Genomic DNA, 144,179 nt, shown 5'->3' with positions numbered 1-144,179 from the left:
TTTTTTCTTTCACTATTTAAATCTAAGTAAGTGGACAAATGGAGTAAAACTCTACTGAGAATATAGCAGGGTCATACTGTACCTGTGAGTTTTGTTTTCTTTTTTTTACTTTTCGTTATTAACTCAAGTGGTTTTGCTCATGTATCGGTGTCTATTTGACAAGGGAGGATGAACAACAGTGGTGGTAATACTGTCCTACTGGAAACTAAATGGACTTCAGATAAACCAGACTACCAAACCAAATCCTCAGTCAAGCTAAAAAGAACCATAACTAGGCAAATGGCTGTGGTACCTATTAAAGGATATTTCCTGTATTTGCACCTCACAATTCAGTGTTTTGCTATGCTGTTAGCAGGACTGCCTCCTTCGGGATGTTGTTAGGTGAGCTTGTTTCACTAGCCCTTCTTCATGTCATTGTTACGGAAGAAGGGAAATGACTGTCCACTTCTCCGTTCAATAACCCCTTAACCCAAGGCAACTTCAGCTGCAGTTTATTGCCTTAGTTTAACCTCTGATACTCAGCAAGGGGAGTAATATGGCTTTCTTCACTTACTGTTCACTGTCTCCACTGAAACTAGTTACTTGAAATAGAGGAAAAAAAACAGCTTTTTTTTCTTGGTATATTAATTTTTAGGCAAGACTGGTATCCTTCTATAAAGACAAAGTCAGAAAGTGTGCTTCTGCTGCTACAAAATCAACTTGTATTGCATTTCTCCAAAATTGGCCCATTTAGCAAAAGAGATGTTGATGACATTGTTTTTCTTGAAACTGACTGTCCCCTAATCAGAACAGGTTAGTCTAAATTTTTTAAAATACTGCTCAAAAATAAAAAAGTAAGGCAAACACATTTAAAAGAGTTTATCTTTAATATGCCATCGATCTTTCAGTGGAATTTAAAAAATGTTAGAAAATTTTCCCCCATTAACAATGGACCTGGATATCGGTCGGACTAAGTACATGAATAACTTAAAAGCACCCTGTTTTACTGTTGTAATTCCCTCTTTGAGAACAAAGCAGTGTACTTGAACATTTGTTACTATTTGTGTGTATAGCAGCCAGTGCTTTTTATCAATGATGCATGTATGTTTTCCTATATTATCATGGTCGCATTATCAAGGGTTAACAAGCCAGTCATAGAAGCAGAGTACCAATCTATTTTCATCTTATATTGTCTCTCATCTGTTTCAGATCAGCTACCCATACTATACTGTAAAAGGTAGCACACTTTGTCAAAGGCTAGAAGGGATTTTAGATAGAACTTTTTCATAGGATGTCAATAGGTGGAGCTTGAAAACAGGAACAAATGTTAAGTTTTCAAAATCAAACAGTTTTTTTAGAGATGGCCACCTTGGAGTCCTAAGAAACAGGCTTCATACACAGTGTTTGAGACGTTTCTTTCTAAAACTGGAGTGGTTGGATTCTCATTTAGTCCCGTAGTAGTAATGAATCCTAGTCCATGTTTGCAGATTCTGGGAAGATGGGTGTAAGTGTTAATCCTCAAATGCAGACTAAGATCAAACAGACAGACTATTCAGGATATCAATGTCAAAATTTGAAGACCAATGAGGTTCACGGATCAATCTAAAAGAGTTTTATAATGTGAGTTTGCATTGAACTGTATGACACTAAGGCTTCTTTGAAAACCCCAGTCTTAATCAGCTGGTATGGAAAGAGCTGCAATTCATTGGTGCTTGCTATTTTGCCTGAACTCGCTCTTCTGATTGTGGGCATTGTTGTTCATTCCTTACATAATCACTTGTTGTTTTACCACAGTGAATTGGCCTTAGTTCATAGACTGGTGTTTCTCTTTTTTTTTCTTCTTTTTCTTCAACCTCCCTAACATACTGTCTTTGATGCAGTTGGACTCAAAGTAAATGTGATCTTTGGAAAAGAGCATGCTCACCTTCCTACAGTCTAAGCAGCACCTCCATTCAATTCTTAAGCCCTTTCTTAAGGTAACAGTTAACAACTGTTAAACAGTTGTTAGACAGTTAAAACTGTCTTTGTGTCACACTTCTTATCTGCGCATTCTGTTACTTAGCTGCCAAAGGACTTATATCATTTAAAGGAAAACAATACAAATCTCAAAGCTTCTTTGAGACTATTGTGACTTATTAATTATATTCAGTAACTGTATTCCAATTCTAAAGGCAGTTCTCCTACTTGTCAGTAATTCACCACTTTTCATTAAATAATAGTTTTGGTTATCTTATTATCCCTCTGAAAACTGTTTAGTCATAAAATATTCATAATTATAACCTTGATGCTACAATTAAAGTCATGTTAATGCTTCTATTAATAAAACCTTCAATTGCAAGAAGATAAAGTTTATATTTAGCTAGAATTTATCATAACGAGATATAGACACGACTGTTTTGCACAATGAAAAATATTTTGTATTAAAAAATAGTGCCAAGTCTTTTTTGTGATTTAACTTTATCCTATAACCATGTCAGTGAGACGCTGAGGAACAGACAGTAGAATTGAATAGTTTTTCTCATGAAAAGTATGGTATTTCGGTAGGGACAAAAATCCTTCAATTTTGGAGGCTTAATCTGGAATTCATTCTCACTTTTGGAAAGTCTTTCTATTTTGACCCGTGACTGGCAATTTTCATGCAGTTCTGGGCTCTGAAGTCCATGGATAATTACTTCATCAAATGCCAGTGTCAGCATCTGCAGACATTCTTTTTGGATTGGATTACACCAACACATAGTTTTATAGTTCCGTAATGTGTCAGTACTGTGGTCACTACTATTCATTGCTCTTCAGGTCTGGATACCACACTTCCTATGATTGAGCAGTACAAAGAATTGCCACAGTGCATGGGCAGGAAGATTCTTTCTTATTAAGTTATTTTTTTCTTTGCTCATTAAAACTCTGTATGTGTTTTCCTTTGAAGTACTTCTGAATAATTTATTTTATTTCATACCAATCTATGGTATTAGATAGAATAATGGCTTGACAGACTTTAGTACCCTATATTTCTTGACTTACTTCTGATAACCCTTTTCAGGGCAATAATGTTGCTTTTCTTTTTCTATTTGTTAATTGTCTGAAATGTTTGCATATCGGAAGATTAATCCTGTACTGCCTGCTCAGTTTCAAACAGATCCTTCTATACATTAGACAGAGCTGCAAAATCTCATATGCCAAGTTAAATTAAATCTTGATGAAGCTGTAGGTTTACTTGGTGTCTCATGTTGAAACAAACCTGAATATAATGAGATAGCTGGCCGCATGCAGATCCCTGAGCATGTGCGTGGGTGCGCAGATACCTGAACATGTGCATGGACCCTTTCTTAAGCTACTAGTACAGACACAGTATCACCTATAAGGTCAATGCAGAAGAAATTAAATTGCCCTCAAGTGCCATGAACACCTAAACACATAAGCAAGAGTCACATACGAAATGTTCTCCAAAAAATACATTAGGAAACAGAACTTTCACTTTTGATTCCAGTGAATGGAGTCCACAACTGCTTCTTCCCCTCACTAGTGTTTCAGGTTGTTACTATTGTACCTGTGCCTTGATTTAAAAAATGCATGGTTGAGAAGGTATAAAGAGGGCCATGCTTCCTCCAGTACACTAATGTCACATTTGATTGGGATATGATATTTGTGCTTTGTTGTGTGAGTTCCTAGCCATGTCACTTAGCAAGTAACTCTGGAACTGGTGCTCAGTAAGATGAACCCACTAGTAGAAGGTGACAACAGCTGAAGGGAGTTACTCCGTCATCACCAAATCTACTTTACATTGAGAACTGGAAGAGCCACTTGACGTTATACAATACCTAAAAGCTTATGCAGAAATAACTTTTATGTCTAATGATAAATAAAATATGGGCATTTCAGTAGCTTATTTACTAGGAAAAAAAAGAACCCCAACACTAAGGCATATCCCTTTTAAAAAGCTGTCTTGAAAGTTTATTGGACTTGATTTGTCCCAGTGTTGTCCATACTTTTGCTTTCATCAGAGGAACCAGGTTGCTGAACTACTACAGCTTTTCCATTTGCAGGTATTTATTAGCATGCACTTATTCTGACGTTTTCCTGTTATGTAACAGTGAACCTGCAATATTAAAACAACAGACCCAGATTTTAAATGATGGCATACTTATTGCATTCCTCTCATGGAAAACTGCTTTCTGACCATACAGTGGCTACTGCAGTGAATCTGTGAAATGATCATTATTGTGAAACATTCTGGAGGGTGCTCACATTTGATATGAGCAGTAGGAGCCTGGCTGATAGCTAGCAATTAATTAGTGAAACACCATATGTTAGCAGACACACAGCAGATGTGTGTGTGTGTGTGCATGTACATGGCAGAACAGAGTAGAAAATTCTACAGTTGCAATTCAAGCAAGAAAAAAGGCTAATCTAAGCCAGGATCCAAAAATAGCAACTTTGTTTTCAAGTAGCTTTCTGAACGCTTAAAAATGTTTATATTTTTACTGTGGTTATTGTTGGGTTAATTCTCTTTGTGCAACTCCTAGTGTTATCTTGTTACACGATAACTGAGATCTCTTTTTTAATTTCCACTGAAAGCTCACGTGCCAAAGCCTGTTGTTTCATACAGCAGTTTTTCCAGGTGTGGCTATCACTTACACTAAGAAGAAAAACTGGCTTTGTAACCTAAGCACTAAAGGACTAAAATAATGCTTATTCTTTACATACTACTTTTAGTGTATTGCTAAACCATTTCTTCAAATGAGATTGTATTTTTCTTGCTGTAGTAAATGATCATTAGTATCTTCCTTTAAACTTGATGTACTTGATTCTCAAACTGCTGATTGTTATTACTATTTCATATGACCTCAAATACTGCCAGATCCAATTGGAGAAGATACTAAGGAGTCACCTAGTGGCAAGGCAGATCTGACACCAAGATTGAGTTTAATAAAAGGCAGTATTGCTATCATCCATTTTAGAAACAGTCTGCATGAAGTGAGTTTTAGGAGATCCTATAGAAAATCTGTGGGCAAAAAGAGAATTGCATGTGGATGGATAATTTCAAATTGTGGATGAACCTAATTGGTAGCCTTCCAACATAACTTCATTTTGATTTTTAAAAAGTCAGTATTTTAGCTCCCCCAAATTTTGCTTATGGAAAATTTTAGAGCATTTCAGGGTGAGGTACAGCCACATGGCAGATGCAGTTCCCCCGAATCTTGCAATTTAGGTGAAAAGCAGGCAACTGGAAATGACAAGGGCGGGTTTGAAACAGGGTAAAGAACAGCACCAAGAAAGGAAATGGCTCATTTAAAGCACATGAGTAATAGAACAGAACCTTGTGTTCCTGAAATCTTATTCAATGATAACTAGGTGTTTTTATACCAGTAGGTTTTATAAGTTTAAATACGCAAACAGAACAATACCTTGGAATTATGTAATTAGCACTGCATTTTCAGAAATGTGTTGCAAGAATTTCCTGTGCCTTTAACAAGACAGAGTTAGGCCGTCTCAATTGATTTGGGGAATATTATGCCTGTACGTATATCCCTGGTGCTATCCCGTTATCTTACTTTTCTGCAGTGGATCACTTCTCCCTTGTCCCTAACCTAGCCATTCCTTTTTCTTCTGTATCTGCCATCTATCTCCCTGTACACCCTCAGTTTCTTTTCTTGTCAGTTAGGTTGAAAAAACTTCTTGCATAAGTAGCAATATTTAAGACTGAGTAAATAGATGATTGATCTGGTACATAGACAATTTAAAGGAACATCGTTCAGTTGTTGCCTTCTTAAAAACAGGATTCATACAGCCAACAACAATTTCTTATTTCAAGTCACTTTCTGGCAAGGTCTTAGAACCTACATCTCTAATTTTTTGGCTTTTCTTCAAGGTCATGCAGGGTCTCTGTCTCCTCTATTCTTTCTCTGTTGTATAAAGGAGCCTTTTTTTGTCTGTTTTATCAATGTTTTGCTTCACCACTGATGAAACACCATCAAGGATTACCTACTCCCTAGTACAGCAACGCTGTGGGTTTTCACTGGATATGAAGCATTAGTGTTTGCTTAGCAAGTCTGAGCAGTACAAAGTGAGAGATCAGAACATAATCAGTAGTTCCTCAGAAACCTGCTAGAAAGCCAAAATCGGAATTTTCCATTACACCAGTGTAAAAAAGTGAGGATGATATGTATGGAAGGATTCATATTTATTAATATTTAGTGCTTATATGGTTAAAATGCCTTAAGAATTAGGTGAGGCACAGGTAATACAGAATCATCACAAAGAATAGAAAGGTGCCATCAGTTTTGCCACCTCATGAATGAAAATTCGAGTAAAAGGGATGTGTGGTATGGGGACCCTTTAACACAAAGAATCACAATAACAGAAGACTAATAGGTAAGTGTTTGCCATGTCCTGTATGATGTCAGTTGATTCAGTAAGCTAAATATGTGGTGTAATACAAGGAAAATACCAGTAGAGGTCATGGAAGCAGGAGTAAAAGAATGAAAAACACCAGGAGAGAGAAAAGTTATCTGTGAGGGGTAAAAAATAAGGCCTGAAAAGCAAATCGAACAGTCAGAGAAAGTGCAAAATAAAATTCAGTAGCTCACAAGCCTATATAATATATTACACTAATTGTGAAATTAATGAAAGTGTCACTGTCTCAGAAACAATCAAACTAATAAATACAAGTCAGAGTTTTAAGGTGCATTAAACTGCAGTGCAAAATTATCTGCTAATAAGATGTAACTAAATCATATACTGGATTAAAGAACATTCAGGAAGATATTACAAAAATTAAAATCAAAATCAAAGTGCCATTCATCCCAATAAGAAATGACACATTTTTAATAATGACCAAATTTGTATTCAAGGAAAAAGAACTTGGTGCAAGTAAATTATATTTGCTTATTCAAGCTTCTCTTTGTAAAATTTCAACATTTATGTATGTAAAATTTTCATGATAGTATACACTAAAATTGTTTTCATTTGGTTATTGAATCATGAAAATTACTTCTATTGGAGGCTGGGAAGGTTAAGCTTAATTAGGAAGCTATTACATTCCATTTAATTATCAGGAGAAATGTTCAGTAGTCTGATTTATGTGCAATATATCAGACTGTATGCACAGTATCATTATTTTTGTAGGGAAAATAAAGACATATTAACAAGAAAAAATTTAAAGTCTATTTGTTAATGTAAATAGTTTGACAATGTTTTTGCAAAAATTGTTTTTGTTTGCTAAAGTAATGAAGCTCTAACCAGGAAATGGCAATCAGAGAGGAAGAAGGAAAAGCTTACTAGTACCTAGATTTGTGGCCCCTATTCCCCTACATTTAACAAAAGCTATAAATCACTTGGATGTAAAAGTGGAATAATTTTAAATACCAAAGGCAATACAGAACAATTCCCCTAAATGCCTTTTATGTTTTAAATGGTACTACAATGATTTCTTTAGAATGAAGTCTAGCTCCATTAGAGACAAATCTTTCATTTTTAATGAATCTGCTATTGATCAACCTGAAAGGATTGAGCCAAACATTTAAACAATGGTCTCTATGTTTGCTGGTCCACGTTTTTGTATGCTTCTAGTTTGGATGCCACCGTTTTTTCTCTTTACAAATGTGCAACTTTTATTATTGTAGATTACTGTATCCTCCAATAATTAGAGGTTTGAGGCTTTGGAGTATTTTAGCCAGTGTTTGTTTTAAGTTGCTGAGAGAAATAATCCACTTTTCTGTTTTTTAAGAAAGATTAATTTTAATCTTTTGAAAAGTTAATTTTATTTTTTTTTATGGCATTGAGGTTGTAAATAGGAGATCTGACTCATTAAAAGATCTTTAATTGATTATACCTTGGTGAATTAGACTTGCTTAATTGCTCTGACACTGGACAGGAAGACAGGAGCTAGCAGTTCTTTTTCTTAGTCTTTTTTCAGTTCAACTGGTCAGCCATAATTGAAAGTATACTGGGACTGTCAATTGAGCAATGAAAATATGATCTCTTGATAGCTATTAAAAATTATTCCTCTGGAATCTGCCATGTTGAGGTAAACATGGCAAGAGCAGAATAAATTGTAACACCTTTCAGAAAAATGACAGATTTCAGAGATAAATATGAATATTCGGAGGGTGGGGTAACTTTAAGTTAGAAAACTTACTTTCTGGTACTTCCTTTTCATATCAGTGTAGGCAGGTTTGGAGTGACGGCAGCTGTCACCAAGCTTACATACTATAAGTGGGAATATGATCTGATGAAAATGAGTATGTTCAGTGACTTTTATGACTTCTGCTTGAGGAGTCTTTGATCCTAAATTATAATTTCAATTAATGACTTATAGATATATAAATTTGTAATTATTGCTTTTTAAAAAAAATTATTCAGTACTTTTATAATAAGAAATTCAAGGTGATATGTATCACAATTAGCATAAAAATAATTCTGGGGAAAATCAACTACATGGCTAGAAAAATGACCTATAATATGTGCACTGATAAGATCCAAAATTAAACTTTAGGTATTATCCTGATCGAAAGTGAAGCTTGTCAACTATTTTACAGGCAAGGAAGTTGTCCATTAAAAGGGTGATAAATTTAGCAGTGGTTCATAGGAGTAAATCACTTACAATGAGGGCAATACTGAGAGTCTTTAGGAGCTTTCTCAGCTGCTCATGGTCTAGGATCCTTTTTACTCTTGCTTCTGAAGCAAGTAATGCCTATATACTTTTTGTCATGTGTATCCATATTATCCATATCACAGACATTGTGAAGCAACCAGCTAATTCCATCTCAGTATGAGAGAAGAGGTCTTAAAGAATGAATTGTTTTGTAAATACCTTTGCTAGGTAAAACAATGAAGCATGCAAAACGCTGACTGATAAACCTTGACATGAACAGTGATCAAACCTGCCATGACTGGGATTTTCGCAATGTGTGGACTCTTTGATGTGTAATCAAGAGTGCACTCCCACTACAGTATTATAACAATTCAGTTTTGAAAAGACAGTTAGTCACAAGATACAAGTTATTGAAAAACTGAATTTTTCGTGCCAGTGCTTACAGGACTACATACTTAAAAGTCTAAGCAGTTAATACTGTTTGATAGCAGTGACGCATTCTAGCCTTAGCATGTGATTCTCACTGCACTATTAGCATATGCCTTCTAGCTTTACCTGTTTCAAGAACATGTAATAATAAGTTCAGGTCACTGTAGCTTTGTCTTTGACATTTATTTATTTTTTTGGACTGTGTATTTCATTGCATTTACAAGTAACTCTACATCCCCTTCCACTTTGTGTCCCTGTCCTCAAGGTATCTGCCCTTTTCACCGTGCTCCAGCAGTAACTTACTACATTGCTATGGGTTCCACATTTTAGATTTTTACTGCCTGAATAATATTTAGGCAATTGCCCTTCTGATGCCTGTTATGTCTTCACTGGAATAATGTGTGTGCCCCAAGTAGAAGTGATCAAACAATATATGAGCAAGAAGTCAGTCATAAAGTGGGAGGCTAAACATCACCAGTGGGATGTCACTATTTTTTGACACCTCTCTACCTCTCAGGTAGGAAACTTGCAGGAAACCAGGTCACAGACAAGTGCTAAGCTAATTTATCTGAAATAAGCCAGGAAGTAGAGGTCTGGGGAGACGCCTAGAAATAAAGATTCTATTCAACAAATCTCTTTTAAAAGTTTTGACCCAAAATACATTTCATGAACTAAAATATGTGGGTGAAAAAAGAAAAAATTATTGCCAGAGGCATGCTGCAGAACCTACTCAGACTTTCCAAAGACAGGAGATTTGCATCACATTTTGTAAAATTTTGTGGATGTAAATTTGATCTGACAAACAGTTTATTAAAATTTGGAATGCCATGTCTCTCACTCAGAATAGCAAATTAAGATGCATCTTTGGTAGGTAACATTTATTAATTCCAGGGGGACCTGTAAGTAGAAGCAGAAAGAAAATGGGATGGTGGAGAGAAGTTGCTTCCGTACAAAATGGAGAGTAAATTTTACAAAGTGTAGATTTTAATTTTCTCTAAAGAGTTTGAGAACAATGTTTTTCATGAAAGCTAGAGTAATTTTTTTGGCTTGCAAGCAGTTGAAAGGATATTTTTCCATGGTTTGGTTGGGGTTTTTTTGGGGGGTGGTGGTTAGAAAATTCCTTATCCGTTAGTACTGCTTTGCACAAAGAATGTGGGCCCTCTTGCCTGCATACTACCATACATTCAGGGAGGATACTACTCATTATCTTATGAGGTGTATTCAGCCAACTGTTTATATTAAGGTGGGGAAATGAGGGAAAATAGATTTATTTTGCAGAAAGAATAATTGTTAGCTGGGAATTTTCCCTCTATTTCCAGTGCAACCTTTTACAATTCATATTTTAGTGCTGATTTTCCACTGATGTAAATGTAGTTGAGCTGTCTTCCATGGATCCACACTGCTTTCTGGTAGCTGAGTGTCTGGCATGTGGTAGGCATATCCTGATTTTATAGATTTATGCTCTTCAATAGACAGTTTCTTAATTTCTTTCTATGTGTTCATTATTTCTATGTGAAAAAAAAAATCACAGGGTTCTACTTTGTACATAATATGAGGTACATAATGATTTTAAAAATCTACTTCCAATTTAAAAAAAGCTACAGAAGGCCTTAACTAAAGATATCTTTATGGTACAATAGCTTCTGTTTGAGGAGTTTTGCATTAAAGTTGACATGATTATATTTTTGTCTCTTCTGCAGTGTTGAATAAACTGTTCTCCATCTCTTTAATTGTTCTGGTTAAAATGTTGCCCCCCAGCTGCTCATATAGATTGTGTACTGCACTGGATAATGTTTTGTCACCCTTTTTGTTTGATTTTCCTTTGGTTTTCCTTCATCAAATTGTTAAAAAAACAAAACAAAATCCCAAACAAACAAACAAAAAACCCCACCCCCCTGATTTCCAACCCCTTCAGAGAAATTCTAATCAGTTATCTGTTTAAAAAAAGATTCACAATACCCTATAAACACTGAAATATGTGAGTTTTAGTATTAATATCAGTGTTCACAGAATCAGAAATTAAATGGTGCTAACGATATGTTTGCCTGAGATCCCAGAAGCTAAACAAAATGAGAATGAATAATCTTGCACTAACTGTAAAAGTAATTCATACTGCAAGATACCATACCTGATTTGAAAGGATTTATTTTACCTAGATATCAACTGGGTAACAAATCAAATAAACCCAAGCTAGAAGTGCTTTGTACTGAACTTAGTACTCGTACTGAACTTTTAGTACTCATACTGAAAAACCAATACTTATGTTGCAAAGCACTGTAAAATGTGAAACACAAATATTTCAGTAAGGGGGAACTGACTATGAATAATAAAAAAATTTATCAACACTGATGTAAATTATTTAGACCCTGGGGAGTGTGTTTATGCAGCAGAGGACAGGGTACTGCAAGTGATTGCAACAAACGTAAGATAGCCAAGAAACAGTGGACCAGATTTTGTCTTTGTTAGGCAAAACCTTTATTGTGTTAGTGACCAGAGCAGTTGGTAAGTTAGACGTTACTGTAGAAATTAGCTGTAGGAGAGGAAAAGCTTGGAATACTTAGCGGCTTAAATTTAAACCATAAAAGCAAGTACAATAAATTAAAGCAAAAGAAAAAAAATCCACATAAAAATCAGATGTGTAGCTTCATGAGGACATTTTTGGAGTTAAAAACCTCCACCTAAACAATATTCACATTCAGTTAATGTTTTTAAGGAGGGAAAAAAATAGGAAGGACAGAAGTACAGAATGAGTCAGTGCTAGAAAATTGGATGATCCACCCTTGAGGGGAATGAAATTGGTCATGACTCAAGTGTCTGAAATGCTGAGCTTCTATTTAAACTCTGATTTTAATAGGAAAACAATGACACAAATTGAGCATTTAGGCCACAGTCTGAAACCTACTGACCTTGACAAAATCATGCTTATTAATTTGAATGCGTGCTGAATTAGCCTCATGGTAAATAAACATAAGGACCTAAAAAATGAAGCATGTATGAAATGTAGCCTGTCAGCCTGGTGATATGCATATGAACAGGACAGGACCTAGTTTAACAACTCACCATACCTCTTTCTTACCTATTGACCATTTAGATCCTTAGTTGCCAGATATAATGAAGTAAGTAGGACACTGTGCTTGACAAATGAATATTGATGAGGAAATGACTCATGGTTTTTAACAATTTATAATAAGGCGCATAGAGGAGGGTGCCTGAATTCATAAAGGTATTACGCAACTCTACAGCATGGAGTACTTCCTGATGATAATGCTCTTGGACACAGAGGAATACCACCACCTGCTCTTGAGAAAAGTGCCTTGCTTCTAGTGGCTCTCTTACTGTATTTTGACTACAGTCTAAACTCTCTAAAAGGTACTTGTTTTCCAGTTGTCTGTTTTGCAGCTTTGCACAACTTCTGCTTAGAAAAATAAAATAGAGGAATTAAAGATGATACCTGAATTTAAAAACAAAGATGCTTCTCTCCTCATTGCTTCAAATATAAGTTGTGTAGGACTCCTTTCTTCAACCCAAAAACATTAAGTGGAGAACAAGCTCTCCATGTCAAAACCCTACCCTCTTTCCACAGAAACACCTAATTCCCTTTCAGATGCAAACGCTGTAACCAATGAAAGGCAGTTAATTTTCTTGTAGTGATTTATCACAGAGTATGTCTATTAACCATCAGGGAATGAGGAACAGTGAGAAACTTGTCATGAAATAAAAGTAGCAGCTGTGTAAGTTTTTGGGTTTGGGGTTTTTTTGCCCTTTTTTTTTTTTCCTAAATGATAGTATTCTGAGGGAAATGGAGACTGGCTGCACTTGTGAAATCGTTCCCTAGATTTTCTGACTTATTAGATGTATGTTACCAGAGAGTTGAAGAATCTAAAAGAAGGAAAACAACAAAATAAAGCATTACTTTTCAATGGGAATCATAGAATCATAGAGTCGTTTAGGTTGGAAAAGGCCTTTAAGATAATCAAGTCCAACTTTTAACCTAGCACTGCCAAGTCCACCACTATACCATGTCCCTAAGCACCACATCTACATATCTTTTAGGTACCTCCAGGGATGGTGACTCAACCACTTCCCTGGGCAGCCTGTTCCAGTGCTTCACAACCCTTTTGGTGAAAATTTTTTTCCTAATATTCCATCTAAACCTCCCCTGGCACAACTTGAGGCCATTTCCTCTTGTCCTATCACTTGTTACTTGGGAGAAGAGACTGACACCCACCTCACTACAACCTCCTTTCACGTAGTTGTAGAGAGCGATAAGGTCTCCCCTGAGCCTCATTTTCTTCAGGCTAAACAACCTCAGTTCCTTCAGCCGCTCCTCATAAGGCTTGTGCTCTAGACCCTTCACCAGCTTCGTTGCTTTTCTTTGGACGCGCTCCAGCACCTCGATATCTTTCTTGTAGTGAGAGGCCCAAAACTGAACACAGTATTTGATGTGCGGCCTCACCAGTACCGGTCACTTCCCTACTACTGCTAGCCGCACTATTTCTGATACAAGTCAGGATGCTGTTTGCTTTCTTGTCCACCTGGGCACACTGCTGGCTCATGTGCAGCTGGCTGTCAACCAACACCCCCAGATCCTTTTCTGCTGGGCAGCTTTCCAGCCACTCTTCCCCAAGCCTGTAGCGTTGCATGGGGTTGTTGTGACCCAAGTGCAGAACACAGCACTTAGCCTTGTTGAACCTCATACAGTTGGCCTCAGCCCATCGATCCAGCCTGTCCAGATCCCTCCGTAGCGCTTTCCTACCCTCAAGCAGATCAACACTCCTGCCCAACTTGGTTTCATCTGCAAGTTTACTTGCACTCAATCCCTTTGTCCAGATCATTGATAAAGATATTAAACAGAACTGGCCCCAATACTGAGCCCTCGGGAACACCACTTGTGACCGGCTGCCAACTGGATTTAACTCCATTCACCACTTGTGGGTAGGGAATTACAACTGCCTTTATTTCTAGAGTAGAGTACAGGGAGATGGGGAGTGGCTGAAGGCTATGAGAAATTTTGCAGTAGAGCTAGAACACAAATCCAGGTTAGCACCTTTAACACGTCTAAATCCATTGTCATTCCACTTTCTTCTGTTAATCTGTGGCCACAGCCTTACCCATCACCGTTTTGTTGCTTACATTGAAAAGCACATTAAAATACATTACCAACTACATTTCTGATATTATTTCCTTCTAATATTTTTTTTCTACTTGGCAGATCTCTTACCTCACAGGTTGTCTGTATCTTGTCTGGTTTTTGGCAGAATTGGTTGTTCGTAAAATAAGTCACTGGGAATTTTTTCTTCTGTATTGCCTCTTCCATCTGAGAGAACCTTCCTTCTGCATGCTCCACCAATTCATATTAGATGCTGAGTGGCATTAGTGTTTAGTTGATTTTATCAGCCATACTCATTTGGGCATTTTCAGTTACTCCATTAGAAATCTTGGCTCCATTGTCTGTTTAATTTAGATTATGAAGTCCATTGAGAAGGAATTACACATCTTCTGCATATTCCATATCATTATCTGTAAGATTGGTCATCAACAAATAAAATTAAAAGTATGCTTACTAAAAATAACACTGTGTTGCTGCTGTTTGCAGTAACCTGATACACCTATTTTTTTTCTAACTGATCCTCCTTTTGTCCTGTCTCAGGAAACTGATTTTAAACTGATATTGCTAATCAAGCTATAGTTTAACAAAAGTTACTTCTTTAACTAACTTTAACTAGCAAAAAGGAAGGGAAAATGCCATTATTTATTCTCAAATCACAATATACCATCAGGTCTATTTACCTTAATCCATGACTATGAAACTCTTATTCCTGTTATTGACCAGTAACTCACATTTATAGGGAAAACCCCTGCAAGTAAGCTCTCATTCATGAAGCAGGCGATTCCCTACCTGGCTCACAGTCAGACAGAACTTGAAAAAAGGCTGCCCCAACTTGGCCACCTGTCAAACCTCTTACCTTATTGATCATTGTAAGATAATTCTCCAAAGCATATTTAGTTTGCAAATTAAACTGGTATTGCATCTCTCTCTGCGGGCATTTAAAACCCATTGTTTTGTTCTATGTGATAATGTTTTCTATTGCTTATGACAATCATTAATGTTTTATGAAGTGCTGCATTTATTTGCTTAATGTTATTCCAAATCTTTTCTAAACAGCCCTGAACCAGGCATGCCTGACTGCCTGGAATACTGGCAAATATCAGTGTTCATGGATGGTTAACTAGGCAATGAGCTATTCACCACCCCAGTGTGGAACATACTGTATTTTTGAAAGGCATAAGAACAAATGTATTTCTCTCTCATGTAATACAGAATGTAAATTAGATTTATAGCTGGCAATAGCAGAAACAGATTAATTGGTATGGCCAATACAGGCTAAACTTTGCTTAAGCTTTGGGCAGGGGCAGAGCACAGCACAATGGCTTGTTTTCCAACAGAAAACTCCTGTTCCAGCTGGTAAATAAGTTGGTCAATTAAGGGTCACTCATAATGCACCAGGATGTATAGGTGGTCTTGTATGTATTATACCTGCACTACAGCACCTGTGACTCAGACTGGAAGCTGGATAAACTGCTTCTGCACCAGTTATATAAAATCCAACTTTACTCATGTGAAAGGATTTCTTTGCTTCTTCATTGGTCTGTTTGACTCTTACTGTAGTACAGTTCTAATATGAATCTTCCTGGGTAATGATGGTGACTAATAGTTATTTCAAAAATATCTTTATGTTCTGAATTGTCAGAAATATCTGAGATTAAAAATGAGTAATGAAGTACATAATTTAAACTGAGAATATGGTCTGTGAGATGGATACAGTCATGAGAAGTTCATGTGTTTATTCTGGTGAACTTACTGCTTAAAAGCTGGAAATTCACTTAAGAAAATTTATATCTGAAGATGTATTTTTTTAAAAAAAAAAGGTAAAAGAAACCAAAACAAACTCTGATGCACTGGTATAGTTGGCATATATTTAAGCTTTGAGATCTTGGTTCCCATCCAACCAGACAGCAGAGATTGGTGCAGCTTATAGCAGTCTTGTCCTTGATAGTAGATCTTCCTACAATAACCAGAGTATATGGCAAAAGGCAATGCATGGTCAGAAGCAGACTTACAGAAAGTAGTAATGTAGTAGTAGTAAGCTATGGGTTTTCTTAGTGACACAGGCCACTGAGCCAAATTCAGGGTTGTTGACTCAGGCTCAGTATCTTGCAGAACAGAAGCATGTGAGTGTGAGTACATAGCCCTTCACATACTAAATTCCCTGACCTCTCAAAATATACAACCTTAAACTAGCTTGCAGCATGTAATTCTTAAAAAGGAAAGGTTTATTATTATTATTATTTTTAGAAGCACTGTATTGACTTTGCTGCAGGCAATAGATAGAAGGATAATGGCACTGTGTCTCAAGAAAGGATTGTTAGTATTCAGTTAAAGTAAATGATTGCTGTTAGCATTCAGCTGGAATAAATGATTACCGCCAAGAGACAGCTATACTGCAAGCTCTTCAGCTGTTCTGTTTCAGTGTTACTGCATATAGCTGAAGAGCCTTCCAAAATCTTGCATTCAGTCTTCCAGAAGAGTTATCAGAATATCAGATTTTTACTCTTCTGGGGGAGTGAAAGGGAGAAAAAAATCTATGTGTTTGAAAATTTGGAATAAAGAAAAAGCTACAGTAACTTCAGCAGCCTGAGAAACAATTAGTGCTCTAGCTAGTTGCTTTATAATGAAACAATCACCTATATGTTGATTAGAGGAGAAAAAGATGGTGAGACATTAAAGGAGAGACATGTTTGCTTCTGACTTTTTAAATGCCAAATGCAATCGGCCACCTACAGACAGAATTCATTAATACCAAATTTTATTTAATGTTGGAACAGCAGGAATTTACTGAAAATAATTGGGGAAAAAAAAAAAGAAAATGGACCATTTAACTCCTTTCACCGAAAATCTTTCTTTCAAAAGCTGCTATGAATTTAGGAAAAATGTAGGTCTCATATAGTCATCTGAGGAAAAGGAGAACAGTGTCCTAATTCTAACAAAAAATACAAAACAAGATAATTTTAAATTAAATCATACTATCACGAGGCTAGAGAGTCACTTTGTGTTGTCTCATTAACTGGGAATGATGGCTTCTAAAGATTTCAGTGAACCCACAAAATATAATCACATGGCCCTTTCAGCTTTAATCATGCAGGTAGAATGCACAGTCCTTTGCAAACTGAATTCTCTGACCTCTCAAAATGTACACCTTTAGCACAGCTTCTAGCCTAAGATTTAAAAAAAGAAAGGGTTAGACAAAGGCAGGGGCTATTGAGAGTGGCAGTCTGCCAGAGGGGATGATGGCTTTCCACCTGACTTTGTCTATGTAGAATGAACCCGACTTTTCCAGCAGTATAACCTGCACAAACGGCCAGTGTCCAGCTCCTGCTCATGTCCCGGTGCTGCTGGTGGTGCAGGACAGAGCTGCTGCCAAGAGCTGGAGGGTGGCTTCTCCCAGCAGCTGCCCATGTGGCATCAGGAGCAATGGGCACTGCTCACTGATTCTCCTAGCAGCAGCAGGAGGAGCAAGGTACTGCTGAAAACTCTTGATCGGGTTCTGCCGGCAGGATTTGAATAGTAAAGTCCACAGTACCACTTACATGTGTTTTCTATAGTTATGTTGCTGTTTACTTATAACCATTCTGAATCTAGGTCCTGTTTCTTCAGCTGTCTCTGTGCAGGCTGTGATCAAAAAATCTTAGCTGTGTGGAGCCCTGGGAAGAACTGAAAGTAGACTTTTTGGAACATAAGTATACCTGAAAGAACATTTCAGGCTTGCAGGAGGCAAGATAGGAGAGAGTAATGCAGACATTCTTTAATAATTCAATGTAAAAAAATTCAGTATATGATTTGGTTTGACAAGAATCTGTCAAATTTGAGGATTTACCATTACCTTTGAGTGACATAATTATTCTTTTGAACTCCACAAGAAAAATAACTGTTAATGGTGTACACAAAAATGCAGCTGTCATACAGAGCTACTTCAGTGTACATGCTCATTTAAACTTTCTTACAGGAGAAAATCTTGCCTATTACAGCTGTTGGTTTTACAGATATATTTCCCATATTAACTTTCTGGTTTTTGTCATAAGAGTGGTTTTTCTATATTTTAGCTTAAAATTATTTTCCAACAAAAAGGTGATTTTTTTTTGTTTTTTAAACACCACAATGAATCTGCTTATAAAGGAGATCTAAAGGTATCTGGCTAAGTTCACACAAGTATTCTTACTTCAACATCCATCGTATAGCTTTAGGAAGGTAGGGAGAGCTGCCTCCTTCCTGAAGCTCTACAAGTATGAGAAGGCAGAAATTTTAGCTATCACCTTGTACCTGCTCAAAACAAGGTACAGTATCTACAAGAAAAGGTAATGGTTCAAAAGCCTTTGTGAATGTGCAAAGTGTGTTACACACTGATCGACTTTTTCAAGAAAGATGATTGCCAGTTATTCAGATTTAATTTTAGGCCACCAGAAAAAAACCCTTTCTTATCTTCACCTAATTGTTACAAGGAACCCTAATGCAATCGATGTTGGTGTGCCCTTCAATAGGTTTTGAGCCCAGCAATTGATATACTGAATATGTCCTAAGTTTATAGCAAGCTGTTGAGGAAAAGAGTTATAGTGTAGAAATGAATAAAGGGTTACAAGTGAACAATGCTTCACTGAAACACTGCCTTGCAGAGTCAACTATAGGTAGAAATTTTTTGCATCCTGAAGGCAAAACATAATGCTTCAGACATAGGCACTAAAACAATGTACACAAAGGCAAGGTCATATATAGAGTGAGGACTACAGATCCTGGTAGTTTTATTAAACTGTTCAAATTCAAAAGCACCAGGCCAGATTTTTAACTCAATGGAATTACTCTGTCAGGAAATATATTTGGTTAAAGTTTGGATATCTGTGTTGCCTTAGAGAAGGGAGCCACGCATTCATATTAAACATGGTAACCTTTCTGGAGGATTGTAACACAGTCCTTAAATTGCTGTAACAGAATGACTGGCACTTCTTCCAATATTTATTTTGTTACTACTGCTATGACTGTTGCTGTGTTTACCCCCTGCTGGTTCCTGACTCCTAAGCTGACAAATACAGCTCGGTGTCTATAAATAGCTGTTCATTGCAAAAATTCAGCTCCTGAAAGCAGTCACGTTCTGATGAGTGTTTAAGTGGCAATCTGAGACCACGTATCAGCACCTGCTAATCTGAGATTCATTATACTTTGAAATTCACTGTCTTAAGTAGTAGTATTTAAAGCAATATATGTTTGAAAACATCTTACAGTCTCTCATAAAGAGAAAATTTAGTGCCATGAAAATTCCTTTAAATAGGTAAATTTAAATACTTGCTGGCCTATTAATCAGTGCACAATGCACAATAAGATATTACTAAGTAATTAATGGTACATTCTTGTCTTTGAAATCAAGAATAAAGGCCTTTCATGATTGTCCAGAATTCTTTCCTTGCTATAGTATTCCAGCATATTCTTTTAGCAAATGCCTATGCTCTGCATTTTTTCCTGTAGAAATACTGTAGCTTGGATTGCAAAGTTACATCACAGGCAGCTCAGTTTGTACTCTTGAGATGCACTGAAGCAGCCATGAATCAGCAGTGACTTCATTTCTCTATGGTGTCTTAGAAAAATACATAGTTTGATGTCTTGGGTAATTCTGGAGAGACATAAGGATGGGCAACAGAGGAGGGATAGCTACTATTTCTAAGTCGTAACTTCTTTCCTATGAGGCAAACCTTCATTACATATTTGTTGCTCTCCTTTCACTCTAACCTTGACCTTTTCAGCTGGCTATTTAATTCAGGATATTAACAACCTCACTATGTTCACAGTTTATGACCTTTTTGTACAGTTTCTCACACAACTACGAGAAAATTGACTTAAGGCCTTCTGAATACTTTCTCTTCTGTGTAGGAGCCTACAGTTTGTTTTTCAAGGAAGCACTCTGATAGTCTGTGACAATTCCCCTCAACTGAACAAATTTAAAAGTAGGCCTTTCAACTCCCTTGTCTGTGTTTGCTCCCAAACAAATTCAAATTTTCAGATGCAGATGGAGTGCTAGTGTTTTAACTCTACAGCTGTAGCTTCAGATCACTGCAGGCTCTTTGAAGAGCCAACAATGCATTTTAAACTTTAGTAGCTTATGCAGGAGAGTGGGTTTGGGGTTAGGTGTTGTTTTTATTATTATTTGGTTTCTGAGAACCAACTGGATTGTCTCTTTTGAAGATGTTTAAAAGTTACAGTCATGATTTGCTTTTAGTGCCTGTTTGCAAACATTTCTCAGCTGTTTTATGATGCAATGACTGCAAAATGGGCATTCACTGGCTCCCAATGTGCACTGCTTCAGGGGTACCTGTACCAGTTGTACTCGTATCTGCCTGACAATACTGAATATTTGAATAAGCTAGCAAAGGAGAATAAGGGCATTAAATGAAATTAGGTGCCCAAAATTCCTTTTTACAGGATAGATTGCTCTTCCCAGTTTCCAGTGTATCCACAGAATTAGTTTTCATTTCAGGTAACATTTAGGATGTGTTTAATTGCCTTTTTTTCCTGTCTTGAGTGGTAGCTATTGTTGCCCATGGTTTTTTTGGTTTTGCTTTTTCCTGGTAAAAATATCTGAAAACCCATGCAAAGACACAATTCAGGTGGGCATCAAAAACTCACTGTTCATTTTTAATGCTTGGAGAAGTCATCTGCTGGAATCAAAGTGTCCGGTTGTGTGTGAGGACTGACGAAGGTGACACTGGCATTACTGAATGCAGTGATTAAGTAATCAGTCTTGCTTTTGATACAAACCCAGAAGTATTGTCCTGGTTTCAGTTGGGATAGAGTCCATTTTCTTCCTAGTAACTGGTATAGTGCTGTGTTTTGGATTTTAGTATGAGAATAATGTTGATAACACACTGATGGTTTAGGTGTTGCTAAGTAATGCTTACACTAGGCAAGGACTTTTCAGCTTCCCATGCTCTGCCAGCTGCACAAGAAACTGGGAGGGGGCACAGCCAGGACAGCCGACCCAAACTGGCCAAAGGGCTATTCCATACCATATGACGTCATGCTCAGTATATGAACTGGGGGGAGTTGGCCGGGGGGTAGTGGTCGCTGCTCGGGGACTGGCTGGGTGTCAGTCGGCGGGTGGTGAGCGGTTGTATCACTGTTTTTTTTTCCCTTTGGTTTTGTTCCTCTCTTGCTCTCTTGTTTTCCTTGTCATTACAATTTTGTTGTTGTTGTTGTTCCAATTATTAAACTGTTCTTATCTCAGCCCATGAGTTTTCTTACTTTTGCTCTTCCGATTCTCTCCCCCATCCCACCGGGGGGGAGGGTGAGTGAGTGGCTGTGTGGTACTTAATTGCCGACTGGTGCTAAACCATAACAAGTATGCTAAGAGCATACTTATGATGAATAATGGAGCATAACTGATGAACTAGCATATTTATCTCACCACTGTGAAAGGCATTTTATAAAACTAGCTATTTCCCCAGGCCCACAGTTTGCAATGTTCTCTTAATAATGTTTTGTTCTTTGGGTTTTTTTTTAAGGAGTACTATGTACTATGATTCACTTGCCAATTTGCATTTGCACTGTTGCAAAAATCTCATAGTTGTGAGATTTGAGAAAGACTATAGCAAATCCTATCATTTTTTTGTTTTGTTTTCTTGGTTTGTATCCTTTATGGTAGCTTGTTACGTGTGGTAAAGTAAGTCACTTGACATAAAGAGCAGCCCAGAACTGAATGAAGTTGACTTTATAAGTTAATAAATAGTATATGGATGCCACCATCATGTCTGTGGGAAGTTGGATTCCCAATTAAGAGATTGACTGTATTTTTTAATGTACATACTTTCTAACATGTGATGGTAGATAGACACATGTTTTTATCTGGAAGTTCTTGACAGAGAGAATAAGGTGAACTCTGCCTTGCAAATAAGCAGGAGTGCAGGTTGAAATGACTAATGACTCACCTAAATAGTCAAATACTGAGATACAACATTGATAGCAGCAAGTACATTTGAAAATGTAAACTATGTATAGATGAGAGGACGCACCAGCAAGAACTGTACTGTCCTGTTACGAATAACATAATCTGTGAGCAAGTCATCTGCATTCTCCTGTGCACATTATGAAATTACTTTAACTTGTAAGAAGTCTCACAGCTGGAAGTATGCAGGCTTGTCTGCACATGCTTTATAGATAATTGGGCTACATATGGGTAGATGAGAAAAAATAATGTATACATCAAAATATTCTAAAGCATCTATCAGTTTTAAAGAAATAGATTTTTTTTTAATTCAAGGTGAAATGTGGTGGGCAGGAGGGCTTCAACATTTTTATAAAACATTTCCTCTTTAGTAATCATCTTGGACACAAGTTTACTACTAGAAATATTCCTTTAAACAGGCAAACAACTGTAAGCAGCAAAGAGAGATTTTTATAGTCACAAAGTTCAGTCCTATTACTGAGAAAATGAGAACTTGGCTCTGCAATCAAATCAAAATGTGCTGACTGTAGCACTGGCCTCCAGATTTAGTGAAAGACTTTTAAAGACAGAAAGATAAAGTAAGTTTTTATAGTAGTTTTCTTGTGTGCTAGTGTTAAGTATCTCCAGGCATATTTACCCACTTCAAATTAGATGATTCTGTTTTACTTTTCTTCTTGAATGGGAATGGGTTTTAATTTTATTTTATTTGATTGTGAAACATTTGAATTTAACCTATTTATAATACAGATGAGTCTTACAAGTAAGACTTACAGTAAGGTTAGTTTCCAATTTGTGATGGGTATGGGCACTACACAAGGCATAGATTTATTCCAACTCCATTTCATCTGTACCATGACACAACTAAGAATGTATGTATGTAAGAATGTATGTATAAGCTAAACTAGAAAATATAAACATCATCTTTCAAGTTGTGTTATTGTAAGGTGCTAGAAAAGTGACTGAAGCTTTTATTTGTTCACAGAAGAGTAAAAAAAAAAAGTCTTAAAGCTTGCAATGTCAAAAATAAAACTGCACCACTCTATAAGGAAGCTGAGGAAGAAAAGGTACATGTTATCTGGTAGTGATAGCACTTCTGTTAGGGTTTTATTATCAGTGATGTATATATACTTATATAGACAGATCCTTACTCTTTTACATAGAGAAACTGTATTTTCAACTCTATTTTATTTTAAAAATATTATCCTATATTTTTCTAGAGTAAAATCCTAAAAATTATTTACAGAAGTAATGGGCTGGGATATAAATGGCCTCAAATTGCACAGTAGAGTTTTCATGTGACAGATATATTACAAAATAGGTATGGTCCTGACCAAACAGGATTTATGACTGTGAAGGTCAGCAAACTTTGTAATAGTTTCTCTCTAATTTGAAATTTATTGTGCTTATCTAGGTTGCTCTGACTTCCAGATGGATTATAAATGGTAGTGTGCAGATGTTCTCACAGATTGTGATGCACATTACCTCTTAGGTTATTTTAATGTAATTAATAGAGGTGTAAAACTATTACAGAATCAGTATCAAAGAGCATTGATTCCAGAATTTCCTTCCTCATCAGTCCAAATACAGATTAAGAAGTTACTCTTTTTACAGACAGCATGTAGAATAGGAGGGTAAAGATGCATTGACTTGATGTTTGAATGTGGTTTATAATGCGTTTGCAATTGGTAGCCTTGTTGGCAACGAGGTTTCTCCCAGGCAACCACAGCCTCTAGTTCATTTGCCCCAAACAGTTTAGTTAGAGAAAAACAACATCAAAGTAATTATCTGTGACTGATGCATCCGAATGTGAATTTGCATATCATACTCCTTCTAAAAGGACTTGCAAGTGGCTGTTTCTATAAGCAATGAGGACCCAGATATTCTAACTCAGGGCATCACTGATATCTGAGAGCTGCAACTAATTTGCGTACTGTTAAATCATGAGATATTTTGTAACCCCATAAAATTTACCTAGCATGTCCAGGTATTCTCTGTTCATAACCACAATGGCTTTGTTATGGACTCTCAGAAAACAGCTAAGGAAATGTAGGATACTCTGCATTGCTTCTCTTAGTGAATTGCTTTCTTATCAGCTGAAACTGTGTTCTGGCACCACTGCCCTTTATGGATCAGAAATAGTGTGGATTATTGTATTGGCTTTGGCTGGGATAATTTTCTTCATAGTAGCTAGTATGGGGCTATGTTTTGGGTTTGTATTGAAAACAAACACAACCAAAAGTGTTGATAATACAGGGATGTTTTCGTTACTGCTGAGCAGTGCTTACACAGAGTCAAGGCCTTTTCTATCTCTCACCCCACCCCACCAGCGAGTAGGCTGAGGGTGCACAAGAAGTTGGGAGGGGACATGGCTGGGACAGCTGACCCCAACTGACCAAAGGGATATTCCATACCATATGGCATCATGCTCAATGTATAAAGCTAGAGGAAGAAGAGGGAGAGGGGGGGGACATTTGGAGTTACAGCATTTTGTCTTCCGAAGTAACCGTTACACGTGATGGAGCCCTGCTTTCCTGGAGATGGCTGAACACCTGCCTGCCCATGGGAAGGAGTGAAGGAATTCCTTGTTTTGCTTTGCTTGTGTGTGCGGCTTTTTCTTTCCCTATGAAACTGTCTTTATCTCAGCCCACGAGTTTTCTCTTTAACTGTTCCGATTCTCTCCCCCATCCTGCTGCAGGGGGAGCGAGCCAGCAGCTGTGTGGTGCTTAGTTGCTGGCCAGGGTTAAACCATGACAATTATGCAGGTAGCTATATTGTGCAGGTCTTTTGGGGGATCCTGAGTGGAAATAAGTGCTATTACATTAACTTTTGCTGGCAATGACTAGGGGAGTTATGATGACATTCAGAGCCTGACAGCACACAAGCCGTGCTGCAGCTTTTGGGAGCAAGATCTGCTTAGACTTCCAGCAAATCCCACTGCACTTAATGTAGACACCTGAAAACAGAATCCAAACTTCTCAGGTGTAACCTAGCAGTCTGGTAAGCATAGATCACAGTGACCTTTTTTTACATTTTTAACATATAAGAGGATGTGTTTAAAGACAGAAACAGTTTTTATGCTTAGAAAAAATTTAAAGATTAAGACCAGGTCATATAGAAAAAGTCATGGGCCTCCTGTAAATTCTCAAATATTTCTTTTACAAACAGGACAAATAAGGGAGATATTAAAATACCACATCATATGTTATTCTGGTAGGTCTAGCAATTACACAGTCTTTAACAGTCACTCACGTATGGCACTGGGATGGCAATAAAGCTGTTTCCTGTTATGCACCACATAAAGAAAAACAAGCAAGAAATGATATTGCATTTTTGAACACTGGAAATAGATTCCTTTTATTTAGAAAAAAAAAACCTCCAGGGTTTTTTTTATTTAGAAAAAATAAATATTTAATTTTTTATTTAGGAAAAAAAAACCTCCAGGACTCCAAATGTTTGGCTAGTTATTCAGATCAAAGGTTTATTAAATAAATCATGTTGAATAAGAAGCTTAAAACTAAACCATACATCCTCACAAAGAATGCCTCAGAGAGGATGTCATTTCACAGCAGTCCAGAAACACCCTTACATTACTAAATAGTCTACTAAGGTGAGAATCGAGTGATCACCTGGAATCAGTAGGGTTGCTGTTGCCTCATGAAACTTATCTCCTTTCTGGCTCATTTTCTGCTTTTTATATAGCCTACTCCTAAAATGGTCAAAGACACCTTCAAGGACTTAGCAATAGAATGATAGTCGTTTGTAAAAAGTGTCTTTCAGAGGGGTTGTCTATTGCCTCAAAGGTTGAGGAGGTTTTATTATTAGTCAATAGCTCTTTTCAGTAGGTTTATTGAATATCCAGGTAGACTCAGGATGATTTGACAATATTTGAAATCAGGTAATTTGAATTTGAATCTGAATATAGCTTCGCAGCAAATGTCACAATTTGTAAAAATGTTGTCATATTACATATGTGTCTTTCTGACATTTTTATTCACAAGAATACAAAGCTCTGTAAACTTCTTTAGTTTGCTGAAGTGCAAACTGTATGGAAATTTACAGAGAACAATGAAAATTGGAACAACTGGAGCTTCATGTCAGTTTTAGCAATCAGTTGTCATTAAAAATAAATGTTGGCTCCTGCCAAACATAGGATAGATCTCTCTACTTGCACAACTTTTTCTTGCATATATTCTTCCTTATTTTATGAAAGAATGGTACCACGGGGATTCAACAAAATGTTTCTTTGTGTGACAGAAGAGTTGTTTGTCTGTTCCTAGTTAGTAATATGAAGAATTTGCTTCTACTCGCTATTACAGTCTGAATTTCTGGTGTGGTTATGGAACAGACTGAACTACAGCTATGAAGGAAACCATCATTTGTCATATGGGTAAAAGCTGCAGCTCAGTAATGAAGTTGCGAAAAAAAGGGAAAAGTAGAAGTACATTTCTGCAAGTAGAGTTCAACCTCTACTAGCTGTGAAAGCAGCAATAATAATTTATTTATATATACTTTGAAAGAACGGTTCTTTTTCCTAGTGTTCAGCAAATACTCTTCCCAATGTTCAACAAAGCAGAGAGAGGAAGAAACACAGGTAGAAACGGCGAGCTAGAAGTGATAGTACTGAGGAAATATAAAGTTTTATAGACTACAATAATAAAAATAAAAGGCAACAACTACTTTCCTAATATTATTTTCCCAAATGACACAGGAAAAATACGGGATTTTGAGCAATGGGGTAGTGGCTTATTGGGTCACAAGGCTAGATTGTTGCAAGGCAGCTCAGAAGTAAACACACACACAAAGAATATCTAAGGAGTCTTGATATGAAGTGAATGTAGAATACTAAGTAGATTTGGACAAAATCTACTTACATATAAGAAGCACTAATCCATGATAAGTTTTCTATCCTAATTTTTATTAAATAGGGGACAGTACATGAAAACACTTAAATATTATGGTTTGATCTGATCCAAGAGAAATGTCAGAACAAGTTACAGAAAAGTATTTTTATATCTAAAGTTTTTACATTTCTTATCTTGTAACTAAAGGTTTATTGTGCTTTGGATCCTGCACACATTATTTAGGGCAGTTTTAGACATTATTTAGGGCAGACATTATTTAGGGCAGTTTCCCTCGGTACCGGGGAAGCTGATGGAGCAGATCATCTTGAGTGCCATCACACGGCATGTAGAGGATAACCAAGGGATCAAGCCCAGCCAGCATGGGTTCAGGAAAGGCAGGTCCTGCTTGACCAACCTGATCTCCTTCTACGACCAGGTGACCCGCCTAGTGGATGAGGGAAAGGCTGTGGATGTTGTCTATCTAGACTTCAGTAAAGCCTTTGACACCATTTCCCACAGCATTCTCCTGGAGAAACTGGCTGCTCATGGCTTGGACGGGTGTACTCTTTGCTGGGTAAAGAACTGGCTGGATGGCCGGGCCCAAAGAGTGATGGTGAATGGAGTTTACTCCAGTTGGTGGCTGGTCACAAGCGGTGTCCCCCAGGGCTCTGTGCTGGGGCCAGTTCTGTTTAATATCTTTATCAATGATCTGGATGAAGGGATCGAGTGCACCCTCGGTAAGTTTGCAGATTACACCAACTTGTGCGGGAGTGTTGATCTGCTTGAGGGTAGGAAGGCTCTACAGAGGGACCTGGGCAGGCTGGATCCATGTGCCGAGGTCAATTGTATGAGGTTTAGCAAGGCCAAGTGCAAGGTCCTGCACTTGGGCCACAGCAACCCCATGCAACGCTACAGGCTTGGGGAAGAGTGGCTGGAAAGCTGCCCAGCAGAAAAGGACCTGGGGGTGTTGGTTGACAGCCGCCTGAATATGAGCCAGCAGTGTGCCCAGGTGGCCAAGAAAGCCAATGGCATCCTGGCTTGTATCAAAAATAGTGTGGCCAGCAGGACTAGGGAAGTGATCGTCCCCCTGTGCTCAGCACTGGTGAGGCCACACCTCAAATACTGTGTTCAGTTCTGGGCCCCTCACTCCAAGAGAGACATTGAGGTGCTGGAGCATGTCCAGAGAAGGGCAATGAAGCTGGTGAAGGGTCTAGAGCACAAGTCTTGTGAGGAGCAGCTGAGGGAACTGGGGTTGTTTGGCCTGGAGAAAAGGAGGCTGAGGGGAGACATTGTTGCTCTCTACAACTACCTGACAGGAGGTTGTAGGGAGGTGGGGGTTGGTCTGTTCTTCCAGGTAACAAGTGACAGGACGAGAGGAAATGGCCTCAATTTGTGCCAGAGGAGGTTTAGACTGGATATTAGGAAATTTTACTTCACTGAAAGGGTTATCAAGCATTGGAACAGGCTGCCCAGGGAAGTGGTTGAGTCGCCATCCCTGGAAGTATTTAAAAGACGTTTGTATGAGGTGCTTAGGGACATGGTGTAGTGGTGGTCTTGGTAGTGTTAGGTTTATGGTTGGACTTGATGATCTTAAAGGTCTTTTCCAACCTATACGATTCTGTGATTCTGTGATCCTGTTTTGCTAAAAGTCCTTTAATACCAGCACGAATCTATTTAACTGTAAAACAGTTCCAGAGAACATGCATTTTATGAAGACAGTAATACATACCATAAATACATATATACATAAGTACATACATGCCAAAGAAGTTTAATGTTGTTATAAAATATTTCTTGACTGTTAATTTTATGATTTTGTAAGGTTTATGGTAATGCTGCTCTACCAGGACCCTCTTGTGTACAAAGAGACTTAGAAACTTACCATCTTTATGTCAGAGTAAATATTTGGTGGTGAATGAATAGATTGGCTATATTAATTTCATAATGGGTACCAGTAACAGTGGCAGACAAAGTTTAGTATTTTCATAGCACAGCACTGAAGATTATTCTGAAGTACATAGAAACTAATTTCTTCCTCATTTTCAAAACTTGAGCTGATTCATAAACTACAGAGTATAAGAAAAAAGCAAAGCAAGTGAAGAGGATAAATAAACAGAACACAATGATGTGCAGTAAGAATGCTATGGGGCTGCTATACAGCTGGGTTTCAAGTGGAAGTAGATTTCTGATTGAGAAAAAACAAAAATACCCCAAACCGCATCCTAAAGAGAGTACTGTGATAGAGGGATTGGAGTCTCTTAGTAACATACACTATATAGGTAGGAGAAATAAGCAATGTTATGATTTACAGGTAATGCTATGCTGCTTCTGCAGGCTAAGATAGAAATTAGATCCATGAGCACCTATAGGCAAGAAAACACATAAAAGTAAATCATTTTAGTCGGAGGCTGTTGAACCACTATAATAAAAGCTTAAAAAACAGCAGCTATGGATAACAAGAGGAGGAAGGGGAATAAATCATATGACATGTTATAAAAATGCAATTCTGTCTGCGATTAGGGATTATACTGATGTTACTATCTCAATTAAAAAAAAATACATTCTTAGCTGGAAAAGCTACACTAGTACAATAGTTAGTACCTTTCCAGGAACAGGCAGCTCCTCTTTTTATTTTGCTTTTTAAATGTTTTTTTCTTAGTACCTTAGCTGAATGTACTACTAATGATAGAATCTACTTGGGTTTATTCCAGTGCCCATTATATATATTATAAATTCTTTATTTTATTTTATTGCATTTAATTAAGCTTGGTTTATAGAAAAGGTAGATGTTCTCATTAATATTTTCATATAGGTTCTCCCAAAATATAATAACATTTCCTCAAATTCTTCAAATACCCAGGGTAGGAAGCTTCTGAAGTCCATTCATGATCCAGTCTCTAGAGAAGAGTACAGAGGTATCCTTTCCCATTATAGTGCATTAAAAATTTAGAGATTAGATAAGACTGAAAAACTTGTCTTTGTCATTGGGCTGAAGGTAACGGAGCAGGGAGTAGGAAGGAAGAAAAGCAATACCATTGCACTAAGAGAGAATGAAAGGTGAAGGATGCGAAACAGTAGACTGAAAAGACATTTATTCTAATCGTAACATGGCTTTTAATAATACAAGCTATCTAATGCTGCTCTGCACTGCTAAACTCAGCACCTTGTTAGTACTGATGGTACTGTTAACATATAAACAGGAGATTCCTAGCAGGACAGTCTCTTTAAGCAATCTTAATCTCTCATGTAGTGGGATAGGAGTTTATATTGTGACAGGGCGACTGGGGACTTAGTTTGATTTGACTTCCCAAATATGTTGATATGCTTTCTCATAACCAAAAACTAAAGTGAAGGTGCAGCAGATGGCATTTAAACTAATATTAGTTGGTACTTGCTAGAAATATTTATGCTTTGTTATTGAAAACTAAAGTCCCGACTCAACTTCTGTAATTTAACAGCATTCTCCTCTGGAAATTGCCCGACACATGGCATTTTCCAGAGGCAAAGTATTCTTTAGAATTACTGTTATCTACCTCAGGAACAGAAGTCATCAGTGACAGAGATGAGTCAGTACTTAAGGCAGTGACTGAGCTGGTATCAGCAACTGGGAATTTGCCACAATACTCCCTGTTTCACTGTTACTTTATGTTAACAGAGGATGCCCAGAACTTTGCCCCAACACATAACTGCAGTTCCTGCAAGGAGATTCAGGGCATCGTCATACCTGGGAGTGAGCCATCCTAGCCCTCCCAGTAAGCTAACTAAACATTAAGAAACAAACTGTTGGATTTTAACTATTTCATGTTCCTGAATAAGAACTGGGAACTTATCTTGCAAGAGAGACAAAACCAGAAATACTTTATCATATTTTTAATGCTTGCCTACTGTTTCTTTTTTCTGTTAACTTTTCTCTAATGTTCAAGATGAGAAACTTACTTAATGTAAACTCATTAGGTTTAAATGCTAAGCCAAAAGTCCACAGAAATGCATTTGCAATTAAAATGTAATTTGCAGCAAAGCGAGCACTCTCACTTTAAACAGTAGTGGTTATTTATATGAAGCACCTAATCAGAAATTTTAAAAATGACATTGCATTACTTAGTTTATTAACACCTCATACCTATTGTGAACATGAAGCACTTGTGATAACTACTCCAAATGAGATTCATGGACTCAGAATTGTTTGCTAAGGGATAGGATCGAACATTTCAATTGATAAAGGAAATCACAGGCAGCTTGAGAATGAAAAGAGGAAAAAGTAACTGACTATCTTTGTAGTTCATAACAGCTCTCAAGACAAGATTAAGGATTTACAAGCTAAATGTTGGCTAACTATGCTTGTTCAGTAGGAAAACAGCAAACACCGAATTAAAATTTGCAACAGGACCTCAAACCCTGCATTAGGCTGGTGTGGCTGCTAGCAACTTTTTTTGCCATTGTTAGGTACTAGATACAGATATAGGAAATGCTCTGCCAGGAGGTAGGAGAGACAGCCAGCCTAAACTGCTGCCAGTGATCATGCTTTTTTTTTTTTTTTTTTCCTTCTTTCCTTTCTACCACTTCTACTATTCTTTTTCTCTGTCCTCATACTTGAAGCTCTGAGAACTGATTTGGAATTTGACCTGTGATTAGGGATAGGGAAAGAGTTGCTCTTTTCTGTGTCCAGGCAGCCTGTATTATAGCTAGCTGTCAATCTCTCAGTTGGAGGACCATATCCACATTTGGCTACTGTCCATCAGGGAAGACACAGAGCAAGTGCAGAGATCTAGAAGAGATCTTAGACCTCAAGAAAACCAAAAACTAAAAACCTCACCCCTACAGTTGGAACTGACTAAATGAAAGAGTAGGGAATTTTTTCAACCTAAAGATTAAGATGACAAATTCTCCAAAGTCACAAGGAGTTATGAGCTTAAATTATGCAAATGGAGTTTCAGATTTGATGAGAGAAATTTTTTTAAAGACCAAAAAAATGAAGCATAGAAATGCAGTGTCTTTGGATTCTCCATCACTGCCAATCTTTAAGAGCAAATTAGATAAAAATTTATTGGAAGTATGTAGCTAGACATAGCTAAGCCTGCTTTGGGGCAGGAGGATAGACTATATAACTTAAAGGAATCCCTTCTTCCCTTATTTTTTTTGCTATGTTATGACTCTTATGTTGATTTTGTTGTCATTGTTCTGGTCAGCCCAAATGAGGGAAAAGACATTGGGGCATTTTCCTACTTTGCTGTGCTTTATTCTTCATCAAAACAATGAAATGCTTTCTCTGTGTCTTAAAGGAGGCATGTTTCTAATAAACTTTAACAGAGATTTGGTGTCTGTCAGCAGAAGTAATCTAATATCAAAGGATAACTTTACAGAAGGAGTTATGAAAATATGGATTTGTCCAAACACATAGACAAAGTTTTCAAATGCATGCCGCTGAACAGGTTATATATTGTATGAAGATGTAGATGGTTTGAAAGGAGACCATTAGTATTCCCAAAGAACCTCTTTCTCCCAAATGGAGAGTGATATTTATGAGGCAATGGGAGTAAAGATGCTTAGGCTTTCTTCCTGATATGTCTGTTTGCCAGTAAGTGAATTTTAGTGTGAACATAACTGCTCTGAAGTTGGCAGCTACATCTCTCTATCCATGTACTGTATCAGCTATGGTCATCTTGGCGCTATGTGGGAAGATACATGAGTGGGCTAGCAAAAAGCTATCTTTTATGATAATGAAGTGTAACAGCTTGGGAAAATGCCTTTCTGTGGAGTTGTCTGGACTGAAAACAAGCCAGGCACACCAAAGGAACTAAATCCCTGACAAGGGGTTTGAAAAATAGGTCTGGGCACACGGGAACAAGAACCTGGCAAACATGGAAGGGAATGAAAGTCTAATGGATAATCTCCAAAAAAAAAAAGTTTGAAAATGCTTTCTAGAATTCAGTTACTGCATAACTGAATGCTTTCTCTTACAGGGGTTTCAGAATTGATATTTTCTGTCAACCATTCCTCCTACACAGCTGCCACTTTCTCTCTATTTATTTCTGGTTTTAATGAATCTGTTTGAAAATACCTTTTGAGAATTAGACTGGCTTGTATAGTTTGTCATCTTCAAGAGAATAAAATCTTTTCAAGTGTCAGGAAAAGTAATAAAGGATGAAGGCTTGGAGTTGGGAAGCTGGTATATTTTTCTTATTTGTTGTTTTCTTAGGAGACTTCAAAAACAGAGCAGACATGAGTGGGCAAGGAAACTGGTAGGAAGAGGTCCAGGAGCAGCAAACTACACTTTTTGAGAAGGTAGCTCCAGCAAAATCATCAGAGTTTTGGTCAAGAAGTTGAATTTAGTATCATTTGGGGGTCATTTCATAGTCTGTGAAAGTAGAAGTGATGCTTGAATTGAAAATACTCAAATGGTAGCAGTGCAATGAGGGAGAATTCTAAATATGCCTCCCTCCTCAAAATTAAACATTAAAATATATATACTCCACAGGACTTGGTTTTAAATCTCTGTTTCATCTGCTTGTGCTAGTTCTGGGAAAATGGATAAAAAGAGAACTTGAAAAACAAGTTAGAAAACTTACTTGGTATGTTATTTGCAGTAGTTCTGACTGTGGAGAAGCAAACAGGATAACTGTGTCTTTATTAATCCAGTATATTTTGCTGAGCTTCCATTTAGATATACTAGCCCTTCTCTTGTCAGCAATGTATAATCTTTAGTGTATTTGTGCGTATGAGTAAGGACATTGTACTTAACCAGTTAAAGCAACATGATTCAGACCCAATCTTCTGGGATTTTAAACATTTTTCTTTAAATATTCTCATTGCTTCTTTTCTCCCCCTCCCCCCACCCCCCCCAATCACACCCTATTCTTTTCATCCAATAGTTTTTCATTCATATCCATTCCATTATAAAAGTATTTTAGGCAACTTTCCAGAAATCTTTTAGATTTTTTTGGCAGTGCTTATTAGTGATAATTTCTCTGTCAGGTCCCTTTCTTCTATCCTGCATCAGCAATAATTTTTAATACTTAACTGTTACTGGGAGCTTGGCCCAAAACTTCTTTTGGTCACTTTTAGTGACGTGAATTTCAAATCTGAAGGCAGTAGAAGCTGTGAGCCTTAGAAGTTATGAAAAATGAAGACAAAATTAGCTAGTTTGAACATAGTCATCTTAGGCTTTCATCTGTAAAAATAATTTCAATTTTGTCTCCAAAAAACACTGCAGTGACTTGTCTTTCTGACTACGGTCCATTTTGTAGTGTGAGTTCCAGGCAAGGCACCAGCAGACCTGTCAATACTCTCCTGCCCTTTCTGGGTCACTGACAGCCCAGTAACTTATGATTTTCAGTCCCTCTCTAATGGATTCATACACAGTTAATTACAAAGGGCCATTTTCCTGGACTACAGCCAGAGTGTAAAGCTTTCTGAAAACCACTTTCCTATATGTATCTGAACTTTTTGCTCCCAAAAGGTGAGGACTGTGAAGTTTGCTGTTCATTCACAGAGCAGATGGTAGCAGTGCCAATTTCTGTAGGACCAACTTACATGAACCCTGACATGGAGGATCAGTCCTTTGGAATGAAAGGTTAATTAAATGTCTTATGCTTTTGAGTTCTACTTTTTCTAACGATAGTGCTGATTTAGTCACACTGCAAATTCAAATAAAGCCAACTTGCCTGCGGCAGCGCTTACCATGTATCTCCACTATCTTTCAGAAGTCTAAGAGCCAGACTCTGCAATTCAGCTAGACCTATTTTATTCTATTTCCTAGTGAAAAGTAGCCTTCAAGTTTGAAATATTCACACTGTCTGAGGCAACTTTGGGCTGGCAGAAATACTAGAGAGGCATGCCTTGTGTCAGCAAAATGCTTTGTCTGTCGTAGGAATTAAGGAGAGAATATGGTTAAAACCTTTTTGAGTATAATTTTTTGCTTGAAAATGGAGAAGAAAAGCATAGTAGATTTGTGTTCAGTTGTATCTGCTTACATAATATTATACTATTTTGGAGAGAGAAGACTGAACTGGCTACTCCCTACATTTTTTTTTTATTTAAACATAATGCTGGTTCACTGAGGCTACGGCTTCTGACAGGAGTATAATTGTTGATTAAGTTTTCAGCAATAAGCCTTTGAAAGACCTATGGTAGACTCTCAATGCACTTTTATGGGATTGGGAGTATGGAGACACAGCTGAGAAATCTGACCATTTTCTTTCTGGAAATTATGGGAAGATTTTGCTCTGACATCAGCAGAAATTAAAGCAAGTTTCTAAACCATAAGTTTTGGTAAAAGTCATAACCCATCATACCCTGCTTGTTTCTAGAGGAAGCTTAGTCTTATGAGAGGTGATGACTCATCTTATGATGGCTGTAAGACGTTTTTGTCTTGTGCTGCATTTCCACTTACCTGCTGAGATTCCCATCTCCATTGTACTGAGGGGACTCAACTGTTTGTGTAAGAATTGCCACTGTTTGCAACACAGCACATTAACATAGGCTAAGTCAGTGCCTGTTTACTGTGTGATGATTCAACAGTTACTTCATAAACAGCTGAAAAGTCTCTGCAGTGGGAGAAAGAAATTTTCAGAGATAGGTAGAGATAGAGAGAGCCAAAGAGGAGAATTTCCCCAGGATAAGCTTTTCCTCACTGATGAATTAAATCTTTGAGTAACCTTATGATCTTGGTGTAAGTCAATGCTGCTACTGTGAGGCTGTGAATTATGAATTCTCAGTAAATCCATGTCTTGCATTTCTCCACTCTGAATCAATCTCTGGTATTTGGGTTTTTTTTCCAATTAATTCAATATCAGCAGATTTTAAGAGCAGAATGGACTACAGTGAGCTTATGAATGAGTTCAGATGCTTTTCCTAAATTAATTAATGAAAAAATTTGGGATAACAATTTATTCAGGAGGAAAAAAAAATGGTATCCTATTGTTCTGGCTTAAGGAAACTAAAAATGTATAGAAAATAGAAAAACATCAACATTTTCAGAATGAGACATTACAAATTTTTGTTCTGAAGACAATTGAAATGAACTTTTAAATTCATTTATTTTCATTAGTGCTTTTAAACAGATAAAAATATGTATACAAAATATTTAATGGTTGCACATACCGGAGGTCTAAGATTACACATTATGTAATAGAACCTACTGTAAATAATTTACAGATCATAGACAGAGACAATACTTGTCTCTTGCATTTGGCTGTGAATACAATTTGCATACTTTCAACCTGAATAATCATAAGAAAAAATTTATCTTTGGGATTTGGACAAACTGCTTTGTTACAAAAGTTGTAAAAGGTTCCCTGTTTGCTTTTAGGAAGTGGTTTTTTGTTATTCCTTAAAAATTAAATGTTAAAGATAAAGTGTTTTTTTGTTTCAAGACTAGAGTCCCTACAGCCATACCTCTTGTTCTTAAGTTTCCAAACAGCTGTTACAATAGAAGGACTAGAAAAATCAATAGCTGAATTACAGTTTGGGGATGGATAATGAAGTTCTAATCCTGAATTTAATAGGTATTGTATTTCTGTATTGGGATATGTTGTTCTTCAGTCTAGATAACTTTTAGTATTTCAGAAGTTTCTAACAAAAGTATTAACAACTTCTTTGTAGGGTAGAGGGGGATGTAAAATATCCACTGACTGTCTTCCTTTCTCTGGCATAATAGCTGCTATCCCGAAAGCAGCACTAGCCTCAGAGTAGTTAAATAATAGCGTTATATGGTGTACAGTTCCCTTTTCAGAAAAAGAAAACTTGGAGCTTCTTGAGTATGGTTAATATGTAGTGGGGAAAAATAGTTACTAAATATTTTGACTTTTAACTCGAAGACTATATGCACCATATTTGCCTCTCACGTACTGCCTCTTCATAATCTCTTTTGCAAATGTGATTTCATTTGTGTGAATGCTGATTAAAAGCAAATTTTGATATAGTACTAAGATTTGTATAATCAAAACATTATTTCAGCAAGTAGAAATAGTAGTTTACAAAGGTCAGATCACACAATCAGGAACAGACTCAATCTAATCTGAGTTTGATGATCACAGTGCAAGGACTGAATACTTGAATAGTCCAATACACATTTTGGGAGTTCTTTATAGGTTAAAATTCACAACTTGTAATAAATTGATAAAATATAGATAGTTTTGAGAGAGAAGAAGGGTAAATCAGTGAAATGAGTTGTTATCACAATGTCTGTGTATGGCTGTTCCATTCATAATGTCACCACAGAATTTATTTAATTATATGTATTTAAGGAAAGCGATTTTAATTTTTATTCGGTTGTGATTTTTAGATAAGGTTGCCTACCTCAAGACTGGAGAAGCTAGAAAAAAATAAGCTGTGATGGGTTTACTAAATAAACTTATTTAAGAGTTCAAAGCAAGCAATGAATGTGCAATACACTCCGAATTTTAGGTTAATCAAGAAAGTTAGAGAAGTTAAATAGTGAGCAGAATGTTTCCTGATGGCAGAATAAGCAATATGGATATTTTAGTGTGAGTTTGCTGCTAGAACACCCAACAATTTCTTGTTGGTACTGGATGTTGAAAATTAACACAATAATTAACAATAATTTATCAAATTATTTTATTAATTTACATTTACAATGGCAACTGACACCATTTAGTTGCCTCATTAATCCTATGTAGTATAAATAATATATGTATATTATATATTATAAATATATAATCTGAAAAATCTATTAATTATAGTAATATTTTTCCCTAGGGACTTGTGTATTTGAATGACTCAAAAGTTTAGACTCCTAATGGCTACCAGACTTGGAGGCTTAAAAAGGAGAAGCAGATAAAGATTGTGCTGGTTTTGGCTGGGACAGAGTTAATTTTCTTCATAGTAGATAGTATGGGGCTATGTTTTGGATTTGTGCTGAAAACAGTGTTGATAATACAGGGATGTTTTTGTTACTGCTGAGCAGTGCTTACACAGAGTCAAGGCCTTTTCTGTCTCTCACCCCACCCCACCAGTGAGTAGGCTGGGGGTGCACAAGAAGTTGGGAGGGGACACGGCTGGGACAGCTGACCCCAACTGACCAAAGGGATATTCCACACCATATGGCATCATGCTCAGCATATAAAGCTGGAGGAAGAAGAGGGAGAGGAGGGGACGTTTGGAGTGATGGCATTTGTCTTCCCAAGTAACCATTACGCATGATGGAGCCCTGCTTTCCTGGAGATGGCTGAACACCTGCCTGCCAATGGGAAGGAGTGAAGGAATTCCTTGTTTTGCTTTGCTTGTGTGTGCGGCTTTTTCTTTCCCTATGAAACTGTCTTTATCTCAACCCACGAGTTTTCTCACTTTTACCCTTCTGATTCTCTCCCCCATCCCACCGGAGGAGAGTGAGCGAGCGTCTGTGTGGTGCTTGGTTGCTGGATGGGGTTAAGCCATGACAAAAAGCAATCCACTAATCCTCCAAACTGGGGAGTTAAAAAAAGGTTTGCAAATTTCTATATTCCTAATAATAGATCAGATTGCTGTCTATGCTAAGAACTTTCAGATGTATTTTGTCTTTTAGTTTGATTCAAATTAGCCCATGATAAACTTAAGAAGTCTTAGACTGTTAGAGATGCTCTGTGTGCAGGATGATGATTCAGGATACTACTTCAGCCAGAGACCTTGGAGTAGGAAGACATGTAGAGTCAGACTGCTCTATATTTAGCACTGTTAAATTACAATACAATGGAGCAATGGTTATGACCTGCTGACATTTTGTTCAAGAGCAAACTGAAACCAAATATATCTGCAATGTTAGAAACAGATGTCTAAAGCTTCAGGGAGTTGTGGAAGTATAAAGAGAGAGAAAGATGTAAAAAACCTACCACAGTATGATCTTGGGGTCTTTGGAACTATCACTGTCAAAATGATGCTTCATATTTCTGCAAAAGGAAACAGTATTTGAGACCGTGGTGGATAATGTGAGGTTTCCTCCCAGTTGTAGGAGGTTGTCACCCCAAACAGATGAATACCGTAGTGCAACATCTTTTCCAAATCCCAGTGGAAGAAACAGGAGGAAACATTTCATCCAGTCTCAGGCAACAGCTATGGTATGTTAAGAAAATAGAGCCATGGAATCCAGAATAATAAAAACAGATGGTCTTGCCATCTCTCAACACCCCTAGGGTTTTTTAGTACCCATACTGTAAAGTGGAGAAGCAACCAACAAGACCTACAACTTGGAAACCAGACAATTGAAATCACTGTAGACAAACAGAATATGTTGGCTCGAGACAGCTCGCCTTTTATACTGAGTGGCCACAGTACACAACTGTTCATGTTCGACTGCATCTTCCAAACTTCAAGGTGATTTTGAGTAGAAAACACATCAGGGATTTTGGCTGGTGAACATATGATATAACCTGATCTGTTTTCTGCTATTACTGAGACTTAATATGATTCCATTCTGATGTAGGGTACATGCGGGGTTGAAGTACACTATCAGCAGGTCTGGTAAGAGCATAACTTGTGGTAGAAGTGGGAACTCTTGGGTTTCCATGCAGTGTGACAAACCACTGTTATGGTCTAACATATGTGGGAGCTCCTCATAGTTTTTAAGTGTATTAGTTGAGGTACAAGGCTCTGTACCACATTGCCTTTAAAATACTTCCTCTCCAGATTTGCACATTCAGACATGGGGTGTCCTAACATGCTTTTATCCACACTAAAGTTTTTTTTACCTCTCTTCCCCCCTCCCACAAACTTTATTAGAGCTCTGTATGATTTTAAGATACCAAGAAAAGGGAAATGAACTTGCATGGCCTAATTGATATAATTGTGAATAATTTTAGGACTTACACTGTGTCATTCTCTACTCCATGAGTAGTCCCAGGAAAAATTACAAGGGCTGCAGAATCTGTTAGAAAACACTGATTTCTTTGGGAGCATTTGCAGAAAATATTAACTGCTCCTCTGTGAGGGATAATAAGATTTTTCACATATTTTTAATTAAACTGAAAACTTCCACGTTTGCATAATAGGCTGGTTTGCTCGCTTGCTTGGTTGCATACTCTTTTTGCTCTTTTTAATTATTTCTATTTCTTATGCAAGAATCCTCTTCACACCTTCTCTTTGCTCTCTCTAAGCAGTTTGTTGTTTTTCACAGTTTGATCTTCACTGACAGCTTTCTTTGCTGTGTTTTCGGTGTGTAAAGAGCAAAACATACGTTTCAGTCTCAATGACTTTCATTTTAGATTAGAAAAACTGAAATACAAAGTGAGAACAAATATAAAATCTTCATGAGAAAGAAAGCAAAGAATCTGTAAGATCTGCAGTTTAAAAACCTCTGTAAAACCTTTCATCTTTAATCCTCTTATAATGCTGTCACTGGCTGACAGGCAGATGGAGAGATTTTTCATTTTATGGCATAGAAAGGACAGATTCGTGATTAAGGCATAGATTGGTTCTCGAAGGATTCTAGTTCAGTTTACATCTTTTGATATATACTTTGTACGGATGTTGATTTAGGCTTCACATTGCCTGTATCATTTCTTTCTTTTCCTCTTCTCTGTAATGATAACGTTCCTCTGTCTATTTAGATGTTGTAATCTCAAAAATGCTGTCTTTTGCACCAGAACTGTTAACTTTGCTATAATCTGAAATTTAGGCCTGATAAACGTTATACAATAACTCCAGTTCAGGGATGCAGTTGTGCGTGTGCCTAATCCCTTTGGAAAGTCAGAATAAGAGCATACTCAGTGTATGTCTCCATACACTTACCTGAACTGATGCTGAAGAAGGAAAACATACAGTAGTTTTCAGAGAAATTAGATGTACAAAACAATGCATCTATTAGCAATATGAAATCTGCATAGTACAAACATTAAGCAAATTTCTCTTCAGTGATGTGAGAAGAATGGGGATATGTTTATATTTCAGTGTGTTGCTAACTCTGAACTATAAGCACAAATGAATATTCATCTTTTTGATGTCACACAGACAGCAGTGGATATTTCAAGGGCAACTTCAGTAGAATTTGAAATGCATATTAGCATTTTAAAACACTCTTATTGGAAGCTATTATTATTTACTCATGTTATCTGACATAAAGGCAATTTATTTTGATGTTCACATTTAGTTGTTGTGGCTTTATATCTCATCTGACTTCTATGCTGTTCAACTCATCATAAAGCCAGGTTCCTTTTCAGCTAAGAGTAACATGCCTTATTTTAGCCTAGATTTTGTGCATTGGGAAGCTATGAAAGCACTCACGTGGTATTCAGTCCTCTACACTTACAGTATCAGTCAAGTGAAAATTTCTGCACCAGTAAAAAAAGTGAATTTGTGATGGTTTGGCAAACAAATCAGATTTTTCTTTTCCAACTTAGGAAACTATCAAGTTAGTTTTTAATTACACATTAATCAACCTTAAATGGGTCCTTGAAAGCCATCGGATATCACTTGCTTACAATTTTAGCAACTATAGGAAAGAAGAGCAAGCTGACTTTTCACTTCATCCAGAGTCTGTAAAATAGGCCCAGGAGGAAAAGAATCAACCAAAAGAATGGAAAATAAGAAACAAAAAGAGACTTGAACAAATGGCCATTGCATTTACAGCTTTCCCCAAGAGTAGTAACATCAGAAAAGTTCTTGGTAGGAAGAATTTCTTGGCAGTGTGAACAAGTTTATTCACTTTTTGCTTGCAGATCATGGAGTCCATGTAGGAATATAGGAGGAAAGTTCTGTGCGGGTGTCCAGAATTGCTGCAATTACTCTGTCTCCCTAATACTTTTGCCATTTTTTCTTAGAAGGTATAGGAACTGAGTCATCCTCCTGTTGTCCAGTGGGTTTACATTCATTTCATGATTTTATTCTCCTTTGAAAAAAGCTTTCAGAAATACATTTTCTGTTCATCATTGCCTCCAAATATGCATTTCAGTCTTAAAATGAGCAAACTCAGGGGATGTGAATAAAAATTTCCAGATCAGCTGTAGAGTATGCCTCCTTGGTTTCTGTGGTAGCAAAAGGAATTTCTTAGAAGATTGCCTGTTGTACTGGTTTTGGCTGGGATAGAGTTAATTCTCTTCATAGTAGCTAGTATGGGGCTATGTTTTGGATCTGTGCTGGAAATAGTGTTGATAATACAGGGATGTTTTCGTTACTGCTGAGCAGGGCTTACACAGAGTCAAGGCCTTTTCTGTCTCTCACCCCACCCCACCAGTGAGTAGGCTGGGGGTGCACAAGAAGCTGGGAGGGGACACGGCTGGGACAGCTGACCCCAACTGACCAAAGGGATATTCCATACCATATGGCATCATGCTCAACATATAAAGCTGGGGGAAGAAAAAGGAAGGGGGGGACGTTCGGAGTTACAGCATTTTGTCTTCCGAAGTAACCGTTATGCATGATGGAGCCCTGCTTTCCTGGAGATGGCTGAACACCTGCCTGCCCATGGGAAGGAGTGAAGGAATTCCTTGTTTTGCTTTGCTTGTGTGCATGGCTTTTGCTTTCCCTATGAAACTGTCTTTATCTCAACCCACAAGTTTTCTCACTTTTACTCTTCTGATTCTCTCCCCCATCCCATCAGAGGAGAGTGAGTGAGCAGCTGTGTGGTGCTTAGTTGCTGGATGGGGTTAAACCACAACACCTGTACAAGTTAATTCAAGGTACAATATGTGTTATTAGCTGAGTGTGATTGCTTAGAGGAGGATTCTGGTTTTAGCTATTATTTCTTGAAACAGAAAAATCTTGATTTTATGTAACAATATTAGTCAATGATTAGGGAATCATTATGGAGTCATAGACTAAACCTTGGGATTTTCACTGACATGCGAGATCATACTTGCCTGCTAGCGGCCAAAAATTAAGATCATTAATTTCATAAGAGTAATAAATAAGCTGAAAGAGCCTGGACGTAGGCTATACATTGCTATAGGTTTTGTTAACATGAGGTAAAGGGGCTGTTTATATTCAAAAGAGAAGGAATAATGCAGTGTATCTTTATATGTCAACCCCCAACCTGCAAAAAAAATCCAAACCAAAAATCACTTGAGACAAGTAGGGCTGCTGCTGTCTTGAGGTGACATTCATAATGCTTCCCTCCTTAATGGGGTTAGGCAGTTTGCTAGACAGTTTGAAAATGCAAAGCAATGCTTCACCTACTCTCAGAACATATCCAGGTAGCATGATATTTCACAAAGAATATTTGAGTAATGCTTATGAATCTCATAAAACAGAACTCTTCCTTGTTTTCAATATTTACTGCAAAACATGTAGTATGATAAAACTGAAGATTACTTAAGAAGGTCGTATACACAAATGGTATTTTTAATGTTAAGTGGTACAGGAAACACTTTAAAGGTATGAGTGAGACACTAATGAATATTATTGCCTTTTTATGGACCTTACTATTTAGCTTTATATAAGGAAATTGGCAGAGAGAGAATGTATCACTGAACTGAATAGTTTTTTAATTCTCTATCTACCTCTCCAACAATCTGAGAAGAGGAAAAAATACTCATTAACTCATAAAGAACCTTGTAACTGCCTCCTATGTTTCTCTTTTTATGCTAATCTATGTATCTCTGTTGCCATCTATATATCTTGTGAGCTTGGGTGTAGTCAGCAAAATCCCTGACAAAATGCAACAAGTCACAGCAAACAGATGGTTCTGTAGTTTTGGGGGCCATTTTTGCTAACACAGGTTACAATATTCTTCTGCGGTTGTGTGCTTGTGTGGTAGATCTCAGCAGGGATTTCTTTGGGACTTCTAAGCTCATATAGATGGGCGTGTGGGATCTTAGGCTAATTACAAAAATGGGCATGTAGCAGAAAGTGACTAGGTCCTTTATCAGTTTAAAGGCCATTTTTTCCCCAGTTTTTCAATATATGACAATGAAATGTCAGTGTTTTCTCTATAAAAGCTCTGGAGAAAATATGAATTCTGATGTTTACATAGATGACTAAGTGGTAACTCTCTAAGTTACATGGTTCTTTTAGTGTTCTAACTTCTTAAGTTTTGATTGTCTAAGCATACTAAGGAACAGGTAAAATGAGATTCATTTAAAAAAAAATAAAATTTATGTTTAAGGAAGGCTTTAGACAGAGGATTGGTGTCTCTTTCTGAACTAGAGAAAACTAAATAAAAATATAGATCTACAGAGCTAAGTACAGATACTAACTTACTGTCAGGTGGGGATGTATTCATTGATATCTGTGACATAACACTCCAATGGTTCTGATTTTTGAATAGTAATGTATTTCAAATTATGGGAAAAGAGGAATGTAAACTTTTTCAAGTGTGTTAACTCTTAAAAATAGAGCTCGTGTGTTTTTGAATTTATGGGTTCCATTATTTTACCATATTTTCAGAGATACAGTTCTTTCACCGGCTTTCTTTTTACTTTCATTTCCTATGTAATTTTTTTCATTTTTTTCTTAATAAGTAAAGGACTTCTTTTATAGTTTAAGTCTTTGAAAAGCATATTATTCCTCATAACTGATAATAATTGCTGAGCATCTTTAGAAACTGGCTGTTGCTGTTTAGAATTAAATGCATTCTGTTCTACTATAGCATGAATGATTTTGATTAGCATTTTGATTAGTATTTTGCCTGCTACCTATGAATTAAACAGAGCTTTAAAAGTTAATAAGATTTTTGTTACTAAAATTGAAAAACTGGTACTTTCCCTGTCTGTTTCAAAATGTTCATTGAACACATTTTCTAGGCAACATCAGAATGTCAATCCATTTATTGGAACTGTGACAAATTATTCAGACAGGGTAGAATTATTTAATTGTACTAGTACTCAAAATGATGTAGGAATCTAGTATACTTCTCATAGGATTGGTCATGATGGTCTTAGTCTACCAAAATTAGTTTTCTAAATTACTAGCTTCTTAATTTTTTAAGATTTTTAGTAAGACAAATGAGGAACAGCAACTATGCTGCCAATACTTTTCTCTCTTTACCTAGAAAAGTTGATTGCAGAGTTAATTTAAAGTTTTTCTATTTTAAAAGTTCCCCAAATACCACTTTTCAGTTCTATACATTTTTTTTCCTAAGACAGGGTAAAATAAGAGCATCTTTGGAAAGGAGTATCTTCTCACATTGTACTCTTCCTTTGCACCACATATGAATCCAAGTGTACTGAGGTCTAGCTCCTTCTGTGCCTAGGTGCCAGGGAAAGTGGGAGGGAAGGCAGAAGGACCAATAACATAATACTTAGCATTTATTTGGCAAAATTCTCAGAAGAATTTTTACAATTATCACAAATGTGCATGGGATGTGAACTTCAACCTGTGTACATAATCAAAGCCTGTGTGTCTGCATTAACTGCTCAGCATCAGTGGTTGTTCCTCTTTGTACAGGTAGGAAAAATAAACTCTGGAGACTAAATTATATGCTCACACAATGAGCTTGTATCCAGCTCATCCCCTAGGAAATTTTGTCATAGCATATCTTATTTCAGGTTTGGGACGAATTTTAAGAGTTCTCAGAAAGATCAGTGTTTTATCCTTAAATTCCCTGTAAAGGACAAAATCACACAAAAAAGGTGGATCAAATGATTCTCAAATTTCAGAGATCTTGAGCAGAGCTAACCACTTAAATTTTACTGGGAGAGCATCCTGTATTTTTGTTCATTTCACAATAGCTCTAAACCATGCAATCATAGAGAAGATGTATGCTACCATTTACACTTTGGCAATTTTTAGGCCCAACTAATACCATTACTAAAAGGAGCAGCCAGAAGCTAAACAAGATTGGTACAGAGTAACTAACAAAAACTTATGATTCTTAAAATTGTATGTAGAAAGCAACATCAGTTTATGAATAACTATTACTAGATAATAACACCAAATCATTAATAAATTCTCCTGTTTATCATTGATGCTGTACCATTCTAATCATATTACTTTTTCCACATTATGCTTTTACATGCTGCCCAGAACTTGTGTCACTGTATTGATTTAGGAACACTGGACCAGCAAACATGAGTGAGAAGGCACCAGTAGCACTTGAGTAATAATTCAATAAGGCAATGGACAGGATGTGCTAGTGGAACACACAGCTGCTTACACAAGCTGCAGCACACTTAATGAGAATCATTTTTCCATTATCTAAATTCCTTCATGGCAGGTGAGAAGGCTCTTTAGAGGATTTTGGAAGAAAGCTATGATTTTGGTTAAAAGAATCTCACAAATTTTTTGAGAGTTCTGTTCGGTCCTACTCTTGGATATATTTGTGACTTGGGTTTGTTTCTTTGCACACAAATGATAGGGTATGAGGTCAATGACAGCTGGAAGGAGGAACTGCCCTACTTTTCTTTCAAGTGAATGCTCCAAAGGACAGAAAAAGCTTCCAAAGCCTAAAATATTATTTTAATAAAACACAGGCTAAGATACTAGAACAAGATGAGTCTTCAAATAGAGAAAGTTCTGATCAACTATGACAGATCATACAGAGTAGTTTGAAACAAATCTCTCCATGCATATTAGGAGTTTGCAAGGTGGTGTCTTTGACACAGTTTTGCTTTCTACTCTACAGATTTTAGATAGATTTGTGATTTGAGCTAATGGGTTTCCCCACGTAGCATTCTCTCAGGGAAACCACCTGTCTGTCCAAATGCTCCATGGAACCTAGAGGGGAGCAGAACAAATAGACAGTTCCACTCCCTGTTGCTCACTCACCTTTGTAACAAAGTCTAACTCAGGATGTTTCTACAGTAAATTTAAAAGTAAACAAATTATTCTGACAAATCAAAATTAGAGGTGCACTTAATATTCTTTGTAGTTTGTTTTAATACAAATCTTTTTTTTTCTTTTTGCTGTGATATTTTTGCAAAATAATCTGTAGAAATAAAGGGAGAAAAACACTTTTATAACTAAATGACCATTTCTTAAATGGCTCTTGCAGTATCATTTTGTTGAGTGTTTTTATTCTTTAGACTTGATAGTTCTTCTATATCCGAGTGTTTGAGCTGAAGAACAAATGTTTTGTTTTGATTCAAACATTATAACATTCAGTAAACTACCTTCTCTCATCCCTGTAGAGTCTGTACCTGTGATTCTCTGACATTGAGACTCTCCCAGGGGCCATCCAGGGTATGTTCAGCTAGTGTATATCTTTCCAAAAGAGCCACTGAAGACTCCTAAGAAACCAGCAAAGCTACTGGAACCAGCGAGGGCAGCCAAAAAATGCTCATGATTTCTTACTTGGGGTTTGAAGGAATTAATGACAGCTGTTTCGGTGTGACCATTGTCTTTGCTTTCCGGAAATATTCAAGGAGCTTTAGCATCTATAGACAGCATCCTCAGGTGGTTGACACCAGCAGGAGTACTGTTATATGGGGAGGGTATGGCTTTGGTGAGATTTATGCCACACCTAGATGTTGTCAGGGTTTGCAGATTGTGCGAATATGGGTACTCTCTGGGCTATTACAATTCAGTGTAGAGAGACTGGGCTTTAACGACAGCTGGCATCAGCTCTCCTGAAAACAAGTAAAATAAAGGCAAGCTGGAAGTTAGCAATAGGTCTGTCTTATCTCTTTTTAGCTTCCTAGTGTTGAGTCCATTAACTTCACAACTTCACCTGCAGTTTCTTTAGAAGTGATATTTTTCAAATTACAGTAGTTTTTCAGAGTTCAAATGGAATCATGAATTTGGGTGAAGCTGTGAGGATGGTGATTTATGGGACAGAAGAATTATACATGCAAGAAAGATCCAGAGCTGCTATATCAGCAGGAAAGCTATCAAATTCAGGTGAATGCTCAGTGAGGGCAAAGGAATTGGAAAGAACAAAAGGAAAATGCCTTTTTCTACAAGAAATCTTACTGTGGCAGCAGATTAAAGAGCATTGATATAAGTAGAACAAGAATGAGAAGCAGAAAAACCTGTGAAATCTGAATAGATTTGTGAGATTATAGAATTGCTGAAATTGTGGGTCTAGTCTTAAGGGAAACACTGAAACGAATTCTGAGAATTTATGAATGTGCATTGTTTTGTCAATACAAACATGCAGACATTTGGGGTTTTTTTAGTAAAGACATGCTAAATTTACATGGGGGGTTTTTTTGTTTTTTTTAATACAACAAAGTATCCAGCTATGCTAAATCCTCTCTAGCAGGTCTATCTGACTTTCAAGCAGTTTATAGCCTCATCTACTATTTTTATAGACAACTTATAAATATATTAGCTGGGTAGATGTCTCTATGTGCTTGTGTCTCATTTTAGGAATGAAATGAGAAGTCTTGGTTTGGAGTTTTTTTGGGGGAGGGTTTTTGTTTTTGTTTTTCTTCCTGTGGGTAAATTAAGGTTAGGCTTCTCACAGCAAAATGACTGAATCTATAGTTAGGGTTATAGCATATACCTGTGTCCTGGTTTCAGCTGAGATAGAGTTAATTTTCTTTATAGTGGCTGGTATGGGGCTATGTTTTGGATTTGTGCTGAGAACAGTGTTGATAATACAGAGATGTTTTAGTTGTTGCTGCACTGGTCAAGGACTTTTCAGCTTCCCATGCTCTGCCAGGTTCAGGAGAAGCTGGGAGGGGACACAGCCAGGATAGTTGATCCCAACTGACCAAAGGGCTATTCCATACCACATAACGTCATGCTCAGTATATAAAGCTGGGGAAGAAGAAGGAAGGGGGGGACATTTGGAGTGATGGCGTTTGTCTTCCCAAGTAGCCATTATGTGTGATGGAGCCCTGCTTTCCTGGAGATGGCTGAACACCTGCCTGCCCATGGGAAGGAGTGAATGAATTCCTTGCTTTGCTTTGCTTGTGTGTGCAGCTTTTGCTTTACCTATTAAACTGTCTTTATCGCAACCGTCGAGTTTTCTTACTTTTACTCTTCCGATTCTCTCCCCCATCCCACTGGGGGGGAGTGAGTGAGTGGCTGCGTGGTGCTTAGTTCCCGGCTGGGGCTAAACCACGACAACCTGAAAATTCTAAAGAGAGTAATGGCTGATTAAACCTCATCAGATATAGATTTCAATATGCCAGTATCAAAAATCATGCATCTGGTGGAAAGATCAATATTTCTAATGTTTTTCATACCCATTGAATTAAAGCTATATTAATATTTTCTCATTTCTTATTTTTCCTTTTCTTATTTTGATAATCAATATGAATTTTCCACAAATCCAAATGAGAAAATCTTATCCAGTCTTATGCTGTGCTTTTTTTTTCCCTACAAGAAAGGCAACCTTTTTAAATATGTTTTTCTGAACTAATTCAACATTGTGGAATGAATTATTCAAATAGATTTGCTGCCTTGTAAGCAAAGCTTTTAGTTCATGTCTGTTATTCAAGATCTTTTAAAGGTCATGAACTTTCTTTTACATATTCAACAGATATGTTTTTCATTGTAAATCTTGACTTTAAAAATTAAAACACAGTAATGTGTAAGTAGGAAGCCTAAATCTTTTCATCTACGGGTTCCTTCTAAATAAGGAAGGAAAGTGCATTGGCTTTTAATTTTTATAAATTGAATAATAGATCTCTCATGGGTATAATAAACTGATTTACCTGTGAATCTTTTAATAAGATTTAATTAAATTCTCTTTGCAAAGCAACTGAAATTTTGTTTGAAAGACAACACTTGCATTTTAAAATGTCACTTTTTCCCTTGGGGTGTAATTAAGTTTCATTTAGATGGCTCCTTTATATTTGGACTTTTCTTCTTGTGTTCATACTTACTATTGGATTCTGCCTTGGATCCCTTAGCTTAAAATAACAGGCTTTATTCTTCCAGCTGCAGAAGCCCATGAACAGGCTTTATTTTTCACTAAGTCCTTATCTTGGACCTGGCTATTCATTTCCAAATAATGTTATCTTTCTACCACAGCATCACCAAAATCTGGTTCTTCATCCATGTAGATGAAGCCTGAACCCTAAACGTGCTCTATTCAGTTCATAGAACAGCAACCTTCATTATTCTGGCCTTGACAATTATTATCTTTTCTATGGATCATATTGCCTCTGAATTCGTCTTCTTAGCTTGTTGCTTTGGGCTGCCTCTTTAGTCCATTAGCATATATAATTCTTACATAATTCAGCAGATTCTTTTGTTTGCTTCTCTAATTCAGTTCTCAGCAGCAGGCTGGATAGAGCAGATCAGCTCAATATTGACTTCAGCCTCTGTGTCATAGTCATGCCTTAGTTTCATTCCTGAACTACCAGCTTCTCCCACAAAGACTTTCTTACTTAGTCCTGCCTTTCCTCTGTAGCATGAGAAACACTTCAGCAAACCTTAAAAAATCCTTGCTTACCTCTTTCAAATCCCAATTTACAGCTCATGTTTACCATGATCCTACAAAACCCAGATTTTGTGGTAAGGCAGATAATCTAAATTGATATTTTCCTAATTCTTTTTTTGGTTCCATGTAAAGTACTGTTATCTACTAAAATTTGTGCAGTTAACAAAGCTTTCTTGTTCCATTTCTCACATTATTCATTTGCTTGAGTATTTTATAACTATTCTTTTTCCTTTTTCTACCCGTGTTTTTAGACTGAAGGGCTTTTGGGGCACAGGAGGAAGGAGGTCCAAATATTTGGACCTCCAATATATGCCAATATTTGCTGCTATAGCCGTGTCATTGAAACTGATACACATAGTATATTTGACCAGTCCATTCATGTTAGATAGATTTATGTGACTGTGGGAAAATGAGGTAGAAATGAGTGGATTTAAAAAAAGACACCTTGCCTTTTTTTTTTTTCCCTTCTTTTTTTTTTTTGTGTGTGTATGTAATCTGTGCTGGGAACTGCACCTTTAGGAGCTTTAGCATTTTGTATTGTACAGAGGCTAAAATTATATAATACTCACTAGTTAAAATATAGTCTTCTGTGGTTGCCTAACACTGAAAATAGGACAACTATTGTTGAGTCACATTATCCCTCTGAATACCAGCTCTTTATTTACAAACGTGTTTCTAAATGTTATAAATGTATAAAGACTTATAAATGCTTTGAGGGTGTTCTCTTTTGATAGGTATATATGACATAATCCCTGGGACAACAATGCCTTGTCTCGGTCAGGACATCTACATACTCTTGGAATATAAACAGCAAGTAAATAATTGTGCCACTAGTGTATACTTGATGAAACTCTTAATGGCCATCTGAACATCCTCAGACATATCCCAGAGCAGTAATAGCTACCTGCAGTGTGATGAGCTTGGAAACATTTTAGCAAGTCTGTTGCATCAGGAGTGAGTTTCTTCCCTAGAATGCAATTGGGAGAGTTAATAAGTATAATGTATATATTAATATAATATTTTATATAATGTGTATGTGTGAATATGTCTGCATAGATAGGTTTCTGAGCAGTTTTCTTCTGAATAATAACCCTCATCATACCCAAATGCTATTTTGCTTGCTATTTTGTTTGCTCTGGTGGCAGTCCGGCTTTACAATACAAAGGTCATCTTTTGACTCTGAGCTGAATAGCTAATATAATCTCTGTTCAGAGGAACACTATACTTTTTGTTTAGTTAGCACTATATTGTGCTTTGGTGTCATTTTCTCCCTGGGAATTACATGTTTCTGCATGAACTATCCTTTCGAATCTCATCCATTTTCCCCAGGAGGAAATGGCAAATCACCTAAATAAGTGTGTGTCGTGGTTTAACCCCAGCCGGCAACTAAGCCCCACACAGCCACTCGCTCACTCCCCCCCGGTGGGATGGGGGAGAGAATTAGAATAGTAAAAGTGAGAAAACTCATGGGTTGAGATAAAGACAGTTTAATAGGGAAAGAAAAAGCTGCACGCGCACGCAAAGCAAAGCAAGGAATTCATTCACTACTTCCCATGGGCAGGCAGGTGTTCAGCCATCTCCAGGAAAGCAGGGCTCCATCACATGTAACGGTTACTTGGGAAGACAAACGTCATCACTCCAAACATCCCCCCCTTCCTTCTTCTTCCCCCAGCTTTATATACTAAGCATGACGTCATATGGTATGGAATAACCCTTTCGTCAGCTGGGGTTAGCTGTCCTGGCTGTCTCCCCTTCCCAACTTCTTGTGCAGCTGGCAGAGCATGGGAAGCTGAAAAGTCCTTGACCAGTGTAAACATTACTTAGCAACAACTAAAACATCAGTGTGTTATCAACACTGTTTTCAGTACAAATCCAAAACATAGCCCCATACTAGCTACTATGAAGAAAATTAACCCTATCCCAGCCAAAACCAGCACAGTGTGGCAGGAGCTGAGGTGTTGGGTAATGGATTATTAAGGGCTCATTTCCTTTACTTTGTGTAGTGACATATGATGAGAAAAGTTCACTCAACTCCTTAACTGCAGGTGTGGCATGCTCTTCCATTTTGTGTGATTTGCATTATTGAGATGGGGCTATATCAATCTTTAACTAAATTCCTGCCTTGCTGGGAGGAGAAGGCCAACTTGCACAAGTGAGGGACCTGATTGTTTGTTCCTCATTATTGCATTTGATTCTTCAGTGTCACAGGCTTTCTATAGGCACATGTAATCTGATGGCTGAACTAGGGTAAAGTACTTAGTGTCACCAAATCCTTAATTTCACAGACCTTGACAAAAAATATCTAAAAATGTTAACTGAAATGCACTTGGACTAAGGGAATTAAAGGGCTGTTTTGGGCTGAGATTCATATTGATCTGTATATAACCTATTTGGTAGCAGGGAAAAGATCCAGGTAAAAATTGAAACCTTGAACGTATAACATCAGCCACTCTTACTAACTGCAAGGAACTAACAGCTGTTAAATCACTGACCACTGCAAAAAAAAATTAGCAATCTGTCTGGCACCAGCTGAAACATATTTCCATGTGAAAGATGATTGACACTCATTCAGGGAGTGGAGACACTCTCTACTTTAAGTAGATAAAGAAAGGTTATCTCTCTTCATTAGGATACTTTCAATTCAGTGATTTTTTTTTAAGAATAAGATAATCTTCAAAATGGTTTTAAAGATTTAGTCTCCATCCTTGAAAGTTATGTGGGTGAGCCATCTGACTACAAAATGGGACAATACAGAGGGATATGAGGATTATAACCACTTACATTTAGGCAGCTGATGAATCAAACTAGTCAAGCAGTCTAGTCTTTGAAGCATGCTTTTAACAAACTAATCACAAGAAAACTGGAATTGAGTGCAGCAGTTTTATTGAAAAAGTCCACAGGTGTGTGCAATTCCTTTATTAAAATGTTTTCAAATACATTGGACAAGGAGCAATTGATGATCAAGAGTTATTCCTTTTTTATACATTTTTATTTCCAAAACTATACAAACATTGGAAAACTTTCCTTTTCCTCCATTTTAGCTATTAATAATTCTGTAATGATAAGTTATACATCTCCCTTTTCAATCTGCAAGCCCACTTTCCTGGAGGTGACATTTTACATCTTTGAGAATTAAAAAAAAGGTCAGTCATATTTACATGTGCCTAAGGTTGCATAATTGAGCATCATACAGGTTCTGAAAACCAGTGAATAAATGGTTTTCGAGATTCACCCAGGTGGGTTGAACGTTTTAAATACACATAAACTGCATACATGTGATTTAGTAGCCAAGACACCCTTTGTTCCCTTTTATTTTCAAGGCTATCTGTAAACTGTGTGCTAGCCATGGTAAAGGTTTGTTTTAGTAAAGGTACTCACTGGGTGAAAAGCAGCACTGGCAACAACTATTGCTGATCAAGGACATGAATGGGCGGAGAATTGTATGTGTATATATAATACAAAATCTAATGTTTCAAAATGAACTTGAAGCTCTTATGTAAAAATAATGTCTAGAATAAAAGCTATTTCTTGAACTGGATTAAAGAATTAAAAAAACCCCACAAACACTTGTGTAAGGAAAAAAGTAGAGCTCAACATGGGAAAAGAACAATAGAAGCACATAGATTAAATTCAGAAGCTGACTTCGCAATGTATAATTACTGGAAATTCAGTTGAATATAGCAACATTATCAATGGAAAATGAAGGCTACAACTGCAGCAGACACATACAGTATACTTTATGAGCTATTGTATTGGCCATACAGATTTGTCTACATGTTATTTATTTGAATCCTTAAGGCTTCTCTAATGTCTTACATGAAAGTGCTGTCTGCTTGGATCTTCCATGCATGAGGGAAAGGGGTAATTTTTCAAGGAAAAAAAAAAATTGTCCACATTTCAATTACAATAGCACATCCAGAGACACAAAATAAAAGACAAAACTTTATGGTACCTTTGTTTCATTTATTTTGGCCCCCAAAAGATGCATGCACTAGACTTTATGTACTACAAGGTATTGAAATATTTACAGCATTGTACATGTGCTCTTAAAGGGATGGCAAAGGGAAAGGTATATTTTTATCTTGGTGGGAGTAGAAGTTACTTTCCTAGCTTAGTAATACCTATTCAAAGTGAGAGATGACTCTTCCAAAAAGAAAAGCCTACAAAGAATAAAGCTATAGCATAATTATAGCCAATGTTAACAAACTGTACAGCACTTTACCTGGGAATTCTCCTCTCTCTCACTCCCGTTTGAAATAGCAGTACCAACTATTAAGTGATGTTGCCATGCTCCACTTGCCCTGTCTGCTCTGTTTCTCTCTATTCCAGCAGGTATAGCTGTATGTTACCTGTTTATATGATTTTTATTTCAAATTATTTTGGCATGTTGAATGGACGTTTAAGTCACAATAACCTGATGGCAATTTCTGGACAAATGATATGATTGATATTTACTGGGTTATGGCACTAAAGAATTCAGACCACTATAAAGCGCATCGTAAATACTTCAAGTGGACTTAGGAAACCATCTCTCTAAGAAATTCAGTGAGTAAGGCTCATATCACTGATTTCCTTCTGCTTTTAAAGGTAAAGATATGATACCCAATACACCAGGTTAAACAAACAGAAGGCAGTTGGGAAGAAGATGCGGGCATAGGAGTCCATTTTGGCAATACGGATATGTATTCTTCCATGCCTCCATGCTCCTGTTCGACAATCCTCAAAGCAGCAAAAAAAACTGGCACAGTCCTTGCCATCAAGACACTCATACCCATATTCTTCATCCCTTTCTTGGAGGTGTGTAGCATTGTTCATTTGAATAGTAGCTGATCGAGGCCGGATGTCAATTGTAGGTGCCTAAGGTGAGTGGCAAAAAAAAAAAAAGATGGCAGGAGGGAGAGACTGTTATTATCACCAGACCAACAGGGAGATGATAGAGACTAATGGTCAACACGTGAATGATGGTTCTGCATGGGGTACATGGGAAATTGCTGAGGAGTTCTAATGGTAATATTACCTTGAACTTAGTAAAATCAATTGCATCATATACTTCAACTTTACAGGAAAGCAGCACAAATCAATATAAAGTTAAGAGCTGTGGACAATTAGCTTTAAAGCCAAAGTAAAGTAAACATTAGAGGTTAAAGGAAATGTTCAGGAATGTAATTGATGGTATTTTGAATTTCTTTTGTGTTTTATATTTTACATAGCTGCTTGATATCTAAATTTGTGTATTGTACATAGAAGGAACTGAAATAATCAATTGGAAATGCAGGATTTTAATATAGAGCTGGTTCATGTTGAGACAGGAGCAAATTTATATACAGGAAAAAAGGCAAAACCTGGGTCTTTTGAATAATTAGGAGAATCTCTATAAGACTTTCCAATTGTTTGAATATATGCAGTTCACCATCTACTAATGTTTACCAACTAGAAGGTTTAACATGTTCCAAATTTTATATAGTAGCTGTGCATATATACACATATATATTTGGAATGAATTGACCAAATTAAGCGTTTAAAACACATTTGAGCACTTGGTGAACACCAGGATGACAGGCATTGAAATTTGCTGCTGATAGTTATTAGGGTAAAATAACAACAATACCATTCCATAAATATGTAAATTTCTTGGCTTTTATTTTATGTGGTTTCTTTTTTTCCCTGTTTTTTTTTTTGACGAAATCTCTGCATTTCTGAATGAAGATAAGGTTTGGATGTGGAACATAGCTAGATTTATTTGCTAATTTGCTGAGAGTATGTTGATCCAGTGACAGCATTAAAAACATATATGCATCTTAAACCCTTTCAAAACTCTGACTTTTTTGCATAAGGAACAGCATTTGAGTAATTGATGATGACATTGAATTTTGTTCAGGTCAACATCAGAACAGATTTGGTTTTATAATTTGAAGTGAAATCACAAAGGTTAAGAAGACGGGGTCAGAGCTGAGTTCTAAAAGGGTGCATTGCAGGTTTCTGGTGTAGCTGGTGCTATTGGATCCCATGGCAAATTGAGAAAGAGAGGAGCAGAAATGTTTTAATATTAAACTCTCTTAATTCATGCGATCCAATAATGTTGGTCACTCTTGAACTTAGGTAAGCTCAGAACCATAGTGAATCAGTATTTGGGCTGCTGAATCAACTCTACAAATTGTTTAGAAATATGTAACCATTCTACTTAATTAGGAAGTTACTTTCAGTAGAATGCTTAGATGTCTTATAAAAAAAAAAAAACAAACCAAAAAAAACCAACAAAACACCACTCTCATATAAGCTCAAATAGTTAAATTCAGCAGTCGCATGCAGTGAATTTCCATTCCAAAAAACATTATACCTTGAAGGAAAACATCCGAAGAAGCTTTCATTTTGTAGACAGAAAAGAGAATCAGAGGTTTTTGTTTTAAATAAAAGAAAGAAGGAAACAAAGAAAGAGACAAAAATAATGTAAATTAAAAATATGTTTCTAAAACATAGTAAGTCAAAAAGAACTAAATTTATAGAAAGGTTGGGATAATAACAATTTAAACAAGTATCTGTAATATAAAACCCCCACATTTTTGACTTGTCACTATCTTGTAACTATATCTGGGCTATATCTATATCTTAGATCTTTTCATATTCTGGGAGGATTCCAGTCTTTTATGTTGAACTGTTTTGAAAGAGACCATTCACAGTTTATAAAAACACTTTTTAGAAAAAATTATTTTTACCTGCAGACTGGGTCCTGAACACTCTACTTTTAAGTTTTTTAGACTCTGTGATTAGGATCCAGGCAATTGTTTATAGTTCTGTTTGTCTCCAAATGCTCACAGATAAGTAATGCAAAGAACAAGTAATCTACCCTTATATGGACATCTTTAAGTGAGACAACTAAATTTGAGATAGTTAATCTTTGCTCCTTTAATTGACTGTGAAAGACACACATGCACACAGACAGCCTTTCATTTCAGCCTAAGACAGGCCAGGACGCATCACCCTCTGGAAGTGCCTCTTTCTTTCTTTTGACAAAAAGAGAGGCCTATGATCAAATCCAACTTTAGCATACCTAAAGTTAGGTGAGAGTTCTTCCTCTACAGTCTTACAGATGTTTTTCTGGCTGTTCATCCACTACAGAGTACTTTTTTTCTTTTTTTTTTTTTTTGAGTCTACTTTTCAATTCTCAACAGCTTTTAAAGTTGAAATTATAGCAATAATGTGTAATAAAAGGTTCTTTAATTACTATTTTTTCTATATTCTTTTTGTGCTGTATGTTATAACTAAAAGAGAATATCTTCAAAAGTCCTTGAAGATTTTAGCAGAGCAAATCCAAGTGACTCCATTGTTTCCCAGATGCCTGAAATGGATTTGAAAATACTCTCTATTAAAGTAAAACACTTGTTCTTCACATTTTTCACAGGCATATTTGGGTTTTTTTGTAGATGATGAGGCTACTTTTCCCTCTAGGATTTTACACTAATTCTTTTCACCTCAGAGATTCCAGACAACAGACTTTTCAGCTCAGTTGCAAAAGGCAAGGAGAAATCTGCCCTAGACAAAATAAGCAACAAACTTTTTCCCTATCTGGGCAAAACCCCAAACCCCTACTGAAGGTATTTCCAGGATTTTTTTATTGTGGCTATTATATGCATTTTTTTATTATTGTGTAGCATGCATCCATAAGTGACATTGTAAACTGCTAGCCAAATCACTTTCTAAGGGAGAGAAGTAGATAAAGGAGGTAAGAAATACAAGAAAAAGAAGATAAGGAAACAATGAAAAGGAAACAGATGCTTAAGGGGAAATTAGAAAAAGCACACTCCATAGTTTGAATATAAAAGTTTAACTGTAGTCCTGATACTAAGAAAAACAGTCATGTCAATAATAAGGACATAAGTTAATGGCAGAGAATATTGCTAAAGCTAAGACAGAGAAACTGACAGTTCTTCCATAAAGGTCACAGCAAGAGCTCTATCTATAACATAAATAATGGTTTTGGTGATAGTTGTGATTTGCAGAATGGTGGTTAAAAGGATCCTTATTCTAAGAAATTAGTTTCTCTGGCATCCAGACAACCATAATATATGAGCTTTCATTCTCAAGGTGAATGTTTGCATTCTTATTAATACAAAGGAAGAGTATATATGTAATAGCAAATTCTGAAAAGAAAGTACAAGCATAAAGAGGGATTTAAATGCTCTCTCAGAAAATCTAATTGAATTTTAGACCTTGCTGGTAAAAAGATACATACTGGATTTTTCTTCTTTTTGTCTTTATCCTTGCTTGGCTTTCTGTTGCTGACAAAGTAGTGCAAAGTTCCATATTCCACCAATGCAGAGAAAACAAAAATAAAGCAGACTGACACAAAAAGATCCATTGCTGTCACATAGGAGACTTTGGGAAGAGATTTACGAGCAATTGTACTTAGGGTGGTCATTGTCAGGACAGTTGTAATACCTGGTAGATAGATAGAAAACAACAGAAATATTATTACTTCAAGTAACAAACTGATTTTGCTAGTTATCTCTCCCTGACTGGTTTTGAAGTATGCCTGGAGTTCAAACATATAGCAAAGATATTAAAAAGCACATCCCAGCAGTGAAATGTGGATTCAATGAGAGCTTCGAGGATTAACACAGGGTATGAAAAATTTTTGCATGGTCACTGCAAGTGCTGCTCTGCAGAATACTTTGGTTAGATGGATTCTGATTCTAAGAAATTTAATTTAGTTTTTTAGTTTCATAGTTTACTTCTAGGGGGCTTTTATTTATTTTTAATTGAGAAATTTAGTTTTAAATTTCTGTGTGCTCAAGCCCATAAACAGCTAGAGAGAAGAGAACTTGTGTCAGAGTGAGAATATAATGGTGGAGAATAAAAATCACTTTACTCCATTCTTCAAAGTAACCTCAAGACCAATCTCAAACTTTTCGTGCTGTTGGGATAAGTTTTGCTTATATTCAGTTGCAGGGTAATGATACCAGGGTCAGTGAGAGACACACTTGCAGCCATTATATGAGGTAGAAATTCATGAAAATTCTTAAGAAAGCATGTAATCCAGCAGGAACTTCAGGACAAAACGTGATTTGTATGTGTGCTACATAAAGAAATAAATCTGTTTCCTTTCTCTTGCCTAAATGCATTCTAGTTGTATGCAAAATTTGCTAGCCTTACACAAATTGTCTGCTGCACATTATTTAAGTGATTTCTTGCATATAAACCTGGAAGGGAGAGTCTCTCAGGGCTCCTTATAATTGTAACACTGTGAGGTCAGATTTCTCTCTGTGCCAGAGCAGTATCTCTTCTGGCCTTCATAAGTGACTGTAGCCTATAACTGAGAAGTATTGTGACATGCCTCACCATCCCTTCTCCTTTCAGAACTTTATTCCCTGTACTATGATGTGAAGAACATTAAAAATGCATCAGAACAGTTAAAATCCATCACATTTTGTATGGCAAATTTCATACCACTGATTTTACCTCCTCAGTGGTACAAATAGACTAATTCTCAACAGAGGGACCTGGTCTCTTTTGTAGATCTAAGTAAAATTTAAAATAACAGCAGAATGCCTTTAATTAATTTTATACTTCTTTAAAGCAGATTTTATAACCTCTTTTTAGAGAGGACATGCAAAAGGCAATAAAATGCTTAAAACTTTCTGTCATGGGAGACACTGGTCCTCTATTCCTGTGTGTGTTTCAAGGGAGTTCTGGAATGAAACTGCTGTCCCTCATTTTGCACTCCAGTGCTCTGTGCTGTAGTTCTGTCAAGAAAGGAAAATGCAGAAGGAAAAACTAAAACGATTCTCACTTGTGTGGATTTAATGCAGAAGTAAAAAATGTGTTTAACTTTCTCTAGTTGAATGTTTCTACTTTGCTAATTCTTACAGCTACAGCTGCTTTGTACAAGCAAGGTTAATTTGGTCTCTTTTAATTTATTTGTGGAAGAGTTGCTAAATGTGTGGAAATTGCTAATTCTGATTAATTGCATGTTGCATTTTCATGTATAGGATTTTAGATACCATCAAATTCAGTTGATTTTGTGGCCTGAAGGCTACATTTAATTGTTGGTCCCTAAAGTAGAAGTCAGGGTGCTACATTCTCCCCTTTTTACAACTATGGCACACAGCCAGAAAGATTTATTCCTTCTTTGTATTTGTTTCATTTGTATTGCTAGTCACTGTGATATGGAAGTAGAGCAAGTAAAAGTAATGCATCCCTGCCTCTAATCCAGCAATTTTCCCCATTGTCTTGATGTTTATAAAAAATACTGCTGTCATCAGAAAAGATGCAAAAGTTTTTATTGTAGGCAATCTACAATACTCCGAGTTAGGGATCTGACATAGTAAAAAGGAAGAGATGCAAATATGGTTTAGGCTATGTTGTTCCTTGGAAATGACTACATCCCTCCAAACAAGGAGAGCTCATGTGAAATTGTCTCTCCTCTTAAAAACTGGTGATCCGCAGAGGTGTCAGTTAAACACCATAACACTTGAATAAAAGGAAGAAAAAACAACTCACCCAGTGATGTTCTGGCTGGAACTGCATCCTTATTAATCCAGAAGGAGACCCATGACAACACAACAATAAGTGTGCAGGGAATGTAGGTCTGAATAGTGAAATAACCCATTCTCCTGCTCAGGTTAAAGTAAACAGACATGACTACATAGTCTCCTGTAAAATAAAAGCATAATGAGTTAAAATAATATGTTAAAAACCCAACGTAGAATTTCTATATAATAGCTAGGGTTTTCCTACTCTATGTCTGGGGCATATATATTAAACTGATTCACCAGATATACTGATGGCAAATACATGCATACCTCTTCTTCAACACTGGTATAGCTCAAGAACTGGTGGATTTTCCACACTATGAAAGTAAACATTCTTGCAGGTTCACTTAGGTAACTTGTACTTTAAGATTTCAAGGGTAACCTCCCTTGCATAGCACAGCAGGCTTCTTTCTACCCAAGTCATTCCTCATAACTTGCAAATGCCTGGTATAGTCCTCTTACAGCAACTGAGTGAGTGATGGTGGTCCAGCAAACCTCCAGTCACCATGCTGTCCCTGTTAGCATGCTCTCAGCTCTGCTCTCAAATAATGCATGCTTTCAGATGTACTTTCTAAATTATTCATGTTCTCAACTATTCTTCAGGGCTAGACTGTGTCAGTAATTAATTTTTTATTTGCCTGCAGATCTTCTGTTGTATTATCTCCTCTAAAAGGATTTGAACCCACATCATCTAAGTGCCCAAAAAAGCCAGGCTGTATGTTACTCTGGTGTGCATAACGCATCATTCCCGTTCAATAGTTTTGTGATTCTTTTTCCAGGATTTTTCCCCTCTCAAACTATTAAGTAAATTCCATCTGGATTTAGGAATTACAGCAAAGCTTCACTTTTTGATGTATTTTTTCTAAACTAAAAAAGCCTACTTCTCATCTTTACTTCAGATTACAGCACTCCTGGGAAATCTTGATTGCAAAAGAACTACAGAACCCCAGGCTACAAAAGACTTCATTGCAATTCAGTGAAATGCAGTCCAGAGAAGTCTCAAAGTGAAACAGAATAGGATTTGCAAATTCAGAGTGAGATAGTTTTCCAGCATTATCAAAGAAATTCTGTAGCTAATGTGTATTCTGTTTAGATCAGTACCTTTAGTTAACATCGAGTTCTCTGATTTCAGGCATAATTAAAATTTTAATTTCCCCAAGAATAATCTCTTTGAACCTGGTCACAGAAGAAACTTCAGAGATCATTTTTCAGCTGATGCTTCTTTGTTATATTATTTTTTTTCAATGCAAATGTCTGTATCCCAGGGATTAACTGGTTTTAATTTAATTATATTATGTTATAATTAAACCAAAAACATAAACAACAAATTATATAAGTGTGGTTTACAAGGAGATATAGCTGAATATGAGCAACCAATTTTATTAACTACAGCCTGATTATCCCCTTAATTCACAGATACGTTTGCATTATATGTGTACGTCCTTCAAATACCAAAAAAAACAAAACCAAAAAACCACCACTGATCAGGAACACTGTAAAACTGAAGCCATAAAATTACAGTATGATTCATTCTTCATCTCTCTGGATCATGTATGGACTTCCTGAGAAGTGATTATTTGGTCAGTTTTGGGAATTAACTTTTTTATTCATTCACCTTCATATATACTATTAATAACGTTGGTATTTCAAAATTGCTTTTATTCTCCTGCTGTACTATGGTAGAGATTACTTTAAGCAGTAGCTGTATTACTTCCATGCAAACAGTTTTAAGGGGAAGGCTGTTTTCATGCTCAGTGTTATTATATTACTTTAATCAGACAAAAAATTACCAGAAGAAAGAGGTGAAATATAAACCCGAACATAGATGAGAATATAAAAAAGTACAAAAGATTAGCTCAGAATTGAAAGTAAAAAATAAGATGTTTTCCTTCTGTTATTGCTTCTTTTTCTGAAGCTGCAACTGCTATAGAGTCTTTTGGAGTAGCTGAACAGACATATCATATCCTAGGTAACTACTTTCTCCACATTTTTTTGTCCTGTACTTGGACAGGTCTTTTTGCCCAACTGTTTTGGTAGTTCTAGCACTCTTGCCTTGTAGGATCTTTTATTCAAAAGAACAGAAAATATCAGAATCTAGTACACAAGCCAGCACTTTCTTACAGGTATTAGAGTCAAATCCAAAACTCAGCGCCTGTACTGAGAAAACAAACAGATAAATCCTGATGACCTAGACCAAAGCATACTGCAAAGACTTCATGCATTGTCCTTGTTCAATAACAGTGTATGCAAACCAAGCTAAATGGTGGTGTGGATAACATATGAATATATATATATATATGTGTATATAGAGAGAGTAGCCTCAGTCCTTCCATTTTATAGACCGTTTCCACGTACATTGTTTTATCATGTTTTTTCTAGAAAGCTTGGTGGTGATCATCTGGTCTCCATGGAGACTTGTTTGGATTTTTCCCTTAATGGAAGGAGTGTTTTTTATGCAGTAAGCTACTACAATAATATTTTTACAATATTTTATGCATTATTTAAAAAAAAAAATATTTTTTGTTCAAAATGTAATGCATAAGAGCTTTTAAAATATTAACTAACTTGTAAAGGCCTCAGTCCATTCAGCAGCAATGAAACATTACTTTGAATTCTCTGTTGTCTCAAAGATGCACTTCAGAGGACAATCCATTTCCATAGAGCAAAAGCAGTGTCCTGTCACTGAGCATTTGCTACACAAACTGGAGACACTCCAGGTGGAAGGGTTTTATATCTAATTGAACACAATTCCCTCTGCTTTTTTTTTTTTTTTTTTTAATACTGGACTTCTTAACCAATTATGTTTAGAAATAGCATATCTCTGCTAACATGTTCCAAAACGTTTAAAAGTGATGTAATTGTTCTGGATTTTGTTTAACCCTCACAAATTTTATGCAAAGACTTTCTTTCCTAATGGATATTTGTGTAAAAAAATCCAAAACACTCCAGGATGATATCCACAGGAAACACTGTATCAGCTCCTGTACAATTTATAGACAAAGTCCACAGAATTATTCCGGCAGACCTTATTTCTCATGCCTTGTAGAATTGGAAACATTTTACTGAAAGCTCAAGGAAATTAGAGACCATATATACTTTATATGGACTTTAACGTTTCTACTAATGGAGAAGTTAAATCAGAGTAAAAGTAAATGCTTCAGTAAAGTAAAGTAAAAACTTCAGTGTCAACTATAACTTGCCAGGCAGTGTGGAGTTGACCAGTCTGAAGATTCAGTCAAGGATGCATAAATTCTTTTAAATTACATGTTGCTTTCTAATCTGAAAGCCTGCTGGTGTTGCAGACGCTGTTGCATTGTGGAGTAAATTCCACTATTTCAGATAATCTTTCTAAAGAAAGGAATAATATTAATATCACAGAGAGGTGTTTTGTTTATTTCTTACCTTGCTTGGTTGGGATTTTGGGAAGTGGGTTATACTGATGATTTTTTTCAAGGTAAGAGTGAGAATAACAAATATAAGTTAGGAAATGCCACGACAAGGTAAGCCAATAATTCTGTAATGTACTGAATATCTCTTATAGCCTTGATGTAATATGAACTATTGTAAATAAAGCATTAAGGAAAACATGACTAAGTGGTGGGATGCTCCAGAGAAGCATCTTGCTGGTATTGTCTAGTTTATGTAAGTGATGTTGGAATGATATAACAGCAGGCCTTCTGAGATTTTGAATAAGAAAAGTACTGTGAGCATACAAATTAATGCAAGACCAAAGGTGTGCAATTTAGGACCTAGTATCAGTTGTCATAACACGTACATCCAAAACGTAAAATGCATTAAATCCTCTGTGGAACATGGACTTGACAGTACTTTGCTTTAATCACACCTTTCATGATGGAATCTTGCCCCAGCCCTATTTTTATCCACATTTGTTTTTTCTGACTCTATTCATGGACTTCTCTGCTCTTCAGCTGGGACCGGCTTAAATACTCTCTGTTATTTTCAGATTGTCTTTGTGCCTGAGGTGATTTTTCACTCCTGGTGTGATGCCTGCATGAAGCTGTGAAACTAAGACCTTAGTTTAGTAAAAAATGGCCAGACTTGATCCTTAGCACAGTTTCATTCATTAGCCCTCACTTGGCAAATTGATAATCTTTTCATTATTACTTCCTCCTCTTTCCCTGAGCTCTGGCTCTTGTTTATCCAATATTGTCTACTGCAGCAAGAAAGCTTCTCAGATTGCCACATTGCTGTTTGGAGGGCTAATATACTTTTGGATTTTTCTAGAAATGAATGATAATACAACCTGGCAGTGTCTTTGTAAGACAATATAAATACTTAACATTTGGCACCCTAATTAGAAGATTTTGGATTACTTAGCCTTTCACCAGAGACCTTATAGTCCTGCTGCCCATTCTAAGATATAAATATAACTATTACATATGTCTAGAAAATAGTACCTAGACAATTTTCAATTTTTAAAGAAATACAAAATTTCCCTGGAAAAAATAATCTTGTTACATTGAAGAGCATACTAAGTCATCGTTAATATATTTAGACCTCATCTCTCTCTCTCTCTCTCTCTCTGTATAAATACATGTATTTCTCCTATTCCTCTGTATTCATCTATGTTTTTATAGATAGATAGATAGACATAGTCTTCTTCATCTGAAGATATGATAACCAGTTAATCAGTTTCTTCAGTGACATATATTTAAACCAGAATGCAGTCCCTCAGGAAAATGCTATCAAGATCATGTTTATCCTCACATATAAATACTCATATCATGTTTTCTACTAAATGCATATTCCTGCCAATTATGTTTGGAAGATCACAGATGCAGGGCAGGGTTCTGACGTGATCCACAGCACCTTCGCACTGCTACTCTGAATGGGAAGTTGAAGATTTATCTTGTTGGCAATAATCCCTGCTGCACACAGGGAAAGTGCATGGGCCTTAAGTCACTTTCTAGAGTAGGAGATATTTTGAAAAGCAGATGCATACCATCAGTATCCAGTGATCACGACCTTAGTAAGCCCTTGCAAAAGGTTTTATTTCTAACAGTCCTGTGCCATCCTAATTTACACAGACTCAAAGCAGTCTATGTGAACTTTGGAAACTGGGAAGTTCCTCCTAGCATACACTTGTGTGATACAGTAATTTGAATACCAGGATTCAGGCTCTGTTAGACAGTAGGGGAGGCGAATTCCTGATTTGAGGAACCATCTGTGCATATGTCCTGGCCCAAGTCCCAAAGGTTCAATAGAAGGAATTAGTCGTGCCAGGAGGCATAGCCAGGGGGAATGTACACTGCACTTAACTGATTTAATCAGCACAGTGGGTGTGATCCTTCATTGCTTCCTGGTTGTGGAATCATTTATACCTGTGTGAAGTGAATGGGAAATTATTCCCATTAGTACTCTCTTTATGCGTGTTTAAGTGACTGTGCAAAGTGTAAGGTACTGGGGAAACAAGCCTCTAATTTGTACTCAGAAGTGATTTGGAAGCTAGTACAAATGCTAGAGAAAAGAACAGCTTTCTAACATCACAGGAAATTGGTGTCTTAATTATAGTTCAGGTAGCAACACTTATAGCTGAGGTTGTCTCACACTTACTATTATAAGGTTCTGTTTTCTGTTGTTTAAAACACTGCTAGATTTAAATCATTAAAAGAACTGCAGAAGAGGTTCAAAAATGTTGGCGACCTGGTCAAGTCATTTGTATGTGTCATTTCAGTTCATTCTCATAGGTAGTTTTGGAGTGGAGAAAATTCAGTGTTTCATTTCTGTTAAATATATGGAGTTTTGAACAGAGAAATTCAATTAGCTGAAGGGCTGGCCTTTTTACATGTTGGCATTTCTGTGAGAATCTTTCATGGCTAAGTTAAAAGTTTTGGAAAACAACCAATGTGTGCATAGATGTGTCCATAGACCTAAGTTTTTTGAGAGTTTGTAAGAAGACTTTATTCTGACTGTGCTATCTCTGTTTCTTACAAAGCGATGCACCACTCTGAAGGGCACAGCAAAAACAGAGGTGGCTCTGTTCTTCTCAAACTTTATTTGTTCCATTATACAGTCCACTACCTAAAATCTCCAGAATTTCTCTGTGTGCTGAAAGTATACAGCATGTGAGCTCCTCACCTCATGCTGACTCCATGATGTCAGGGAGCTTCATTGTGGAGTTCTCCCCCAGGAACTGGATGTGTTCTATCCCAGGGTCTGAACAGGATTTTCCTTGAGTATTTGGTTACCTTAAATATTTTTACCAGTGTTTAGTAGTATGAAAATCAATGTGTGTTTTAGTAATTCTGATAATGTTTATAACTTAGTGCTTTTTATGCCTGAAATGTAAAAATCTGTGGAGAAAATAAATTACATGGTGGAATATTGATGATGAATCAATAATTAGCAGGAAAATGCTACCAAGTATCTTTATTATATCTTTTTAAAACTTGAAGTATTCCTCTACTAGGTGAATTTGTGAAACTGCCAAGAAAAAAAAAAGACAGGAGGAGAGTGATGTATGAGCCAAACTCTCCCAAAATTTCAGGCCATCATTTGTTCTTTAAGGACTGATCAAATGACTAGCAACTAGGATTAATGTAGGTCACTTTATATGGTAACTAATAGGCACAATTTTGTTAGTGTGGCCAATAGCGGCCACATGGTTCATACAGAGCCAGACATGCACCAGCTGTCCAGATTTCCAATGATTTTTTCTCTCCTAATTTTACACAGAAACCATACAGAAAAGAGCAAGAACTCTTAAAAGATTTCTTTAGAGAGTAATATGAAAATATAGATAGAAATGGAACCTTTTCTCAAAATTAACTCATATAAACAAGTACATAAATACATGACTTTTATATATGCGAAACCCTATCCAGTTCATCTTTCTGGATGGCATATACATAGGAAAAAAGCAAATTAAAAAAAACGTGCCACAGGAGGGCACTGTCATCTCAGAATAGAAATGAGAAATGATTGCAAGTCTGCCAGTGGAAAACCAAATCTTAAAAATTTCTAATTATTCTCCCCATTGAGTGTTTATACAAACACTCAAATGGCATAACTGACTTCTATGGGTCTGTTAATAGAGAAGCACTCATAAGCACTAAACTGACTCCTGTATGATAGAAATATTACCAAAGTAACGTCACCTCTGTGCTACAAGTAATGAGTATAAACTGCATAAATTGTTAATGAAGAACAACTGTGGCAGCAGAATTTATCTTCTTTTCCTCATAAATAACTAATAAATACATCCTTGTTCTCTCTCTCTATTACTGTTAACATGGCCAACAGTCTCATTTTCTGTTAGGCAGAGATCACAGCTAGCACTGTTTGGTTTTTTTAAAAGAATGAACAGGTAAATAGTAGCTTAATGCAAAAGATATGTTTTCTTAGTTTTAGTCGTGGTACATGGAAATAGCATTAAAATAGTAACATATGATTTCTATAAATACTTCCTTTAAGGTAGGAGCTTTGTTGTAAGTTCATTGTTGTCAGTACTCTAAGTGAGCTCTCACTCTGAATTAATTGTATTTAAAAAAAAAAGACATTTCTGATGAATTTGAAAAAGTTTTTAAAAACGTCTAAAATATTTTAACAGAACTGAAAGGCTTTAATCATTGACCAGTTTGTTTCATGATGTACCTACGCATAAAACAAGATGATCCCAGACCCAAAGGGTTTATTGGCTAAGTCTGCAATATTCAGGTTTCTAGAACATGTGAAAAACATCTGTTATTTTTCTAGACCTGGCATTATTGCATCTTGCTGTGTATTAGTTCAGTGCCTTACATTTCTGGGCTGGAGCTATGTACCCAAATCCTACTGAATCCAGATGAACTACTAATTCTTTCTAGCTCTTAGCCAACCTACTGGACCAGTACTGACTATAAAAATAATAGCAAATGGGACCAAAAGGATCCTAAATGCATCCTTCTTCTTTAAACAAGAGGCAGACTTGGTGCCATTTTCATACAGATATTCTGTAATAATAAATAATAACCAGTTGGTAAGCTTTTGGGGCATTGCCTGTAAAACAACCAATTTCCTTCATATTGTGTGCCCTTCTTCCACTTCTGACACACTGGAGGGCAGCAGGGTTACCCAAAAACGGCTACAAGTGGAGAAATAAAATTAATAAAAAAAAGGAATGGTAAAATATGGACAAAGCCTTTTCTCTTTCATGTCAAAACAGGTGATGGTACCAGAGCTTTGATGTATGCTCTGCTCAGCAGTGGCTGGATGCAGATTACTGCCCCCAGCAAAGGCAGGAAAAGGAGAGAATGGGAGACCAGAGTCAGACCTCTCTCTCCCAAATCAAGCCGGTGTCAGACTGTGAACTACATTGTACAGTGCCACTCTAGTCTAAGGATGGAAAATCATGTAAATAGTTTAAGATTGGTGTATTTGTCCAGATGCATCTTCATTTGGCTTTTGTCCCCATCTCTTTTCTTGCCTTGACAAGGGTCTATATTTGGAATTCTGCTGGCATATACTGTCTTGGTGAGGGTACTGAGTCAGCCTGAAAATGCAGTTCAGTGAGATGTCTTGTACTGTTACGGTGGTATGAGGAAAACATAATTTTTTTTCTAAACACATAATTTTCTGTGAGGATTCAGATTTAACCTATTCAAATTATTCTCTTGTATAAAACCTAAAGTGACTTATTTTTGATGGTTTTTTCTTCTTCAGATCAGAAAGTTCTTAAGTCTCTCCAGTTCAGTACTAATGAAACAGTACTTCTAAAATTGGTCATTTATCACATGAAGAGATGATATTAGCTCCTCCAGTGCAATGTGTTTTTACATATATCACAGGAAAATAATTTCGGGTGAAGTATTTGATCACTGGGCACGAGTGAATTTTCATAAAGATAAGACAGAAATTTGGTCACAGTGCTGATCATAAGCTGATATTTATGAGATTTATTGGTGTCCACAGCCAGAAATGAAAAGTCTAGGGAAAAGGCAAAATGAGAAAGAACACCATCCCCTAGATATCTGACCATAAGACCTTCTCATTATCTCATCCTTTGCCAAATGCCCTTTTCATTGTTTCTGTCCTTCACAGTTTTTTGTTCTTTCATGACTCATTTTTAGACTGCATAAGGGCCAGACAGTTTCAAAAAATAATTAAGTCTCTTCCTTTTCAAAAATGCTCAAAAATCTCTTTCCCTCTGAGGTTTAGCAGCAAAATACCACTATTGTGTCACAGGGAAGTCATGATGTGAAATAAAATACAGTGAATGTTTAGCCTTTAAGACAAAGAAAGAAAGAAAATCTGCCATGGCATTGTAGATATTTGCTTGCAATAGACTTGAAGCACTTGGAAGCAGTGCCATTCTCTACCTGACTGTTGTCACTTGCCAACATTCTGGGCATTACATAAAGAATGGGGCGATTCATGGTCTTTGCTGACACAGCACAGCAACTGTACTAAGTGATTTCACTCCAATTCTAAATATCCATTTCTAAGCCGTGATTATAGCTTGATTATATAATGAGGTAAAACAATATTAAGACTTTGACAAAACTTGCACTATAGTCCATTTATATAAGATTTTCTCTGGGATTCAGATAGCTGCAAGCCTGGTTTTCAATTTACATTCCAAAGTATGAATCCTAACTACATTGCACAGCAGGGCAGAGGGCAGAGGATGGGAGGAGGCATTATCTTTTTTTTCTGTATTTAAAGAGTAACGTGTATTTCTGTGTGTGAATGTGTCTGACATCAAACACCTTGATTTCCTGCGGGAGCAGGGAGAAGATAACTGGAATTAGTTTATGTTTGTGTGAAATGACAACCCCAGCTGATGAAACTCCTGCAAAATGAGATTAATCATTACAGCCATCCAAGCAAATGAAATTTCTTTATGTATGACATGACTTTCTGCCTGACAGTTCTGGATTTTGTTTGGTCCTTGGCCACTCATTCCACTTGAAGTGCTGTTTCCTCAGTTCATTTGACAGAATGTGTTCCACTTCTCATTAGTTTCTAATTATAGGAGGAAAGAATGTAATGACACTAGACAGTAATTAAAATCTATTGCTGTTGTTCCCACCTTCCCTTTGAATTCACAGAGACACGATTCACCCTAAGAATTTTTTGTTGCTGAAAAATGTCAGTATGTGGAAATGTATTGAGGGATTGAAGGTAAACTTAGGTGTGTTTGTTTCTAAGGTTCCATCTGCGAATTCTAGAAGTTCAAAGGGAAAATGAACTTTACTGACCCTATATATTTACATATTATTTTTTCCTAGTTTGGGACATAATTGAAAACAACTGATCTTTTTTGTTTGTTTTTGAAGGCAACTAAGCTACTACACTGGCATTAGCAAACACAGGAGGATTTTTAGTGTGCAGGATTCGTGTTCAGAGGTGACAGCAGCACGATGTAATAGATTGCAACTGCTGTGAGTGAACCATTATGCTCCAGGGTGTAAATAATCTGCAAATTACAGAACTTTCTACTCCCTTTCCCATTCCCCTCCCGCCTAGGAAGCATCAACCCAGGATGAAAGCTCAGCGTCTCATCTCTGAATGGTTAGGAGTGGTTAGGTTTCTAAATAATCTGTTTGACTTACTGTGATAGAAAATTGGAACAAAGAGATGAGAAAATGTGAGGATGACAGAAATCTCAAGTCCATGAGAAAGTAGAGAGCCACAATTTCCAAGCAACGCAACCAGTTGGGGTGCTGTTCTGTTAGAAATCTTGCTGTGCCTGACACAGTCAGGCATCCTGTGTCCTTGGCTCTTTTGGATGTCTGGTTGTTATGTGAATACTTAAGGAAAAGCTGTCTGCTTCAAAAAAATTACGCACCTATAGCTAAGGGCTCCATGCATGTTTAAAGCAATGACTTGATTAATTGTGAATATTTGACGTATTATCATTATAATAATAAAGGTTTTGAGATATGGTGAAACCACCAATGTGAGCAAATAAGAAATATGTTTTATTATATTTCATTCATTCCAAGGTATCCAGATGGTATACCCACTTTCTGGCAACATCCAAACCTGCCTGCTCTTACATACAGGGAGAATTGGAAATAACTGGTTTGTTTCTGTACTTCAAAGCATGAAGTACACCACATCCCTGGTACTTTAGATCAAACACACTATCAGAATTATGAAACAGCATAAAATAAGAATTGTCAAAGCTATGTAAATTTTATCATGTTGAAGTTTTCAGCAGTTTGCATCAAGGAAAAAAGGAAAAAAAGGATACAATACTGTATCATGGGTCTACATATTTGGACTTCCTAGACAAATGTGCAAAGGATTTGTGTGAAAAAGCAGTGTGGGCAACTCCAGGTGTCATAAGATAAATGTAAGATGTAAAAATGGGAATGAAGTTAAAGGAGGCACTTTGAGGCCTAGGTTAAAAACCACTAACATTAAGTACCTGAAATAACAAAGTTAAAAGCAAATGGTCAATCAAAAGGGACAGACAGCTCCCAAAGGGAGTCAGATCTTAGGTGGACCAATTCCCTTCATAGTGTCATCTCAGCTAATCTGATATTAGACATCAGGGCTCTGTTTGTGGTCAATGGATGAGTCTGTGGACAGAACTGCTCCCATACTGGCTGAACAAGAGACCCGCGTACCATCTATGTACTCTACTCTAGGCTTCCTAAAATTTCAGAAGTGGTTGAAAATTAGGTACAGGCCTATTTGGTGAACGCCACAATAGAAGAAAAGAAAGTATTTAATATTTTTTGTCTAAATAACAACAGACTGACAGACATATTGGAAAATGCCCTTGAGATTAATACTGTTTAATGAGCTTTGTGCATGTCCTAGTTGCTGAATGACTGCACAGGACTAATGCAGTTCATAAAACACCACTTCTCAGATTTGCTTTTACATCTTTATAAATTGTCTTGCATGGCAAAGGTCATTCTGGAATTCCTCTGAAAGCCTTTCATTCTGAGAGAAGAGGAATTTGAGGATACAGTACATTTAATCTTTGATCTTGATGTTTCCAGTTATTTTCAGAGCCAGGAGACAGTATTACTTAACTTGAGGCTGCAATAAAACTTGACGTTTTCTTGTCCTTCCTCTCCAGAGGAGATAAGGCATGACTGCATGGAGGCAATGTTTTGCAGGGGAACTACGGATTTCACAGATTCATTCTGTCTGAACCCCCCAGCAGAAGAAATATTTATACAAGAAAGTACCACTCGAACACCAGCATCTCGCTTCCACTGAGTGCACAGGGAGATTACTGGAAAGACAGTACACTAAACAAAGAGCCTGAGGGATGCTGGGGGAATACAACATGCTTTATTGCTCGACTTCCAGCACTATATATTTTTTTTTTTTAGGACTTCAATTCCATTTATTTTTGGCTTCCTTTAAATATTTTAGAAGATTTCATCAGCGAATATTTAGTTTTAAACCCCCAGGAAACCAATCTAAGTAACCAAGAAAAGACTAAAACTCAGCCGGGTATGAGATCCTGGAAGGCAAAACATCAAGGAGCAAAAGTAGTCCAGATCAAACTCAACTTTCTTCAGAGCTCAGTGTGATCAGCTACCAAATGTCATGGGCTTCAGAGAGCTAGGGCAGCTCAGTAATAAAATAAGCTGATTTTGAGCACAAGAACTCAACAAAAATACATAGTAAAACGTAAACTGGCTTGCTGGAAAAAACATAGCCCAAAAATATCTCAAAGAAGCAGTGTGGATTATTGATTAGAACACTGAAGCAGCAGGCAAGATATCTCAGGTCTAGTCCCAGCTTTCTCACTGAACAGCTGTAGAGCTGTAGGACAGCTATTTCTCTTCTCTCAACCCATCTTTCCTCCCATGGAGGTTCTTTGGAACATGTGCACACTATGTGCTTCAACAACATCTGGCAGATTCTGCTCTAAACTTATGTGGAAATATTTAATGGGGGTGGTTGAAAAAAGAAAAAATATTTTATGTAATTACGTAATAGTTATGATTTATGTTTATACTTATATAATAATTTTTGTTTGGCTTCTCACACAAAAGAAAACTTGAAAATGTTTGATTATTATTCTTCTGTTTCTGCTGATACTAAAAAGTACCAATGTATGCATGGTCATGAAAAGAACCAAAATAAAATAAACTCACAAATATTCCTATTTAAAATCAGATCCTGTAATCAGTGCTATAAAGATTTGTCTGAAACTTTCTGCGTTTTTCTGAACATTTTTTTCTTAAAATACAAAGGAAAAAATGAACTTCATTCAGTTTTGTCATGTTCATGTCTTGTCATGTTTCTGGGTTGCGAGAAGCAGGCTGTATGCTTTGAAAAAGTTTTTTATACAACATGGAAACAAGGTGACACCTGTAGATGATAAGAAAATTCAGAAAACAGAATTTTGGAAAAGAATAAAAACCTTCATGCACTGGGGTTTACAAAAACTAAGAATATTAAAGATGAAACGTGCATAAGAGTTAGATTATTTCACTGCCGTCTAGGATTGGATCCCTGCACCTTCCACTGAAAAACTTGTTTATATTCAGAATCTGGCTAACCATGAAAGGATATGGGTTCTTGAATGATTATGGTAATTCTGAATTTCCTGATACTCCTGATTCTTACAGGATACCCCTATGTAGTTGAAGGGTAACCAAATAATTCATTTAGGAGTTAATTAAAATGTAAATAAGTGCATAAACCAGGTAGTGATTATGCTATTGAGAGAGACAGTCCACAATTTTCTGTTTCTTTTATCAATGACAGACACAGCTGGCAGCAATACGTAAGAACATTTTAAACTTCCATTGTTTGCCTCTGTTGAATATTGACTTAAAATGAGATTACATAGCAAAAGATAATTCTGTTGCTTAAAAATTAATGGTTTTATCATAAAGGCTTTCAATATTGAAAAGCTTGCAGAATTCTGCAGGGAATCCTCCCAATCAGCTTTCCACTTCTACTTGTTGACATATTAAGTTCTTCAGAAACCTGTTGTTTACCCAGATACACAGGTAGGAAAAGAGGATGTTAATGCACTGTGTTAAACTGAGTTCTAACGCTAACTTCTTGTTTAAGATTTACTAGTACTTGTGGAGGAATTCCAGTGCATATCTTAGTATTCATCTGAATTAGCAGATGAAAATGTAAATTGGTTACACCAGGAGGAGTTGCTGTTTGGATGGGTCTTGAACATGTCTGTGTATGTGTATCATACGTAAGGTGAAAGGGAGAAGAATAATACACTTTTTGTAACTATTTGTGAAGTTTTAGTATCATCTTTTTTTTTTTTTAACTGTAATAGTGATTATCATGGTAATCTCACATCTATATGTAGCAACGCATGGTCTGTTTGTGTACTAGGAAAGTGAGCCCTATGCTCCTTCTGCTGATGTTGTATGACACTTTTCTGAACCTGCAGCCAAATGTAGCTGCTGTCAGGGTTCCTAGCATGAGTACTACTCATTTATGGGCTAGGTGATTTTTCTTTACTACTTACATCTAATGCTATGTTACTGTTTATGAACAGAATGATTACTTTTTTTGAGACATGGACACTGGTAGAATGACCCTTAAAAACAGTTGCCTGACAGAAGTGCTAGTTTCTTAGACTGTCAGGTACAAGGAAGCTTCCCACCTATGCCTGTAACCTCTAAAGCTACTTCGGTTTTGAGTCCTTCCTCCAGATCTTTTACAATGACAATAGTGATAAGTCTATGTAGATTGTGTTAGGGTCTTTTTAAAGGCGGACGAAAGTGTACTTGTTGTTTTCCTCTAATTGTTAATATATGGCTGCCTAGAATTGAAGCTGAGATAGTTGCATTTAACTTCTGCACATAAGTGGAGTTAAGTTGCATTTAACTCTCACAAATAAAACCAGGAATTAAAATAATCCATGGTTAGTCCATGCTCAGAGTTTGGTCATTCTGGAGAACATATATTCTATTTTACCAATTTATGCATGTCTGCATATATGTATTTAAGCTTGTTTCATAGGTCCTAACCAGAATTTTGGCTTGTAAACTTCCTCCATAGCAGAGTAAACCCAGTTTGGACTGGTTGGAAGAGCACCTTTTGATGTAAGAGAATGAGTGTGACTCAAAAGAAATCAGTTTTCTAATCTGAAATATAGGAATCCTGAAAAATATGCTGTGTTTGGCTATTACAGAGGTCTACATTGCTCAAAAGAACAAAACATTTTTCTTTATCTTACATGGTCTGTTCAAGGCATGGGAAGAACAGCCTTCTCTGTCTCAGTAAATATATATCTGTTGCCTACCTACTTTCTGAGCAGTACATGCTGTCTCACACAAGTACATTCTCTCCCACATGAGCTGTACTTTTCTCCTGCTGTACATGCAAATGGCTATATTGGAGCAGGTTACTCCCGTTAATGTACATGTTTCAGGAAGGTATGCATCTGCCTCAAGATAGTTGGTGACTACTAGGATTTAGAGCTCTAGAGTTACAGTTTGCCACGAACAGAGCTTAATAAAAGATCATTTATTTACATAATATACATGATACGAAGTCATGTATATTACATAAATAAGTAATATATTACATACATGACTACATTACATAGTCATACATACATGACTTTTAAAAGGCTTTTAAAATATCATAAATCCTACACACAAAAGCTTAGAATGATTTTAATGAGAAGAATCTGGATCTGTATTTAGGTTCACTTGTTTGACAGTAACTTTTTTATTGTCAACATTTTGTAAACATCTAACATTTATTAGAACCATACTTTAAAACTATAACATCTAGGCAAGCCATTTACCTCTAAAAACTGTATTTCTCCAATGAGAAATGTGGAAGAATTTCACAGCCATTTTGTTCCATATTCTTGAGTAGATAAATCCATTACATTGTTGTAAGAGATTGCCAAATTACCTGGAAAAGAGTGCTCCAGAATTCACACTTATGACTATTAAAAATAAGATATTCTGAATCATACTTGTGGGTTTTTATAACTACTTAGAACAATTTAAAATAAAAATATCACAAATATATTTGTTTTACAATTTGAGACATTCCTCTAGAAAAGGCTATTGTGGACTAATGTTTGAGAGGTAAACAGTATCCTGATTCTCCTGCTCTCGGTTTGCCTGAGGACGATGCCTACTCTGTGTGCAGATTCCAACTTGTTTCTGGTTTCTTAAGCATTTTGTCTTGCAGAAGCCAGGTGCAAACCTTCAGCAATGTGCAAATTAATCTTGTTCACAATCACAGCTAACATGTAACAGCAGGAACATCCGCTGGCAAAAGTAGGTGTTGCAAAATAGTCTAAGATGTAATTGGTGAGGAAATGAATTGGAAAAAACTAGCTCTAGTAGAACAGTTATTTATATGCTAAGAAAGGAGATGGCAAATGTGTTTGGGTATATTTTTAACCTCTTGAGCTTTCTAGGAGGATATTATTGACATCAGGTAGAAAGTAAAATCGTTGGAGAAAAGAAAAAGAAGCTGTCAAACCCAGAATCTCTTTAGCTATTAGAAGGGGGAAAACATGATTTTTAAAATCAGAGAACAAGAAGAAGAAATAAAGGCACTGAAGCAGAATGAACTAGGTTATGGTTAAAATAGTAAATAAATGTAGAGTTAAAGAAGTAGAAGGTGTCGGAGCTAGCGAGAGAGAAAAAGAGAGAGAAAATATGAAAAATGGCAAACAATTAGATGATGTTCTGAAATTATACTTAATACCAAGAGCAAGAGTAAGACAGGCCACAGGCCTGCATGCAACAGGCCTGAAGGGAAGAATAGAGATGAAGAGGATGCTTAGTTTGAAGATCATGTCTCAGAAGAGACAGCTATGAATCATGAATAATTTATAACCAGTATTGCCATTTGAAGTCAAAGAGATCAAGCTCAGGATATAAGAAAATTCTTTAAAGACTACAGATTCCATCTTAAGGTTTCAGTTACCAACTTCACAGGAATAAAGGTAGAGCTTCTAGGTGTATGTAATCACCCTAGTCCAAATCCTATAAGGTATTTAAATGGCTTGCCCTTTTCAAGAGGAGACCTTTGAAGAACTATTTATTTCTCAACTAGACATATTCAGGATAACGTTCACAGCTACTACAAAACAGGTTCCCCTGGGAGTCTCCATTCCATGTCGCAGTGTGAATACCATCACATTGTATGTTTTCGGGCCAGGAAGTGCAACCTCTTAATCTGTTCTTAAAAGTGAGGTTATAACACTGTGAATCCCATGGGTTATGTCTTTTTAAGACTTTTCTCTTTTAACATTTGAAAATATTATGTCCTGGAAAGCTTTTAAAAATGAACTGGCAATTCTGGATCTGAAACACTGTGTGGTATACAAAGGATGCATTTGGAATCCCATAGGACTGTGGTGAGGGAACTGTGGATTGAGTTTTACCACATAGGCTGGAGTGTACCCTACACATCAGTGATGTAATATGAAGTCACTGGAAGCTAGACCTCTGTAAGGTCTCCTGCATTGTTTTTTAGAAGTTCAGCTGCTGTGTTTGTAACTCCACAGAGAGATAAGGCTGCAACTGGTGCCAGGCACCAGAAAAGGTTAATATGCTCAAGAGTCATCCAATGCTTTTTGCATTTATCTTTCTGTGGAGGTTGCTACCGTAAAAGATTTAAGGGTTGAGATAATAGGTTGGATGCAGAAATGATGCAGTGGTCATTCATATCTTACAGGTGTAGCTTGTTATAGAGATTCTCTATGAGACAAAGTTATTCATTATGTTACCTCAGATGCCATAAGAGAGAAAGATACTCAAAACCCAAGAGGCAATGCAATAAAATTGCAAGCAGTAACTGCTTACACCCAACAAAACAATATTTGCTTTGAAGGGGCTCATGAGTTTCCTGGAAGGGATGTGGATATGGAAATGCCATCCAGTTTCCTTCAAGAAACCAACATTCCCACCAGGCAAATGCAGCACTCCTCCTCATGGTGCTGTGCCCAGCAGCAGGCCTCCCTTCTGGTTCAGCTCTGCTGGCCCCATTCCCTAGCAATTTCTCCTGCTGTACAAACAAATAGCTATATTGGAGCAGGTTACTCCCGTTAATGTACATGTTTCAGGAAGGTATGCATCTGCCTCAAGGTAGTTTATTTCTAGAGGTAGAATAAGTTCAAGAGAGGATGACTGATGGTGGTTTTTGAAAAATACATGTTTTACTGATGTAGTTTCCTCCCTGTTTCTTGAGCCTAACAACTCGATGTGAACACCTTTTTAAGCAAAGTGAATGTTTGAAAATATGAACAAGGTGTAAACGAAGTTCTCCAAGCAGCTCTTAACATGAAACAATTTATTTGTTGTTTAGTTGTGTTACCATGAGCTAGCAACCCTGATCTTGGATTAAAATTCCACTCTCATGGAAATTATATCTAGAAGAAAAAAGTTTGTATCCCCAAAGTTTGCGTTCCCCAAGTAAGTGAATTGTAGAATTACAGCTTTGCCATATCAAAAATAATATTCCGCATTGACCTTTTCTGAAAGGCTACTTTTTCCTTTAAATTTATTTTTATAGTGTATTTTAAGTTTTGTGCATGGGTACTACCTGTGGCCCTGCATTCAGATAGGCATATTACCAATTAGCATACATTTATCTTTGATTTTAGCTAGTACAGGTGGAATAAAGCTCCCTCATTTAACTAACCTAGCCTGAAGTGTAGGCTCTGTATATGAAGAACTTTAGCCTGGGCTGAATTTCCTCATTTTCAGAGGTGCTAGAGTCAAATACTACTTTAAGAACATTTCTATGTAAAATTTTTGTTCTCAAGTCTGCTAGAGAATCTTCATACAGAAGGTCAGTATATATTAGAAAATTACTCTCTCTTTAATTCCACACACCGAATCCAAACTGCTTATCTGAATTGTGCATAAAATAATTGCCATTCTTCAACCTACAAATATTAGGCTGAACACTTCTCAGATTATTTCAGTTGTTTCCTGATTTCAGTTTAATTCCCAATATTCTCATTGGGATATTCTGGCTCATAGATCTTGAGTCCCATCTGGAGGCTGGAATTACAATGGCTTGTGAAATGTAATTAAAAATGAAACAAATAATGAATAGCCCTTTTTTTATAAGCCTCATAACTGGTACTGTTTAAGTTTTTGTTAAAACTTAGAGAAGTATATTGCTTTTTATCCTGTTCCTCTAAGAGAAATCAAGGTTATATTATCTCAGACCCTCCTTGTTTATAATTCTGAAAATACTGATCAATTATAACTATTAAGACAGAAGTTGCAAAGTGTCAAAAAGACAGGTAAAGGGATTGAGCAACTGTCATATAGTGCTACCCTACTGCTTTCCACAACATCAGCCACTCTGTACAGTCTTCCTCCCAAGAAAGTTTAAGGCATGAATTTGGTTCTTGTTAGACTCCAGCGAAATGACTTAGAGAACACCTGTGAGGAATGCTTCAGCTGCTGAAAAACCTTCAATTGGCATTTACATGTTCATTGGACAGTAGGGAATTCTGCCATGAGATGCAAATCTATAAGAAATCAGCCCTTCTGCTCACAGAACTATTCATTTTTTTTACTTAATTCTCCCTAGAGGAAATCTCTTATCACACCAGGAAACAAAAACCCGTTTTAAACTTTTAAGGAAGTGGCACTAGGAATGAGGTGGGGCAGAAACAAAGAGATAAGAGGTAGAGATTTTTTTCCTCCCAACTCATTAGCTTCATCAGCACAGCATTATGTTTAGGGGGTATGGTTAATTGTAAAGCTACCTAATGAAGAAGAGGTGGGCACCAAAGCTGGCAAACTCAACAGGGGAATGTCTGATTGTGGTTGCTTTTATATTGACTTTTTTCAGGATGTAACCTGAGCTGTGGTAACTATTGCAAGTATAAAATGATTCATCCTCCTGCACAGAATAGGCACTACCACATCTAATGACACACTAGATAGGTTATCCTAGATCAGCTGGCTGGTAGGAAGTTCAACATCAACAGCCTTAGTCATTACAAAGCCCTGAAATAATGCTACCACGAGCTATGGGACTATGTTCTAACACAAATTGCCATAGCCTCTGTGGGAGGATACTATGGTACCTTTCCTCTCTGGGGCACTGCTGGGATTTGCTCTTGGCACATAAAACGAACCAGTTCATGAGTTCAGAGGAATGTCATGTTTCCATATTCCAATATTCAGAGGGTTGATCTTTTCCTCTTTCACTTTTCTTCTCTAACTTATAGAGCCATAAAGGGTTTCTAATATTTGCACTATTCACTAGTAAGAAATTCTCCCGGTGAAATTCTTTGTTTTTCTTGTCAACAGAGATACAGTGTGTCTCTCAGAACTGAAGGATATAATAGATTTCATATACTTATACTTGAAAGTCTAATTCTTTTTTTCTGCAGTATTGCTAAATCTAGTCATATGGTTTTTGACAATTATTATTTTAAAAAAATAATAATAGAAAAAAGAAAAGTAATTTATTTTCTTCATATTCAATAATATTCTTGCATTTCCCAGGTTGACAACAAATGGTGAGAGTTATTCAAGAACCCTTATTTCATAGCTCAAATCCTTAACACTGGAGAAAACATAGCCAGAGTGACTGTATGCTGTCATGAATTGCCCTGGTTATTGCTATTGCACTTGTACAACCAAAGTTAAGATATGCAGTTCCAAGACATTGCTGTTTCACTTTGTGATTTTTCAGCTGGAGCAATCTAATAGCACTGTTCCAGACCAGTAGTTTGCTACAGTGATAAAAGAATGGAAATTTTGGTGAACTACAAGGGTGGATGGAAGTATTCAAACTTGTTTTATTTTGTTTTTAAATAAATGTTACTGGATAATAGCAGAAAATGATCTAAGAAATCACTACCAGATCTTTATTGACTGTATATTTTTGTATTTTGCATAACTAGGGAAGGGATGTTAAGTAAGGTCAAATAGTTATTGCTATCTGTAATTTGAATGGACAGGGTGTGAACTAATTTAAGGGTTTTGGAGGGGGGGTTGGGAAGAGAGTTGTTTGGGTTTTTTTTAACCTATACACTCACAGAACAGAAGCAACCTTCTGTAACTAATTGTTACCTACACAGTAAGACTCTACTTCCTCTTCAAACTCATATTCTCAAGATTAAAAGAGAAGAAATTGAGCTACAATCAACAATAACACATTATTTGCGATAGTGAAATTTTTTGATAATTTTCTCAATTATTAGAACTATATACAAGAAAGAACAAATACCAATTTGCTGACTAGTTTCATGATAATTTCTAGTCACTAGCATTAAGATACACAAAGGGTGTTGTGGTACTTTATGCATTAAATCTTGAAAAATATTTTAAAATTCTCTTATGTAGGGCATAATACAAGAAAGTATTACTACATAAATTTTATCCTGCAGCTCTTTTGCCTTAATTATGCAGTCTTCTTGAGAGTAGCAAAGAACTCACTTAATAGACTGTATCACTTTTTGAGATAAGTGGCATATTTATAGCTTCTATAATGTACATCAAAATGAGGATGATTATGCCTTGTTTAAAAAGGCAATGTTAAAACACACACAATTTACAATTAAGAATTTGTTTTAACAATAAAAATGTGGGAGTTAACGTTTGTGAAACATAAAATGATAATGACAAATATTTGAACATTACTACCATGCTTAACATTATGCTACTATATTCCTCTGTGAGAATGTGTTGTCAACATTATAGGATGGTTTTATGGAATTGTAGATAACACATGTATCTAAAAATGTAAGTAGAACATTTTACAATCACAAGGAACTGCAGAGAGTTTTAGAAGTTTGTACATACTATACACGTTTTCATTTAACATTCATTTCATTCATTCAAATCTACTTTTGAAGACATTTTCATTCATTTAAGTCTACTTTCTTTTTGTTTCTCCTGTTTTATTTGGTACAAAAAATTAAAAATCAAAGCTCACTGGGAAGGTCTCTTTAAACTTAGTGGTGTTAAATTAGTTTAATTTACTTTTTACATGGGATATTTGCTGGATCTGAGTATTATTAGCTCCCATCAATGCCGCCTGACTCAGATACTCTTGTTACGCAGACTTGTATGTCTTACTTCCACTCAGCCTTTCAATTATATCTATTCAAATACAGTGACAACCTCCCCCAACAAAACAGCATGTTAGATAAGTAGGTTACTAAAAATGCTATGTAATGACATGAGATTGAGAAGCTAGAAATTGTACTTGCAAACTGAAGGGATTTAACTGTGTAAGAACAGCCTTAGAGGCATATGTTTATTATTTAGGACATATATGTTCCCCAGGCAAATCCAAACTTATTTCAAATTAACTATCCCTACACTATACACATCATGAAGATTAAGCTGTCATCACCTTCAAACATCCTTAACGAATTTGTTTTTCTCCACTGAAAGAGCAGGAAGATGATGAGTAAGGTAAGACCAAGAGAAAAAGAAGTGAAATAAATTATCTTAAAATCATTGTACTACAAACATATTTTTTGAACACAAAAAGGGTCTGGAAGGGAAACATCAGTGAGGAAACCAACCATCAGTGCTATGCTGATCAATTTACAGGTTACAGAGATTACCTTGTGACTCTACAGCTGAAAGGATGAAGTGCTCAGGAACCCTCCAATTTATCACAGGATTGCTTGAAGTTTAATTATTTAAACAGCACAATAAAACATTTATTTATTTAAATCAATAATTCAAACATACTTATTCACTATGAAGAGAACTCTTCTAAAAAAATGGTTAATATTCAGAGTTATTTTAATGCTAAAATAATTGTGAATATACATTGTTCTTTAACTACTAAGCCATTGTGTCTAATCCTTTTGAACCAAAGATTTCTCACCACAATTCATTATAATGAGATCTAGCTCCAGTTGCAAAGAGTGGAATTACAGTGATTTCCTCTTGTGATATTGCAACAGTTTCTGTGAAAGCCAATCAGTGGATGGGGTATGATGATTCATTACCAAACAGGAATTAAAAAAGGGAGTTGGGATGTTAATATGCTTTGTGTCTCAAAGAGTCATCAGTACTTATGAAAATATATTCATAGGGGCATTAGAGGCATCACAAAAATTTGTATGCTTAGTTATTTGCAGGAAAGCCTTTAAGACATAGAATCACTCTGCTAATTTGCTGATTTTATCATAAAATTAAAAACATCCAAAATTATGGTTTTTCTTTATTTTTAAATAATTTAAATTTCCTAAAACATCTAATTATTTTCTTGCTATTAAATGAACAAATATTATTTCTTAAAGCCACTGTTCTGTTTTTTCCACAAAATTATATTTATTACAAAACCATTCTTGCCTTTAACATCTGTGCTTTTGCAATTACCCTGCATTAGGTTCAGTGGAAATGCTTGTAAGGTTTCACATTATCCCTTATTCTCTGGTTACTTGTGTATTAATCCTTTTTATCCTTACCTGACCTTTCTAAAGCTCAATTTAAACTGTGGCAAGCCGTGCTTTCAGATATGGCAAACCTTCAGAAAGACAAACTCAGAAAAATAAACTTGACCCTCAAGAGTCTTTGTTCAATTGGGAAGTCATACTGGGGTGGGTTGAAAGAGGTTTCAGGCCCCAACAACCCTTTTCTTTGGGGACAGTCATGATTTCACTCTGCTGGGGTAACTCAGTTGACACTGAGTCTAGGAAAAACTGAGAGTAAAAAAGGGCTGAATTACTGTCACTAGAATTTTAAGAAAGCCTTTAACCCCTCTCAAAAGATAAAAAATAATCATCAAAGAGCCTTTCAACTCTTTACATGGTTAGTTATAAGCAGGTGAACTTGAATGCCTAAACTTGAAGCTATACAGATACAAACCTGAACAGAAAAGTCAGATTCTTTCAATCTGTAAGAATTTCAAACATATTGATTCCACAGGAATAGTGTTTTTTTTTCCTGGCCATTAAACCATGAAGATCTAGCCTGTCACTGTGAAAGAGATAGCAAAGTTAAGGAGTCTTTGTGCTCTGGATGCCTTTTTGCATTAACACCAAAGCAGTGATGGCCCTTCAGTTCCCAGTCACAGCTCCGTCGCTACTGCTGTGGCTTGGTGGTTCTCACAGCTTACTGTCAAGTTCTTTCCAAGGAGTCTTAGAGCAGCCAACAACATTATGGAAATGTATTTCACATGGGTGCAACTACACTTGCCACATAAACTGGAAAGATCCTTTTTATTGTGGTCATAACTGAGCATGGAGCAGAAAAACAGGCCAAAACTAGCTATTAATTATATGTATTACTTGGATCCACAGGCTTTCTTGTTGGATATGTCATTTGTGTTAAATTCCCTGCTCCTTGGCCTATACTGTTAAGGTGGCATAGATTTTCCTACTGCTCTGCTGTCACAGGAATGGGTCCATAGTGATTTCAAAAACAAGTACAGACCAGATGATGAACAGAGAGGTGTTTGAATGAATAAAGAAAGTGGGAAGGCAACTGTGCAGATTTTCTTAGGTCTTTTGGGATGCTGCCAAGGGCTGAAGCAGCCAGTATGGAAAAGACCCAAATGCAGTTGACTCAAGTCCTTCCCTGCCATTCCAGGAGAGGCCTCTGTCCCTCTTGTCTGCAAATCATTGTCCAGTTTCTCAGGAAGCCTTCAGCTTGTCCCTGTTGTCTTGTCTGCCTCACAGGGATTATATAAGGATAAATGGTTCTAAGGTGTTCTGATTTTGCAGTTCTGAAAAACTACATGTACATAGATCTTGGATGTCTGCATGACAGGGAGGAACCAGAAAGCCTGCTTACTGAATTAGTTCATTTATGCAATCATGTGAATTCATCTATAAATACTCATTTGCCACACAATTAACCAACTTGGATGAGAAAATGTGGAGTATACAACAGATATGGAGGGAGGGAATTGTACTACATCTTTATTCTTTGAAGGCATGATCCTGAAATGTAATTATTTTCAATGAACAAACTTTTCAACAGTTATAACTTTAGCAAACATTCATTAATTGCTATGGTTTGATGAATGACTGAACAGATATGAGTATCTGGATTATTTGAGAAAAGTTTTTTATTGATATTTGATAAACGCTTGTTATTCATTATCCTTCAAAAAAATATGGAGGGGTAGTTACCTTAGACTGGTTTTATTCCCTGACAGCAATATCAAACTGTTGTAAGCTACCACCATAACAAAAATCCTCCTCCTGCTCACAGAATTGTTGGTAACCCTTCATAAAGGTGATATATGAAAGTTAAATAACTCAACTCCTCCTGTATTTTCTTTCAAATAATGATATGTTGGGTACAGTAATGTTAAACAGTGGTTCATGTGAGATAAAATAAGGGAGAGTTTAAATGAAAAAAAAAAAGAATAATTTATAAGCAAAAATATTCCCTGGTGCTCTCTTTCTGGACAGGTGACAATAATATTTATATTAGGAGTAAAATATTAAGGTATAGCTATTAAGATATTTTAGGGCTATCTAAAATATGTTAGCTTAGAGCTGAGGATTTCCTTTGAAGCAGCAAACATAAAAATAGGCCTTTCAGTCTATTGTGTCTGCCTACCGCTTTAAATGTTTCACTGTCCTACAGATACAGTATTCTTTTAGCAAGTATGTTTGAGGTAATAATTTAATATAGCTTTTCAAAAACCAAGGATATTGAGAGAAATACCCTCCTAAACCATAAAGAGAACAATAAAGATACACAGAAAAATTTAATAGTAGGCTGGGTTTTCTGACTTAAAGCTTATGTCGTCATTTGCTCCTCTGCAAAGTGGATACAAAGTATGTTTAAATTCTGCCAAAAGCAAAATGCAGGTACTAGTATCTTGTACCTATTCACTAGATCAAAATCTTTAGACAGGGAATGTTTTCAGTTCTCAGAGGGATCTCCCTGACAATGCCATATGCTATAATAAACCCCTGCTAGAACCTAGAGCTGTGTATGGGGCTGTCAGGGATTTCTAGGCACAGTGGCAATCCACCTATGGCCATATTTTTAATGTCAGGCCTATTTCCCAACACAGATCTTCAACTATGATATGCACCTGTCATATCATATTTTGACTTAATAAAGAAGCATAGGGAGAAGACTCCTAGGTTTTTTGAGCATTATGAAACCTCTGGGGACTGCATGCCTGCCAACAGTTCAATTCATTATGATACAGCATTAAAATAAAGTATAAAAGAGTGCAAATATGTCCTCTTCCACAAAATAATAGCCTTGACGACTTTTTCCTGATAAAACAGAAACCAGACCCAGATCTATTTATGTGGCTTAATAGATGCATAGCAAGATAAATATTTAATTACCAATTTGACACTGTTTATCAATTATGAGCAATATAGTGTCTCTACTGCACAGCTCCGATTAGCTCTGTAAAACACAGAACAGGAAGAAAATAAAAAGGAATTTACAGATATTGGATCACCAGTCTCGTGGATCCTGTGCAGCTTGTTGAATTGCTATTTATTGATTAGTCTTATAATGCCTTTCTATCTAATTAAAAATTCAGGATGGGCTCTGTGAATAAGCAATAGACAATGTCTGGTCTAAAAAAGGAACTACCCAGTCACAGAAATGAACTGGGAATACCAGAAGCTCCATCTGTCCTGAATAATTACACATTCACAAACTGTTTTGCATAGTACAGTATTTTGTACATTCAAAAAAACTGGAATAGTGAGTAGAAATGCAGTTTGTCTAGTAATATTATGAAATTCATAGAAATTTATTGATGGAAAGAATTTCAAGATATAAGCTAGTCCTTTCCTCCTGGTCTGCGATACGATTTCATAAAACCTCTGATTTTAGGGTTTCTACAATCTCCCTAAATAGTATGTGCCAGTGCTGATTATTCTTATGGTTTAAAACCAGTATGTTTGTTTTACTCCTTTGATCACCAATTACATTTTCTTCCAGACTAGTTCCATACTTCCAAATATTTCCATAGGTCATGTTTTCTAAACCCTTTACTTACTACACTCCTGCACTCCCCTGTCTTTCCTAAAATGTTGCATTTAAAAGTGAACTATTTTTTTAATCAAGCAGAATGCAGCAACGATTTGACATCAGTTTTTCACAGAGTAGAATGGTAAGTATTTCTCCCAAGTTTAAACACAACACTGAGTAATGCATCCCAGAAAAGGTGTTTTTTTGCAACAGTACCACATTCTCTATCCTTGTGTTTTTGTGGACTACTACAGCCCCCAGAATTTTTTTACACAATTTACTGATATTTTTATATTTGTGCATTTGATTAGTTCCTTCTTATAATCTTTCACTCTTTATTTAAAGCAACTAATTACAAATTTGGGAATTTTCCTATTTTCCTGTTCCCAAAGTGCAACATGTCCCAGATTGGTGTCAGCCACTTGTGCATTATACTTTGCAAATCTTATACTTCTGTATCACTTGTTGCACTGCAGTAACAGTCAGAAAAATTAAAGCCTATCTTTCTCGCTAGTCAAATCTGAGTTGAGAGAGTTCTCTAGAAAAACTTCCTTGAAGTCCCCTCCTAAGCAATAGACATCTTTTGTTCTATAATGTTATTCTAGCTAGGCTCTATAATATTTTCTTTTTGACATCCAAAAAGTGAAGAATGGTAGCATTTGCTGTTATGATTCACAAGTGATGGACTTGCTGGACTATTTTCTCACCTAATTTGTTTCTTATTTTTAATCTACAGTGAATATAAAAGATCAGAAATTAGATATAGAATAGTTTTTAAAGCAAAAAAGAAGAGCTGACATTCATTTGAATTAAATGTATTGTGCGATACTAAATGAGAATATGGAGGATGGAGAAGTATGTCCTGTGATAGAGCAGTCATTTTTGGTTTTCTTCTCTTTATTATTGTTGCTTATTGTATGATACAACTCTTTGTTTTTATGCCAAGTGTCCGCTTTCTGCCACATTTGCCAGCTAGTTTTATATTTGTCCCATGTATAGATTAATAAATCACACACCCCTGAATAAATAATGACATTGTAAGTATAACATGAACTCTGAACATGTCAGTAAAGCAACTCGCTTTACTATGCAACCTCAGCATTAGGTTTGAAGCAGGATTTTGCAAATCTGATGCTTTCTTTGTAAGCACTACTCATGGCAGAGTCTATCCAAATTTCAGAAGTTGGTGAATTTTTATTCTCTAGACTTTTCCATTAGTTCATCCCTTTTTTATTGGAGAATCTCACTACCATTCAGTGGATGGGGCCTTACACTGTGAGCAAAAAGGTCACACAAGAAATGGTAGTTTCTTAATAAATGACTGAGATATGCACTGTTTGAGCAGCGATTATGGACATGCTTCAATAATACGATAAATCTTAAACCAATCTCAGTTTATAAGTGTGTGAGGTCAACTGTAGTAGTTTATATAACTCAGATGATATTATGTCTTAACATGCACTTTATTGCAAATAATCTGAACTAAACCACTGCTGTTTACACAGCATAGGTTGTAGTGAAAAAGCAAAAAATATATACAGGTAATATATTATTAAATGTACAGACTGTTTAGTCATTTTAATGAAATGTTCATAGGGCAGAAGGTTGAGAGTTAAGTTTTCTTAACAGTGCCCGCTATTAATAGATAGTGGATTCCATTAGCTAAGTCATTTCTTATTGCTTGGTCTGTGACTTTCGAAGAAAATTAGAGTCACATGTGAATGTTCAGTTTGAAGAGAAACAAGCTGACAATTCAGGATGACTCACTTCAGATAAGAGAAACAGACAAGATGGTTTGTAATATTCCAGTTGCTTTTTTCTGCTGTTATCAGGATTTGCTAACGGATCAGGGGCAGAATTCTGACATCTGGCCCTTTCAGTTAATCTTGGATTTCTGCAGCACATGCAAAGAAGGAGCAGCAGATAAATGTAGTCACTTCAGCAAGTCTGTCAGATCTTACGAAGCTTACACTCAAACAATCCTTGTCCTTCTCTGCCCATAACTCAGCCCAGATCTCAAATGTTCAGCTATGGTATGACAGAAAGAGAGGTAATGGAGTTTGTAATGACCAAGTCTCAGCCATCCTTTCTGATTCTCTTCTCTGCCCCAGTCACCAAGCAAGCATAACCCTCAGGGACTAGCATGTATTAGTTACTGGGAGGTATGAAGCTGGGAACAAGGGTTTGTTTTGAAATAGAGTAAACGCAGATATGGAAAGTTTACTCCAGTTTCAAATGCCTTAACACTACTCCCAGGCTCCTTCTGTTCTGTAACTGTTGAATCTCATATTCTCGAATTCCCCCTTCTTGTGTTCAGGTTTCTCTGGTTTCTGTTGTCATCTAAATTTAGTTTTGGGGAAGAGTTCTTGGAAGTATAGTGTAGTCTTCTTTCCAACATCTCATTAGTCTTTTCATTGCCTCCTCCATTGTACCGCAGCTCATATCCCCACAGAAGCATTGGCAGTGATACTGTCATTAGTTTGTACCTAAATTCTATTATACACAGCACTGCAATTAGTTGCATAAAGCCTCAAGACTTATTTTTACTACATGGGCATTCAAACATTTAACTTGTGTGCTCAGGCTGCATATAGGTTGCTAACAAATCTATAAGCTTGGAATATTTTTATTTTCTTTTGGGGAAACTCTATTGAAAATGTGTACATGTAAGAGAGTAATTATAGGTAGAGTATGGGTCTGGCTGAGGAATATTGGACTTAATGTAGTTCCCAGCATACCAATAAGGCACTTAGGTAAGCAATGAACACTCTTTAGGGTCTGCCAGCTTTAGCAAAATATTTGTAGGGGATAGACCAGATTCCTGACATCCCTATTTTGTTGGGTTTTTTTTTTCCCACCTTCTAATTATTTAGATACTGCACCTAGATCAAAATCAAATCTAATTTTCTTGCATATCTGTGGTCATAAAAACAAGAGGAGCAAGGAAAATCAAACATAAGATAACTACAGCAGAAAAAATATATACACAGGACATTTTTCCAAGTTTTTATACTCAGCAGGTCTTTGAAAGCAGCTCAGCAGGCTGAGTAGCTTTCACGAGCATTTCTTCTTAGGAATCAAGTGATGACTAGAGTGACTCTTTGCTGCTTTAAAGTGCATGCTAGCTGCTAATTACTTTTCTTTTTAAGCAAATTAAAAGGGCTGATACGTGTCATCATATTAAAAACTACTGATGCAGCATTATGGTAGTACTCCAGGTGAGTACTACAAGCTTGAATGGCTATCCCCTGAAAAAAGAAAAGGTTTTCTTTGCATGGGAAAGTATCTTTTTGCTTTCTGTGTTTTACTGTTTATCTCCCAGTAGGCAGTTTCTTCCCATTTGCAGAACATTAAAGAGTGCTTTTGATTCACCAGTGCAAGATGCGCTGAATCAGTGGATCTGAAGCTTGTAGCATGTTAAGATTTTATTACTTTCTATCTCTGGCCAAAAAAAGTTTATTAAAGAATGGCTCAAGCAGAATAGGAAAGAAAAAGAGCAAATAAAAGAAACTTGAATTAAGGCTGAAATAAAGTTAGTTTTCAACCTGGGCAGGATGAGACCTTAGACCACACTTGGGTACACTGCTGCCTTTTGTACTTTGCCTGTTGCAGGGGCAGTCTGAGGTGAGATGTATTGCTGTTTTTATTTTTGCTTTGAGAGTAATTCCTCCATGTCATGTGTAATGGTGGTTATTAGCAGCCATGGCTTGCACACACGCTGCTCTCTTCTCCTCTTTTGCACCTTTATTTTTATTTTCCTGGGAAAATGAGAAAGGTCAAATGCTTTCTTGAATAGCTGACTAAATATCTTCCTCAGCTAAAATGGCAGAAGATGCCATAAGGCAAATGTGGCTACAGCTGGGAGTCTTTCCGTTTTTGCCATGCTCATAAGACTAAACATGTCATTGATGCTTAAAGTCCAGTGATTCAGGAGCTGGAACTTGAATTAATCCTCAAGCTCTTTGTTTGCACTCCAGTGTAATGCACAGCAGGCTCTTCTCAACTGTAGCATATCTCACTCTCCTTTTAAATATACCAGCAATGCTGACCTTTTAGAAATAAAATGGATGGGGATCTTTCTGAAGTCAGAATTAACACAGATGTCTGAATTTAAATCAATATATTTGCCAGAACAATAGAATAAGGTAAAAATCTAAAGCAGCCTGAAAAGAAAAACTGCTTTCATTTCACTGTTCTTTTTGAAAGTGAGAAATCAAAGACAAGGGATATCATCCACATACAAGAATATTAATATGCAATTCCTCTTTACATCCTTTCTCATATTCACTTATTTTCTTTCCACTGAGAAATAAAACAATATATATCCCTAGAAGAATGTATTTTCCTGCTTAGTTAGTAGGGTTAAAATTGCTGGTTTTATTAAATGCTGAGTACTTCCTCATTTATAATTTTAAATTCCATTACTTGTTTCCAAGGAGATAGAAATATGCAGGAAAATCATCTGTGACTCTGATTTGTAAGGCGACTCTGTTCTCTTTAATGGGAGTTGAATGTGCCCTGTTTTAAGGAACAAAATAAACTTGGAGCTGCTGTAGTAAAGAGGTTGGGACTTTGAATTTCATTTCTGTGCAGGCCTATTTTCTGCTTTTGGAAGTTGGAAAGGGATTGTAAAATATTCAAATCAGTATCAGATTATCATTTAGTGGCTCAGTTGTGCTGTTTTCTACACTGGAGCAGGATAGGAAGTTCCCTTGCCCACCCACCCCTTGTAGTAGTGGCTTTGTAGTCGTGACAGTTCTAGGTATTTCTTGGAGGACAAGAATGGACAGTAGACAACAACTTATTTTTCTTCCTGTGATTTATTCTTCGGAAATACTAAAGCCTGGATGGTTCCATAGGTATTTCAAAGCCTGTAATTGTTCAGTGAAGTGCCAATGCTACGTTCTAAACAGAGATATCTCTCTTTTTTTCTTTCTGTTAATAAAATCTTAAATGAATCTGAAGATAAAGAGATCAGTTGTCTTACCTGAAGTAGTCTTCACCACTTCAGTTGTATTTCTTAATCCTGTAAAGGAGAACTGGTAAAGCCTCCAGGACCTGGTGTCCCCCACCTCCACTGAGCTGCGCTTCCATTGGTAAATTATCTCTTCTCTTGGGTAGCCATCTTATTGCAATGGAAAATACAGAACGCTTTGTTTCATAGTCATTGCTAAGATTTTAGTGTACTTTGGGGAGTAAAAATACTATTTGCTATTTCTGGAAAAAACTGGAGAAGCATATTGCAAGTAAATTATAAATATGTTTTTCTCAAGTTAGTGCCTTTTACTTAATGTCACATTTTATTTTATTTATTATAAGTTAAAATAGCACTTGAGATAAATTTTTCAAAAATTAGTTTTCCACTTTTGTGGACCCAATAGGATGCAATTCTGCCCATCCTTCAATTATGGCCAAAAAGTCTGCAGCTGGACCAGGAATTCACACCTTGACCTGACTGCAAAATGTCAAACTCTTGACTCGAACTATTGCAATAGTAGAACACCCATGCATAGAGAGGAAGTATCAGGCCATGAGACTTTGATGCTGAAAGTAAAAAATTCTACTGTTATGCTAAGATATAAGCATAAATTAATCACATAGGTCCCAGAAATTGTATCATTTTTTATATAGTATTACTCAATAATATTTGTGAACATATATGATTCATGTACTTGAAAATAAGGTAAAAATAAAACTGAAGACCATTGGACTATATCTAGTTAAGAACATAACCCTTGCTGACTCTTAAGTATGTAAATATAAAATAAATGGTTCAGTGTGGGTCAGAAAAGGGATATTTCAAAGCATGTTACTTACAGCTTGAAAATTCCAGGGGGCAGGAATGGGCATCCATTGGGAAGTTGTGTAACTGTAGCTGACACTCAGCATCAATTGTCAGCCTGAGGAGAAAGAGATCAGGATATATGGAATGCACTTGAGAAGTTTGTCCTGAAAGCTACATCATGGCAAGCAAAACGAGATTCTTACTAATATGGAACCTGACTAGGAAATATGCAAATGTATTTTTTATATATATAAAGCAAAAGTAAACTAGTGATATGTATGTATTAATTTGGATATTCCAAGCATAGGGAGCATCATGGTTACTGATAAGCAGTGTTTCTTTTTTGATTACATACGCCCTGATCATCTACTTTCTGGACTGTGTAATAGAATAAGGTATTAAAGTTCTGTTCCTATGCATCTGAAATGGCAGCATTACTCATGACTGGCAAATCCCTTAGTAAATATACAGGTCATCTCATGAGCAGTGACAAATCTCTGTGTCACAACATGCCATAATGCACCAGGGAAATGTATTTTATGTGACAAAAATTCTATTTCAGAAATGATGGATAGGAGTCCAAATTTAGACATCTGCATCCAAGACAGCCATTTAGACTACCTTCATAGCTAGTGGAAAGGTGCTCTGAGGATATACTTCATTTCATTCCAAAATAAGACATTTAAATTAAATCAAAAGAAGAATGTACCGAAAGGTGTTTCTCTCCATTCAATATCAGGAGATTCTCCATGATAATTCAGGTGGTGTAGGTGCCATAGATCAGGTAGAGACATGTACTTTTAGAAATCCAAAATTAGACGAGATATATCCCCTGATGTGCCTGCTAAAAACTCTACCATTTTTCATCCAGTCCCTTAATTGTTGCTAGCCTATACACAGCCCCAGCCCTGCCATGAGCTGCATGATGCTTGGACTTTGGAAAGGAGGGAGGAGGTGGGGTGAGAGAGGGAAAAAGGAAAAGGTGGAAAAGAAAAGAGCAGAGTGATATTTATTTGTTCCATGAGTCTCTAGGAAAACTGTAGGTTTCTGGTCTTTGCTGATTCCTGGGTGTCCAAAGGAGAAACCCTGTGAGCTGGGTTTGTCTCCTGGTTCCTGCATATAGGTGCTGTGTGCAAATAACTCCCTGAGTCTCATACTGTGGGATGCAGAGGGATGCTGTGACCGCTAAGTTAATGCCACCAAGTTAATGAAGTCAAAAGGAGACTTTTCTGCATTAGGGATTTAGGAACAAATATAATTTCCTTTGAGACTAAGGGAAGTTCTGTTTGTGACACAGGAGAGCTGATTCTGTGTGCTAATATTATTGCCCTTTCTTTCTCTTCTAATTTTCATCATCTTCAGTTTCATTTCAAGATAATCATAATATGGATCGAAAAAATGATTAAGTTCTTTCTTCAATATTGCCTTTTCTCTGGTGAATATATTTAACACTGTTTGAATTTGGGATAGGCTCACATATGCTGCTGTTTTTCATTTGTTTTCTCATGTGGAATTGAGTAGATTTCATTCCCCGGCACAAAGCACAATCCAAGCTTTGAACATCTCCAAGCACAGAATTTTCTGGGCAACCTGTTCCACTGTTTGACCATTCTCACAGTAAAAAAGTTTCTTCTTATGTTTAAACAGAATTTCCTATACTTCTGTTTGTGCCCATTGCCTCCTGTCCAGTCACTGGATATCACCGAGAAGGTTATGCCTCTGCCTTCTTTACCCCTTCCATCCCCTGCCTTCTTTACCCCCACCCACATTACACACATTGATAAGATCCCCTGAGACTTCTCTTCTCTAGGCTGAACAGTCGCAGCTCCCTCAGCCTCTCCCTGCACATCAGATGCTCCCAGCCCTTCAGCGTCTTAGTGGGCCTTCACTGCACTTGCTCCAGTAAGCTCGTATTCCTCTTGTACTGGGGAGCCTAGCACTGAACCCAGCACTCCAGATGTGTCTCACTAGTGCTGGACAGAGGAGAAGGACCATCTCCATCAACCTGCTGGCAACAGTCTTCCTAATGCAGTCCAGGATGCTGTTTGCCTTTGCTTCAAGGGCACTTTGCTGGCTCATGGTGAACATCCACCAGGATCCCCAGGTCTTTTTCTTCAAGGTGCTTTTCAGCTGGTCGGCCCCCACCCTGTACTGCTGCATGAGATTCCTATTGGCCCATTTCTCCAGCATGTTGCAGTCCCTCTGAGTGGTAGCACAACCTTACGATATACCAATCACTCCTCCCAGTTTTGTATTATCTATTGTCCAGGTCATTAATGAAGATGTGAAGATGTTAAACTGTATTGGCATAGTACAAAACTGGGGAGCACACCACTAGTGACTGCTTGCCAGTTGGCCTTCATGCCACTGATCCCAACCCTTTGAGCCTGGCAGTTCAGGCATATTCAAACTACCTCAATGTCCACTTATTTAGCCCATACCTGATCCTCTGTCACCAAAGGTAAGTCTTCCTTGCTCCACTTCCCTACTGGTCTCAGGGACCTAGGATTGCTGAAGGAAGGGTTTTACCAGTAAAGACTGAGACAAAGAAGGCATTGTGTACCTTGGCCTTTTTGGTGTCCTTTGTGACAAGGTCCCCATTCCTGTTCAGCAGTGTGCCCACATTTTCCCTAGTCTTCCTTTTACTGAGGATGTATGTGTAGAAACCCTTCTTGCTTTCATGTCCCTAGTCAGATTCGACTCCAGATGAACTTTGGCTTTTCTAACACTGTCCGTGACTGCTTGGACAGCATCTCTGTATTCCTCCTGGGGCACCTGTCCCTGCTTCCACCTCTAGTACATTTTCTTTTCACATTTGGGTTTTGTCAGGAGCTTTGTGTTGATCCATGCAGACTGCCTGCTAACTTTGCTTGACTTCCTGCTGGTCAGGATGGACTGTTCTTGAGCTTGGGGGGAGGTGACTGAGAAAATCAACCAGCTCTTCTGGAGCCCGCTTCTCTTCAGGACAGAATCCCGGATCCATGATGATACTATCACATTTCACTTCTGGATTAATCCAGGTTGAATCCTTACTGGTGCTTGCTGTGACTCACTAGAACAACTAAATATACATTAATAACAGAAAACTGTTTCTAAGTTCTATCAGATATATCTCTTTCTAATGAGAGAAACTGAGGAGTCTGAAGAGAAAGATAACAAAATCCGAAGAGACAGTAGTGTAGCTAAGTTCAAATTTCAAAAGTGGACCTAGATCTTCTTTATCAGGCTGACTTTGATTTGCACTGGATTTCAATTCCGATCATTCTTTTATCTTTTCTGGTGATGCAATGTGTAATGAATGTAAAATAACTATGAAATAACTCCTTTTTGTAACTCAGAAAGTCGCAACATTAAAATGTTGTCTTAACCAAAGCTTCAGATCTATTCATTAAAATTATAATGAGTGTACTTTTCTTCAAAACTTTATTTTTGGCACCCAATAAAACAAAATCAGAAAAAACACTTTGAAAAACATGCAATCAAAAACTTAGGTGGTCTTATGTCTAACATCTTTGATTCTGTACTCTCATTTTGAATTATAAATTCTCTTGAACAAATGCTGTCTTTATCTACATTTTACATAGAACCAAATATTATACCACATGTAAGAAGAAGTAAAAATACAAAAGAGCTTAGGATTTTCACATTTAGGAATTATCATATGGTCATTGGGAATATGATATTTGAATTGTTACTTATTGCATATGTTACATTTAAATGTAGGCATACGCATAACAATTATTGAAAAGATTGAAAAGATATTGAAAAGATATTGAAAAGTTTTTAAAGGTAATCTGTCTCAAAAGAAAAGCTATGCACGTGCCTGAGAAATCTGGAGATGAGCATATAAAGTTCAGATTCATGAAAATTTTAGTGGAACAGGGCATATCTGTAGGTTTTGGATTAAACCTTAAATGACCAATGCTGAAATTATAATCCTTATTTTCATAAGATATTTGAGGAATGAAATGCTTTTGTAGGGTGGAGCTTCATCTAGCTAAATCGTAATCAATTCAGAATAGGAGGCCTTTGATGTATATAATACCTCCTTTTATACCATCTACTTAATTCAAGGATATTTCGAATTCATCAGTTTAACCCAATAAAAAGGCAAAAGGCAATATGGACCAAACCAGTGGCAAACAATAAAACATACCTGAAAATGAAAATTAATTACTATAACAATGCTTATATTAATTTTAGTATAGGAACATGACTATTATGGAGCAAGACAGTACAATCTATATGAAGAAATAAAACTCTTTACTGTGCCAATACAAAATAAATTGCACGCAAGTAATATCTTCTAAATTTTTCCCTTTTTCAGGGTTGTATGCATAAGTAAATAGGAAAAAACAATGTTTTTTCCTTCAGGTTAATGTCAAATGACCTGAAATCACAGGACCTTTCTCTTTGGCTTTCCCTAGAGAAACTGAAATTAAGGTCAGGTATAAATACCTCAATGTGTACAACACTCTGCCGTCATTCCAGATCCTGAGCATCCTATTAGGAGTTGTTATCCAATGAGCATCAGCTTTCTTGGAATTTCGGAAAAATGTATCTGGTATCCAGATCTTCCCAACCATGTTGCTGTTTAATCTGAGCACTTTTATAGTGCTGTTGAACTTCAGACGTCTGTCATACCACGTTTGGGCGAAAAATATATCAATTGTATATTCCTGTTGTGTTAACCAGAAATACTGATGAAAACATAGCACTTGGCATTTCACATAACTCCCGATATGCTTTCCTTAATTTCATATGAAAAAAATGTGAACTACAGAAGATGATACTACAACTGATAAAAACTATTTTTTGTCAGTTTTTGAGGGCATGATTTACAAAATATTATTGTTTAAAAACAATTTATTCTGTTATTTTCCCACTGACAGGTGAAACTAAGATGCAGTTGAGTGGTATATTCACCTTTCTAATTCTGTGTCCCCACACCTCAACCCACATCTGATCAGGTCAGAGAACAATTACTTATTCCCTTGGATCTAGGACAGGAAAAATTTGAGCTGACTTGGCTGCCTTAATTGCCTGTGCCCCCCAGTTAATATCGGAAGCGGTGAAGTCTCACTTTCCCTGGCACCACTGGGCAGCCAGAAGCTGCAAAGGGAATTATAAAATGGAAAAGAGCAATCTGAGATTTCTTTCTACACATGAAAACTACAAGAATGAAGTAGACATTATGCTAAGGCTAGACCACCTATATGAAGATATAATTAATTTTTTCTGTAGGAATTTTGGAAAGAGAAGAGAGGATCTAGGCTTTTTTTCTTTTTATCTCTTGGTGGCAAGAGTGGTAATATCACTGGTGAATGGTTTTCCTTATTTTGTAGCAATCTGGAAGCTCAGTTTTACAGGAGTTAAACTGTCACAAAGCACTTGAAAGTAGACCACATAAAAGTGTGAGGATATGCTAAAACTATTATTATTACATTTTTTTCAGTACAGAGCTCAGTTTCCCTGTCTTGTAGAGATTCATAGCTCATATAGTCCTCACATTCATAATAATAATGAGATTTAAAAAATAATATAGGTATAGCACAACATTAAAACTAGTGGAAGCTTTGTAATGTCAAAAATGATGGAGGCTTTGTAACAAAGTGAACATTGTAGGAAAATTGGCAATCATTTACCTACCATATTTATAGCATTCACAGGCCCAATGCTATTTACGTACATGTCAGTGTGAATTACTGTTGGTTTAACTGTAAGAGAAACAACAAGAATCGGTAACATGAGTGAAGGTCAAAATCAACTACATGAAAGTCAAACACAAGCAAAAGATTATTATAGTACCTCTCTTGTATGGCTATGGTTGCCTCACATTTAAATGTGCATATACAATAAATATAAATTTGCAGAGAAGTCTCCAGTTTGGAATTAGTTGGAGACACTTTGAGACAAAATCAATCATTTATTTTATCAGAAAAAATTCACTTATGCTATGAGGACAAATACTGAAACCAGTGTCGCTACCTTAGAGTGAGTCATATCTGACTGAAAGTATGTATATTTTGTGTCAGGTCACAGCAATACATCTGACAAAACAATATCAACAAAAGCAAACTTATTCTTCTTATGATGTCTTGCATCACTCGTTTTACATTATAATGCCAAATGCAACATGACTGTTGTTGCCTGCAAAGATGGCTGTAGATAAGTAACAATTTCATGAGCCCAAAGCAAAAATAATACTCAAGGCTCTAAAACAGGAATGAAAAACAGTTGTTAGATTAATTTATTTTGAAATTACTCTGTTGTAGCTTTATTATTCTTATACACCTTGACTAAAACATGATTGTTTTTTCCCAGATGCTTTTATGAATGCTTAATTCCTTTCTGTTCTAAGTCTTGGATTGGGAGAATAAAACAAATTCCTCTGATAATTTACACTATATACATACATTGAAGGTTAAGTACTCATGTTATCCCTCACTGAAAAATTTCTTACTTTATAAGCCTCTATAAACTTGTTAGAAACAGCTTCCTTCATTAACCTTGCTGCTGTCTGCTTTCCTCTGCCTGCCTCATCCATGAATTCTCTTTGCCTTTTTCTATAATCTTATTACTGCTGTACCCACTTCTACAGAGATATTGTCTGCCTGTTCTGTGCACACATGGGGTCTTCTCAAACTGACTTGCAGCAACTCAGGGAGATTTATCTTTTTGAGCTCCCTTGGTAACCAGTGGAGAGGAAGGTTCCTGCAAAAGGTGATTCAGTCAAATAAGACTTCCATTGTAAGTCCAAGTTTGGGTCTACATACTTATATTGGCTGTGGGGGGAATCTAGGGAGGTTGGCCTTACTTGACTGCAGTTGCCTTTTGTGAACCTCTTCCTCTGTGCCCCATTCCCCAGGCACTTCTTGCCCTGCTGTGCAAGTGAGGGCCCATGCCACATCAGTCAATGCAGATCTGCTGCTGTTAGAGGCTCTGTCTGTGTCCATCGGATCATGCAAGGCTCAGGCTGCGTTATCCTCATTTTGGCCTTCCTTTCCAATATGTTATTTGTGATTCTCTAACATCCTCACTTAGATATGCAAAGAAGATTAAAAACTTACTTTTTCATTCCCCCAAAATTAAATTCCGAACTTCCTATGTAGGTGCATCATTACAAGCAGCCTGATTCAGCAAATCACAACAGTCTTATGACAGGTCTCAGGATAGATTTAGCAATCTTAATTTATGTCAGCTTCCAAAATCATGACTACTTTTTGTGCCACTGATGTTTTACTACCTTGCATTTTGTTTTCATAACTACTTTGAATGGATTCTGCTTCCTGTGTAGCATAATATGGCATGAAAAGTCTTTCTCTTCACCGCTTAATCAAAAGTGGTCTAAAAGAAAACCAACATACCTCCTATGTCAGGTCTCAATTTGTTGTCATAACCTTCCAGCAAGCCATTTAAAATAAGAGTGACATCACTCTCATGGACTTTGGGAGTCAAAACCCAAGTCTTATTTGAAGTGTAATCTTCATAATCATCATCTCCCTTTTGGGTAGAACTGTTAAAGAAATAAAAATGAAGAAATGGAAAGCCTTGAAAAATACTAATTTGTAGGCAACCTCTTTGGAGACAATACACACATAATTCAGGTTTTAATAGTACTGTACAAAACATTGAAAAATTGCCTGCTTTATAAAAGGTAAAGATGTCACATCAGAGTAAAGATGTCACATAACAGATGAGGTTACAGTTCACTTTAGCAACATTTCCTTTTAGTACAGTTGAGATCATATTCTGTCTATTCAAAGGAACATCAGTGCTTATCACCTTTGGCATGCCTGTTTTTTCTCTCACTGACTCAGGTGGGACCTGTTATGAAACAAATCTAATTGTACTTAGCTTATGCAACTCTCTACCAAAATATCGCTTAGTATGTACACAGTGTTGTTGCATTACTTCTCTTTGAGGGAACGATTTCATGCAACACATTACTGACAAGACCAATAATTAAATTCATTCAAACAAACTGTCACACAGCTTTTCTCCACTCTGATGAACTTGAGCTTATTGTGCATTTGGAAAGTTCAGCACAAATTTTTGCCAATGATTTTCATTTTCACTTTTTCTAACCAGAACCCAGACAGGATAAAAAGTCTGTCTGACGTTTTTTTCTGCTACTGAGCAATATGACAGCAGATCTACTATAATTCAACCTGCTTAGCACAGTAAAAAGGGCAAGTTAGGAATCAGAAATGTGTAGACTAGCCTTAATGGTTGTTTTGTTTTCTTAAAATCTGTGCCTCCAGTTCTAGAGGAGAACACAGAAACTACTTTAGAATATGACATCATCAGATATTTTCATTTCAGAATGTCAGTGGTAATCAGCTGAATGGTGCTAGGCAACTGTAAGTTTTTTGCATAATATGCCAGTGCCCTTCTTTCCCGACCTGCTTCTGTGACAAAGTTTGAACACTGCTGGATATGAAAAATCTTAATGCTACTACAGTTGTCTTAAGCCAGTGGGTGGAGTTTGGGTACGAATGGGTAAAACGCAGAAAATTTAATTATTTTCCTGTTTCAGCCAGAATCTGTACAGAAGTGAGAAAGAGCGCAGAGAAGTAAATTCTCATGGGTGCTGGAACTCATGCTTGACACACAAGATTGAAAGCAGACACAGGTGACCACGGTCATGGGTGCAATAGTGAAGGGATGCCTAGTCCCAGAGTCTGAGCGCACCATTCTGTTAACACATATCTTTGCTCACCTGAGGTCTTGCCCACTCCTCCCTACAGTGCTATGCTGCTGCATCCTGCTTATACCTACCCAGAGTGGATGGCCTGAAGGCTTTCCTGTGTTGAGCCTTTGGGAGCTGTAAGCCAACTGCACAAATACTACTTAACTACGAAAGAGGCTTTAGCTTCTTTCTTCCCCATGGGCACAGCCTAACAGGAAAGAGCCACAGCACATCTATGCCTCTCTGTGTAAGACTCTGCTTCCCAGGAGGTGCTGAAGGTACAGTGAAATTTGAAGCAGCCTGAGACTGCGCATAGGGCTGTAGCAATAGCATGCATGAGAATGCATAGCATGCATGAGAGAGCCAGTCTTGCATTGCATTGAATTGAGCTTGGAAGATGCTAGTGAAGCTAGGTTAATCTATGCCTTCATTACATGTACTGAGTACCACTGACTGCAGCCTCCAGGGACCACCTAACCCACCCTGCACCAGAAATATGCATCTGGGAGCTTCAGCTTCCCAGATCAAGAATAGGCAACCCAAACTCCTCTTTCTGGCTACACAGGCCTGAACCTGTAGTGTTTTACTGTCAATCAAAAGCGGAGTTTTAATTGGCAATGTGCTACATAGTATTCTGCTGGTACTGACAAAGAGGCCAGGATAATTAATTGGTGGGGAAAATTTGTTTATTCAGCTGCCTGGAGTTCAAAGATCTAATTGTAATTCAAAGAAACATAACTGAGGCAAGGTTCTCCCTCTTGGCGGAAAGGAAATCCTTCTAAATAAAGTCTTTGCAAACAGAAGAGACTAGATTATATGTTTTCAGTCTGTGCAAAGTGAATGAAAAAACCTAACTTTATGTATAAAAAGCCATACTCCTGTTTTATAACCAATTAAACATCCATTCTCCGAAAATAATATGTTTTCTGAATGGAAAAGAAAAAATAAATCAAATACATTCTTTCACAAAGGCAATGTGTTCCTGAATATTAATGTGATGAGAAAGCTTCAAAAGTCAAACCTCTAGTTGGTAGAGTCTGGTGTACTTGACAGTGCAAGATTAGAAGATGAAAAACTATGTTTGTCTAGGACTTGTTTCAAATCTAGAATAACCTTATTGAACAGCAGCCCACAGTCACTAAAACTTCCATTTCCTCTTGGTAATTATTTGTAGGAAAGAAATAGCTATTTGTTTGCTCATCTGCCATTTCAAGCCATTTTGTCACTCCAAATCTCCAAAAACAGCAAAGGCTTTATGAGATTAGTGTGAGAGAGAGGAGAGGGAACACAGCCAATGTAACTAGGGAAAAAGGCCACTGAATTCCAGCTTTTATCTGAATTCCAACTGGATCATAAGTTAGCATGGGTATCCAATTGTCTAAATGTCTGTCTGTGTAAAACTGCATACCAGCCAGAACAATCAGAGGTGCATCTCTATCTCATTTAGCTGTGCAATGCCATTAATACTAATGAAAGTTATAATGACAAAGCCCTTTTCATCTCCTTAAGACTTTCAGATCGGTCCTTCTGATTATATGGCCTAAATTTTGCAAGTACTTTTAACGTCCAGAACAAATTTGATAAAGCCCAGATTATACCCAAATGCATATTGAAATCTGTTTTTATTTTTAGGATTGCTAGAATTTTTCAAATCTAGTAATATAGGTACGCAAAGAAACACGTATTTACCTATTTGCAGATTACAGCATAATTTTTTGAAAGTTAATGTTTCAGACACTAATACAAAATCTCACTGGTTGAGATATTCCCACTTGTGATGTTAATGCCAGTGCAAGTTGTGTGCAAGACTGCTCTACATAAATCCAGTTTCCCTATTTGGAAAAGGAATGGCTTAAGAGGGTCAGAATCCAAACTTGAAACTTCAAGTCGTAGAGTAACTAAAGTTAGAAGGCACTTTTGGAGGTCATCTGGTCCAATCCTTGCTCAGTTTGCCAGCTAAGCCTGCATGAGGTAGCTATGATGGTAATTACTTACATATATATATATATATATATATATATATATGAAAATGAGTATGCCTAACATTCAGGGGGGTCTTTGTATGTGTCAAATTACTTGAAATACATCTTCACAAAGCAGATAGAGGGCAGAAATCAGTACATGCTGATAAACATTTATTAATTTAGATCAGAAAATGCATTAATCTGGGGAGGGTGACAGCACAGGATTGAGTCATATTTTTTATATTTTTTTGACAAAATGTGCAAAGATCTATGAACTGGTATCTCACTCTACAATTACATACCAACCTCATTTTGCCAATGAGGTTTTTACCATTGCAGGGGCTAAAAAGAGTTTTAACTCATGTTTCTTATCTTTCTCACTATAAAATACACATGCTAATGCTAATTCTGCATTAAAGAAGTTGTTACTTGTTTTATAACATTTATATAGCTCTTTGGTGAGGTGTAACTTCAGCACAAACTGAGATTACACAAACTAAATGTTCAGGACCGGATTCTCCAGATCTGTGCTAGTGCACATCATCCATAAGTTTTTGCAATACCATCTGGGCAACATTTAATCATTCATGGAGCAAGTGTAACCTCTGTGGACAAAGGTACCTACTGCAGGGTTCACCAACCAAGGCATAAAGAACTAATGAAAAGATGCTCTATTTCATTGGCATAGCCTCTTTTACAGACCCCTTTGTGCTGAAGGCATTATTTCTATACTGGAAATAGTTGAAATAGTAGAAGATTAGTTCAATCAGTCCCAGAGGATATCTCTGCTGAGATGCGTTAGGAAAATAATTTTTTTCCATCTTCTTTTCTGAACCTTGTCTAGAAGACACAGAAAAGCACAATAGTCAAAGGTTTCATTAATGTGTTGATACACTATTCTCTTAGCAGTCCAAAACCATGGAAGTCCACATTACAGTTTGGGAATCCATTCATCTTTTTAATAGATTCAGTATGATTTATTTTCTTTTTTGCTTTCATTTCCATGGAAGTAAGATTGATGCCTACAGAAAAATAATCGTCACTTTAGTAAAATTTAACAAATAATTATATTAATAGTATTTAGCTGTCTTACATTATTATCATCCTTTCAAGCCCTTTGCCTTAAATTCTTTATTTCAAAATTCAAAATAAAGGGTCGATTATCTATTTCAAAACTACTGTGTTTTAGTTAATTGCTAACATAAAGTCAGCATTATAACTTTTGATGATCTCTGCTGTTCCATGACATCTCTATGTTAGAGACACTCTAATGTAACTTCCAGAAGAATCATACATAGCATTGCTTGGAAAGACACTACCATACGTTGGTAAAGATACACTATACATTATTTAAAATCACAGACAGCAGTAATAATTTTTCAGTCTAAACTGAGGAACAGATTGGACACATCTTATTTCATTAGTGAGCAACAACTAACAAAGGATATCCCTTTGACATAAGCTAAATATTTCCTAATCCACAGGAACATGATTTTCACAACTTGTTACAAGTAGTAGAAGGGAAATGATACTCTTCTGTGACGCAAAAACCTACCATGACTGCTCAGTCTTTCAACATTCAGATGTGAGGTCATATATTTAGCTGGTGAAAATCTCTGTAATTCCAGTGACTTTACATAGGATATGCCAATTTGTACCTGCTGTGGCTCTGTCCTTTAACTTTTCTAAATATAGAAAATGAGTTTTAACTATTTCCAAGTGTTCTATTAAGAAACTTCACACAAGAGTCAATTATCCCTGCTGGAATCTGCCTGCTATTGCATTGCTGTTTACAAGCAGAATCAGAGTAGCCACAAAGTGCCTAAAGAAAAAGACCTGTAGCAGTACTGAATAACCAACAACTAATTAGTTTAACTCTAGTTAAAAACTTAAGTTTATTTGTAAAAAAAATCCGACCAATTTCATGTTTTATACCAAGCAGGCTATAGAAGCTATGGAGCCTGCAAAGATTTAATAAACTACTCACGCGTATAGTGAGTCTTCCACTTAAAGCACCAATGTTTTCTACCTCTCAATGAAGGACTGAAACAAGGCTTGCTATTTTACCTAACAGCACTGTTTAACTTAATGCATAGTCAAGCTAAATTCATTCTCTGATGTGCATAAAAAATTACCCTAATCTATAGGTCATACATTATTCATGATGATAACATGGTCACTGTGAGGAAAGGACATATTCCAGGTTCCCACTGTGGATACAGAGATGCTGTATGCAGATGTGACATATGAGTATATAGAGAATAGCGTATTTGCAGGAGATTACAGTGTCTGTGGAAATCTAACTGTATGTATAGTCTCTCTTATTGACTGCCAATCATATTTTAAGTAAAGCTATCTCAGTTGAAATAGAAAAAGTTTTCACAAAGCTGTATGCTGAATTCTCTCCCCTGTTCATGTTTCTGTTCTGTCCATTTGCATTGTTTAAATCCTAAGGCTGTGCCCAGGACCATGCTCCTATCTTTACCATTAAAATGGTACCTACTTTCTGTTTTACTACTAAATGTTCATCACAATACCCAACCTTCACTTTTCTCAGGATTGCAAAACATGTAATGTGAAGACTAATCTCATCTCAAGTTGATTCCACATCAGAGACAGAAACTCAGGATAATGCTGTGCTTAGAGAGGAAAAGAGGAGATCCAGTCAGTTATCAGAAGTTCCATTAAAGGAAATAGAGACTGTGTTGAGAGATTTGGGCTAAGAAATCAGTGAAATTTGGGCTAAGAAATCAGCGAAAGCATCTTGTTGTCCTGCTCCCTCCACCTAGAGCTCTGGTGCTGGTGAGACTGCAATGCTGGTACCTGGATGGAGCTTTGTTTCAGAAGAGCCTGAAATACTAAATTCACAGTGTTTCCAGAAAAGCTTGTTTCAGACCTGGCAACCAGGGAGTATTAGCTGTATTTTGGCCACTTGACGTAGTCATGTAGTGAGGGAGGCTGAGGAAGTTCACAAGGAGAAAGAAAATAGTTTTTACCTCTACTTAATGGTTTGGGTAGGTTGAATTTTAGGTAGGTCACCTGTAGAAGATAGTATATTTCCTAGGCAACTGCTACTGCTATAGCTGTCATTCCATGAACTATTCAAATCATGTAAAGTATTTAAAAACTTGCCATGAAATTATCACTGCTTAAAACCAAAACAAAGCTGAGTTTTTCTTTCATTCCTAAGTCACAGACGTACTGAAGTGTACAAGAAAAAAATTATTAAAATAATACTACAATTCTCATAAATAAATCACTACAGCTGAAACACTAAGTTTAAGTAGGGACTGAGCACACAAGTCTCAAAATGGGTGTTCAAGACCCAGAAATTACCAGAGTAGCACAGATGAGTACTCCCAGCAGATGACTTTTCAGTCATCTTTACAGTACGTGAAGGCCCTAGATTGCCAGCAATCAAACAGTCATTTCTGAAAACTATGCCTACATTGAGATGTAAAGGCTGGCCAGATTCCTGTGAACATTTACACTGTTTTCCACTGAATGAGATGATCCCTGGCAACACAGCACCTAAGTATCATGCTGCGGATTTTACAGGCTGCCTTCTAGTCATTCAGCAACTCACAGTATCCTCACTGGTACTTGTCAGCCATTTTGAGTAAAGCAGTACAATTCTTAAACCTCTTCACGGACTCCTAAAATATTACATGGCAATGATGTTTTTGTATTAGTCGCTATAAAACTGTTAATCATAGCAGACTGGTTTATCTTACAGTCATTCTACATCTTCCCCAAGACATGCACTCATATTAGCTATTGCACCTTATATAATAAATTTTAGCCCTTCGTAGTTATAGTTAAAGCATCTATTTTCCATATTTGCAGATTCAGCTGAATGTGGCTACAGCAAGTATTTACACAGAAAGGTTGAAAATGAAAAAATTAACTTGGTTTAAGTTTTGTTTCCTTCCTGTAAGTTTGTGAAAACACTTTTTAAGAAAGCCCTTTGGAGTGCATTTATTGAGAGTGCTACCAATAAAACCTCTGGTTTGTAGTATTTACTGTGTTTTCTAGTTCACTGTACTGAAAAATTGCAGTGCAATTTTTGCATTGCACAACTGATTGGATTCAAGTCATGAGTGAGCAAGAGGATTATAGTCTCTTTTTAAATATTTCTAGTACCAACAAAATGGGCTCATGGCTAATTGTCACCAAAATTACCAGAAACGGGGACCAGTGTTATCAGTCCTGGCAAAGAACCAAAAGCTGAAATGTAGCACCCAGTCTAGAAACAGTTTCTCCAGCAGAAAGTTGAGGCACATTGGTTAAATAACTTTACAAAACATTTCCATCCTCAGATCTATCAGAACAGACCAATGTAGTTGACCAAAACTGAATTACACCACAATATAAAACCTGTGGGCAGGGAGAGGAAATATATGCTACTCCCAGGGAGGATAGGAAAATGTAGAGGGATGAAACAAACTTGTATAGCCAGTTAGGAACAAGAGCGATAATTATAGAAACAAGCACACATCATTCATTTTGAACAGCTTGAGCTTGAAGTGCAGCATATATACTTATGAGAACTCTGGAGGAGTCTAAGATGTGATCGGATGATTCAGATGAGCCTCCATAACTTAAGATGATTATTTCAAATTTTTTTGAGCTGGAATTTTGTATAAGTATCTTTTCTTACATTTTATTTACTGGAGGTTATATAATGTACTCACATATCTCTACTGCAGTTATGGCTACTCATTTCAGTGGCAAGCGAAGGAAAGCATTAGATAGAAACAAACAGAAAAGGGAGAAATAGGTTTAGATATTCTTCTGCATCATAGAGTTAGCTTGAGTTGATCTACTTTATTTGAAATTATTTAGCTATAGCTAATTGTAAAAGGTCTAACCTTGGAATTATGTGAGCCTCAGAAGGTTTATTTTTTTGTTTACCTTCCTCTCCTCTCCACTTCTCTCCCCTCCCCTCCCATCCTCTTCTCTCCTCTTTTTTCATTTCTTTTAAAACTTCTATACATCTCTGCATGTGAAATCTAAGGCACTTGGGGCATGATTTTTGCCTGTTGCTATTACTCAGCTCCTGCAGCTTTCCTGTATAGCTGGGAGAGCTCAAGAGAAGGAGTTAAGTTAATGGCCATTACTGAAATGTGATCTGACTAGGCCTTTTTTAGTGCGAGTTCTCTTCATTTTTTCTGGCTGTGTTTTATTCTATGTAATTGTTATCTGTTACTATTATATGTAATTTCTCTTCCCCAATAAGGTACATTGCTTTTAGAAAAGATTGGTCTAAAATCTCACGACAAATTAACAAGAGGAGCAAAAAGCTTAATTCTGTTCTCAGTGAGTAAGATTAGGAAAACATGAATGCCCTCCAGCCATCTATTTAAACAACATTAGCTCAAAAAACCCAATCCTATTGCTCAATTAGATTTGAAAAATGAAAGAATAAAGATTCTTGTTCTGCAATACCCTATGAGGTACTCATATTAATGGCTTTTCAGAATACTTGCACAACTTTTTTCTATATTTTGTCAGCATGGTAATTTCACCCAGAAGGAAGTAACTTCTGGAATCAATCATTCATGATGTAGTCATCTTCACATCACTATCTGTCAATGTTTAAAAACAAACATGTGAGGTGCTAGAAATGTCAGCAGTTTTGCTTATTGAGTAACCCTCCTGAGCATTTTTTTGAGATTTAGAATACCTTTTTTTGTCTACAGATGTGAGCTTTAAAATTGAAGTTAAACATAATATAAATCTTCATGAGAATTAAATCTGTCAGGGAATGTTTTCATTCTCGTCTTCTGTGTCTCAGTACACAGCAAAGCACTATAATGTGGTGTTCCCAGTGTTGGGCTGGGAGTCAGGAACATTGAATGCTTACCCCAGTTAAAGGACTAGTGTTCTCCTACTTGCTATGATAAGCCAAGTTATATCATCTCTGCATGTAAGTGTAAACCATTTTTACAACATAAATAGGCACATAAATGTGCCTTATTATTTGTGTTTGGTGAAGACAAGTCATGACGGTAAACCAGCTTGTTATGGAGGAAGAAACAATCACTAGCCATGCCTTAGGAAATGACATTGCATTAATGGGAATCACACTTCCATCGCACTTATCAGCAACGTTATAGCCCATATCTTTGGTAAACCAAGTGGGTCAGAGAAACCCTTAATGATTAGGGGGCCAGTCAAAAATAAATTTAAAACCAGTATAGGTTTATTTTGAGTATATTCTTAATTCTTGCTTCTTTCAGATCATGGAATTATCATTACTGAAATGTTTATTAGATAGAAATATGTCTTGAAGGAAGAAAGAGCTGAATGAAGAGAAAATAGTTGCTTGATACACATATCTTTAATTAACTCATCATGAAGCTAACTCATTCACAAAATGAGTGTAAGCAAATGGCGAAAATTAAACTGTTTTCTGTGGGTTTTTTTAAACAATTCTTCTGATTTAACTTCATTTTTAATGCATGGTAACCAATAGTAACCCATGTGTTCCCACATAAACCAACTTATATCATGCAAGACGCTGTTTGCACTCATGCTCATAAAACAGACTGTGCAGGGGTGGATGTGGAATTTAGTTCTGATAACAGGGTAGTTGTGTGATACATTAAGAACGTAAGTGGCAAGCTAATGTCTCTGTGTCAGCTGAGTAGGAAAACTGTCAACAAGTGTGCCTGAATTTCCCCTATGGAATTTATTTATTTTGATGAAATGGCCTATGTTGGTTTTGTTGTGGCATTCTGATGGACTTTCCTTGGTGGTTGGTATTATTGGGATGGCTTCATGTCAGAGTCTCCTTAATTCTGTGGGGCATACGAACATCCTAGCTTCTGGATAAGGATCGTTAGCACCTCTGCTGTAATGTGCACCCAGGCAGGGTTTTTCAATGGCAATGTCACCCCATGCCTGTACCCCTCTATGCTGCATTCCGTGTCCACTTCTCAAGGCCTCTGCTGTCGCACTAGGCTTGTATTTCTCTGCACTACATAACTATGTAAATAACTCATTCTTCATAGAGTCACTGCTTGTTACTATTGTCTATATAAAACTATGGTTGTACCATACAAAAAGTCAAACAAATTAGCCATAGACGCCTGGTCAATTAGAGAAACTGCTGTGGCAGCTAAACCAGGTAAAACAAACCTGTGGGTAGGTCAAGAAAGTTCAGACCCAGCAGACCTGACAAGCCTCTATCCTGAGGCCTTGCAAGCTTAGTGCAAAGATCATGGCCCGTCATTAGCAATGGCAATGTTGTATTGCAGGGCTACATGCTGCAGTTCACAAATGTTCCTTCCAAGGTGGATATTGATGCAAAGTTGCTACATCTTCCTTTCCTATTTATGCCCCACTATGACAAATGTTTTGGAACACAATTTCAAAAAGAAATGCCGGGGTCCAGAAAAAGATGTAAAACACATACTTTGGATATCTATTCCATAGAAAGAAAATCGCACTATTAAGTATATTCAGCTTCTTATGCAAGAACTTCAAGATCTTTTTCTGAAAAATGGTAAATTGTTTTATTGCTGCTAACTAATAAATAATATGGTGACTCTGCAACTTTATTTTAATGAGAAGAAACTGTGTATGGGTTCACTCAGTGTCTTATTTCTCTATTTTTGGCCTTTCTATCAGTCTCCAGTAAGAAGAATGTAAGACACGTAACATGCAAATTCTTCCTAGCTCTGAAATTTTTGACATTTGAGTGGGCTAGGCATAATGAATACTGCAAAGCCTATCTTCCCATCCCTTATATTTAAATGTGACTATTAAGGCTAGTCAAAACACCAGGAAAATAGGAGCAATTTCTATTTCACACACATACAAACATATACCTCCCAGACTTTTCTTTTTCCTCCAGAAATATTTTGGTATACCTTTTTGGACTATCTCTCATCAATATAATAGAATTTTATTTTATAAATTGTCATTGTTCTGATTATGATCAGAGAAGTTTGGCTTTGTAAAAGAAAAGAAACTTTTAAAGAGAAAGCTACTAGAAACTTATTTTATAAGTAGATGGTATTCAGGGATGGAGAACAATGGATGCCTCATAACTCAAAAAGAGGCCAAGAATCAGAACAATAACCAAGTACAAGCAGAAGCTAAGAGTGGGTTTGATTAATGTGTGGAACTGGCTACAAGGGTCAGAAATAGCAGTCGATGTAGCCATAAACATATTCCAAAAACATTATTTTGAAAAACTGCATTGGAAACCAAGTTTATAAGGTACAACTATTACTGATTTATTTCTGAAATTCCTGGAGGGGAGAAACCACATAAAGGTCTAGGAGATGTAGACTCATGTAACTGGAGTTTCAAAATCTGTTTAGCAATGGAATAATACAGAGTGCAGAAGATACTACAGAGAATGATACAAAGTACAGAAAGATATACAGAGGTGAAAATGTTTCCTTCAGTTTGAAAGATTATATAAAAGGATTTTTTTTTTCTCTTCATCTTCACTGCAGCTCTATACCGGGGCTAAATCAGAGGATCCACTAAATGTGCTGCAGAGACTGTTTCAGATGTAAACCAAAATGTCCATATATTCAGGCCACAATGTCCAGATCCCCACCAGGTTTCCTTGGCCTTTTCTCAGAGCTGTATGGAGCATCCACTATGGCATGACAGCAATAAGCTTTAAAGGTGAATCAATACAAGACCAAGCAGCGATAGGCAGCTGCTACCATCTGACATTACTAAGTCATCTTGAACTAGTCCATTCCCAGCTGTGGGAGCTCTATTTAAGAGATGTGAGCACCAGCTACATGTGGTGTCATTTATGCTCTCATGTTTGTGAGCACTGACACAAGATCCACGAAGATATTTAGGGTAGTCACACAAAGCATAATGGCAACTAAGAATAAGCTAATTGGCAAAATGCAGATGGTTTCAGACCCCATTTTCTATGGGTACAGAGAAGGCACCATAATGCTTCAGGATTTTGTTGGTCCTTGGTGGATCTTATCCAGACTGCATAATCAGGAACTTTTTAAAAACAGGGAGTCTTTTCATGACTTGGGCAGATGCCAGATGAGACCATCAGGTGTGGATGGAGACCTGAAAACTTGGGAAGAGGGCAAACCCCTGAAATTAATGGAACATGAGCAGAACCTAAGGAAGGATAAAGATGTTTTACTAATCATAGCATATCTCCCACATGGATAAATTCATCTTCAGTTTCCCTTGCTACAGCTCCAGCAGCTTTTTATGAGCTACAGACTTACGCAAAATAACTGGCAGAGTATTCATGAGAAGAAATTCCACTGGAAGCCACTGAAGTAAAACTTCTACATGCAATTTATCCTCCTGAATCCCTAGAGAATTTGGCAAACATACCTCAAAATAATTTGTTAAATAAAGAACAGGTGCTATTCCAAGCCCTACAGTTTTCCAGGAGGCATTACCAGTGAAATAATTTAGAAGAGAGGACATAACTGGAATACACTGGCTGGCAATGTTGGCATTTTTAGCTTATTTCTGTCAGATTTTCCAGGAGTATGCTTTTCACACTGCCAACTTCTCAGTATTCTGATGCTGGTGCAGAAAACCGTGTTGGTAAACATTTAAACACAAGTGAAAGTGCTTTCCTGGATGAGGGCTTGAATGCTTAAAGCCTTGCAGAATTGAACCCCAGTTTAGCTGCCTCAGCCAGTTTCCCAAGGTGTCATTGCAGACATGACATCTCTGTTAAAGAAATACATTCTTCACATGCTTTGGAATTCTTGCAGGTAAACTAAAATGAGAAGTCCTATTTAAAATATGTAGTATTTACAATTGGACATAATTCGACTATTAAGCTTCTGTTTTTTTTCATTAAATCCTTTCATTACTATTTTATTGAGGAGCTCAGAACATTGCATATGCAGGTAACAAATGCAGATAACAAATGCTTCTCATTTTTCAATCTGAATACATATTGCATTGAATTTAATCACCTCTGCTACTCATCTACTATAGAGAGATTAAAAGAGATAGTGCTTTGGGGACCATAACAAAAGAATTGATTTTACAGATATAGAATATTTCCCGTTTTTTTTTTTTCTTCTTTAACAAACTGTATAATTAAAGCTGCAAACAATTTTCTTTCTAATACTCTCCAGAGGCTTCACATACTCAGAACTTTTTCAAAGTTACTATGTGAGCTAAAATTCTTGGTTTATGGCCAAAGAATAATTTTATTTCAAAGCTTAAAATAAAATCCACTTTTTGAAATCTGTAAGGCTAAAATTATCCCTATTCCCTTTTAAAATCAAATCTATATAGGATTTGTTTTCACACATATAATCCCTAGATGACTGAATAGTAAATTCTGGAACTCATTATAGAAATAATCCATATTAAGAAGTATACCCAGAGTAAAAATTATTGGATATTGAGTGGTTAAAGTGTATTAAGTGGGCTTAAAAGTGGTTGGATATTAATAGCAAATAATTTGGAATTGCTTAATTTCATTTCTGAGAAATGAACTCTCTCTAGAGGCAGTGGTGGCATGTTGTGAGGGGAAAGAAACACTGTCCTCACCTGGGTGAAACAGAGGTATTTTACAACCTTTTGACATCAAGGAGGCAGAGTTGTGGATCTGTATCACAATAACCAGCAGCAGAGAAGAATATTTTTGTGTTGCTCACCATTGCCTCTTAAATATGGTGCTCAGAGCCTCATTAGTTATGCTGGACTTGGAAGTTAAGAATTTGGCCCTAAAGATTTGTGGTGACTTTAATCTCATGTGCTGCATTAGAGCTTTGTTAAGGTTTTAAGTCATTTAAAGGTCATTTTAAGTGGATGCTTTAAGTCTTTAAAGCAGCTGAGTGAGGTTTTTTAGCATTTCCTTTAGAAACCAGGGAAATAAAATGAAAAAAGCCATTATTAATGTAATGTTGATTGCCCTTGCCCCAAAGAGATTACAAATATCTGATATGTTTATTCAATACAATGCAGTCTTTGATACTAGTTAATTATTTTTGTCCAATAAAAGAGCAGCAATATTTGTGATTGTATTCTAAGGTCCTCCAAATATTTTGCTGCTGGTAACCTTTCCCTCTGCCAAATCCTTACCTTCCAAGAAAATAGTGATTCCTTTACTACGTTACAAAACAAAGTTGTAATACTCAAACATATTTGGGTTCATAGCCCTCACAGGCTGTAGGAGCAAAACACATCATTTCAGTTATGTATACAGAAGCCAACAGGTGTCTTTTCAGTCTTCAAGATCAGCTCCTAAGACAGTTCTTGGCAGTGTAGATCTTATTACATGGATCACACGCCTCATCTTCTTTTCCAAGCCATCTTACAGCATGACCACTCCTCTAACCAAAGTGACTTACTGTAGTAAGGAGTTACTTTCTCTGCTTCTCTCTCACTTTACTGCATAACTGAGAGCTGCTACCAGCTTTCTCACTTGTGTTCTTATTTGAGTGTGGCATTTCCCTAGCCTCTAACTTCCAAAACTTATACACGGGCTATCTTCACTTCATGGAAAAGGTTGCCCTGCATTTGTCATCTTTGTTAATTTGATCATAATAACTCATCTTTCTGAATCCCTGCACTGATTTTCTATTTGAAGTAATAGCAGGCTTCTTGTCACTGTGTTAAAAATGCTGTGTAAGTCCAGCCTTCATAATTCACTTCCATATCTCCTTCAGTTCTGCCTCCTATTCACAGCAACTGTACAGCCTTTTGGGGCTCATAGCTCAAGTCCTTGCTCTCTGTATTAAGTAACTCTAAGAGCTACCAATGATTCAGCTGTAGAAGGTCAAGCTGACTGTAATCTTAATTATATATCAATTATTTGGTGGCATTCTTCATTCACTGACATTTGTATGCTTGTTTCCCTTTGGTGTGGTATCTGTTTGGACAATATTTTTCCAATTGTTTTGAAAATATTGGCTGTTACCACAAATAAGCATGAGCTAATGATCTGCATATAGAATTATATTATTGATTTTTTGGGGGTCAGGTGATTACTTTTCTGCACACAGAGGCAGTTTGAATGCCTAAATTTTGGAAGAATGGCTCTTAGGCCTATAAAAGTAGAAACCAGAGTCTTTGTTCAGGACAGCAGAAGGGGAAAGATGATTGCAGACTCCTTGATGAACTGTTCTCCCTTGCCTGCATCAGTATCTGCTGTACACCTGACTGAAGCCTTTTTAGTGTTAATCTACAGTGTGAAGTCTTTTGTGTCTTCATCAGTTTTTGGAAAGGAAAAGCAGAGTACATCCTATACCACCCTTTCCCAGGATGTACACGAAATGGCTAAGATGTGACTGATCTCTTTATCTGACCATTATGAGCATAATTAATCCTGGTTTGGTGACAAACTTTCTCCAGCTTTATCAAACATATGCATGGATCAGGAGGTTGCAGAAGTGCATTATCACTTAATAATATATTGAATAATACATTGATTAGTTTAGTAAGGCTTTCTAGCATTATCTCATTAATATTAATTGCTCTTCATTTTCTCTTTCTCATTCTTTCTCTTTCTATCTCTTTTTCTCTCTCTTGAAAAATAATCTAAGGGAATTAAATGAAAGTGGAATTCAGTAGATAATCCTCAATCTGTCACAACAGGAGGATTTCTGTTTAGATATCTTACTACAGATTAACAAGAGCTTCATAAGACCAGAACATGCTATTCGTGTTACACAATACAACATTGAATCACTACTGAAGGAAAACATTCATTTTCTCATATCACCCACTGTTTTCCAGGGAATTCTGTCAGAAGGTTATTTTGGGTATGCATGAGATCCTCTTTAAGATGCATTTCTCATCAATGTATAGAACCATAGGTATTTTTCTGTAGAACATGGAGCATTCAAAGAGCTTAAGATGATAAATAGCTCAGAAAAAAGCTAGCCTTACATCTCAAGGGTTCACACCAAAGTCCAAGATGACTTTCAGTAAAAAATACAATTTCATAAATGGTTACCTGCATCATTTGGAAAGAGCTAATGCAAGCATAAAAAGCAGATATCTTCTTCTTGTTCCATTCCTTTCAAATGCTCATTATTTTCCTTCATTTATTTTAAATAGGGGGCTTTTTCGTATATTGATGTTTTATTTCTGGTAATAATCTGTATATGTTGGCTTAGGTTTTGTAAAAATGCTGCTACTTTAATGTTTTGCTGGCTGTCTGAGAAGAGATGACAGTTCTATCTTGTAAGAGTAATATTTAGTTTCATATACAATGGCCAGATTTCACAGCTAGGCCTACGCATTGTGGTGTACTTTACTGAATATGTGTGAAAATGTCCTTCCACTAAATCTGAAAAAATAGAACTCATCCTGTAGATGAGAAAATCTGACTTACACATTAGTGATTTTATTCCTTAATGATAATCATTTGTTGCATTGAGATTCTTGTATAAATTACTGAAGTTCTATTACCTGCTATCACTTTGCAGTAATCGTAATGTAATGATTACTCTGGGTCACATCAGCTATATATTGTGCCATATATTCTGCATCTAGCAGATGCCAATAGCAGAAGCTAAGAGCAAAAGATCAGGGCAAGAATATAACGATGCTTCCCTGGTGAAGTCTCTCCGCTTCCAGAACCATGCAACTAGAGATTTCCTGTAACGAAATGTTACCACTGAGTTTAATGGACTTGGAAGAATTTTTCTTCTTTTTGAATCTATATAAATCTTTGGGCTCTGCATTACTTCACTGATTAGAAAGAAAACCATTTTCATGAGTTTTCAGGCAGCCAATGATAACTTCATTGGGTGCCTATGCCCTTTATATAAGAGAAAACAAGTAATGCTTCTACAGTCAACTTTTTCCATGTTGCTTAGGTCATCACATGAAAAAGCATTATGTAGCTGAGGTAGTCATTTACATGGGAAGGTGTTTGCTACATTTCTCTTCTGCTTATGCAGTCACTCGTGGTTTTCGGCAGCATTAAAGCCTTCTTTTTTTGACAGTAGTTGTGTTAAAAATATTACCCAGTTATATAAATAAGAGGATATCACCGTGTGTCAGACTGACTACCCAATATTCAGTCTGACAAGACTTGCATATCAATTTCCTGTCACAACTATACAAATACCCTAGAATCACACTAGATGTAATCCTCACTGTTCTCTCAATAGTTTTCTTCAACCTACCACCTTCGCCCCTCTTTTACCTCAGTTTGTCTCAGCCAGTTGGCAGGTGCTGGGACTTGTGAAAATATGTACCCACTACCTCCCTCTTCCTACTCTTTTTTCATATGGGTGAAAAAAAAAAAGATAGTTTCTTGTAAATTTCTCACATTGAAGGAGATGGTTACACATTCTGATATAAATGAATTTCTAACCACTTCATATGACAAGTTTAAAGGCAAGTAATATTATTTTCTTGTTTCCAGAGATAAAATTAAATGCTGTTTTCTCCACCTTCTGGCTTAGTGCAAAGCTGAATTTCTTCTTAATTGGAAGAATCAAACAAGCAGGTTACTTCTGGACTTCACAAATAGAAAACTGGACCCAATTCAAACAGCAAAGCTCCTACTTACTGCACTGGAGCTGTTCTGAGCCAGGAGCTCACCTGAATAAAATGCCTGTGAAGAAAATACACCTCTATAGGTGTACACAGTAGGTGAATTCAGACTCTCATGGTACGCTTTTTACTAGCATCATGACAATTTGGGTCATAACCCAGTATCAAAAGGAAGCATGCACTGAATGTTAAGTTTCAAGTCATCAGAAGTCACTCCTCATATTGAGTCTAAAGTCTAAAAAAACTCAGTGCATTTAGAATGGACACTTTATGCTGTTCTTTTCTCATCTCCCCTTCAGCTAAAATAGCTCTTCACCCTGTTTTTTGTGCTTTGGATATATTCAGTAGGGGCAATTTCATTAGTGCTCAACAAGTTTGGATTTAGTCTCATTCTATGAAATAGGCTCTTCCTTATTTGATAATAATTATAGTTACCTGACTATGGTGATGGACTTTTTTTTTCTGCAATTTATGGTTCTTTCCTGGTACTTTCTACAGTCTTTTTATTCATCATATAATGAATGTATCTTGTTCTAAGTAAACAGCCTCCACCTTTGAGCCCAGAAGCATACCTCTACTTCCAGTGAAGTTACCTGGATGTCTATTTCTATCATCAGTTGTCATATCTTTTCTAAAAAAAGATAAATAAACATATCTCTTTCTCTTTTACTGACACAAAGTCTCCTTAGTTCTTGTTCAGAACTTCTATTCACAGAAAACAAGCTCTGTTCTTGAATGTCCAGAGGGCTAGGACAAGACCTATGTGCCGCTTAAGATCAATTTACATTACAGTCTGTGGGCTGAAGTGGAGTCTAAAGTTTAAGCCGATCTTCTATACAGAATAAAAAAGAAGGAATGAAGAAAAAAAGTGTTTAGAGGTATTCTAAATCAGTTATCTGGAATGTAGGTTGAGAGCTTTCTGCAAAAAGTAAAAGCATTATGCAGTGTAAGAAACACTTCTTGAAGATTCTTACTGAGTTTTAATTTAACTTTGGGTTATTTCCCAGTTCTTACTTATGAACACATAACTACCTGTAAGAATTTATACTGTATAGGTCGTAGCTTTTCCCTCAGCAACAAACTTCAGTGGGTCAGGGATTACTGAGAGGATCCATTACTGAGATTACTAGGCCCATCATGTGAGGAAATTCCTAAAACTGCTGAGATTTTCAGCGTTAGGTATAGGATAAGGTGCTGATTTCTTAGTAGACATAACTGGGAAAATGGACAATCAAACCTTACCATCTGTGTTAAAAGGAATTTATATTGCAATAAATGTCCATTAAAGTACAGCACTAGATAGGGTATGAAGCATGAAAATTAAAAAACCCCCAAACTTCAGTTCTAACATCGCTATGTCAATCATTTTTCTTTATATGTATGTTTTCTAAGCCCGAATTCATATTAAGCGAGCCCCCAGCTAGCATTGTATTCTTCACTGCCATTCTCACATAACTGACCTCCTTTTCTGTATAAGACTGAGTGGGGCTGCAGGTACAATAGTTCGTAAAGCAGCAGTTCAGACTGTACCAATGAAGCAGAGAACCACAGTACACTCTAGTTATTCTGTTGAATGTTTTTAAAAAAAAATGATCAAATGATCACCCTAATAGAATCTTTGTATCTAGGAATATATAGAACTTTTATAGCTAGAGTGGCTGAACATAACAAGGGAAAGGCTACAGGGTACTGAGCTAGCTTCAAATGAGCTAGTGCATCTCCACATTGCAGGACAGTGCCAGTCAGAGGTATTGACCTTAAAACTACCTCTGCTTTGGAGCTTACTTGAATGTATCTCTACAAGGTACTGTGCTGATCAGTACAGAAATACTCTAAGCAGGCATAAGAGGCAGAGTATGAAAAAAAATCAGCCTTCCTATGAAAAGAAATAAGCGTGTGCATCTGTTTTTACTCACCTGTGTCTAATGCTTTATCTAATCCTTTAATAATTCATGCTTTCAATTCACAATTCAGTTCTTTGTTCTCTTATTGGAGAAAGTGGTGGTCGTTACTTAAGTATATAAGAATTTAATTGTACTGGGACTGAGACTTGAAATGAGTTTCCTTTAGCCAGACATTTGCTTCTTTTTCCTTCATCTGTTCACTTCTATCAGAGTCTTCTTCCCTTTTTTGTGCAACTGTTACAGAAGTTCTTGACATATGCCAACAGAGCAAACGTAGCATAAAGAGGAAAACAATGTGATCACAATCCAAATCAACAAGATTTTTTTTCCAGATCAGCACTAATCAAGAACAGTTTAAACTTAAGAGCCAAAAGCATGATTTGGATGGCCACAAAGAAGACATATAATATGAATCATATGGGAAATACTACATTAAAAGAGTAGATTAATTTCCTAAGCTATTTTTACTGTAGTTAGTTTCTATAGTTTTTTATTAACAAGTTTCACTTCTCAGATTTTCAGAGATTCAAATTTTCTGAAAGACTTTTTAACATCACTTTACATATTCATTAGAGTATTTTGGAATACATGAATTTTGGCATGCAGGTTATGGTTAGGTGGTATAGTCACTAAAGCAGAAGTTAGTTAAAGGGTTTAATCCACATCTCCAGATCATTATATACTTGCAAGTAGGGAAACAGTGTCTGTAATATTTTTTTCCCCGTCAAGGTATTAATAATGAGATAGTGAGAATTTTACTTAATTGTTCAAATCTACTTTAGATCAGTGTTTTTGGTAGTCTTTTTATTACAATAATAGTTGTTCCAAGTTTGTATCCCAGCATTACAGCTGATAGCAGTCAGGAATGCAGCATGGCTACGAAAAACTTAAAGACAGCCTCACCCTCCTTGCTACCCCTGAAATGTTCAAGTAGAGTGCAGGTCCTGTGTCCATGCAGCCTCAGCTCTGCTGAAACAAACACTAGTATACAGGCCAGTCAGCACTAAAAATTCAATTTCATAGTATCATAGACAAGGATAAAGTCCTGATTTAACAGCACCTAGATTCACATCTTCCATCATGACACTTCTTTAAAAGGGACCATTCCTTGTTAGTTGAGAAATTGTCTCTTGCTGAGCAACATCTTGTTCCAATAATGCTCCAAGTGGGACTTCAGTGGGACCTCTGACTTTAATATTGGTGTTATACACTGTGTGAAAGTATTGGAAGCTAGTGTACAAATAACTACAGCTGCAGGATTAATACCAAACCAATGTTAGCAACCTTTACAGTAATTCTAAGTGACTGTTCAGCTCAGGGATATTCATGCCCCTTTTAATCATTATTTTTATATCACTTATCACACAGTGCAAGAACCCAGCTGACACTGCTAGTACTTTACAAGAACAAAACAATTTTTACTCCCATGTTTAGTAATTTACTAGTAAAAATGCATATATTCATATATGCACCAAACTATTCTGGTGCTACAATGATTGCTTTAGTTATGCTTTTTGCTGATCAGTCTTGACAGTTTTCAGTTTTAGGTATCTAGCGGCAGTGTAGAAACATTGCCATGACACTATGTGAGCACTAACAGGTGAAAAAAATAAAATAGCTAGTGTCCAGCATTTCACATTTGGACATTGCTTTGCACTGTGTTCATGTGATTTTTTGCAGACAATTTGTTAAAGCTAAGGACTATGCAAAAATTACTAATAAAACCTATATGTAAATAGTGTGCAGTGTATAGCTTTAAATCTATTTGAAACTTTGCTGGTGAGTGAGTTCTATTACATGTAACATGTTAATTACCTATTATGTTCAATAAGTGTAATCAAATAATTAGTTCCAATTAAACCCCATATTGAGGTGTGCAAATATTTTATTTACATTTTTAAAGTGTTTCTAAACCCTAAGATTTTGATGCACGATTTTCAGAAATTTGGAGGTTGGTTTCACTCATTTTCACTGAAACACAGCTTCTAGTCAATATGATGGACTGCACAATGCTGTTACACTAGTCTGAGTGATAAGATGATGGGGGAACTTTATGCAAGAAGTTTGCAGTACAGTTATGAATGTCAAGAAACAAACTGGAAGAAAGCACTTCCTAAAACTTTAGTGTGCACAATTGTAAGGATGTACTCTGTGCATGTAATAAAACTAATACATAAAATTATTGTAAAGGTAAAATACTGCAGTGCTGTAATATATTTGTTCTGAATTCATTCAAATCATGGTTTGATGAAGTCAGTGCCAGAATTTTAGCTACTTCCATTAATGCCTGAATGATGCCTTAACTTTCCTCTTCTTTCTCTAATCTTCTAAAATATCAACAATTGTGCAACAATTAATTTCTCTATATAGTAATTTTTTGTATTAATAGGGGAAAAACTTCTGCACAATATTGGTAATCAATTTTTATGTGTTCAATTACTTTGATCAGATTCTGCAAGTACTTAAACTTTTGTCTGTATTCTGATTCATGTCAACACATTTATTCACATGCATAACACGGAGCACATACATTAGTGTTCAGTTGCATTGGTCTTTAAGACTTTCAATGTCTAAGACAAGCAGCACGTAATACAATGACATTCCCCTCCTTCTGAAGTGTTTCATGAGTTTTTAACAAAGAAAAACTTTCACCCTGGCTATAAATAAATGGTATCTAAGTTCAACTTCTGTGACTTTGTCTTGGTCCATGAGTCTCCAAAACTAATAGTAAGGTTTCTTCCACAACAGAAGGAGAAAAGTGTACTGATTATTAGAATTAAAATAATATTTGCATACCGACTCATTTAAAATATTTTCGTAAAGCACTAAGGATCATTTTCTCCTTTCCTTGTAGCTTTCTAATATTGTTTCTCTGTCTATTATTTATTCTTTAAAATTATGAGGTCAGGAAGCTGTTAGAGGAAACCATCTTGGCTATCAGATGGCTATGAACAGAAAGCAGAACCTTTTGCTGAGATAAAACTTTAATTTGCATTATGAAGAGTTTCTTTTAAAGCTCATGAAATAATTTTGGTGAAATTCCCCTCAGGCTACGGTATTCTGAAAGATGAGTGAAAAGAAAGAAGTGTGTTAAAATAAATATCTGGGACTATTTTAGTGGAAGCTTTATGTCAAAATAATCTGAGACCCTGTGTTCATGAAATCCTGTAAAAGCTCATTTTCCATTGCTCTATTCACATAGTAATCATAAACAATTCTGTAAGAATCAGAGCTAACTTACACCTGTCTTACTCCCAATAACAAAGTATCCCTCATGGTAGGCTCACCAAGTTTTATTTCACTTTATACTCCATTTTCAACCATTTTAAGTTTCTTTTCACAGGAATTCTTCACTAAGTCCTTTTAGCATGAAGAAAGTTACTCTAAAACTCAGCAACTTTTAATTTCCCTGTCCAATAATTTTGGGCTTTTATTTTGCTTAGAACTAAAATCCTACCACGGCAACTACAAAGTCTGATTTTTCTTAAACAAGCAAACAAAAAAAGCAAAGAGAAAGAACCCACTTTTCAGTATGGTAGTTTCCATGTAAAAGGAGGGGGGAAGAAAGAAGGTAAATTTGAATGAGGAGCCTGTATGAATACAACATTAATAGTAGAAAAGAGAGTGGACACTAACTTTTCTAATGTATCAATGACAACATGGCTTATGCAGCTGTGAGGAAAAGTCTATTACCACTTGAAAGGCCAGGTACTTTGCAATGCAGTGCTACTTTCTCATCTAACCTGTTAAATGCACAGTCCACAAATTTTTGCAAGAGTGTCTGGTTCAGTGTAATGCTTGGCACTGCAGCAATACTCACTCCCCCCCTCCACTTTCTACTCATCCACATATAAACTCCTTCTTCCTCTGCTGTTAAGATTTTTACCTCTTTACATTTATGTATACAATACACATATGCAGCATGCACAAGTTGTCTTCAAACAGTACATGTGTCAGTGGGGGGGGGTAAATGCTATTGTAAACATTCATCTCGTGTGATCAGCGAACATTATTACATCCCATTGCTTGTTCCATCAGCATTAAAAGCATTTCAGTAACTGGGAAATGCAGGCAGCACCTCGCTGCCTGCCTTGGGAGGGTTGTGCAGAGATCTGCATCTCTGTCCTTGGTCCTAAATCCTTGCACTGGCTCCTTACAGACGGAACAAACGTACGGCGCTTCGGAGCCCATAGCCCAGGCACAGCCATGATGTGGCTGCTTAGGTGAAAACAAGCACGGATGCACTGACATTCTGCCCACAAAACACAGCTGTATGATAACTCCATGCACTGTAGCAAACAATAATTCAGAGATAAAAGGCTTCATTAATATGGCATCAAATTCTATGCAACACCCGGCATGTACCACTATCACACACACCCGCTGCTTACCCTCCCTGTCCATTTCAGAGCGACAACAATTGTAAGAGAAATAAAACATTGTAAGATCTCAGCTGCTAGGATACAGATGAATGTAATGCCACTATCCAAACCTCCGGCATTCTCACCACAGCTCTGCAAATTTGCAAACAGATTCTTCACCCCCCCAGCCCTCCCTCTCCCCCCCCCCCCCAACAGAATCAGAAAGCACATCTTACCACTGGATGAAAGAGAGGAACAGAAGTGCCCACACCATCATTTTGAGAGAAAATGCAGGATTCAAGAATGCAGTGCTCCCCAGGCTTGTTGGATTTGGAGGAATCATCTCTTTTTCTCCCCCCCCCCCGTTTTTTTCCCCTTTCCTCTTGGTTGCAGATGGATCCGTCCCCTTCTTTAATTTTTTTTTTGGTAGTGGTTCTCCCCCCCCTCCCTACCAGGTCCCGTCAGTGGGATGATACATTGCGCCCAGCTGCGGGAATTAATATGCAGGGGGACAGAAATTAGATCTGCACAAGCCCTTTGCAGATATAATCAGAAAACGTCAGCTCAGGCAGCAGGCAGCAGCTTCCAAATCTAGGGGAATAATATAATTGGGAGAAAAGAAAAAAAAACCAAACCCACAGACACTCACAGAATAAAAACAGTCAAGGAAAAAAGAAACACATACACATGCACACATTTACAGAACCACTCACACACATGCAACAAAATCCAATAAAGCAATAGAAAGAGTAAAAGAGAGGGGAAAAAAGAAGAAAAGAAAGAATAAAGCAATGGAGCTTCTGCCTGAATGCAGATTAACTCTGAGGTCAAAGTGGAAATGATGCACTCTGCTGCAGCACAGATTAACACATGCGTGGTGTCAGCTGGGGTGCTTTTTAACCTTTGATTACACATATGCAGGCAGCCTGGATTTTCATTTTGGAGGCGAGAAGGATTTGGCAGGCATAAAAAAGGAGGTTGGAAGGAAAAGCTTGCCCTATGCTGCTGAGCATCCTCATTTTTCTAAACAGCCTGGAAATCATGATTGCAAAGGGAAAAAAAAATGAAAGGATGGATGGGGGAGTGGAAAAGGGAGGGATGGTTGTTGCTAAGTAACTCAGGAAATGGGGAAAGCAGCATTGGTGGAGTTGGTATGAATGAGGTGATTTAGTATGTGATAGGATTAGGGGGAATATGCAAGGTTTTTATCTCCCCTCCCCCTAATAAAGTCAGGCTACACAGACACAGGAAATGCTTCCTGGCCAGAGGCAAAGGACTAGAAGGCTATAAAACCTGGACCTTGCCAAATTTTGGAACCAGAATCCCAAGTTCCATTGTCCAAAAATGCAATTTAGCAGCTACTAGTGAAGTAAAAAAATCAGGGAATCTCATGATTTCCCAAAGTAAGAGCACCTCAGTCTAAAATAGGTACTTGGACCATGACCTACAATAACAAATTTTTTATCTCCCCAGTTTTTTCTGCCTAAACCCAAAGCAAATATAGACAGCGTCAAGCCTCCCCAGTGCTGTTTATAAACTGGGAGACTGATGTGCAAACACAGTCATCAGAAACTGGGAGATGTGACCTGACACTGTTTCAGTTAGTTCAAAGCCCATCTTTCTAAAACTCATGGGAGAAATAAAGAAATAATTCTTCTAAAGAAGACTTAAATGGAGAGAAAGTGAAATGCTCCTAATAGAATGAAAGCATAAAAATGTCACTCTGGACTGAGTCTAGTCTGAACCAAATTTGACACTTGGATCCTGCTCAAACGTACCAATACCCAGGCCAATCTGGTAATTCCCAATGTCCAAATGCAGAATTACATTTATCCATCAAAAATAGATAGTTACAGTAGTTGCTGTCACAGATTCTCAAAAAACATGGATCCGGCCTTCAGCCATCAAGGTAATTTTTTTCATTTCCAAACATGATATATTTAACTACAACAATAAATGATAGATCAATGTTATTAGTTGATTTAAATACATCTTGGCCTCTGGATAGTTCTGTGATAATTCAAGCCCATATCTAACACTGTCACTGTATTTTTATCAGTGTTTTCCAACAAAGTAACAAGTTGTGAACCTGGTTCTTAATATTTCCAGTCAATGGTCCTATTCTTAATTAATTCACTTCACCAACTTGTGAAATACGGCCACTTCAGAGACAAAAAGCTATAAAATATTCTAAATGCTCTCCGTGTATCTCTCTCTCTCTTAGTGTATATATAATATATGTATGTATGCATATTCAAGTATCAACATTTGCTAGTGGTTCACTTCACTACCTGTGAACATGACACTTTTGTGATTTTATCATAGAATCATAGAATGGTTTGGGTTGGAAGGGACGTTAAAGACCATCTAGTTCCAACCCCCCTGCCATGGGTAGGGACATCTTTCACTAGACCAGGTTGCTCAAAGCTCCATCCAACCTGGCCTTGAACACTTCCAGGGATGGGGCATCCACAACTTCTCTGGGCAACCTGTTCCAGTGCTTCACCACCCTTATAGTGAAGAATTTCTTCCTTATATCTAATCTAAATTGACCCTCTTTCAGTTTAAAGCCATTACCCCTTGTTCTATTACTATATGCCCTTGTAAAAAGTTTATTGCTGTAATCTCTCTCATCAGTTATCAAAACATTTCTTTGAAGGTTAACAATGCTGTGTATATTTTGATGAGGGAATCGAAATTGTTGATAGCTAAGAATTTGAACTGTGCAAATAGTTATTGTCTTAGCTACAGCAATTATGTCTGCTGTAACGTAGGGAATATCAGCTTTACACTGTACTTTATTTACTGAAATTTGTCTCATAGAAAAATGTTTCACATCCTTCTTGTCTGAAAATAATTCCTGGACTTCCTACAAAGTTGTTATGCATTTTTACTCCAGAGGTTCAGCTCATTATTCTTGTTGAGAGAGGCAAGAGGCCTGCAACAGAAGAAAAACCTGCTGGTGTCAAATCTTAAGAGTGTTTTTCCAGGCTTCCCATCACACAGAGGGTATGTCAAAAGGAGTTAGATACTGTAATACTAATCCTTGACTGCTTAGAGTTCATTAAGATGTACAGAGACATAGCCCACTGATAATATTATTCCTGTAGGTATTTTATTAGCTGTACCTTCTATTCACATTGTTAATTGGTTATCAATGGGTTTTGATGGACAAGCATACACACAAGATTGAGTAGATTGTTCTGCATATTAAACTTGCATCATCATTTTATGATCAATTTTTCATCTCAGATGCATTTACATTAATTTTATTTTCAGATGTGTGCGACTGACATTTAGGCACGAACTTACTTAGTAGGAATTAGGGTCTTTGGCCTCTGATACAGTCAGTGGACCACACAAAGGCCAAGTCAGGTTTTTCAGTGCTCCTAGATAGTAGATATCAGAGCTAACATCATTTAGATATCAAAATACTTGACCATGATACATAAAACTTATCCAGCAATAATCAAGCAATAGCAATTTTGGCTGTAAGTAATTTCAAATCCAAAATTGTCCATGCAGTTCTTTGCAACCTTGGCCTGAAAGAAGAGAAAGCAAAACCAGGGTTTATGCTTAATGCATTTCAATATTATAATGTCTGGTTATGATGCTAACCTTTCCTGGAAAAAATTTTTTTGTCTCTAGCAGATATAACTGCTACGGGAAAAAAAAATCTAATAGGCTGTTTTGTATTTGAACAGGTTGTCTTTGAAGCACAGGGTTCTGCTTTTTGTGCCCACAAGCTCAGATCAGACAATGATGTTTCAGAATTCCATCATAATAAATTATCACAAAGGGCCAAATTTACATGAGGACACTGCCTAGTGTGAAATGTTTTCCTGACACCTTTTGTGTGATAAACCAATCCCACATAGCAATTTGCCCCTGAGCACCAATGTGGTATCTTCACAACAAATGACTTAAAGCTTTTTATGGAGAAAATGTCTTATGAAGAGTAGTTAAACACAGAAGTGATTGTTCCAAAAACGTGCATTCTATATCAGACCAGAATAATATTCACAAGAGTATCTTACTATACTTTGGCAGACAGCTTGTCCATTTACAAGGAGGTTCTCAGCTCCCATTGATTCCCCTAGGTGTCTGTATCTTTAAGCCCAAAGAAAACATGTCTCTTCCTTACTCTATTTTTTCCTGTGTATCAAATATTACATCACAGATTAACAAAGAAGACAAAAGATATATGTCAAAAAGCAAATGCGAAAATAAAAGTATTATAAAAGATAGAGAAAGTAACAAAAAAGACACTGTCAATGTCAATATATTGCCAAGTTATCCACAAAAAAGATTACTTTTTTTTTCTTTTATCACATCTTTATATCTGGAAGTTCTTTCTGTTTCAGATTGTAGTTCCTTGTGCTGCTTTACACAAAAAACCCCCCAAAATAAAATGCTAATTTCACTATCTCTCAAATGGCATAAGATTTCGGTAAGAGGTAACTGGTTTTTATGGGTCATGTTAAGGATGGTTTCTTAAAGGCAAAAAAAGAAAACATCTAGGTAGCTTAATTGTCTAGTGATGATTTAGGAGACTGTTAATTACATATCAAGTAATGTTTTGATGCTTAGAAAAATACATTAAATGTTTCAAATTATTTTTATCCAGAAACAAAATATCCTAGTTATAATAAAAGCCTTTTGAACTGCATGAATCCACATATTTTTTACAATAGCTTGTTTAAAGCGATATATAAATATATATTTTATAGTAGTAGTAATAACACTGATAATATTTTGGTTTCCTCCAAGATTCTCCCAGCATATTCTAGCCCTAGGGAAATATATTAATACTGAATTCCTGAGGAAAATAGCATCCAATATAAAACATTTCTTAGATGGAATTCTAGGATTTGATACAATCTCACTTTTCCTGTGGCCTACCTTTTAATACATTTTCTGCTCATCAATAGGGGTATAAATGTATATTAAAAAAATGGAAACAACTAAAAATGAATCCTGCAAAACTCCTAGAAGAAAGGTAGCTCATGTTTTTGTGCATTTATTAATGTACATATGTGTTTGTGGTTGTGTATGGGAGGGTGTGTGTGTTTTCCTATTAGCTTATTAGTTTTTTACCTCACTGATAAAGAAAATTCTGTACTAGATCAGGAACTGCCAGGCCTGACTACTTACTGCCAAGTCAAGGGACTGTGGGTGGACATTTCATTTAGAACCTAGACATGTAGTTCTCTTTTAATTCACGTGCACAAAATACATATATTTTGTGAAGGAATGGTATGGAAGTGGACTGAATAGAAAGTACTCTCTTTAGTGCTAGACTAAAATCATAGTTTAGAGATTATTATTGACTTCTTAATGGACAGGAAATCTGGAACTTTCAAAGAGTTTTTTAATCAAGTCTAACTGAACTTTATTGCAACTGCATGAATTTATACATTCATATCAGTACTAAGTAGATGAACTCAAACCTATAGTGCATCATGTCACCAAATATATCTATTTTGGCAAATGTAACTTAAATCTAATTATTTATTGTTATATAACTAAAAATAGTCACTTCTTAATATTGAATCTCACTGCTACTTTCCCTGGTAAATATTGGATGAAGGAGTCAGACAAATTGCATATCATTGTGTAGAATATGGATATTCTAGATTGGCAAAGTAGAACTCCAGGTGGATTTTATTATTTAACTGAAAAAGTATCATTTAAGCATTGTTTCAGTGCTATTTATTAGAATTAAGCTGATTCACTTGAGCTTTCAGAATAAAAGAAAAAATAAGACTAAAATGGCAAAAATAATAATTCTTTCAAGAAACATCAAGCTGAAGCCAACTTCTTAGAGTATTCAACCTACTGCATTTTTTAAAAAGCCAAAATCTTGTGCTGCTTGGGAAATTATTTTTTAAAGAATTGTTTTAGAGTTTAGCAATAAAAAATGGGCATTCTTTCCTAAAATATGTATACAGTGGTATTTTGGGTTTTTATACAAAGTGAACATTTTCTCAGAAAGATTTTTATTTAAACTGTTTCATCAGGTTTCTGTTCCAAGCAATAACTTTCTAAGTATTTGACTTACAAGAAAAAATGCTGGTAGCCTAAATACAACCAAAACACAAACCCAAAATACTGTGTTTGTTTATATGCTTTGATCTTCTGCTAAAACAGTAAAGAAAACAAGTTTTTGGCTAAGAGCTCTCTCACTGTACTTAGATTTACAAGCTCCTGCCAGCAACAGACTTAACAAATGCTATTTTGTGCTGTAAACATCTAAGATTCTTTTACCATAAAACTCTTCCAGAAAACTGCAATCCCCATCTCCCTGCTACTGACCTGAGAAAGCTTTCTTATCCTGTAATATAACCTAGAGGACCCAGTTCCATTATACTAAATTCTTATGTGAACAAATCATCATACTAGGATACTTTCTGAGGAACACAGTAATGGTTGTTTTCTGAACAGTTTTATTAATGCCTAAGAGAAGTCTCTGCTCTACAAGAGTTTCAAAAAAGCATGATTTTCAGGAGCCATATATTGATATATATTCTTATATATTAGACTTTAGCAGGGTTTCTTGCACATAGTATTTTGAGTGTGTTTATACTGTATAAAGAGCTTAAGACAAAACCCTGTGTTCAAACTCTAGCTTTCTCCCCATACTTTGTGCTAATTCTCTAAGTTTAAGACCAATGGCTTTTGAAACCATCCCAGGAAGGCAGTCTCTGCTTCCTGTAGTTAAGCACTGAACTTAAGGGGAAAGGAGAATGCTAGAGTTGTCCTCCTCTCACTCCTGAGAGTAAAGAGTGAGGGATAGCAGACAGGCAATACTGTTGTCACTTCTGGGATGATGACAGAACCTTTACATGGAGAAATGAGGGAACCCTATTCACATAATATGTACTTTCAGTGGGATGAGTTTAGTTCAATTGTTTCAAGGATGATTATGATCAGTGGTCATTCAATCTACTTGCATACTTCTTTTGGAAGTTATCTTTCAGTACCTGCATGGCATAAGTAAACTTGTAACTGCATATATTTTCTATTTATCAATGAGAGAGAAAGAAATACAATGTGCAGAGAAGCAGCACTGAATACCAAAGGTAAAGACACATTAGAAATTTGAGGAAATAATTTTGAAAGGGCACTTTTCAATAACTATGCTCTAGTACTTGAATATGTGTGTATTGGTATGGAACCAAACAGGTATTCTTGAAATCATCTAAGAAACAGCAATTTGATGGACCAATATGCTTGCAAATATATTTTCATCTGTGTACACTCACAATGGGCAGGATTAATGTGCTCTGTAAATGATCTGTTAATGTTCTAAAGCACTGTATATATAACAGAGAGCTATAATTTCATGCTGCTAATGGACAGTTTGCCATTACATTAAAAGCATTTACTATCACTCTATTTTATATTAAGGTATAGGTGAGTGATAAAGTGAGGAATAGAGTCCTGCATTTTTTCTTTAGTTGTTCAATTCAATCTTTTAATTTTCTTTATAAAGCATGATTTTTTATGCTTTTGGAAAATTAAAACTTTAAGGAATTTTCTTATTTACTCTTACCAAAAAATAACACTCTTGAGGATGCTAAATCTGTTCATTTAAACTTTGCACATCTACAATATTTTTATTCCCAGATGAAGAATGAAAATTCTCATAGACCAGGAATACATGGTTCATTCATTTATTAGTTTTCCCCAATCTATAATGCAACAAGAACAACATCAACACCAGATACTTGGTTTCTGCACAAGAAAAGGACCTTGGCTATCTTAAGAGTGATTACTTCTTTCAGAAATAAGTATTTTATCAGTTTTTCCACAAATATATGTATTTTGTAGAAGAGTAAAGTGTGCAAATTCCTGACGAGGCCACACGAAGCAGCTTGAAATGCATGCTTAGAATAAAGCCCAAGCTCAAGTCTCGAACTTTGAGGAGAATTAAGAGCATGTTTAACTGCTGTCTATAACATCATGGTTATCTAAATCCAGGTCTTACTTTGCACAAGGAGCTGTAGCCTTTTTTTTCGTTAATGCAAGAAAAGGCCACTACTTGACAGAAAACAGTTCAAACTCAGAATGACAGTTTTCGCAATTGCAATGACTATTTTCTCAGTAAAGATATTTTTGCTGTTTCTGATTTTCTCTCATACCAGGAAGGTGAGATCTAAAAGTAAAACAGTGAGATTTAGCAATACAAAACCTGACTTTGTTCATCAGTGAGTATTTTAAGACACCGGTCTCCAATGTCTGTATTGTAGCAAAGATTCAGAGCGTGTCAGTCTTTCTATCAGACCCAGCCTCATTGACTTTTCCTGTGGTTGTCATCCCTTTTGTACAGAAAATCTGATTTGACATACAGTGTACGTTTGACATTCTACTTAGTGTTTACTAACACAGTGACAAGCTCTGTATTTCCATGCCAGATTCGGTATTTCCTTTAGACAGTTTACATAATCTTAAGATCTGTTTTGATGTATCATTATTTCCTATGATTGCAATATTCAAAGTCTATTTCCATCAGCAAGTCAGTATCTCTTCCCCAGGTAAAAGTGAGGAAAACTTCCTGCCATTTGTGTAAGAAGACGTTTGGGCACAAATATGGTTTTGTGCAGGTTGAGTGGAGCGGGAATGCCTACATCAGGAACGGATCCAGAGTACTGAGGTCTGTGCAGTCTATGCTGTGAAGGTCTTAGAGGCAGCCTTGCCAAGAGAATGTTATGTCCATTCTGTGTAATCATTACAAATGGGTTTTGATATCTTCCTCCAGAACATTAATGGAAGTAGTAGGCCATAAAGAATGTTTTTTCCTGAAGAAAGGAAGCAGGCCGTTCTCTCCTTTTAAGAAAGAAGAAAAAACAGAAAAAATCTGTGCTAAGATGTTATATTAATTATGCAAGAGTAAGGATGCAGGACAATATAAATAGTTATCAATACTGATGAATACTGATTCAACATCTGTTTTTCATATCTATGTTTGAGTTACAAGGTTGGCTTAATTTTGTTCATGTTTTTACCTTTATATAATGCTGAAGAAGAAGTCTTGTAATTTACTGTTCTGACCATGTTTTCTGTTCAGGGTAAGCTCTTTTGATCTCTGTAAACAAACTTTTAGCATTTTGAAGGATCACATTACATACAGTGGATGCAAATACACAATGGAAATAATACCTGCTAACAGTCCGTGTGTGCTAGCAGGCAAGGGGTACACATTTTGACTCTGGACTTTTGATATTGTATATGATATTCTAATGAGTAAACTAGGGATATATGATCTAGTTCTAGAAATTTTTTCTGAGTTATTTCCAATGGTTTGCTCTTAAAATGCAGGTGAGTACTGAGTAGGATTCATCAGGTGTTTATTCTGGACTTTTTATTACTAAATATATTAATTAATGATCTGGATGTTAGTGTGAATAATATCCTTACTATATTCAGTAAGGATGCCAAACCAGAGGCAGGAGGGGGTTGGGCATGGCAGGGAATAGGGTTAGACCTTGAAAAAATAGAAATGGATCTGAAAAAATATGATGAATTTCAGAACGTTCAGAAAGGATGGCCAGAAGTCTTGAAAAATGTTTTCAAAGGAAAAGTGAAAAAATGGGGTAAATGCAGTTTAGTCTGAGGGGAATTATGCCAAATTTTCAAATATGTACTGGAGGAATAAGGAAGGGAATAGCTGGTATTTCTGTTTTGTAGGATGATAGAGATTTATCACAGCTTCTTAGATTAATTATCTTTGGATAACTCAGAAAAAATTTCCTATGGTAGGAATCCCAGAGCACTGGAACAGTTTGCTGAGGTCAAATATGTATGAGGTCCCTTCAGCGTTGCTTTCTATGACTCATAGGTAAGTGCTACGTATAAGTTAAATAATAGGCTGAAATTAAACAAACAGAATTGTTCAGTTAGGCTTTTAAACACAAAAGTAAACAGGCAGTCTCCTACATACCTTTTTGCCTGTAAGAACTTATAATAATTCATTCATTTAATAGGTTAAAGGGCAATGAAAACATTTGGTGCCACAAAAATAAAGGCATGCATTTTTCATTATTTAGATGAGAAAAAAATAATGAGGAAAACCACACATATTAAAGGTAATGAGAAATCAGGCATATGAGTTAAAAAGCAAATGGAGAAAAAGTAATGGGAAATTAGGAGTATTGCTTACAAGATCAAAAGAAAATGAAGGGGGAAAAAAGTGATTTCCAAGGGTGTTATATAAAGTTTATAGACTCTTTTAATCTCTGTCTCTCAAGTTCTGTTTTCTGACATGAAAGTCCACTGCTAAGTAATGACTTTCAGGAAAATATTCCCAAGAAAAACCTGAACTTTATTACTTTTCATGTAATTTGGTCTTGTATTACTTACAACATACTCAGAACTGTAACTGCATTGAAAATCTCTTCAAATTGCTGGGACTGCAAGAGACCTGTAAGGCTTTTATTCCTCTTTCCTGTTTGTTTGTCTGCTTGTCTTTTTTGTGTGTTTGTTTTGTAAACATTAAAGAGTACCATCATTCTCTTGCAGTGTCCTCTTTTGCACCTATAAATGACATGGACCATGTAATAACAAAAAAATGAGATCTGAATCATCCCTTCTCCACTGAAATGTAGATTGTGTGATGATCTCAGCTGCAGACTAGATCCTATGTTAACAGATTTTTGTTTCAATGTTTCTCTATGGTTTTAAGTTTTCAAGAATCCTAATGCCCCAAAATATAAACTTCCTAATATATTTTAAACAGTGACACATCAAGGGAAAATGAAGTGATATAGTTCTATATCATCCATATAAACCACATTAGTAAGTCAAGTGTATACTGAAAGAAACGTTTCCCATACTGTGAAGGCTTATGCTCATATCTTTGTCCTTAACTGGCTACCACAGTTTATTTTCTCAGATGAAATGAAGATTCAGGATCTGCTTTGAGGCCATATAGTGACAGGAAGTACAGAAATTGTAGGAATTTAGTATTTGACTCTTTTCAACACTATAAAGTTCTCAGAACTGGGACTGAGAACACAAAATCTCTCTAAAAACCTGTCAGAAAAATGTAACTTATTGTCAGGCTGAAACCTGAGGCCTGGATGCATTGTTGGGATGTACTCATAGAATCAGACAACAGGCAGGAAGGGACTGCATGAGGTCTCTCATCCAGCCTCCTACTCAAAAGCAGTGCCAGCACTGACTGAATTTAAACCAGCTTTGCCTGGCCAGGTCTAGAAAAGCTTCAAGGATAAAGATTTCACAACCTCTCTGGGCAATTCATTCCAATCCTTAATTATGCTCATAGTGAGTTATGTTTTACCCTGCTTTGATTAATGACCCCTTTCTCTGGCACTGCCACCTCCCTGGTGGTCCTGGGGAGCTGCTCCATGTGCAGCCACTTTCATGGCCCTCTGGGGACTCACTCAAGTTTATCAATAGCTTTCTTGTATTGGGGCCCCCCAAAAAGGACACAATGCTCCAGATGTGGTCTGTTGAGGGCCAGGTAAAGGTGAATGATGACCTCCTTACTGTTTGCCTTCATCACTGCCAGGACACAGTACTCCCGTTTCTTCCTGCTTCCCTGCCAGTCAGACCCCAGTCCTTACCTTGGTGGGGGATTAATCCATCCCATATGCAGTACTTTGTATCTGTTCTTGCTGAATTTCATGGTATTCCTGTTGGCCCATTCCTTCAGCCTATTGAAGCCTCTCTGAATGGCAGCCCTGCCCTCAAGCACATTGACAGCATGCCCTAGTTTGGTGTCATCCACAAGCTTGATGGTGGCATGTCCAGTCTCCTCTAGTATAGAGTTTTATTAACAACAAAATGTAAAATGTAAAACCACTAGCTAAACCAGACTGAGAATAACCATAATTAATATTTCTTTTACATTAGAAAAAAATTAAAGTAATAAAATTAATTGTAAAATACCATCACTGTCAGCTTCCCAGGGGTATATTTTATTTTTTTAAATTTATTTGTGCCTGCTTTGTATGCTAGGTGCTTAGTGCACATTCTCATGGTAAAAGAAAAAAAAATAATCTGTAAACTGCCTTTATTTTCAAAGGAGGCTAGTTTAGTTTCCCAGTTCTCTTACAGTGAAGGCTTTATTATCAGAGGGGCTGTTACAACTAATGAGTTCATGTTTCAACACAATCCCATTAGAACTTCAGTAAATTAAACTGCATCTTAAAGCAAAATAACTGAAAAAAAAATGTAAGTTCAAATAAATTTAAACATACAAACCACTATAATGTCTAGTCACGTTAGAATGCTGGTTATTATTAGCAGTGGTAATTATTAAACAATTGTGCTATTATTAAAATTGATCATGTGATAATCATGATTAAGCAGCATTGCCTAGTTTGAAATCTGAAGGCCTTGAGATGTGTGTGCAACTATTCCAGGGGCTTGGACTAAAATGAATATTAATGTATATATAAATAAAAAATAAAGCAAACCAAGAAAAATGGAATTAAACCAACTACTATGAGAAAGCTTCATTTTGAATATCCCTGTATCTACTGTCACTGTCAGATACATAGAACCATAGAGATTAAAATGGGAGAATCTGAAAATTTATCCACTTGCAAATGAAGTGTACTGTCCTCTGACACAGTAATGAATCCACTAGTGCATTGGCACTGTAAGAAACCATTAGAAGGAGGCTTTCAAGTACTTTGTAATTATTGGTTAAATGTTACACACTCCTCTTTCTTTAGAATAGTGTCTCAGAAGCTATAAATCAAGAATTCTTTTCCTGAAACTTTTGATCTTTATCATTCAGCAAATATTGATTTAATTTTTCATACTTTTCCCAAAGAACAAGCCAAGAAACTAATGGACTGTACACGTTCATCTTTGTCAGATGATGTCAACAACAGTGATGTCGGAGTGAAGCCAGGAATAAAGGCTAACCCACTGCTTTTATATCTGGATGTTTAGCAGTAGGCACCTGCACCATTATTTAAACTAGAATTCAAAAGGAAATGAAACGGTAATTTTTTTCAGAGATGCTTCTTAACTAGGTTTTGTATAATTTCAGAGCAATACTAAGGAATAACAGAAGCAAGTTTTATGCCTCTGAGCTAGCATGTTTGCATAACCACCAGCAAAACATTTACGACAAGGTGACCCGCCTAATGGATGAGGGAAAGGCTGTGGATGTTGTCTATCTAGACTTCAGTAAAGCCTTTGACACCATTTCCCACAGCATTCTCCTGGAGAAACTGGCTGCTCATGGCTTGGACGGGTGTACTCTTTGCTGGGTAAAGAACTGGCTGGATGGCCGGGCCCAAAGAGTGGTGGTGAATGGAGTTTACTCCAGTTGGTGGCTGGTCACAAGCGGTGTCCCCCAGGGCTCTGTGTTGGGGCCAGTCCTGTTTAATATCTGTATCAATGATCTGGATGAAGGGATCGAGTGCACCCTCAGTAAGTTTGCAGATGACACCAACTTGTGCGGGAGTGTTGATCTGCTTGAGGGTAGGAAGGCTCTACAGAGGGACCTGGACAGGCTGGATCGATGGGCTGGGGCCAATTGTATGAGATTTAACAAGGCTAAGTGTTGGGTCCTCCACTTGGGTCACAACAACCCCATGCAACACTACAGACTTGGGGAAGGGTGGCTGGAAAGCTGCCTGGCAGAGAAGGATCTGGGGGTGTTGGTTGAGAGACAGCTGAATATGAGCCAGCAGTGTGGCCAGATGGCCAAGAAAGCCAATGGCATCCTGGCTTGTATCAGGAATAGTGTGGCCAGCAGGACTAGGGAAGTGATCGTCCCCCTGTACTCAGCACTGGTGAGGCTGCACCTTGAATACTGTGTTCAGTTTTGGGCCCCCCACTACAAGAGAGACATTGAGGTGCTGGAGCATGTCCAAAGAAGGGCAATGAAGCTGGTGAAGGGTCTAGAGCAGAAGTCTTATGAGGAGCGACTGAGGGAACTGGGGTTGTTTAGCCTGGAGAAAAGGAGGTTGAGGGGAGACCTTATCGCTCTCTACAACTACCTGAAAGGAGGTTGTAGTGAGGTGGGGGTTAGTCTGTTCTTCCAGGTAACAAGTGACAGGACGAGAGGAAATGTCCTCAAGTTGCGCCAGGGGAGGTTTAGACTGGATATTAGGAAATTTTACTTCACTGAAAGGGTTATCAAGCATTGGAACAGGCTGCCCAGGGAAGTGGTTGAGTCACCATCCCTGGAAGTATTCAAAAGATGTTTGGATGAGGTTCTTAGGGATATGGTATAGTGTTGGGTTTACGGTTGGACTTGATGATCTTAAAGGTCTTTTCCAACCTATACGATTCTGTGATTCTGTATTATTCATCAGGGTCTATGAAACAGATTCCGGGAAAAACACGGAGAGGTGTGGCAAAGCTCACAAGTTTAGATTAAAAACTGAAATTTCACGGACCTCAGTGGAGATATGGGAAATCAAAAATTCAGAAATTTTAACTTGTTTTAAAGCTGATTATCCTACTGGCCCTGAAATAGTTTTTTACATGTGTAATTTCTTTCTTTCCATTATTGAAATAGATAAGCTCACCCTACTGCCCAGAGTTTGGCTTTGAAGTACCCAGGCAGGGAAACAGGCATCTACCCCAGCACTTCTTGGACAATTTCCCCCTGAAGAATGAGAAAGAGCACTGCTGTGCCCCTATGCTGCCACCTCCCACTCTTCTTCACTAAGGCTTCACCAGAGAGGAGAACAAAAAGTGGCCTTTCTTGCAGGCAGAGTGCATTGTTGAGATATGAAGGGATTTAAGCCATAGGTTACAGTGCATTAATAGATGCACTCTTTGTTTTTATGAGTATAATTTTCTATCTGAATGTAAGACCATTCTTACTTTCAGTTAAACAAATATTGTGCTTTGAGACTGCTCCACTGCTCCACTGCTTCAGTCGCATTTCATAGGTGTTCATTCCAGGCTGCTGCTGCACAGTGGTAACGGAATATGTGGACAGTTTTTCCAGGGAGGAAAAATGCTACTTAACACTGTTTAAAAGAGACAACAGATGGAGAGACTATTTCTCAAAATAATCCTCCCTAATGGACATTGCAGTCACAATCCTGCAGAAAGAAAGAGGAGAAAAAACCTCTTTGCAGCATCTGTGAAAGGAAATCCTGGGAAAACAAATAAATGAGGCTCTTTTAAACAGACAAATGACTACACAAGGACCCCGAGTTATTTATACACAACAACATGTTTGCTTAGTTACTTCCTTCCATTTTGTTTATGGCTGGTTTAACTGAATTTTCAGATGTGTTCTGTCAGATCACATTCCCAATCCTGGTTCTTTTACACTGCTTCAAAGTATAGACAGAAATTTGCTTAAGCAGCTGGGAAATTCTTGGCATCAAGATCCCAAAGGCAATGGCAGCCAAGCTTAGGCTAGGTTTTTTGCCACATATTCTTGTCCTTCTCACCAACATAGAAAGTAAAATGTTGAAATAGAAAATTCTCCCTTTTTTTTCTTGAAATGCCATCCATATATGCAAATATTTCTTGTCACTTCTGTTCTTTTTGGCAGTGAATAAACTATTAATCTGTAAAACTTCACAGAGTTCTAGTTCTGTCCCTATTCATTTTTTAGTGTAATTAAATCATATTTTCTTTATTCTATTTGTTGATCTGGGCAGTGTCTCGTATATTCCTTTGTAGTGTCTAGAGGCTAATTATAATACTTGTTCTGTGTTATAACATTCATTACAGCTGCTCTCTAACATTTCAGTTCTGTATTTATAAGTAGACAATTTTCTTTTTTTTCACAGCTCTCTTTTTCAAAAGTCCTGCTATTTCCAGAATTTGCATATTCATTGTTTGATTTGGTCTATTAAATTGTATGGAAATAAACATGGATTTTCCCTATAGCAAAATGTCACAGAATGAGCTCCGGTACTGCTAAAATGAATTAAACCAGGGGAATGAAACAGCAAAAAAAAAGTGTGCTGGGAATAGGAATAAGGACAGATGGCCTAAGTTAGCATTTTTAGATATTATATTACATAAAGTGGTAGGAGGGAAACTAAAAAGGTAAATAGCAACCTTTTTAGTAGTAGAAATGTTCTGTTGATAGTCTCTTATCCAAGCTCATCTACAGTAATGAAGTAAATAGATAGCCTTAATAAATGGTAGTTATTCTCTTTGCCTTGTATGGATATGAAAACTGAAAATCACACTGCTAAATAGTACCAATTTCAACATGAAACTGGTTAATTAGTTAAATTGGAATTGCAAAGATACCTACAATAATTAGGAGTATCTGATCTTTGTGGCTTTTTAAGACTTTTGCATTTATTTGAAAGAAAATATTTATTATTTTACATGATCAGATCTGCATGACTCATTTGCAAATTAAATTCACAGTAATATCCATCAGAGACACTGCTATAATGTGTCTCCAAAGGAAAGAGGAGTGTCTTTAGTTTCTGGCTTGAAGCTGTCTACCACACTTCGTGCTTGATTTCTCCAATATCTAACTCTTTATTTAGGAGCTCAATTACTACCCAAAATTTTGTAACATTGCCAAGAAACTTCCAGTTGAATTCAGGCAGCACTTCTTATTTTATTGTGTGAAAAGAAAAACAGAGCAGACTCCCTTGCATATTCTGCGCAGTGAATGTTTATTCAACATAGTGGCTGGGACTAGACAAAAGCTTTTTTTTGTGTGTCAATATGTAAAATGGAAACTCGACAGATCCTCAGGTGATTGTTAAATTGTCACTGGCATCATATTAAAACACAGTTATGCATATAAGATTAAAGAATGTAGGTCATGTTTAAAATGTAGAGTAGTACCAGAGATGCAATGATTCTGAAAATGGTCTGGGATAGTGGTTAATCATTGTATCATGCCTGAGAAAGTTGCAATCCAAAACACTGAAGTATTTTGAAGTACTTAGCTTTTAGGCAACTGGTTAGGATATGCTCTTTGGAGGTATGCAATGTAGATTTGAATTTATTTAGGTAGAAGAGGGCCTTGAACCTGTAACAGAAATCAATGTTTTAAAGCTGGTTTTTTAATGAAAAATGCAGGCCTGCCTGGTTTAAAGGAGAAATCAGCCATATCTGAAATTTGTCAAAACACTCTTCATTACATATGCTCCAAAAACATTTACCAGCCTGATTATCTAGGATGAGACTGGGAGCAGAACATAAAGTGTACTTCTGACGATGATGTTTAGGAAGACTAGGTACAGAACTGATCAGCATGGTCAAAACAGGTACTGGGGATAAAAGCAGAATCAGGAGCATCAGGAATCTCTCGCTGACAGCATCTGGGCCCATCAAGGTCACACAGAAGCTGAATGACTGGTGTCAAGAGTTACACATCAAAATGTAAGTGCCTACATCTAAAATGAAAGTTCCCTTCAGGTCCTTGAATCCTTTTCTGAGACTGGACAAATACACTGAAGAGGTAAATAAGAACAGAGGATGAAAAAAGGGTAAAATGGAAAAGAATTTCTAAAATAAGCATTTACCTGCCAAAGATTGAGCATTTTAGTGAATTCATTAAGGTCCAAAACACAATATGAGTTACATCTTTAGATGGTAAAATTTAGTATTGAAGTCAGATGTTCTTCACTAATTTATTAGCTAAGAAACTTTTCTTACTTATTCATTTAAGACATGCTATCTCTCTATTCTCGTCTAAAGCAATTTTTAATACAAGTATTAAACACATTTCACTGAGCCGTTTAGTTTGTCTACAATGCATCTTTACAATTAGATAAGACCTGAGCAGCTGTTCAGAATATAGCCATAAACCTCTTTATGACTGTACCTATTTCATATGGAAAATCAGATAGTTTCATTATATTCATAGCTTTGAGCAAAGTAATGCTCCCCTACATTATAAATAGCCATTTTCCTTTACCTTTTGATGCGTCTGGCATTCAAATAATATGTCATTTACAATATGCTAGTCAAAATGTCATAGGAATCAAAGTTCTTCTGTGAGCAACTGTGGGATAATGGCTGAGGTGACTTAAAAATTAGAACTTATATTCACACTTTTAGGTGAGGCACAGCATTGAAGAAGCTCCCCAGGTGGAATGCGACTGACATGTAAGGAATCCATTGCATGGGAGTTCCCTAGGCCTGCAACCTTAGATGTTGGTAACGCCAGGGGAACTTGGTGTGCTGACTCTAAGAGGCGCTGCCCGGAGGGTGGAGCGGTGTGGAGATGCCGCGGCCAGGCTCTGCAATAATAGGGGAACTTAAAGGTGTCATGGAACTGATAAGCTGCATATTTACTACCCTGGGCCAACAGCCTGCCACGTTTTTGATGAAATGCTGTCCTTTTGGTGAACTTTGCTCATTATAACATCATTATAATACCAAAACACACCTCCATCCCAAAAGCTACCCGCCTCCAAGGTGCGACCACCCCTCACTGAGCTTGCGCACTGAATTTTTCTAGCTTCTACCTTTAAAAGCGAAGCGAGAAAACTTTACACCAATCCTAAACAAAGGTATGTATGACTAGAGTCACTCAAGCTCCACCCGAAAGGTGAAAGATAGCATAAAATGGTTTAAGAGAAAGAGAATGTTGGGGAAGACACCATTGCGTACCACTCTGATGTTTGGGATCAGTCGACGGGCTGAGCCTCTCTTCCCCCCCATCGGGACGCCTTTGGGTAAGAGTCGAACACTTGGTTATATCAAGTGCCTCTGCGGAAAACTTAGAAATCTCTATAGAGTCGCTTTCTTGTTCTTTTAATGCGTTTGTGTCCGGCCGTGTTACTTATATTCTTGTCCGGCCGTGTTATATACATGTTTGTGTCCGGCCATGTTATTCATACTCATATTCTTGGTATTTGCATGTGCTTTGCAGACAGTGAATTTATCACCGGTAATCCAAAGAATCTGTGTGTCTGTTGCTCTAATAAACTGCACTCTTCACTGCTCTGGCCATGATAGTTCCTTCAACATGACCAGACTGGGGGGTGTAAAAATTAATGCTGTCGCCTTAGCGAAAGTCCTGAACTAATGAGTGGCTATACACACAGTCCTTAGAAAATAAACCGTTGACCAAGTCTGAGACTAAGACTGGACCTAGCTGCACCTAGACTCCTCTCTGAGAAGGAGTTTAGAAAGCAAGGGGGTCCTGTCTGAACCTCGTGACTCAACGGGAGGGTTCCCCCCCCAGCCACTCCTCAGACTCCTACTTGTACGCGACAGTAACTCTTAACGCAACAGCAACTATGGTGGGTCATGTTCATCTGTGCAATGAGAATGAATGCATAAATGATTTATTTATGTAATTTTATATTTTGTTTTTGTAATTATGTTTAATATTTTCTTACTGTATATCTTCAAAGAAGTATTTTCAAATAGATAGTGGATAATTAAATTACATAATTTATTAAGATAACATGATTTTAAAGAGTGCTGTGAATGAGGCTCATCATTAACAGATTTAGCTGCCTGAAGAAACTCTCTCTCTACTTTTAGAAACTTTGTCTATAGCAGGAAAAAAATAAAAAATAATTTCCTCTGGATTTGCTTCCATTTATGCCAGCAATAGTTGTTTAAAAGCATAGGCAAACATTGATGACAGCATGATTCAG

The 144,179-nt window shown here is 36.7% G+C and overlaps 1 protein-coding gene across 4 annotated transcripts; it reads right to left on the bottom strand.

The window, feature by feature from the left end:
• Positions 1-54,660: 54,660 nt before the first annotated feature.
• On the bottom strand, positions 54,661-124,975 carry GABRG2 (gamma-aminobutyric acid type A receptor subunit gamma2). Of its 4 annotated transcripts, XM_072873296.1 has the most exons (10): positions 124,869-124,975; positions 100,589-100,737; positions 98,871-98,938; positions 97,680-97,900; positions 93,254-93,336; positions 92,424-92,561; positions 60,577-60,729; positions 58,310-58,515; positions 56,417-56,440; positions 54,661-54,936 (listed from the first exon to the last, which is right to left on the bottom strand). In XM_072873296.1, the coding sequence occupies exons 1-10, from the start codon at positions 124,973-124,975 to the stop codon at positions 54,661-54,663; spliced, it is 1,425 nt and encodes a 474-aa protein (XP_072729397.1). The 4 variants fall into 4 exon arrangements, with proteins under 4 accessions (XP_072729397.1, XP_072729398.1, XP_072729399.1 ...); XM_072873297.1 differs by lacking the exon at positions 124,869-124,975 and having other exon boundaries at positions 60,577-60,726; positions 100,589-100,742; XM_072873298.1 differs by lacking the exons at positions 56,417-56,440; positions 124,869-124,975 and having other exon boundaries at positions 100,589-100,742.
• Between the last annotated feature and the right edge of the window lie 19,204 nt (positions 124,976-144,179).

The sequence above is a fragment of the Ciconia boyciana genome, chromosome 9 (genome assembly GCF_034638445.1).
Source record: "Ciconia boyciana chromosome 9, ASM3463844v1, whole genome shotgun sequence".
In the NCBI taxonomy this organism is placed as follows: Eukaryota; Metazoa; Chordata; class Aves; order Ciconiiformes; family Ciconiidae; genus Ciconia; species Ciconia boyciana.
This window is presented reverse-complemented; position numbering and strand designations above follow the sequence as displayed.

Bases quoted from the DNA above. Each gene is read 5' to 3' on its own strand.
- GABRG2 (XM_072873296.1), bottom strand. From the start codon at position 124,975: ATGATTCCTCCAAATCCAACAAGCCTGGGGAGCACTGCATTCTTGAAT. The intron at 92,562-93,253 runs GTAAGTAACATG...CATTGCAATAAG, and splicing joins CCCCCTGGAATTTTCAAGCT to ATGGCTACCCAAGAGAAGAG. The intron at 54,937-56,416 runs GTATAATGTTTT...CACTCACCTTAG, and splicing joins TTCGGATGTTTTCCTTCAAG to GCACCTACAATTGACATCCG.